This window comes from Acipenser ruthenus, chromosome 4 (genome assembly GCF_902713425.1).
Source record: "Acipenser ruthenus chromosome 4, fAciRut3.2 maternal haplotype, whole genome shotgun sequence".
NCBI lineage: Eukaryota > Metazoa > Chordata > Actinopteri > Acipenseriformes > Acipenseridae > Acipenser > Acipenser ruthenus.
This window is the reverse complement of record NC_081192.1, coordinates 37,348,047-37,462,592: the sequence shown is the minus strand read 5'-3', so window position 1 is coordinate 37,462,592 and position 114,546 is coordinate 37,348,047. Positions and strand designations below refer to the sequence as shown.

Genomic DNA, 114,546 nt, shown 5'->3' with positions numbered 1-114,546 from the left:
CACTGTGTAACTGCGCCACTATGGGGTTTCGTTTTCTATTTTCTCAAACATGGTTCTTTCATGTTTTCAGTTCTGAACAGTTCATAGAAAAAAAAAAAAAGAATTGAACTAATTTAAAACACAAGCCATTCGCAGACTGTATAAAAGGCTAGCATGATGAAGCAACACTTTCCTAAAGCACTGCGCTGGAAACCAGACCAACGCAGACGTGACTGAGCAGTATTACCGGAACACTGGCTGACACTAACATGTAGTGGGTACAACTTTTGCGTTTGTAAACATGCAAAATGTCACACAAAACAGATGTTTTACATCAGTTACTGTAATTAAATGCTTTACTCCGTCCACCCGATCGCTAATATAAGAAAGACGGATAGATAATACATTTCAACATTAAGTTCCCACTTTTTAGAGATTAAAAAAAAATGATAGCACATAACAAGTCTTCAAGGAAATTAACAGGAGATTCAGTTAAAATATTGTTAGTTAAAATTATACATTCGCATTTTTCTCAGTCTGGATCTTGAGACTAAAGTCACTAGTATCTGGGAGCAAGGAATTCAAAGAAGCAAGAGTGGTGTGGTAAGACAATGGAATTTTGCCTTAATTAGACATGATGTTGGATGTTCGTATAAAATATGTTTTAATCTCAGAAAGCAAAGCCCCATCACATCAGTCACCAGTATCATTCTGTTTAATTAAGAAACATTACAGATTACGAAACATATTTAAATATCTTTTTATTTACTTAAATTACTTTGATTAAAAATACACTGTTTTTAAGTAACCAGAAAGATTACTATTTGTCTATACTTGAATTCTTCCTTATTGAACTGGAAAACCTGTAATGTGCCATTTTTGCCTTTTTTATTTTACAACTACATAGACTTAACATAGGTAAATAGACACCCAAGTTAGAACGAACACCTTTTATGTAACGAATACAAATATTTTCCTCAACAGTCCATCAATAATGCAGTTTGCTCAGAATTCCATGATTGGTCTTATCCAAGTTGAAATGGTTAATTCTGAGGCCTTTACAATGTTAAAATTTAGTTTCTCTGTATTTTTTTTGCAAGTTTGTTAATCTCAGGGTTGTTTGCTCTATCAAGCTTTAAATTAGCAAAGGTGGACGATGTCACATCATGGGTATTTCCAATAGCATTAATAATAACTTAATACTAACTAGCCTATATAAAAAATCAATTAATGCAACTCGTGCACAAACGCAAACATGTTGTGTCAGCTTTCTGCACGGGGCGGTGGACAAGTCACAGCTGGTGGTCTGTGAAGGAACTGTAAATTCTGCTTGTCTATGCCAATGGCCATCTGTCCAAAGAGGGCAATATATTTATGGAAGGCGGTGCCCCTTCTTTCAAACCTGGGTGTCTATTTACTTATGTCAAGTCTCTAAGTATTTTATGTATGTTACACTTCAGTTATTGATAGTAGACTGTGAGAGCAACTCGTCATGTTTTTTTTTTTTTTTTAAATAATGTTCTTGTTTTATGAATTTAACCAGAGTGGATTCAATTATTTCAAAATCAAAATAAGAACGACACAGACAATTTATGGCATAGACTGAAAACTGCACCTTTCACTATCAGCTGGAAGTCTGAGTAGTTCTGAGTTGCGTATGTGTCATTTTTAAAGTTTTGTTAATGTGTATAGAAACACTGTTTTAAGACATGTGTTTACATTACTAGTTCAATGTTTTGTTCAGTAAATGTCAATAGAGGAAATTACAAATAGCTATCAGCATTTGAAAAAAAAATCAGATTGAAAATGATATAACATACTTTAGTAAATACTGTATTTTTGGGAAATATACGTTGTTCTATGACATTGTATCTTTTTATTTAATTTGATTAAAATGACAATGTAGTTTCCAATAATTACACTGTAGCCTACTTAAGATTTTGTGCACAGAACAAGCACAATCACTAATGTAACAGGAGGGTCGGAGGAGGAGATGTTTTGGGCAGGGGGACCTGTTGTGTTGGGGGTATTGTTGGTTGTTCGGGCGAGGGACGGAAGTGGGGTTCCTGTCAGTTACGTCCAGCTGGGAGAGAGGGGAGCAACTACTGAATGGCTGGATGGTGTGAGCACCACTGTGGAGTGTGATTGTGGGGGTTATCTGGGGTGTTGATTGGGCTTTGTATGTGGCCGCTGGGGGGTTATGAATAAGCTTGTTCATTAGCTGCCTTAGTCTTTTTATTTTATTAGCTCCCAGTTCCAGTTTTCTTATTCATTTAATAAACACTGGCTTGAGACTTCATCATCAAAAAGACAGTAAAATCACAAGAACTTATGTCAAAGGGGCTGAAAAAATTAAGCACCCTCAAGATGTTTGCTTCTCATTTTGAAACATTAACTTGTAATTTTCTTCTGTAAAAAACATTAATGAACAGTATGGAGGAAACACTTTTACATCATACATGCATTATCTTGCATACTTTAGTTGACTAGTCAGGGATTGTTAAATGATGATAAGCAGACATTCAGTTTGGCTCAGTTACAAGATGTGGCGATCTTCTCACATGGGCATTAAAAAAATGCATGACATTTGGTTTAATGAACATCCCTTAAAACACAACTTGGTGTAACCAATACATTAGATTCACTTTCGATATGATATTAACCTAGTGGATGTCGACATAAAGGAATGAAATATCAAGATCCTGAGATCATTTAGTTTTATATCTCAACATAACGCTTTGAAATGTTGAGATTTATTTTGGGATCTTGTGTGATCTGTATGTTTTGCATTTATGTTGTGTGTCGCTATTTCAGCTGCAATGAAACTTGAAAAAGGACATTCTTTAACATTCTGTAGTTTTCGAGGGTATCAGAATATGGTGCTACTGTATATGGAAGCATCTCCACGTGTCTCTCTTTATCTAGGTCAAACTTACATTTTTGCATGTGCATAATGTGGATGTAGTCCATGGTGATCTACTTTTTCATGTTCCTGGTAGCTCTGTAGCCATGGCATGGGAAAAATTGAGAAATTCTCAAAAAATACACTATAAACATTTTTATTATTGCACCAAATTACTATTCACACACACATACCCTGCATAATGTAAGTAAACATTGTGGGGTTTACTTTAAAAAATATGGTTATTCGTTAAATAAAGCAGCTACAGAGCTATTGGTTAACCAACACAGGAGCACAAACTGAGGTACAGACAGTGCTGTGAACTTTTCAAAGCATTCATTTAGCAATATATACCAAACATGTTTAAAGTTTGAAAAGTAAGTTGGTAAATGCTGTATAATAAAGCTGTTTGAATGTCATGCAAAATCTCTTTGGGTCAATTGCAACGAACTGAAAGCAGCGTACTAAGTGGGGATGATCCCGTGGTTAGTACGCAAGTTAAATACCAATTGCAACGAACTTGGCGGCTGAAGTTAGTCCCCAGCTGCGTACTAAAAAAGGTCTCAATTGCAACAAACCCAAAAATGACTGCTGCTGAAACTAGAGGATACTAAGTATGGGACTAACTTAGTCTAACTCTTGCTATGGACTAAGAATTTTAGTGTCATACTAAGTGGAATAGTGGAAGACATGTGAAAGTCCCAGAATGTATGAATGTCGGCCTATTTGTAACATTGTAAAAATGATTATTAGCTCATAATATCGTAAAATACATACATTACTGGTACAAATATTTCAAATGTTCCGATTCAGAGCCATCCCACCTGTGCAGTGTATGGCTCCCCTTAAAAGGATAAAGCGGTTCTGATAATGAATGAATGAAAGAATGATTCAGAGCCCCCTTCAGTTCCTATTTGGTAACAACAACAATGCTTGATCCTTAGTACCGTACTAAAGCTGGGGACCAGCTAGTCTCCAACTTTGTTCCACTTGTTTTTTCAATGCAATTGGTACTAACTTAGTACGCAGCTGGGGATGATCCCGAGATAGTACCGTACTAGCTCGTACGCAACTTAGTATGCAGCTCCATACTAACTCTGCAAGTTCGTTGCAATTGACCCATTGTGTTTTTTAATGATGTTGTTTTTTTTTTGACAATGTTAAATACAATACTCAAAAACCAAAGATGTGAAAACAGAAGCTTTTGCAAGGCGTGAAGTAATTTAACTGTGAGTGATACATTTACTAAGACTTGTTATAATTACCTTTAGAGGAAATGTTATAAACTGCACATTTCAAATAACAGAATTTATAAAATCTAGAGTTAGCTGCCACTAACAGACGTTACATTTACGCACTCATAAACTTGCTATCATGCTGGTTGTTAAATAGGGTCTTGGACCTTGGGGTTGTACCTGACTTTCTACTAAGTTTCAGATTGCTTTGTGAAAATGTACTCAGGTTATTACAGTAATGTTGTCGTGGTAACAGATTTGTTCCATTTAGAAAGTCAAATAGAACCAAAGTACAAAGCCCTATTGAAAAGCATTTTTAAAGCAGTTTCAAAACATTAGAGCCTAGATGTTATGCCCATGCAGTAGTGTACTAAAACAACAAAATGTTAAAATTCATACTGTACATACATACATACATACATACTGTAATAGCAAAAAAAAATGCATTTTTTTTATCCTGATGGTCAATTTATCCTCAGTATTTAACTGCTTGTCAGAACAAAGAATAAATAGTTTACAGCTTCTGTTTCTAAGGGGCAGCAGTGTGGAGTAGTGGTTAGGGCTCTGGATCAGAGGGTTGTGGGTTCAATCCCAGGTGGGGGACATTGCTGCTGTACCCTTGACAAAGGTACTTTACTTAGATTGCTCCAGTAAAAACCCAACTGTATAAATGGGTAATTGTATGTAAAAAAAAAAAAAATAATAATAATGGGATATCTTGTAACAATTGTAAGTTGCCATGGATAAGGGCGTCTGCTAAGAAATAAATAATAATAATAAATAACTTACTACTCATGCAATATGTCAGTGGTAACCCGTAAAAAGGCACTGTAAAGGATTTTTTAAATGAAATATTTAAAGAATTATGTTGCAGGGTTTGTGTTTTATTCTGCTCCATCAATCAACATTTATCATTACCAATGAACTGGCATGGAAGATTGTTTTTGCCATTTTTTTTTATAAGAGCTCTGTGTAGGTACTGTATTCATATTGAACTCATCAGTTTAATGACTTAAACCCCACAAGGGTCAATATCGTAAATAGTTTGTAAAAAAAAAAAAAAAAATATATATATATATATATATAATAATAATAATAATAATAATAATAATAATAATAATAATAATAATAGCCTCCCTCTAATATAACATTGCAGCCTATGGTCTTAGTTCTAGACACTACAGTTATTGCTTACATAACAGATGGGCTACTAAAAAAATTGTTCAGGTAATATTTGCCAAAAAAAAGATTTTTATATGTAAAAATGAGCACCAGAGAGAACAGCTGTTATTTGTTTATTATATAGAAATCCTTTAAAGATTTAAGTTCAGATATAACAAACCAAAAATGAGACCACTCAAATCAATGACCATGAAAAATACACAATCTTTCACCACTTAAAGCATACCAAATGCTTTTGTCATTGGATATAAATAAAAGTATAAACATATAGCTTAATATTGTAATAATTTTAACATACATCTTTTACATTTTGGGGAGGGAGGAATGAAGACAGACAGTTATACAATCTAAAAGTACATCATGTTATTAAATGTCTTTAACAACAACATTTTTCACTTAATTTAAATAGTGCATATTGAAGTTTCATTGCCATTAGTCAGCACTGCCATGAGCTGTAAAACCTAGTCCATTTCTTTTCAACAAGAATAGATAAAGAATAAAAAATGAAAAGGCTTTTTTTTTTTTTTTTAAAGGAATAGCTGTTTCCCAGCTTTCATGTCCAGTTCAAGACATCCAAAGGATAGGCCTTGTGGTGTGTGTATGGGGGGGGGGGGGACACTCCACCAGCCGTTTGCAAAGAAAAAAAAATAAAGTGCTTATTGCAAGCTTGGCTCACTCTCCATATCTGTTTCGAGAATGTTGTTGCCCAAGGAGAGTGAATGAACACCTGTAGTATGAAAAGACACTTCTTGTGAACTCCTTTGACTTCCATCCATCAAATGTGAGGTTCCTAGATGTGACAATTCCTGTTCAGAATGGGCTGTGTCCATTGATAAAGGTGTGCTAAGAAACGATTGTCTCAAATTCCCAGAGTTCTCAGATGCATAGGGAGAGGGAGTAGTGACAAGCTGCGTAGCTGCATGTTTTGACTGCTTTGAGGGGGTACTTTGCTTAGCAGAACTCCCTAGAGGGTTTTGGGCGACTGGGATTTGCTCTGTGGATTCCACACCTTCCTGGAGGGGATTATTTGGCTTCTGTTTAAGTGCAGACTTACAGCTTCCTTTTGAATCCACCAAACTTTCACCTTCCAAGTTTACTGTAAGGGGACAAAAACAGATTTCTGTGGGTTAAGTTTATAAAGGTAAAAGGTAAAATAAAAGGTTTATTTGTATTGTATGCAATGACAGATAGATAAAATAAGTAAATGGGTGAAATAAAATATTTGAGGAAATAAAAAAACACATGTACCTGTTAAGCTTTGAGTGGCCTGTTTTGGAGTATAGCATGAATTCTCACCTGTATCACTGGTTGCTTGTTTGATATCTCCCTAATAAAAATAATATATAAAAAACAAAAATTCATTCAGAAAAATCTGTCCAAGTTACATTGTGAGTTTGCAGATTTTTAACACACACACACACACACACACACACACACACACACACACACACACACACACCTCCCCCTTCAGTTTGATAGTTCATAGTTTTAAAATAACAAAAATATAAAGTACTTTTCAATGAACAAGCTCACCTCTGCACAAACACCACTGGACTGCTTAATGGTTACGTGGGGTCTATCCTGGTACTTGAAAGCACTGTGTGAGAAAAAAAAATAAAGTTTTTGTGTACAATTACAAGATTTTATACAAAACTATTTTGACTCTGGAGATAATCAAAATGTTACCTGGACCTTGCAGATAAGGGTGAATCACAACCAGTAGAGGTCTGCACTGCTGGCACATTCTATCAATAGAGGATATAACAATTATAACAGGTCTTTACAGAAGACTTACGAGTTAAGCCTGGGCCTCTTCACTGCAGTTTTTTTCAGTTAGGCCATGGCATAACTCTTTCATTCTTTCTTTCTAGAGAATGTTAAAATTAGTGCTAACTGAGATGTGGGTTTCTATTTTCATTAACTTCTTATAACAAATATACCTGAGTTAGGATCAAATTCAGTTACTTCAAACTGAATGTCTGTACAATTCTAAAGTAGTTGCTTTTTAAAAAATGTTCACCTGGGATCTGGATGTTGATGATGTTGACTCCAAATCCTTGTCTTGGTTTTTAATACTTTCAGTGTGCCGCTGTTTCACTATATATTCATACGTACTCAGCTTCTTTGTCACTGTAAAGAGAGACAGACTCAGATCTTAAGATAGTCTTTTTTCTAAAAAAAATAAAAATAAAATAAAATAAACAAGTACTGTATACTGACCTAATGAAAATCATTATTTTATTTTATAATAATCAGGAAGTGAGCCATTTTTACTTGAAAGAAATAAACTATTTGGAGATTTGACTGAATCATGTTCAGGACTAAATAAACTTTACATTTTTTTTCTGTTACATCAGTATGACATACAGCAAGTGTAGTTTTCTGGAGTTGTGAAAGTCATGGCTTGCTTATAACTCACACAGGTAAATATGGAATCCAAGTAAATGCCCAAGCAACAAGAGAGAGGCCAATCCCATGAGAATAGAAATGAATGCTGGAACCAGAATCCCTGCTGAACTTGTTTCCACGGAAGACACCGGAAGAAATGCCAGCCACGTGCTGTTCTCCTGAATATCTTTAGAGAAAAATGAATATTTTAACAACAGGAAAACAGATGCCACTAGAATTGTCATGTTGTGACAAAGTATTTTGGATATAGTCATTTTACATTATACTGCATTTGCCTTTGTTGCAATCAGAACAGATTTTGCATTAGTGCACTACAGTTGTACTGCATTACAAAGTCTGTATGTAGTCCCACTGCACACCCTATAGGTGCAAATTTATAAGTGTAAAACGTGAACAGACTATAAAAAAATACTTTTACTACTTCTTTTTCTTGATTAAGAGTGAACGTGTTTAGGCACATACCATGAAACTGAGGAGCAGTGCGCAGCTGAGTAGGGTTCACAAAATGTTCGATGAAAACATAGAGGATCACAAGCACCATCAGAATAATACCAAGGACAGCAGAAAGCACAGTACAGAAGAAAAACCTACAAAACAATGTGACACGTGTTTTTAAATTCGATTATAATAATCTATTGAACCCTACATTATACAGTAGAAATAGGCATACAAATAAAGCAAACATTACACCTATACTGTATACTTTTCATTATTTCTAGAACTATTTTAGGGAACTCGGGTACAAGAAAACTCCCCGATGCAGTTACACATTTTAAATGTCACACTCTGCGTCAGGAAATGAGTTCAAGTATCAATAGATCCCCTTGCTTCTAGCAAAACAATTAAAGGGTTGGATTTCAATACTGGTTTGAAATATTGTTTTTACTGTAACTCTTTCCACACTGCAAACCTGTGCACAGTTTTAAAACTCCACTTAAAAACTACAGAACAACTATTTTAGAATTTAATTAGGGAGGTGGCTTGTGAAAATCATGGGAAGACCAAGGACATGCTGCACGGTGTATTTTCTTTTTTGCCCCGTCTCATTGTCTTCCCCACACCCTCAGTCTTTGCTGGCACTATAATTACAGGATCAGTAATTAGAAACTGAATTAGATCCCATCTGAACCATAGAAAAGATGCTCCATCTATTACAGAACATATGAATACGAATCCATTCAGATAGTTGTTTGTGTTGTTCTGACTGGTTTTAACAGGGGAGATCTGTGCTGACTGTCTGGCGCATGCGTGGTTCTGCAGGAAGAGGGCAGCAGCCCTCTAAGATCCGCCTTTCAGTCATGGCAATGACAAGGAGAGGTGGGTGAGGTTTGTGGTCTCTCCCTCTCTCTGAGTGGTTGGGAGGCGGGCCTTGGGGGGTTGCTTGGCCTATAAAAATAAAGAACGCTTTGTTGTGGGTGGCCAGGCCCATTCAGGAAGAACGACAGCAGGAATTCTGTTCATGAATTGCTGAATTGCTAAAAAACAAAAAAACCCTTACAGAACGGCAGTGTCTGGAGCGAGAGGAAAAGACAGGCAAGTATGGCTAAAGAAGACAGCAGACTGATCATAATTACGTACCCGAGGGGGACGTGCATAGTTAGCGGGGAAAACCTGGGCCACCCCACAGTGTGTTGTGAGGGAATACCTCAGTGTAGGTTGGAGACCCGAGCTGACTGGTTTAGCGGCAGTGGGGGACACTCCACAAAGCAGCACCTTTTATTTTATTATTGTGTTTTATTTTCCCTTTTTCTTTGTGCCTTTTGTTTTCACTATTATTTTGAGCACCTGCGTGTGCGCTACGACCTGACAACATTTTTAACAATGCTGGTATTAGGTTGTGCTCTGCAGCAGTACCACAATGTGGCGAAAATAAATCAGTGCATCAAGCAGCGTTTCAAATAAAGTCCTGTCTCCTGTGTGTCAGTGAATTTCCCACACCCTTTGTTTTGATGGTTTAGGGTCAATTTTAAGTCTTGTAAGGTGAATTTTTGTCCTCCGTTTATTTTACACAGAATGACCCTTTATAAAACCAAGGAATTATAAATGTGTGTTTTCATGATTATTAAACATGTATATGGTACACTCTCGCTTTAATGTCAGTACGCTTGAGCATTATGAATCTTTGTGACGGCAAAATGCCTTCCTCTCTTCAGTCACTACAGAAAAGGTGGCTTTATTTTGATAAAAGATAGACGTCATTTTAAGTAAGGTGGATTGGTGCTTAAAGGAAGTTGGTGTTAATTTATACAGTAGAGATGTTGCAACTTACCAGTAGTTCCTTCCTCCGACACAGTTATTCAGCCATTTGCAGTGATGATCAAAATCAGAGATGCACTTATTGCAGCTACTGCAGTGTTTTGCTTTTAGTCCCCTGGAAATCAGAAGAGTGAGGTTAGTCAAGTGCATATAATGACTGAATGTTTATATCTGTTACAGCACAGCACATATTATTCTGATTTATCAGGGATTCAACAGAATTATATTCACCTGCCATAACTCAGTCAACAAGATGTCGGGCGACACTGAGCTATCATGGGCAGCCAAGATAGCAAGATTTGACATCTGAGAGGTGTTTAAATAGGCAGGATATGTACCACCACTATTTCCTTCAAGGAAGTTGTGGCGACAGTCTGAAATGAAGATGAACTAACCAACTGAGCAGCCTTTATTAGTCATCTATCAAAGACTGGGGAGGTGCAGCTTTTTTCTATATTAAAGACCACATTTCAGGGACTGCTATTAACGAGAGAATTAACCCAGCAGTCATATCAGTGACTGACCATTTAAATAAAATAGCTAGCATTTTTTTGGTCCAACCCTTTTATAGGATTGCAAACTTAAAACAAACATTTATAATAATAATAATAATAATAATAATAATAATAATAATAATAATAATAATAATAATAATAATAATAATAACAACAACAACAAAATTAATAGACACAAAGATAAGACAATAAAACCACTTACACATCGACTTCACACAGGTAGCAATGCAGGTTCTGTATTGCATGAGGGTGCTTCGCCCTGTCTAAGGCTGGCATTGGATTCCTGTAGTTGTTCTTGGCACGTACACTGTGGTCTGCAGGATCAATGGAGACAGCAACTATATGCATAACAAAGTGAGAAGCAAATGCTATGCCAATTATCTGTGAAAATGTAGGAGTCAAGGAATAAACTGAACATATTCTAGACTAACACATGTCTTAAAATGAGGGACCGCTGTACAGTAAATAAAACATAAAACTTGCAGAGTTGCAACACTCTCATGACTATTGCAGGTGTGCAATTTGTTTATTCAAATTTTTATTTTAATAATGTAATACTGTTTTTTTAACTTTTTTTTTTTTGTAATAATGTAATAATGTATCGAGTAGTGGATTATTACTAATTAAGTTCTGCATACATATCTGTAATAGATAAGTACCGCTACCTAATTTAGCTACATTGAAGTGAACCAATACACACAGTGTCCTTGTATACAAACAGGAAAAAGACCATGCAAATCCTACTACGCTTCTAGGCCTAAAGGAACACACTTAGACTATCACCTGAGCACCAAATCCAGTTCCTTCATATCTAAAGTCCTATAAAAGAGTGACAGGCTTTGTATTAAACTGTAAAGTATTTCCAAATGTTCAGCCAACTGAAAATAAATGATTGTCTGAAGTCTGATTAATTAGTGTACTTTAGCCCTTTCTGGCACCCAGTAATATGCACTTCCCAAAGTTACTTCTACAAACAGCAATCATGTGCCCAGCTCTTATGTTGCTTGGAACTTGGTCTGGATATTCATAAGCCCAGACAGAGCCCGTATTAAAAATGGCAGATACTGGGCTGTCATATATTCTATATGATACGCAATATTAAAATATAATTACAATGATACACAAAAACATGTATATATTTGTATTCACTTTAATGTGTTCTGTTCCTTATCACTTTTAGCGGTGTATTGACCCTGAAAAGAAAACGGTATATCTAAACTGAGCAAAAATATAAAATAATAATTTAATAAAATGTCACTGCAGAAACTCTGCAACAGGACCCAGCGAAATACCTCAGATTATATATAAACAAGGATACACAGTAGCCAGCATACTTCCAGTTGTAAGGCAGCAGAGGTATGTAGATTCCAAACCCTACAATAGCCAGATATGTGTAGAACAGCCAAGCGACAAGCTGGAAGGAGTGTATAGGCAATGACCAGCCATTCACTCTGGACCGCCGTGGAGGGGTAACCAGATCATTTCTGCTGTCTTCCCGTGCAGGTCTAGTCCGTCTTACCCTCCTATCATAGCAGTTCATCTGCAAGAGAATACAAAGCCTCATGTATATGCAAGGGAACATATTTGCAGGTTCACATATCACGCACAATCCTCATGGAAATGGAAGTGTGCAGCCAAAACATGTTTGAAAGCCGTACTTTATGTTTTTTTTTATAAATTTAGTCGTCGCCAATTATTTTTACCCCGGTTTTCACCCCAATTTAGCATGCCCAATTATTATCTCTATCCCCGGCTCACCGCTCGCAACCCCCCCGCCGACTCAGGAAACGGAGGCTGAAACACGCGTCCTCCGAAACGTGCTCCTTCCAAGCCGTCATTTTTCGCACTGCAGATCCACAGCAATGCTACCAGACCTATAGTGCCGGAGGACAACACAGATCTGGCGGCTCCGCTGCAGAGCCACAGGCGCCCTATCGGCCACAGGGGTCGCTGATGCGCGGTGAGCCGTGGATTCCCCTGCCGACCTAAGCCCTCCCTACCCGGGCAGCGCTCAGCCAATTGTGCGCCGCCCCCTAGGAACTCTCGGTCACGGTCAGCTGTGACATAGCCTGGATTCGAACCAGCGATCTCCAGGCTATAGGGCACATCCTGCGAGGAGCGCCTTTACTGGATGCGCCACTCGGGAGCCCTAGCCGTACTTTATGTTAATGACAATCCCATTTGTGATGTAACCTCGCGCAACTTTCTACTACTGTATAACGAAAGGCCGGACCAAGCAAGTCTTTATTAACAACTGAGATCTGCTTAAACCAGCCCTGGCAAGATTATTTGACCAAACTGATTTTTTTTTTGTTTTGTTTTAAATATGCACAGTACGAAGGGTTTAGAGACCTCTTCATTCAGTATTTTTTATGTGACACCATTTATCTAATTATTGTCATTTGCAGGTGACGATGAAAAAAAAAAAAACACAGCCATTTGCATAAATAAATAAATAAATAAACGATGTCCTTTGCAAAGCATAGACACATATTATTGTATCCTTTATACCAGGGGTTCCCAAACTTTTTTTTATTTTTATTTTTACCTGAGGCCCACCTGTTAAGCTGCATTAGGCACTGCGGCCCACTATCAGCACTCCTTGGGAAAATGTCAAAATAAAAACATTTTATATGTTTAAACCTGTAACATTACAAACAAACCTAATTTGAATAAATATTGTGAAAGATGAAAAATTACACAGAATATTTTTAAACACTTTAATTTTAGTTAATAAAACAAATTGCAAAAACCAAAAACAGACGTTTTTAACAAACCTTTAAATTAGGTACCTTTGTATACTTCTGTTGGTCATCAAACAAGAAAGAAGTGTATGTCTCTTATTATTCCCATTCATAAATACCTGAACAGGAATCATTTTTGAGTAAAACCAGTACAACGTGCACAAAAACATAAGTCTTAAATCCTCATTTCTGAACACTGTGTAACTAAAACATCCAGCCATTACCTCTCACACTGAACTGTTATGCACAAAAAAGACGAATGCGCACAATGCAGAAGGAAACGAAAGCCTTGCATAAGTTACTTTTTTTCGCCACTCCTCTGTACAACCAAAAGAAAACTTCTGAAAATAAATCCATCTGTAGGGAAATTTGAATCAGTCAAAAAACTTTTTTTTTTTATTATTATTATTTTCCAACAAAACATATTCTAGCGTTATTTTGAGTCGACTGTGAATGAGTGAGTAATCAATAAAATAGCAGTATATCCAAACATTTAAATAAATCGATTACCGGTATGTAACAAGGTTTATCAGTTTGATTAATAACTTGATTTAGTTAATATTGAAACATATATCAAATTACTCAATATTTTAAACGTTAATAGCTAATTAGTCACAAAAATGTATTCATCAATTTAATTTTAAATTAATGTTATCAAGTACAAAAATTAGTATGAAAAGGTTTCTACAAAAGAAAAAACCCATTCCAGCACCTCAAAACTGAGCCCACAGTACAAATGCATTCAAACTCCTGTAGCTGCCTTTTTTGTTCTTTATACTTTGCAAAACGTATTCTGTGGTAGCGGATTCAACACATTGTAATTTTATTAATACTCTACACACATTTTACATCTGCCAGCAGAGCTATCACATGACCTTAACACTGCCCTATTGTCAGAACTCTCGCTCTACATCCCGCCTACAGGTAGGCAATCTGTTAGCTCTGATTTGTGAATTTCTGCTTTGATTGACAGTCCGCCAATACCAATACTATTTTCCTACAGTTACAGCTGCCGCCGACGCCTGCTTTTTGCTGTTAATAGAAAAAAATACATAGAATGTCATTGCTCCCGTGGCCCACTCGGGACAGTTTGGGAACCCCTGCTGTACACTATTTTCATGTTTGGTGATTGAATAGCTGATTGTTTTAAAGCTTAGGCCTTTCTGTCCCTTAGCAGTAAGGTAAGATTCAATTCATGTTACACTAGCCTTGTGATTTGTAAAATATATGCTGCAAAGAAATTAAGTACGGTTTACTGGAAATGCAGTCAATCTTTTCACCCACTTGTTAAGACGCCAAGACATTAATGCAGATTGCAAATCAGCCACTCGAAAAGAAATACCAGTATGCCATCAGAAAGAGAGTTCACTGCAGCAGGTGACATACGAAAATATAAGACTCTAAATGCCAAACATGTTGCCCAGTTAGTGTTTTTGAAGAAAACCTTACGTGAACAATGCATGCCTTATACTTTGGGTGCTTACAGTATGTGATGTCCCTACAGCTAACTAAAGAATGTAAACAAACTGGACTGTCAACACAGTTTTGATAAACAGAGACACAGAAGCTAAACTATGGAACATGAATGTGATTGTTCACTGCAGCTTCAAACTGCATACTTTTTAGTTTCGATTCCCTTATTAGCAACATTGAAAATTGTTCTAGTAAATGTTTTGATTTTGAGGGTGTATTACACGTTTAGTATGGGAATGGGAATCCTTTCTCTGAAATATAAATAATTTTTTGCATTTATATGTCATGTTCATTAATGTGTTTACTGGTAATGAACATTAAAATAATATTTTTATTAACAGATTGATGATTAACAATTTAACGTTTTTGCAGTTAGCAATTTTTGCATAAACAAAACACAGATCTTACCACTAGATTATACTGTTGTACAGAATGGAAATACAATACAAAATAAAAAAAGCTCTTTGTTCAGGTAAGCTTAACTGAATATCTACTCATTCAGGCCAACAAGGACAGAGATAACAATGTCCTCAAACAGTGACGTTACTGCACATTGTGTATCATCAAACAGAAACTATACAAGGAAATGTGTTCACCATGGTAACAGTCAATGTTTTTATTTCATTATAGCCAACAATACTGACCTTTCAGCAGATGCATTTCTGGTATCCACGCATTTCTCACAGTTTTTGCTGCTGGCAAACATCTGTTAGTTATCTACTGTACCTCACTATGTACTCTATTAATCAAATTCCATCTCTTACAATTTAAAAAATGACCACTTTTTTAAACCAATACTTAACAGCACAGCAAGTTAATAATTCACAAATATTTAACCCACAAAAACAGCAGTCGAAACATACATTTTTATAATGCTATTACAGACAAGTTCCACTTTGTTTTGACTCGACTGAAGACGCCTTGTGCCATGGAGGACCAAAATGATTGGATGTAGGTTGCCCTTTACCCTGACTGGTAGCCACGCTGGTGTGAGAACCTCTGATTGGTTGATAGGACTATCAAAACCCAATATACAGACTAGTACTAAATCACTCCAGAACAACTTAAACGATGTAGACTTGCCTTGTTGAATCAGCAATCCTTCACCCTTTAACATGTTGATTGACATATTCAGTGGTGTATCAACTTATTCCTGCCTTATTCTCTGTAATCATTTCCCCTTGAATGATGAGACGGTTGTTAACTTAAAAAAAATGTAACTAAACTCATCATAGCACTTACAAATAAATACATAGCCCCCTACCTGCAGATCCAGTGTTGCTGTGTCTCTGAGATTCAGCTGTATCCTGAGGATTGTTACAGACCGCTTTGGCATTGGCCATGGCTCACAGTGTGGTTTCTGCATGCTTGTTATCATAAAGGACAGCAGTCAGCATGTGAACGACAGAACTGATTCTCTTAACAATCAACAGCTTTTTATTATGTTAACATCCTTTGCTGCAGCAGTCTAATCAGCAGACTGTATCCAAGTTACAGGGAAATGAGTAGCTGCAGCACTCCCTCTAGTGGTAAAATAAAATTATATAAGGCTAAAATAAATGATGATTATCTTTTTAAACAGACTTACAAATAAAACTGAATTGTAAAGTGCGCTGTGGCAGGGCTGAAAAGCCCTGCACATAATTAGAGGGGGCAGGGCAAAGCCCTGTGTGTAAATATATGTATTGTTTATTTTGAACTGGTGAATGCATTATGATTTAAAAGTAATGGTTTATTGTTGTATTAATATGATTTAAAAAATGTTTGTATTTTGTGTTTATTTAAAACAATGTTTGGCTTTGTTATTGTTCTTGGTTTGAATGTATTTTGTTTATTTTTAAAAAACGACTGTTTGTTATTGTGTGGCAGCATGGATGGGGTTAAAAGCCCATCCACTAAACTCGTGCAGCATGTGACCATCTCTGGACCGACTAATTTATTGTTAATCGGGAGATGTCACACATATAAACCCCCTGCAGTTTCTGTGCTCAGGGTGGGTGTTCAAGGGGTGTTCAAGCTACTACTAGGCTGCAAAGGGAGTCTACCAGCAAGTATACTTTTAATGTCCTTAATAATATTTATTTCTTAGCAGATGCTCTTATCCAGGGCGACTTACAATTGTTACAAGATATCACATTATCTTTTACATACAATTACCCATTTATACAGTTGGGTTTTTACTGAAACAATCTAGGTAAAGTACCTTGCTCAAGGATACAACAGCAGTGTCCCCCACTGGGGATTGAACCCACAACCCTCCGGTCAAGAGTCCAGAGCCCTAACCACTACTCCACACTGCTGCCCTTATTCCAACTAACATGTTTTAGTTGCACAATTAAACAAAAGTGCATTAAATTATGCTTTTAAAATCAATGCAATGTGCAACAGCTTTCCTCAATGTATTTGAGGAGCAGCAACTGGCTGTGGTTGAGATGGAAAGATTCTGGCTGGGGACAGGTAAGTAAGCTGGGCTGAGTTGAGTGGGGGACGGAGGGGGGTGATGCTGGGACGCCAGAATCACCGTCGAGCCCTCTTGAGGTGTCGTGGGCTAGTCGACGAAACACTGAGGATGGAAGGTGCCCACTTGAAAACCCCAGAGATGTACCCTACTTAGCTCAATCCAGACGGTTGTCATGCTGATGCGCTGGGGAGGCCGCACTTTGGTTGATCCCCGGGGCAGCATCGCAGCCGTTGTGTGTGCTGATGCGCCAGGGAGGCAAAATAAGCTGATCCCTGGAGCCAGCATTACACTTCAGCCATTAACACCAGACAGAAGGATATCTACATCATCATATGGAAGGAAACGTAAATGGATGGAGACACATATGGATCACATTAGTTTACTGTAAAGCTACGTCTTAGTTGGTGCTTATCTTGGCGAGAGCCGAGTTCAAATCAGCATGAAGTTTTAACATCTACTCTCGTGTAATGGAAATCATGAAGATCTGGATACGTCCAGTGACTGCTGTGAATAGTGCAGCTGGCAACAAGGGAAAGACCTTGTGACAGCCTGGAGAGACAGCTGACAGGAGGAAAGAGACCCCATTGGGGCTGGTAAGGGTTAGCTACCCTTGTCGGCAGTATCCAGCTCTGTGTTTACAGGATGCTGGAGACACCCGCCCAAGGCTTCTAAGAAATTAAAGAGAAAAATACCCCTAGAGTCTGCGAGAGCGGGGGCGGAAGATGACTCAACGTTGGACAACACGGTTAACGACTTAGGAACGGAAACGGATATGAGTATGGAGAGTACTTCACAAAAGACTAGTTCAAGATCTGCAGTTAACAAAGACATGGAACTCCAGGTTTGTGTCTGCGGCTGGAGCAAGGCGACAACGGTCAGGGGTTTGAAGATTCATCAAGGGAGAATGAAATGCTTGAGGGAGAAGGGACAAGGGCCTCGCATTGATCAGTACTTCTTACGAAGTCAGTCAAGTCAGTCGAATGAAATCCAGCGACAGGAAGCAAACCACAGTTCGCAGGATATCAGCACCCCTGTCATAGATGTGAGGAGGACTTGCATGGACACAGTTAGTGATGAACCTAATGATCCTTGTGAACCCGGTCAGACAAACCAGCATAAGAGAGAAAAGAACCTCAACGGGCACAAGCCTGGAGTTAAATGGCCAAGAGCTTGTGAGAAAACTGCATGGGACACAGTAAACACAGATCTCTGCGTTGCATTGGAAAGATTAAGTGGAACAGTTGAAAAGAAGCTGGATAAATTTGGGGACATCATCTACGCATATGGAAGTGAGAGGTTTGGAGTTGAAAAAAGGAAGGAAAAAGTACAAACTATTCCTGGAAAGTCTAGACGGCAGCAAGAGATTGAACGCTTAGTTAGAGAAAGGAGACAGCTGAGGAACCAATGGAGAAGAGCAGAACAAAGTCAGAAGGAGGGACTCAATCTCTTACAAAGGGTCATAAAAGATAAGCTTGCAACATTGCGCAGAGCTGAGCGCCTACGGAAACGCTACAAAAAGAAGGAGCGTGCGAGAGCTAACTTTTATAAAGACCCATTCAAATTTGTAAAGAAGTTATTCACCAGTGAGAAGAATGGCACACTAAAAGCATCTAAGGTTGAGCTGGAGAGATATTTGGAGGAAACACATACAGATTCAAAAAGGCAGGAGCCTATGTCAATTCCGTCAGACATCCCACCTATCAATCCACCAGAATACCAAATGGAGGACTGTGCACCTAAGTGGAAAGAAATAGAGCAAGCTGTGAAAAAAGCAAGGGCTTCATCATCTCCAGGGCCTAATGGAGTTCCGTACAGAGTGTACAAGAGTGCTTCAGGAGTTCTACGAATTCTGTGGAAATTGATGAAAGTGGCATGGGAAAAACAGGTTGTACAAAAAGCATGGCGCCGAGCAGGTGGAGTCTTTATACCTAAAGAAAAAGATTCTACAAGCATCAGTCAGTTTCGTCCCATTTCCCTATTAAACGTAGAAGGCAAGATTTTCTTCAGCATTATTGCTCAGAGATTGTCATCTTACCTATTAAAGAACTGCTTCATTGACACTTCAATACAAAAAGCGGGCATTCCAGGTTTCCCAGGTTGCTTAGAACACATCAATGTGATCTGGCAACAAATTCAATCAGCTAAAAAGGAGAGGAAGGAGCTCCATGTGACATTCCTGGATTTGGCTAATGCATATGGTTCAGTGCCACATGAACTTCTTTGGGCAGCATTTGATTTTTTCAGTGTACCGATGACAATAACAAATTTAGTGAAAGCCTATTTTGGAGATTTGCAATTCAGTTTTTCAACTTCAGAATTCAGCACTACATGGCAATGCCTAGAGGTTGGAATAATGGCAGGATGCACCATTTCTCCACTGGCTTTTACCATGGCAATGGAAGTAATCATTAGGGCATCAAAATGGGTAGTAGGAGGAGAGCGCTTGGCTTCTGGAATGCGACTACCACCAATTCGAGCATACATGGATGACATGACAACCATGACTACAACAGTAGCCTGCACTAATCGATTATTGGGCAAATTAACCAATAACATTGAATGGGCACGAATGCAATTCAAGCCCACTAAATCAAGGAGCATCTCTATAATTAAAGGCAAAGTAGTAGATAAAACATTCTTCATTAATGGTGAGGCAATACCAACAGTGTCTGAGAAGCCAGTGAAGAGTCTTGGGAGATGGTACGACGGGGATCTAAAGGACACAGTTCGTGTGGGAGAAGTTAGACAACAAGCAGTGGAAGGGTTGAAGAGCATAGACAGCTGCGCTCTACCAGGTAAACTAAAACTCTGGTGCTTTCAGTTTGGTCTACTGCCGAGGTTGCGGTGGCCACTGACTGTGTACGAGGTTTCTTTGACAACAGTCGAGAAGCTGGAAGCTTTAATCAGTTCATACATCAGGAAATGGTTGGGAGTTCCACGCTGCCTCAGCAGAGTGGGACTTTATGGTAAAGGAATACTGCAGCTACCAGTCTCTGCTCTAACCGAGGAGTTTAAGTGCGCCAAGGTCAGACTGGAAATGACTTTAGTAGAGTCACGCGATAAATGCGTAAGGGAGGCAGCACCTGTGTTGAAAACTGGAAGAAAGTGGGCGGCAAAGAAAGCTGTGGAAGATGCAAAGGCTGCCCTTCGAATTGGTGATATCATGGGGCAAGTTCAGCATGGAAGAGGGGGTCTTGGTTTCAGTTCAACTCCTCCTACATGGCACAAGGCGGCCCCAGCTCAAAGGAGGAAGCTGGTAGTCAACGAGGTGCAAAAGCAGGAGGAGAGGATGAGGTGTATAAAGGCCATTTCCCAGGCCAAGCAGGGAGAATGGATGAGATGGGAGAGTGTGGAACAACGCAAGATTGGCTGGAAAGACCTATGGTAAATGGAACAGAGCAGGATCAGTTTCCTCATCAGGTCAACATATGATGTTCTCCCATCACCACAGAACCTAAACCTCTGGGTAGGAGAGGATCCCTCATGTCCTTTGTGTTCATCACCTGCAACATTAAGGCACATTTTGACAGGATGTAAGGTGGCTCTTAGCCAAGGACGGTTTACTTGGCGCCATGACCAGGTGCTGCGATGTTTGGCCTTAGCATTGGAAGACAAGCGTAACATGACCAATAAGTTGTCACCTGTTCCATCAAAACATTACACACAAAAGACAACATTCCTCCGCCCAGGAGAGCAACCACCAAGAAAAGGTGTTAAAACCAATTCTCGCCCAGGACAACTGGAAGCTGCTAGAGACTGGAAAATGCTGGCAGATGTTGGTCAACGGCTTATTTTTCCACCTGAGATTGCCACCACTAACCTTCGACCAGATATTGTCTTGTGGTCTGGATCAGCACGCCTTGTTTACCTGGTAGAGTTAACAGTGCCATGGGAGGATGCTGTAGATGAGGCGTATGAGAGGAAGAAACTGCGGTATGCTCAACTAGCCACTGAAGCGGAACAGCGAGGATGGAGAGTTCGGGTTTACCCAGTGGAAGTGGGTTGTCGAGGATTTGTGGCACACTCTACAACCTGGTTTCTCAGAGACGTCGGATTCAGTGGCCAAGAGTTGCGTCGCACAGTGAAGAACTTATCTGAAGCAGCAGAGAGGAGCAGCAACTGGCTGTGGTTGAGACGGAAAGATTCTGGCTGGGGACAGGTAAGTAAGCTGGGCTGAGTTGAGTGGGGGACGGAGGGGGGTGATGCTGGGACGCCAGAATCACCGTCGAGCCCTCTTGAGGTGTCGTGGGCTAGTCGACGAAACACTGAGGATGGAAGGTGCCCACTTGAAAACCCCAGAGATGTACCCTACTTAGCTCAATCCAGACGGTTGTCATGCTGATGCGCTGGGGAGGCCGCACTTTGGTTGATCCCCGGAGCCAGCATCGCAGCCGTTGTGTGTGCTGATGCGCCAGGGAGGCAAAATAAGCTGATCCCTGGAGCCAGCATTACACTTCAGCCATTAACACCAGACAGAAGGATATCTACATCATCATATGGAAGGAAACGTAAATGGATGGAGACACATATGGATCACATTAGTTTACTGTAAAGCTACGTCTTAGTTGGTGCTTATCTTGGCGAGAGCCGAGTTCAAATCAGCATGAAGTTTTAACATCTACTCTCGTGTAATGGAAATCAAGGTACCTTGCTGCATTACTGGGATAAATACCATTTTCTTTGTATTAACATTATAAGGAAGATACTCAATATTTGTGCTTTTTTTACTATGAACATCAAGTTAAACCTTTTTTATACATTAGGTTATATTTACAAATGGTGTAATTGTATAGTACACCAACAAGACACTGAAGACACGGAACATATTTGTACACGAGCGCTGAGCGGAATCTTGCGCTTGTTGACAGCAGGGAGGAGGACAGCGTCCTCTCCATGAAGAGAACTACTACATGAAACCCTTCCACTGCAAGAAGGTACTCGTGAAGGCATTGCCAAGCCGAGGTCGTTTGAAGAGGCAGGAGTCGCCGTGAGGATTCTGGGACTCCGGGGGCCCAGAAGTAGGTTCATCCCAAACGGTGTATAGAGAGGGTTTTCGTACCATCGTAGGTTCCTGGAGAGGAACGTCTCTTTTAGTGAGACTAGCGCTCGTCCTGTGTGGCAAACTTTTATTTTTAGCTTGTTTGGTTTGTTTTCTTTATTAAATCTGACACTAGGGCTACCATTGCTGGTACCCTAGTGGCAGCACCTGTGTTATTAAATTTGCATGTCTGTGCATCAACACCCACTGCTCTGTGTCTGCTCTGCTAAAACGTGTAGTTGCAACATATAGAATACATAGGTAATAGGGGATGTTCAGAAATCTACCCATTATTTTGAATGATTCTTTGTTCAGACCATGTTCTTAATTGTTTAATTGAACCAAGTAAACCTCTATCCAGACCCCAAAGCAGGCAATTAATTAACAACAATTAAAACTAAATATCTTGACCCTGTCTTTAAACAACAAAACAAAACCTATTCTGAATGCTGTTTTTAAATACAGTGTGTAAATGTAGCAAGCAAGCAAACATCATGCTATTTGGACCTGATCAAAGTGAAGTTGGTGTATTACATCACAGAGCACTTTATTAAATCTGCTTGCATTGATTCAAAGTTACATATTCATTGGGGAATACTTCTGTGTCTTCAAATTAAAAACAAGTACCAGTAAGTATTTAGCCTGAGAAACGTAAGCATGATAACAGGAAAGAAATAAAATATTTATAGACAGGATAAGAGAACCACTACTTCCTGTTTCACTATAGGGTTTGCAGTATGCCATACCCAAATAAGGAACACTGATTTCAATTTATAAGCAATCTCACACTCACTAAATGGGTGAAAACTGAAGAAAATGTAATAAGGTAACAAAATGGTTAGCTCTGAAAGTACAGTACCTATCAGGAAGAACAAGTGAAAGGCAGAGTATGGTAAACCTTGACACACTGCTGGAACCACCAATACATGGTACAAACTACTGGTAAGTGCTCTGGTCTCACAGCCTAGGCATGAACCCTGCAGATAACATGTATGTTATGTCAGATCTATACATCTTGACAATAAGCAAGAATTATGATGTTCTCATAATCAATACCTCTGATTGTGCGACAGACCTTCACCAATTCCACAAGCAGAGCATACTTAAGAATTACAGATCTCTGCCTGCCGTTTTATAAGTGTATTGTCATTTTGTGAACTACATCATAATAATTATAATCTGAATGCAGAGATACTTTACACAGATAATACAAAAAAATGTAAATCCTAAATGTCAGGCACTGTATTGCAAAATACTCACAATGCTTTTTGTATTCTATACCTTTTACTACAGCGATGAGAGTGAAAAGCAGTCAGAAGATTTCTAAACACTTACTTATTTACTTTAATACGTCGTTAGCATTATTTTTGTCTGATGGGGGGAAAACAGTTTACAATTCTGTTAACCGCTTCACATAAGTGTGTTATTTTGTGGATCGACCGAAAGTATTTGCTGAAATACAACAAGGTTAAAGTTTAATAAACTTTATTGACAGCATGCAAAATACAGAATAAGGAAATATTTACCTATATTCTGGCAAGAGACAGGCTGCAGTCCTTATTTCATTCTTCCTGCTCCAACAAAGAGCTCTAAATAAACCGGTTTCATACAATAGCATTTGATTTTTACACCTGTCATAACTGCTTCTTTCTTTCCCCCAATAGTCCACATTGTTGTGGTTACATCATTCTGTTTGCTTCACATCTTTATCACTTAAGCTGGCAAAACAATTCTGGTTTACACCAGCATTAGACGTTGTGGCCTTGAGGCGCTGCAACTATTTACAGGGACTCCCTAAAACTCAGTACATTCTCTAATTAACATTGTATTCAGTTCATAACCCTACATTATACAATCAATAAGCTCAAGCAACTTTCCTCATAGAGATTATATATAATGCTGATTAATTAAAAGTACAAAACAGCTACATTAGTTTAAATCTAAAATGCGGTGTTATCAACTCATAAACGAGTAAGAAACAACTCCAGACTACTCACAAGCCCTGGTATCAAATGACTGAGTTGTGTTAAAATATCATGCTATTGTTATTTGGAGCAAACAGCTTTGAGAATCTAGCCCTATGACTTCTAAGGAACACCAAAATGGTTTTATGGTGGTCTCTAGTCTAAGCAAAAACAAAACAAACATGCACTGTAGCTATATAAGCAAGTTACAGACCTCTGCGATAGGTAAGTCATGGTGCCCTGTTAAGTATTGTATCTAGTCATTTTAAACCATCTACTGTACAGAAATGTATGTATTAGAACAACAAGTGAATCTGCTGGGGATCAATAGATAGTAGCCACTTCCTCTGACTAATACTGTATGTGTAGGAAATTTACCTTAAATGACCAATGCTACAATTCCTGGAATTCTTTGAGCAAACAGAAAACAGGAAGAGGTAGATGAAAATTTAAGTGAAAAATATTTAAAAGCATTTAAATAAATTAACTCTTGACTAGCCCAGATAATATGGTATAAACGTATAAGACATTGAAGTGATCAAAGGGGTTATACACTAGCTAATGAAATCATTCCATACATTTGAACAGTCATGTATCTCCATTCACTATGTAAGTCTCACATGTGTAGTTTGGAAAGAAACGCATAACATGTATTTTCATCTTAATGATTTCTAGCAAGTAGTAGGTAGTCTTGTTCTTCATAGGTCATTGCACATGTACAATTAACATGTCCCTATCCCTTCTGTTATTAGACAGCTACTTTCTCTAATGACTAACAGGTTGTGCAACAAGTGACATTAAAAAAAAAAGAGAGCTGCCTTAACATGGTTACCTCGGCAACAAATATTGTGACATAACCAGATTGGGCATGCAAATAAAACGTTAAGCGTACATCCTGCAAACATTTTAATCACTGGAGAATAAAACTGTGCAAAGGTAGCTGTTAGGAATCCATTAGCACATTTAACCAATTCCATTGCTAACACTGTCTGAAAAACAATTCAATACCCTCCAAAATAAAATGTATCCCTCCAAACTTCTGCAATCATATATTTGTTAACATAATGAGGAGTATATTTTTTTTAAATAGCAGTATTGCTTAACTTACCCACTGGAAGAAGGCACAGCAGCACTGAAAATAGTCGTACAAAAATGTAACGGGTTCGTGATAGCATTCCGACTCATTCCTGTTTAAGAATGCATAATTCTGTGCATCACAAATACCAAAGCAGCAGGATGATCTTTGTTGTGACATTTTGTGTTCCCAAATGTTACAGTTTATTGGTAAACATCTTTAAGAACAGAATTAGCTCCTAACAGAGCATGTGCTTCAACACCCACAAGAATTATCATCTTATGAATTTTACTAGACACTCTTAACTGTTGAACTGGAGTTGGAGAAAGAGGAAGCCACAAAAGGATGTGGCCAAGGCCTACTGGGCCAAGCCTACAGCTTTACTAGCAGATCACCTAATACAACATAGTACAAATCACACTTTTTTTTTTTTTTTTTTAAGAATTCTAATTTTAAAAAAGAACAAAAGAAACAGTAGTACTATAACCTATAAGACATACTTTATGTATATATATATATATATATATATATATATATATTTTTTTTTTTTTACAAACACCCTGATGGAAATGAAACGTTCACTTCAGCTGACATAGAAAAAATGCATACAAAGGATGAGTCATCTAGAATATTGGTTGAAGAATAATCTGAAGAAACACTAATTTCACAGAGAGTATGTGGAGTTGACACATTATGAAAACTGAGGAAGACTTACAGTGCCGTGAAAAAGTATTTGCCCCGTCTGATTTTCTGCATTTTTGCATATTTTTGACACTGAATGTTATCAGATCTTCAACCAAAACCTAATATTTATTTATTATTTATTTCTTAGCAAACACCCTTATCCAGGGCGACTTACAATTGTTACAAGATATCACATTATACATTATTTCACATTATACAGATATCACATTATTTTTACATACAATTACCCATTTAAACAGTTGGGTTTTTACTGGAGCAATCTAGGTAAAGTACCTTGCTCAAGGGTACAACAGCAGTGTCCTCCACTGGGGATTGAACCCACAACCCTCCGGTCAAGAATCCAGAGCCCTAACCACTACTCCACACTGCTGCCCGTAATATTAATATTAGATAAAAGGGACCCTGAGTGAACAAATAACACACAAATTTGATACATATTTCATTTATTTGTTAAAGAAAGTTATGCAACACCCAATGCCCCCGTGTGAAAAAGTAATCGTCCCCTTAGACTCAATAACTGGTTACACCACCTTTAGCAGCAATAACTGCAACCAAACGCTTCCTGTAGTTATTGATTAGTCTCTCACAGCACCGTGGAGGAATTTTGGCCCGCTACTCCATGCAGAACTGCTTCAACTCAGTGACATTTGTGGGCTTTCGAGCATGAACTGCTCGTTTCAGGTCCTGCCACAACATCTCAATGGGGTTTAGGTCTGGACTTTGGCTAGGCCATTCCAAAACTTTAAATTTCTTGTTCTTCAACCATTCTGATGTAGACTTGCTTGTGTGTTTCGGATCATTGTCTTGCTGCATGACCCAGCTGCACTTCAGCTTCAGCTCACGGACGGATGGCCTGACATTCTCCTGTAGAATTCTCTGATACAGAGCAGAATTCATGGTTCCTTCAATGAAGGCAAGGCGTCCAGGTCCTGATGCAGCAAAGCATCCCCAAACCATGACACTACCACCTCCATGCTTGACCGTTGGTATGAGGCTCTTACTGTGGAATGCAGTATTTGGTTTTCGCCAGACATAACAGGGCCCATGTCGGCCAAAAAGTTCCACTTTTGACTCATCTGTCCATAGAACATTGTTCCAGAACTCTTGAGGATCATCCAGGTGCTTTTTGGCAAACTTGAGACGAGCATTCATGTTCTTCTTAGTGAGCAAAGGTTTCCACCTTGCTACTCTGCCATGAATCCCATTTTTGCCCAGTGTCTTTCTGATGGTGGAGTCATGAACACTGACCTTAGCCGATGCGAGAGAGGCCTGCAGATCCCTGGATGTTGTTCTAGGGTTCTTTCTGACTTCCTGGCGATTTTACGCCTTGCTCTTGGAGAGATTTTGGCAGGACGGTCACTCCTGGGAAGATTCACTACTGTCCCAAACTTTCTCCATTTGGACAATATGGCTCTGACTGTGGTTCGGTGGATCCCCAGAGCCTTAGAAATGGCTTTGTAACCCTTTCCAGACTGATAGGCATCAACAAGTTTTTTCCGGAGGTCTTCAGGAATTTCTTTTGTTTGTGGCATGATGTGCCACTAGAATCTGTGTGCTGACAACTTCACTCTGATGGTAAGGGCCAAAGTTAGTCAGATTTATATTGGGCAGGGCTGGCCCAAATCAGGCCTGGTTGTTAACCAAAGTACTCAAATAGCTGACCCTAATTATCCCTTTAATTAACTAGGGGGGGGGCAATAACTTTTTCACACCTGAAGATTGCATGTTTGATTACCTTGCACACCAAACAAATGAAAGAAGCGCCAAACTTTGGTGTCATTTTTTCTCTCAGACTCCCTCTATATACTACTACAACCCACAAAAAAATCTGACCAAATACAATGTGAAAAATGTGTGCAAAAATGCAGAAAATCAGACAGAGGGCAAATACTTTGTCACGGCACTGTATGTGTTACTATTTTGATTCCCTGGACACTCATAAGTATATTTCCTGTTATATTCATTGATTACAAGATACTTTCTTCGACAAGGGAATACGTCTTACACTCTGCATGAATACATGTGTATGTGTTTGACTTCTCCCGAGGACGGTGTTTATTTCAGGTATTTTGTGGGAATGTACTAGTTGTCTGTGTAAGTGTGTCTTTTTAGAAGGTTAGCGGTTATGTTTATGTGCCACTCGGCATTAAATTTTGCACAATGGGGTTAAAGCCCAGCTGGTGACTTATTACCTCTGCTGCCTGCTTCTTGTCTGAATCGCTCAAAACTAAAAGTCTGTATGTTGCAGCAGCAGAGAGCTGCATCTTTAACAAAACAAACAAGGTGTCAGGGACAGGACCTGCGCCTCCCCTGCAACAATATGCTTACACTTTACATGATTACATCTCTTAAAACGAAATAGATTTCACTACACCGATTTCTTTGTTTTGCAAAGCATTTTTTTTTTTACCATATCCCCCTAAAATTCTCCAAAAACGTACAGTCTTATATGTGGTTGTAATATAGGAGTTCAAAAAGTATTTTGTGGCAATTCTTTGTGGATCCTGTTTTAAGTCATTTAACCCTATTTATAAAACACCCCCAGGGTATTTGAACTGCTCAAAACTGCACCAAAATTGAACAATTCAGCTTTTTTCAAAATCAAAATCCATTCAACATCACTATTCATAGAATATGCTAGCACAGATTTGACATGCCAGTAGAATGTAATGAACACACCAGTAAATTACATCTGTGTATTTGATCATGGCTGTGGGACACTGCAGCTTTAATATTCTACTTGCTTCCAATGAGATTTTTGCATAGTACTACAGTACATACTGTAGCGGGTCAAACCTGACTTGTTTGCTGATGAGTATTGCCAATTTTATGCACAACATGTTTTCATTAACAAAGATTATACAGAATGCCTAACTTCACTGGCCTAACTGTCATTAAAGGATTTTTAAAGGATTGTAAAGATTTACATACTTTTAAAATAGCAAGCTCTCTTGAATAAAAGGCAATAAATACTACATCTGTATTAAAATCCATCACTTGTTTGCTATCAGCACATATGTGACTCTATTATATTACAGAAATATTTGATACAGATTTTTCTGAGGAATCATGTCCAAGATCAGAAGCTTGTTTTTTTGGCACTCAGAAAGATTGCAAACACCATACATTAGTAAGAGAAATGTGAATGACTTGAATTTGAAGCTACTTGCTTTTTAAATAAAGTGTTGGAAACGCATAGTTAAGTAATGAAGCACAGTATAAACGTCTATACCATTTATAGACTTCAATCAAGTCCCTCTTCCCCTTCTTTTTCTAGCCTGAAGATATTATTTTCACCTTTCCTCATAGTCCTGGGATCAGCCTAGTTGCCCTTCTCTGTATTTTTTTTTGTTGTGAGGTGACCAGACCTCTAGGTGGGGTCTACCTAGGGCACTGTATAATTTGCGATATGGACTAACATTTTATTTGCCTTTTTAATTTCCTCACCATGTTGGCGAGATACTTTAAATGATAACTGCTCTATAACCCAACCCAGTGACCCTTTTCTTAGTCCCCGGTTTCAACCCCTTTAATGTATACTTGTAGCCTGGATTTTCACAACCAATACACAATATTTTACATTTCTTAACATTAACATTAAACTAAGTTTGCCCAGTCACAGAGAAGATCCAGATCCCTTTGTATTATCTGCGCTGTGGTGAGTCCAATACTCCCCCAACTTTCGTAATCATCTGCAAATTTAACAATCTTGCAGTGTGTATTTTTGTCCAAGTCCTATAACAATGAAAGTGAACGAGGAGCGGAAACCAGACCCTTCCAGCGGCCCATGTGCTTGTTGGATTAAGGATAGCGTACAGAACTTCTACTGTAGCTGCTGTAGGCCGTCACATGCACTGCTTAGTATTAGAATCACCCTCTGTCACTGTCCTCTAGTGTCTGAAGACTCTGTGGAATAAAATCTATCACACCTGTATAACACCTTGAAACAGGTTTTTCAAGATGACCAGGAGTTTCCCTCATGTAATGGCAACCTCATGCTAACATTTGAACAAATTTGTATTGCCCCTGTTGCTTACTTTGTGTGAATTTTTTTTTTTTTTTAATATAAACACACACATATACAGTACATACAGTTGTAGTCAAGAGTTTACATACCCCAATGGAAATTTATAATTTCTAGAATTTTCTCAAAAACAAATTATAGGAAAAATCTTTTGTAGCAAAATAGCTAGTTGAGGAACCTTTAGCAATAATAACCTCTTTTAAACGATTAGGATATTTGTCAATGAGCTTTTGGCATGATTCTTTAGTGGTTTTTGACCATTCTTCAAAACGCAAAATTGTTCCAGTTCATTCAAATTCTGAGAACTTCTCTTGGGCACAGCCTTCTTCAACTCATACCAAAGATTCTCAATCGGATTTAGATCGGGACTTTGACTAGGCCATTCCAGAACCTTGATTTTCTTCTTTAACCATTCTGAAGTAGATTTTGATGTGTGCTTTGGATCATTGTTGTGTTGGAACGTCCAGTTGCGCTTTAAACCAAGTTTTGTAGCGGAGGGTTTCAGATGATTGGCCAATATCTTTTAGTATGCTATGGAATCCATTTTACCATGTATTGGAACTAAATTTCCTGTGCCATTAGAGTAAAAACAGCCCCATAGATGGATATTACCACCTTGACAGTAGGTATGGTGTTCTTTTCTTTGTACGCCTCACCAGACTTTCTCCAAACGTAACGACTATCAGCGTGACCAAAATAACCTGAATAATTCTGGTTGCTCTTCTTTGCACTCTTTCTAGAGTAGCAATATCCTTTTTGTAACGAGGTGACCAGAACTGAACACAATATTCTAGGTGAGGTCTTACTAATGCATTGTAGAGTTTTAACATTACTTCCCTTGATTTAAATTCAACACTTCTCACAATATATCCGAGCATCTTGTTAGCCTTTTTTATAGCTTCCCCACATTGTCTAGATGAAGACATTTCTGAGTCAACATAAACTCCTAGGTCTTTTTCATAGATCCCTTCTTCAATTTTAGCATTTCCCACATTTTTTTTGCCTGCATGCAATACTTTACACTTTTCTCTATTAAATGTCATTTGCCATGTGTCTGCCCAGTTCTGAATGCTGTCTAGATCATTTTGAATGACCTTTGCTGCTGCAACAGTGTTTGCCACTCCTCCTATTTTTGTGTCGTCTGCAAATTTAACAAGTTTGCTTACTAGGCTATACCAGAATCTAAGTCATTAATGTAGATTAGGAATAGCAGAGGACCTAATACTGATCCCTGTTGTACACCACTGGATACCTCACTCCATTTTGAGGTTTCTCCTCTAATCAGTACTTTCTGTTTTCTACATGTTAACCACTCCCTAATCCATGTGCATGCATTTCCTTGAATCCCTAATGCGTTCAGTTTGAGAATTAATCTTTTATGCGGGACTTTGTCAAAAGCTTTCTGGAAATCTAAATAAACCATGTTGTATGCTTTGCAATTATCCATTGTCGATGTTGCATCCTCAAAAATATCAAGCAGGTTAGTTAGACATGATCTCCCTTTCCTAAAACCAGGCTGACTGTCTCCCAGGATATTGTTACCATACTTACTTTTTGTGGATCGGTATTACGTTTGCAATTTTCCAGTCTGTCTGTACAACCCCTGTGTCAAGAGACTGTTGCATGATCTTGGTTAGAGGTTTGTTTCATCACAAAACTTTTGACCAGAACTTATATCCATCATTAAAATGCGGTTTTGCAAACTTTAAGTGACTCTCCTTGTGACGTTTTCCTAAGAGTGGCTTTTTCCTTGGCCTGCGACTATTGAGACCTTTACCATGCAATACTCGACCTATGGTTGAAATGGAAACCCCAGTCCCATTTGCAGCCAATTCACTTTGAATATCTTTGGCAGTCAATCTCGGATTGTTATTAAACTTTCACACAATTCTTCTACGTGTTCTTGGTGAAAGAGCCTTCTTTCTTCCAGACCGAGGGAGCATTGTGACAGTACCATGAGTAGTTGAAATTGGGATACTCAGATGCTTGGAAATGTTCTTGTATCCTTCTCCAGCTTTATTACAATAAATAATTTTCTACCTAAGGTCTTCAGACAGCTCTTTACTTTTTCCCCCATATTGACAGCAATCACCTAATGCCTAACCCTTTTATACTCTTTAAAAAATGTTCACCTACAATCCAGCATTTTCTAGACTTTCTAGAATTAGGTTCTGCATTATCATATTGAAATTTCTAGTCTAGCACCTTGTAGACAATGCTATCATAGCACCAAAAGTTATGAATATAACATTTGCAAAAAATATATATAATATGAATATAACATTTTAAAAAAATTATGAAATAAATAATTAGACATCTATTTCTTGTAACTTTTTTCCTCATCCACAAAAGCAAAACTTTTGCTACAAAAGATTTTTCATAAAATTATTTTTCAAGAAATTGTGAGAAATTATAAATTTCCACTGGGGTATGTATGTAACTTTTGATTACATATATATATATATTCGCTCAAAGAGCCAGCTGCCCAACGTTTCGATATGTTGTACATATCTTTCTCAAGGAAGCCTGTGTTTGAATCAAAACATTGGAGGTATTTATAGGAGTTTGACGGCATGACAACTACTTGTTATTGTTTATATTCAAATCCATGATTTATTCGTACATGATGTAATGGTGTTCTATATATTGTGACATCATTTTTACTTCTATCTTTGAATCTGTATTAATTCTAATTAACATTACTTTATATAAACTTATATTTAAATTCTCATGCAATGCTGGCTCTGAGGATCCGTCTTGATTTGGCCTCCACAGCGCATCAGCATGCACAACTTTTGAATGAATTTTGTTTATTTATTTAAATGTTATGTATTTATTGAAGTTAATTAGTTCATTCTTTTCTGTTGAGTCCCGCTGGCATAATTGTGTTCAGTCTATTTATCCATTTACTTTCTTTTATTCTTCTATATGTCACATTGTCTAATTTTATCTGTTCTAATACTACAAACTTTACATCATTTATGTCATGTCCTTGACTGGTGAAGTGCTGTACTATTGGTTCATTCATTTTTTTTTTATTTCTAATTAGTGAAAGGTGGTTCTGAATTCTTTTAGTTGTTCCAGTCTATTCCAACATATTTTATTTCATCACATTTTTCACAGGCTACTCCATAAACAACATTACAGTAAGTATTAGTTTTTAGTGGATATGTGTTGTTCTTATGTTTAATTATATTTTTACTTTTGTCCATGTATTTACACACTTTACATGTACTAGTGCACGTATTCATAGAACCTATTTTGTCCCATTATTCTTTTATGTTTACTGTGAACTAAAATATCACCTAAATTAGCTTCTCTTTTGAATGCTACAACTGGGGCCTTAAGAAATACTGTTTTCAATTTTTCTGAATTATGTAGAATCCGCAAGTGTTTCCAAACTATCTTAGAAATATTGGGCAAAAGTTTAGAGTAAGTTATTATTAATGGGACTCTTTTGACCTTTTATATCTATTTTTATAATCTAGTAGATCATCTCTTTTTAGTTTATCCACTTTTCTTAACTCTGTCTCTAATTCTTTCTTTGTATCCTCTTTTTTTAAGATTTGTTTTTAATACATTTCTTTGTTTTACATAGTCACTTTCTTTTGAGCATATTCTTCATATTCTTATTCCTAGACCCTTTGGGATTGCCTTTTTAGTGTGTATCGGATGTGCAGAGGACATGTGTAAATACTGGTGCATGTCAGTAGGTTTACAGAAGAGGTTAGTCTCAACTGAACCTTCTTCAAATTTTACTATGGTATCTAAAAATTATATTTATTTTCTTGTCCATCGAAGGTCTGTGTATTTCATTTGCCATTTTATGAAACTGGAAAAGAGATTCTTCTCCATGTGTCCAAACCCCAAAAATATAATCTACAAACCGAATGTATTCTAAAGGTTCTCTCTGATTTTCTAAGTAATTGTTCCTCCCATTTCCCCATGTATGTACTGGCAAAATGCATTTCTATATTATATATATATATATATATATATATATATATATATATATATATATATATATATATATAAAAAATTGGTTTAGATATATGCAGAGTACCATAACTACAGTATAATGTTTGCACACATAACCATTGGCAATGGGTCAGTGAAGTAAAAATGACAGGGCATCAGCAGCCACTTTTTTTGTTTGTAAAATTTAAAAAAATGTTCTGTCCAATGCTCTACCTAGTGTAACCTGTGCACCAATCTGTGCTCCAAATCTCTTTTTTAGTAACCTCAATTAACTGAAACAAAAAGGCACTGTTATAATTTAACGTTTTTTTTTTCCAGAAAATGTTACATAGTAAGGTGCTTAATCTTAAACTAAAATATGCATGAATACCAACTGACAATACAGTTGTACTTGCTAATACTTCCTTGTAGGTGGTTTACAGGACATGCAAATGGAAATAATTAATTAAAAAAATAATGTTAAGGTTTACATGGTTATCTATATTTTTTCCCATTTTTAACTGACAAAACCATTTAATTTAAAATAAAGCAGGGCCCCATTTATCCTTCTCTAAAGTCAAAACAACAACATGTCTAATTATGTTCTAAAACTACACATACACATAGCTATTGTTCTCTTTATTTAACACTAAACCAAAGGCAAAGCATCAGTTGCATATTTGCATTTTGGAATTTGCATATGGTTATTAGCATAGGGGCTACATCTCAGATAAATTCTAAATAGACTCAACCTGTCAAGATATTATAAACGTTTCAATTCAAAGCTGGCTTGACTGGATCAGCTAAACATTACTGTATTTATCTATCTTTACATTTTTTGAAGAAAATGTTTAGACTTCTCCTAAGACTGGCACGCATGATGAAACACATTTTAATAGTACCTGTTGTAAATTCCCTTAGTCTAAAACTCTGAAATACATCAAAAAGAAACACGCACATGATTAATCTGAAGGGGGTGGAGTCAGGCAAACCCATGTGCTCAGACTTGCATGGGAGTATAGAAATTTTGTAGCACTGGTGTATTGTGACATTTTCCACTGCAACGGACCATTCTGATTAGTTAGAAAAGGTTGTGATTTTGTATAATATAATATAATCTCAGATTCTGTATGCCGTTGTGAGTGAATACACTGCTCCAAATTATGAATTCAATTGGGCCCTCTGAATATCTCTGAATATCCTTTTAGTGTACACTCCAACATACTTAAATGTCTGTGTTTATAATTTTAAAATGAATCTTTCACTTGTCCAGATATATTATTATTAATTTCTTAGCAGACACCCTTATCCAGGGAAACTTACAATTGTTACAAGATATCACATCATACATTATTTCACAATTACCCATTTATACAGTTGGATTTTTACTGGCGCAATCTAGGTAAAGTACCTTGCTCAAGGGTACAACAGCAGTGCCCCCCACCTGGGATTGAACCCATGACCCTCCGGTCAAGAGTCCAGAGCCCTAACCACTACTCTACACTGCTGCTATAATAAAGAAACAATATTATAGAGGTTCTACTTCCATAGACCATGAGCGATTTGGAATGCTAAATCAGTGGCCCTCTAAAATTATTCAAGAGACACAATCTACAAAAAAAAAAAAAAAATGAAAAAATGAAAAATAAGTCACAGAAGTCTGGATTTTTACGGTGGTTAAATTCACTACTGCATGCCATTAGACTAGTTGCAGGTTTTGCCACAGGGGTTGAATTAAAAGTGATTTAAAAGCGAATTAAACATTGAAGGAACAGCAGTTGAATTAATTTATAAATGTCAATTAAACAAATGTCACAGATACAGAACAGGTGATCTTAGTAACGTCCAGTTGCAGACTGGACTGTACATTGACGAGGGAAAATGGTAGTAGCCACAGTTTGATACTATAAGTGGCAGGATTGAGTTTTACGGACAGGTGCAGATGGAAACTTGGCACACTACATTGTCATCCTCCGATAAATGTATTTTTGAAACTGAAAAACAATCATTTAACATTCAATGGATCAATACTGTAGGTTTGAAAACTTGCAACATTATAACAGGTTAGTCCCATTTTTATGTGTAGAATAATAACTACAGTTCTTGGGCAGATTTATCTTTTGAGAAATAGGTCTAGTTTGTACAAGATCACTTTTGCACAGGCTCCATAGCTACATTATTTACTTGTGTGCTTCTGTCTAATTTCAGACAGGTCATCTTTCCAACTAAGTTCAGCCCATAAGCAAAGAGTATTTGGCCATGCTGAGTCATATACAATTGTATGACTTGTCACCACTTGGATACCAAATGAAAACAATATGTTACCTGTTGCAATCTTTTCTGTTGCCTACATAGTGAGTTGCAAATGAATCTACTGCAATATGAATATTACACTCCTGGAAAATGTACAAGCAACAACCTTTACTGCACTCCACCATCATTGTCTCGTGTTATTTAGAAAATCCTCTCAGAACTGGTCTGTCAGACAGTGGGTTCATTATATTGGGGTGCGTGATACAATTGGAGGCAAAATAGGGAAGAATGACCCACTTACAGTTACAGTACCCACCACTTAGACTATATTGACACCGACAGATATATATAAATCGGTAGAAGTTAACACTGTGTGGCAATATATCATCCACAGATGAAGTTTACTAAACTGTTATTGACACCATAAATAACCCCTCGTAAATACGTTGCAATGAAACTGACAAAATTATTTTAAGAATCCATGACATGCTGTCTCATGTGACCTTTATGTTGTAAATAATTTGTTTCACATAACATTTTACCTTCGTAAAAAAAGTCCACTTGAAAGTTGGAACTTCATCAAAATTGTTTTTATCACGGTGAATCATGTCGCTTGGTACCGTAACAAATGAACACACACAGGTAAATTCACACGTGAAACTAATTTATATGCTAGTATAGACTATAATTGGTTATGATAACGCTTTAAAAGTAAACACTATCTTAAATAATCTTACCTTAACTGTTTGTGTTGAGGGCGGAATCTTTTTTTTTTTCCTCCACTTCAGCGAAAATTACTGGTACTTTAATGTATATTGAGTGGTTGTGGCACTTCACAATACATCGATTGCATTATCTTTGTTTTTATTAATTAAATACATAGTTTCTCAAATCAATACTAACTCCAAGACCATCTGGCAGGTGCAAATCATGCTGCCGCCAATAAATCAAAGAATGTTGTCCTACATTGTCCATTCCTGACAAAACGTAGTTTGATTTGGTTATAGTGCTCCTATAAAGCAGTAAGAGTTTTGTTAACGTACTCTTTCTACTGTTGTTCTGGTTATACTGCAGTTTTGGAAATGATCACCTTATATCTGCGGCGAAACGAATCAAAGGACACTAACCACCAGGGTCCTAGTGCTCACTCTGTTCCATGGATGTTGGGAATTCAGGTATTCAAGTTACCGCGGTACTCAAACTAGATTTAAACTACCATGTAATGTTTAGCACATACAATTCTATATTGGTATTGTACATTTTGCGATTCCAATTGTGTGTTGCCTTTTTTTTATTGTATATGATATGTGTTTATTTAAATGTATTTAAACATATTCATGTCACTGTTAATATTGTAAAGACCCTGGGTCTGCTGTAACCGTCTTCCGGAAGGTTCTGTGACCCAGGATCAACAGTTTATGGCAGCAGGTAATGTTTAGCACATACAATTCTATATTGATATTATACATTGAGATTTACATTGTGTGTTTACTTATTTATTGTATATGATATGTGTTTATTTAGAAAACATATCAATGGCAGCAGGTGTTCAGGGACAGACAGGAGAATCACCAGCAATCAGGGGCTTGGCTTGCTGCGCGAGTGGTACCCAGCTGCAACATTGGCTTAGTTCACATGTGTGTTTAATCTTACTCAAGATATTTGCGTCTCATGAAATACACATATACTTGGTACCTTTGTGCATTTCCATGTGAAGCCTTTCATTTTCCTGGGAACCCCCAGCCCAGCCCAGCCCAGTCAGCCAGCCAGCCAGCCATGCTTAATGCACAGTTTGATTCTTGTGCAGTTTAGGAGGAAACTTCTATGTGCAGAGAAGGTTGTGTGAGACTCTCCAGAGGAAATCCACTTGACATCGTGTTTGACATAAATGGTTAATAAACCTCTGAGTTGCTGATGGATCGTGCCTGCTTTTTTAATGCTTTGTTTTAGTGTTGTTGCTCACACTATTTTTCACACCTCATCCGTGGGCAGGGGGGGGGGGGGGGGCGGGGGCGTATATCTTAATTAATAATAAACTGTGCCAAATTCCAGTGGTGGTTGAACAGGTGTTTGGGCTATTGCAAGGGAGGTGGCGGATTTGGATACTACACAAGCTTACTTAAGTGAACCACAATTATTACTGCCTGCTGTAACTGCCAGGACTGTAAGGTGGTGTTCAGGCATCAGTGCCTGGTGACGGTGAGCAAAGTGGAGGAACAGCTACCTCAAGAATTGCACAACAGCGATATCGAGAGGGTCCTGCTATTAGAGATGCACTGCTATCTTTATTTTTGTTAGCTTATTTTGTATCTCTTTATACCAAATATAGCATCCTCATTTGTGCTATACTAGATCCATGCATGATTAGCATTATGCAAAGTTTTAAGGAAGAGTGAAAAAAGTGGGGTTATCTGCAACATCAACCTGGTAAGGGAAATAATGCAAACAAAAAATTAACTTCTCTGCTGCCATCTTCAGACCATGGTAACTTACGTGTTCTGTGTGACTTTTATAGTGGCTTTAGGTAAGGCACTTAAACAAGCTAATTAACATTTTCATGAGAAAGTCGTGTTTCCATGAGTAAGTGGGCGTTGATTCTGACGGGTAAATTAGGCTTTACCGTTAAAATACTGCAGATGTTTTTTGGGGCACACTCACTCTCTTCCCAACATGCACGCACATGGCCCCTTCACATGAAAAAATCCACACCTGTAAACTGGCCCAATTTGTTGGCACAAACAAGGGACAATATGTTGCAACCATCAGGGGATCGAGAGCGGGAAGCGGTGCCTGCTTGGGATTGGTGGCTGGTGCACCAGGGGCATGCCCTGGATGCGAGGATAAGTAGTGGGCTGCTGCTGAGACAGAGAGACAAGCTGGAATGGGAGAAAGAGCGTAGAAGAAACAGCCAAGTCAGAAGAGAAGCAGGACTACAGAAAGGAGGAACCAGAGACTGCACTTACTGGCTGTAGCATACAGCTGAAACAATGTATTTTTGGACTTATTTTTTTTGTGTTTGTCACAGTCTGAGTAGCACTACACTGCAAACGCTACAATATACTAACAACTTAATATATACTGCTAGAATACTTTGCACAATAAAGTGTTTTGAACTTCAATAGTATGGTAACTTATGAAATGTCATATATTGATATACAAAAAAATCTAACAATTATAAATGGATTTAAAAGTGCATAAACCAACTAAAGTTTATCAAAATAATAGGTATACTTTAAAACAGATAAAGGGAAAAATGTAATCCATTCAAGCAAGAGTTCAGTCTATTCTCATAGGTTTTATTACTCTTTAATTGGGGGGGGAAAGCACATACCTAAACATGCCAATATAGTATTCAAATGTGGACCTGTCACAACAAAAGGGGGAACAAAATCAATCAGAGAGAAGTAACTCTAAAATGGTATTGATTAAAGGTACTTTGTTTTTTTTAACAAAGGTTATGTATCGGTCATTGTAAAAGTTTCTAAAATATACTGTTGAACAGGATGTATATGCAAAACAGAAATTTTATAAAAGGGGAAGAGAAAATGTGTTGATGCTTTTCATGCTACAGTAGATTGCTTTGGAACAATCAAGTAAAAAAGGTATTATTAATTATACTGTTCCTGTTTTTTTCTAACCTCCAGAACTGGTCATAGACCTATTAATGTACATCATACCTTAATGAAAACCTATAATTTCTATTTGAAGATGAGGCCTATTGTGGTTATTAGTTGTCATGGAAATGAAATGAACACAGGGGATGTTCAGAAAAGTTTGGATAATCAAGATTATACTGTATAGATTTGCCTTGCAGCAGGGGGCAGAACTGTAATGGTACTGAATATCTGGGGTGTCATGCAGACCTATTGACATTTTGATAAGGATATTGGGATGGCCATTTTCATGAGAAGGGTCAATGTCAGTGCATTGACGTGGCTTCCATCTCTTGAGAGCAGGAGACATTGTTTCTTTATTAACCTTATTCTCAGTTTGTTTGACTTCTTCACTTCCTCACTGTGGTCCAGTGGTTAAAGAAATGGGCTTGTAATAAGGAGGTCCCCGATTCAAATCCCACCTCAGCCAATGACTCACTGAGCAAGTCACTTAACCTCCTTGTGCTCTGTCTTTTGGGTGAGACATAATTGTAAGTGACTCTGCAGCTGATGCATAGTTCACACACCCTAGTCTCTGTAAGTCGCCTTGGATAAAGGCGTCTGCTAAATAAACAAATAATAATATTGGGTAATGTCCAACCATGGCCATGGAGTCCCGTATCAGTATATTTAATGTGTTCATATACCATTAATGTTTCTAGTTTCTGGCCAGTTACAAACTGCTCTTCCTTAAAAGCATCATGGACCTCATTAGAGAGCCAATAAGCAATTATTGGTATTTTTTTATTCATTGGTGGTTGATGGGGGTCTGAAATGGACAAAGACCAACAAAAAAATCAAAAAACAGCCAAAAACAAATTGGGGGGGGGTGGAAAAAAAATACATATTAACAAAATTCTAAAACAGGCCATTCCAATCTACAAAAAGGCCTCTGTGTAAAGATGTGTTTTAAGCCTTGATTTAAATGCATTTATTGAGTCAGCCTAACGGATTTCAATTGGAAGATTGTTCCATAATACAGGTGCACAATGACTAAAGGCTCCTACACCACAAGAGCCACGTTTTATCGTTGTAGTCACCAGAAGCCCAGCATCAGCAGATCTTAACTGGCGTCCAGGGACATAAGGTAAAAGCATATCATTAATGTAAATCGGGGCCATTTCCAGAGACAGCCTTAAATGTCAGTTATAAAATTTTAAAAATAACTTCACCGGAAGCCAATGCAAGCGGACACAAACAGGTGTAATGTGTTCAAATCTTTTTTAACCTGTCAGAGTTCGTGCAGCTGTATTCTGAACCTACTGTAAGCGATTGATTAGGTTACAAGGTAGACCGGCCAATAGGGCGTTACAATAGTGAAACAAACGCATGAATTAAAGTTTCTACATCAGATTCTGCAATATACAAATGGTCTTGAGATATATTCCGCAAATGATAATAAGCAGACTTCACTACAGTTGAAATGTGATGCTGAAAACTAAGAGTAGAATCAAATAAGACTCCAAGACTTCACAGCTTGCGAAGGGGCTGCCAAAGGTCATTGGTTGTGGGATTTTATTTAATGCTGTTTTAGAGCCAATTAAAAGAAATTCAGCTTTATTTGCATTTAACTGCAAAAAAATTGACATCCAAGCCACTATTTTGTCAAGGCAAGTTGATATTAAGCATCATTTACTAATACATGGGCAGCAGTGTGGAGTAGTGGTTAGGGCTCCGGACTCTTGACCGGAGGGGCATGTGTTCAATCCCTGGTCGGGGACACTGCTGCTGTACCCTTGAGCAATGTACTTTACCTAGATTGCTCCAGTAAAAACCCAACTGTATAAATGGGTAATTGTATGTAAAAATAATGTGATATCTTGTAACAATTGTAAGTCGCCCTGGATAAGGGCGTCTGCTAAGAAATAATAACAACAAAAATAAAAACAGCAAACAACATTATTCCCCCTCCCCCATAGCTTTCTCAGCCTCATGTTTCTTTTGTTAATCCCACAGCTACAACAAAGCTGACCAGTTCCATTCATAGCCACCTGCTGTAGCAGGCAGAAGCAGAACGATGGACGCTCAGCTCACTGAGTAACAGAATGGCCATAAAGCTTCAACGGGTGAGGAGGCTTGTGGCTGTAGTCAATATAATACAACAAAACTGGTAAGGCAACAAATGCACGGAAGGGTCTACTGGTAATCTTTCACCATGGAATTATTTTTGTGTAAAATTGAACATGATTACAGGGGACAACATTTATATTTTCATCACGGTATATATGTGTTTGGAGGATATGCCCTTTGAAAATGTGGATTTGTTACCATGCTTACCATTGTTTGATGTTTCTAAGCGATTACAACAAATGTGAAATCATTGTCAGTCATGAGCAGCACTCCAGATAAGGATTTGGGTCATTTGAGTAATTTATTCTCCCATTTAGACACTAGGAGTAAAATGCTACATTACCTTAAAGTTAGGAGTACTTATGGTGTATGTATTAACTACAGCCGTACATTTTAGTGTAATGTTACTTCGAACTTCTGTACAAAAACTTGATCTTATTATAAAAACACAAACACTAATTATTCTTACTTGCTTTATTGACCACAAATATGTGAAGCAAATAAACACAGAAACATAACTTTTTTTTCTAATGCTACAGATGGAATATACAGTAGCATACTTGGTTGCTATCATATTAAACTGCTTAAAATACAACAATTTGGTTAGACACTAAAGCATACCTGTCAACATTTGAGTTTTCAAAATAAGGATGCTTTTGTAAACTGAAATCTTAGTGGCCCGAATTGAAGAAGTGAATACATTCGGCGCTGCCTAATCGGGATACTGATAATTTGGATTTCTGCTTAAATGGCATACAACTCTGGGTGACGGTTCTTCCCAATGCTATTTATGTTGTTTAATTGGAATACAGTATTGCATAAACCATGTTCAACTCTTGAAGGAGTTGGAGTCTCCTGTGGTTTCTCAGGTGCAGGTGCCTTGTCTTATGATAAGATGTGATTTCATTATTTTTCATTTAATGTAGTAATTTTAAAAAATGATTAATTTTGGTTTAGGAATAAAAAAAAAATTGACTTGTATTTTAAATGATGTATTTAGCATGGAATCATGTGATGTGAGTTCAATCTTTTTGCTGTGATGTGATTTCATGCTTATGTGAAGTTTGCTTTTTTTTTTTTTTTGGGGCACCCCGTTTGAGCCATTGTTTGTCTTTCACACGTTTCCAGTGCAACCCTCGGTGAGTGGCTGTGTTTGTACTTACTGAAGCCATTTAACTACTCATTCACTATGCACAATGCAAACTTGTATCTTTAGAACTGGTCACAAGTCAGTCGCAGCAGAGTGTTTTGTGTCTACACTTAGAATAAAACAAGCCCTGCACTAAAATGACCCTGAATTAGAGTGGGCGGAACAGGGCTTGATCACATTATACCCTACGGGAAGGACAGTGTGCAAATCGTGAATGCAGCAGTTTTGAAATCGATGTACAATTATGCCAGTAATCATCAATTGCAAAATAAATAAATTTTTTAACACAACTTTTTGTCCACTAGACAGCTGTCTTAAAATATTTAAGTGTGTTTGAGTAGTTTTATGTTAAATTACAGAGCTCTAAAGTCACTACATATCACAAATGTCAATGAAACCTGCTGTATTAATCGTAAAAATATTATATAAATCTCACAAAATATTTTTTGGATCGTACAATTTACCTAGATTACATTCGGCAGTTCAAAGTGGATTTTATTGTATAACACTTTGTTTTTAAGACAAGCAGCCATTGAATTTTCAGACTTAGCTGTGGTGCACTCAGTTTCAGTTGCTGGAGCTGGAGCCGGAGGTTGCCGGTTCGAGTCCAGGCTATTCCACTGCCGACCGTGGACGAGATCCCAAGGGGCGGTGCACAATTGGCCAAGAAATACTGTAAATAGCAGGGTGTTTGATGCAGATTGGTGGATAAACTTAAATAATGTTATTAACAATGCACGTTACAAAAATATAATAATTTAATTGATTATCCAGTATTTACATCGATGTATATAATGAGGAATGGAATCGATTGAAAAATCTATTTGATTTAATCGAAGCAGCCCTAATCTTTACGATAGTAATTACACCACAGCAAGCACCGTGTCATATTTTAGTAATTTTCATTGGCACATCCATAATCTGCGAGTTAAATTTAGTGAATGTCATTTATAAACTGTGTATTCCCTGCAACAGCTGACCGTGCTTTAGTACAAAACTCACGCTACATTACTGTTGTTCATTATGGTGACGTCTAAAATATTACAGTTCTTGCTTTGGCTGAGGAGATATTATCAGCTCATCATCGAACCAGGGAATCTGCTGCGAAATTAAATCATCCTTAAACTCCTGACGCATTCATAGAAATATATATATATATATTAGGGCTGTCACTTGATTAAAATTTTTGATCGGTTAATTTATGGGCAAGAGTTGATTAAATCGGTAGATTAATCCGTCCACATTTCAATAAAGGTAACAATCTTATATAGCGGCTGTCCTACACAGTAATACTTCTAAATCAATAGAATCTCTCTCTCTCTCTCTCTCTCTCTCTCTCTCTCTCTCTCTCTCTCTCTCTCTCTCTCTCTCTCTCTCTCTCTCTCTCTCTCTATATATATATGAATTTGGTCTTTTTAAAAGCATTTTTAAATATTTTTTAGTAAATGTAACAAATTTTCACAGAACAACTATTCATTTGGGCCACTGTCAGTCACATACCTGAAAACACAAGACAGCTGAGCTGCGTTTACCATTACAGCTACCTACTTGATTCCTGTACTTCTCCTTTTTATTGCATCTAGCAAAACCTGAGATCAAAGTGTGTGATCAACGTGCAATAAATATGTCTGATCAGTGTTTGGAATTTTTTTAATAGGATAGCTCAGTTGTGTGCAGCAGAACAGACTTGATGCTACATTAAATCCAACGATGAACTAACTGTGAGTAGAATATTAAAAGGTTGGTTTTTTTTTTAGGTTGAATCCTAAATAACATTGGTGGTTGTTGTTGTTGTTACTACTATTATTACACAATGTACTCAATTTTTGTTGATCTTGCTTAATTTGCATTGGTTGGGGTGTATTTGGTGGCATTCTGAAGCCGAATTGATTTTTGTGCCATCCTTTGTTAAGTTATAATACGCAAGTTGCTACAAAAGGTAATGTCACAAAATATGTTTTTTCTACAGAAGTGTTTTTACTAGTACAAATGCAAAATGTTATTTTTGTGTGACTGTTGTAAACAAATGTATAAATTGCTGACAAGCACACAATATAATACTACTTTATTTTTTGTATTCATTTTCTGAAATGCAACAAATAAACAGTACCTGTTCATTTTTGTCATATATACAACAAGCAAACGATATCTGTTCATTTTTTAACATCTATAATTATAAAGCCCTATGTCCTGTTCTAGTAGACTACAATATACAATAGCTTAACTGCACTATTATTATCAGTATCGGCCGATACGGGCAGATAATCTTCGGATATCGGTATTGTCCAAGAAAATTTTAAATCGGTGAGGACAGAAAAGTGGACATTTACTCAATAGTAAACTAAAAATCAGCTATTGGCAGTGGAACCAGGTTCTGGAGACTGTAGAAACTCGTAAGGGTCATGAACCATTTCGGCTTGTTCTCCAACACTTAGATGAGCAGGACTCTCTGTTAATAAAAATTTAAAATTAAAATTAAAAACAGGTAGAAGAAATAATTTACACACGGTCAGATGTATGCTTTTTCATATAGTTATAGTATACAGGATAAAAGGTCTTCTGTCTGGGCCATAACCACAAAGCTAATTCCCTTATACATCATGTGAAGGCCATACACAATGTACAGAACCCTCACATACAACAAAGAGAGGAAGATTCCAGACTTCACCTTCCACTTTCTCTTTTGAAGGTGCCGACACCCCAACAGCACTCAGATTATTACTTGTGTTGTGGGCAAATAAGCCTTTTTGGGATCACTTGGAAAAAATGGTCGGACTACCCTTGTATGGTATAACTTTTTTCACAGGTAAAGCTGTAAGCAAACACACACACACACATTTAGGAAAATGTATTATCTCCATGTCTTCCAGACCAAAGTTTCTTATTATTTCCAAAACGTTTTCCTTCAGAATTTATGAACTTTCGATAATACAAATTTTAATAAGAAAATCCCAGAGTAGGAGAAATTTCCTACAGACGGCAGCTTGAGTTCTTTTTTATCTCCACAGTAGTCAAAGCCAGCAATTTTGACTTACAAGACATATGACCACAAAGGATACTACATATCCCTTTTTTTCTTTTTTTAATCTAGTAACAACTACAATTGTAGACTTTCCCACAGCTTTTTATTTATGACATTTTTAAAAATTATTTAAACCTAATTTTAAGTTGGGTAATTATCACGGACAAAACTAAGAAGCTGTGAGTGTTGCCATGGGCTGTGGAAATAAACTTCACACACTGGTCAAGGCTGAGATGACCCATGCCTGTGATACAATACCTGCAATATCTAACTCCAAAGGCATCTACAGTATCTAGACTTCTATAATGTCTGTCATTCTTTGCTTACTTGTTCTTTTTGAGCCTTTACCTAGATGGTGTTGATCCCGTTCAGAGGCATTGGATAATGAACTGAGGTTGGAAGAGGGTCTTGATCCTACTCTGTCATTCTGGGCCTCGTGAAGGTCTTGTAGCAGCTTAGTCGCATCATCAAAATGGAGATGGCCATCTTCGTGATCTGGCTCTTTTTTTACTGTTTTGCCTAAGGATATGGAAATCCGATGTACTATTATGTGAGATTCCATGACATACGTAATCCACAATGTAAACTTACTTCTTAAAGCTGAATACTACTGATCTACAAGCTTATTGCAACAATACATTTTATTTTAAATTGGACACAGACAGAAATACACTACCAATCTTCTTTAAAACCAAAAACATGAGGTATGTAAGTCAAAGAAATACAAAGATTACCTGCAATATGGTTTCTTCATTGGATGATAAACTCCACACAACGTGAACTTCCAGTCTCCATGTAGCTTGGGTCAGGAGAAAGAACCAGATCTCTTTCCTAGAGATCCTTTTTATAATCTTCATTGGCGCCAAATATGTGCACCTCCTCCATAAAACCCCCCACCATACCCGAGTTCAGGTTGTCCAAATTTCACCAAAGGAAACCAAAAAATAAGAAAAAATAGTAATGAAAAGATAAGGGGAACAGGAGGGTGGGATATAGGTGTGTGGAGTTCATCATGTAATGAAGAAACCATATTACAGGTAATGTTCGTATTCTTACCTCATCTGATGAACTCCACACAACGTGAACTATACCAAAGCATGTAGACTGAAGGGTGGTAGGTTAGATGTTAGTAGAAGAAACCACAGATAAAAAACTGAATGAGCAAAGCTAGGTTGAGAGCAAGATACATTGCAGTTCTAGTGTTTGATAAAGGTATTGTTACGATGACCAAGTGGCAGCACTGCAGACGTCCTGAAATCGAAACAGATTTTAAATTTTGCCCAAGTAGTAGCCACTCCCCTTACTGAGTGGGCTTTGATGGGTCTTGGAACTGTTTTGCTGTCAAGCTTGTAACAGAACCCAATGCATGATGTTATCCAGCCAGAAATGGTCTGTTTGGAGACAGGTTTCCTGTTGTCTGGTGAATTGAAGGAGATAAAAAGTTGCCCTGATGGTCTGCCTCCGATGGTCCTGTGGATGTAGAAGTTTAGGGCTCTTCTGACATCTATTAGATGAAGTCTAGCTTCTTCTTTTGATTTGTGAGGTTTTCGGTAGAGATCTGGAAATGTTATGGTTTTATTTATATGGAATTCAGTTACCACTTTTGGTAAGAATTGAGGATTAGTTCTGCAAACAATCCTGTCCTTAAAGGCATGAAAATATGGTGTGTCAATAACCATAGCTTGGAGCTTGCTTACCCTTCTTGCCGATGTTACTGCCATCAAGAATGCTGTTTGGGTGACCACATACCTTGGACCTGAGCGTCTGCTAGGTTTGCTCCCCATCCCAACAGGGAGGCGTCTGTGGCTTCCCCTGGGGAGACCTTGATGCGCTGGGAGTGTGGCAGGGTGTGGTTCCAAGAAGAAAGGAAGCACCTCTGCGTGTGTCTCATATGTAACGCAGCATCTCTTACTGGGAAGACTGATGGTGCCATGTGCCCCAGAAACTGCTGATAGGAATGTGCGGTTATTCTGGCTCCTATTTTGAAATGTTTTGCCATCCGTCAGATTGTAGCAGCTCTGTCCTCTGTGAGGTAAACTCTCCCTGAGATTGAACTGTGCTCCCAGGAAGATTAGAGACTGTGTTGGGGTGAGAGACGACTTCTCTTCGTTGACCAGTGAGCCCAAATCCTGAAAAAGGCAGAGTACCTTGTCTCTGTGTTCCAAAGCCTTTTCTCTGGAAGGAGCTCTTACCAGCCAGTCATCTATGTACGGATAAACGTGGATACCCATGCCCTGGAGATGTGCTGTTACCATGGCCATTACCTTGGTGAATACCCTGGGGGCTGTGGAGATCCCAAAAGGAAGTACTCTGAACTGGAATTGGTGGTTCTTGATGGAAGTAGGCATCTTTGAGATCTATAGAGATCAGCCAGTCCCCTGGTTGAACTGCCTTGATGATAATGGCTAGTGATACCATCTTGAATTTTTCTGAAATAAACAAACATTTTCAGGTTCCTGAGGTCTAGAATTGGCCTGAATTTCCCATTTTTCTTTTGTATCAGAAAGTATCTTGAGTAATGGCCCTGGGTCTGTGAAGATAAGCGGACCTCTTCTACGGCATGGGAATGTAGCATATTTGTTATTTCCTCTTGCAGGCAGATGCCCTTTGGCTTTGACCAGTCTAAAACTATCTGGATGATGCATGTTGATGGCGGTAAAACCTAGGATGGAATCCTGTAGCCCTGTTGAATACGTTTCAGGAAGCAGGGGTCTGATGTAATTTTTTCCCAACTGGTTAAAAAATGGGATACCCTTCCTCCTGTTGGCAAAAGATGGGGTGGGGGGGGGGGGGGGGGGGGGTAGGGTTGGAAGGCTGAGAAAATGTCAGGAGGTGGTAGAGGGTCTACCTCCCTCTTTATGATAGCCACGTACTATTCTACGTGGTCTGAACTCCTGGCCACGTTGAAAACGGCCCTGCTTGTTGAACCATGGTTGCTGGTTTCTGAATGACCTTTGTTTATTGAAAAAAAATCCTGTCGCACAGTGCACCTCTCCCTGTATTAGAACAAGATCTAATCGCCTGTCTAGCCTCCCTCATGTCAGACAGGGAATCTTGCAGGCTGGTGCCAAATAAAAGATTACCCTGTGTGTCAGCAGACAGAGAAGATGTTTTCATTTGAATGCTCCGTCTTGCAGAGATGATATTAGCCACAGCTCTGGCATTAGTATCAACTGAGTCACATGCTGCTTGCAGTTGAAGTTTTGCTGTGTTCTTCCCTTCTGCCAGCTGCATGGCCACCTCAGTATTTTCAGGTGTAGGTGACTGTAATACTGTAGAGAGCTGGTTCCATAGGATATGCTGGTATTTCACTGCATGGATCTGATAATTGTTGATACACATGCTGCATGTGGAGGCAGAGTAATCTTTTTTTATGAAATTACCATTTTTTTTTTATTTTTTTTTTAAATCAGATCTATTCCTGCAGTTGGTGTAGCCATGATAGTATCCAGTTTGGGTTGTTTAAAAAGGTGGTTCTTATGATCCATTGGTACCCTGTAGAATTTATCCACTCTGGGTAGACATGGTGCAGAAGTAGCAGATCTTTGCCAAATAGCATCAACAGGCCTCCAGACCACCTAATGGAAGGGGAACCCTTCAAAGGCTTTTTTTATCCCTTGCATCTAAGATGCTAAAGAAGTCATCCTGATCTGCACAGGTCTGGGTTTGTGCTTTCGCCGACACGTCTCTCTCCCTGCTGCTATGGGAGTGTGTAGATTTTCTCGTTCTTTTCTTAGGAGGAGAAAAACCTGAACCCAGTTGTTCTCTGGGGCTGCCTACTCTTTTAGAAGTAGAGGGTGTGGAATGTCCCTTATCAGAATGGTGAACCAACAAAGGGAAATTAACTTCCTTGTGAGTTGGAGTGACTGACATGTCTACACACATTAAACATACATTTGTGTTGGAAGATGGAGAAAGTGGGGAACCACACTTAAAACAGACGGAAGGCATAGAAGCAGAAATGAAGAGAAAAGAAATTCTAACCCTATACCCTACTTTTTTTTTTTTTTTTTTTTTTTACTAACAAAAATAAAGCAAAACGCACGTTAGTTCTTATCCAAGCAACGCAGGAGAAATGTGGACAACCTGAACTTGGGTACGGTGGGGGTTTTTTATGCAGGAGAAGCACGTATTTGGCGTCAATGAGGATTAGAAAAAGGATTTCTGGTTCTTTCTCCTGACCCAAGCGACATGGAGACCGGAAGTTCATGTCGTGTGGAGTTCATCAGACGAGGTAAGAACTACATTACAGGTGGCAAGTACCAGAAAAAACCATCATCATGACCTACAGTACGGAGAATAACTTGACAAATGTCCGTGTAATCAAATTTAAGAGAGCAGTTCCCAAGATTTATTCTTCAAATCGCTCAGTCCTTCATAGTTCATAGATTCAGATACTGGTACTCTAAAGAACTTAGCAAGTGCCAAGTAATTACCACAAAATTAGATAAATTGTTCTGTTTCTCAAGACAAGTATAATCTGGGGCAGATACATTTCTTTTGCAAAAAAAAGCCAAAAACAAAGCCATAAAATACATCTTATTATGTCTTAATCCCCCATCCAGCTATCTTTCCTTTCTGTACATGAAAAGCAGTGTATGGTACAGTATAAAAACAAAACAAACAGCAAATTACATGTATTATTTAGTGTACATGTATACTGGCTTTTAAAAGGAATACTAACCTAGTGTGTTCAACATTGACATATCTAAGGACATATCTGAATAGGACTTCATGGACATGAAATCCAGTACAGAGCTGTTGCTGTCTCCAGCCATGCCAGCTGCATCCCCAACCTAGATTTAAAAAAGGGAAATCCATCATGTTTAGCAGAACTATTATGTAAACCACATACATTTGTCTTCAATACTTTGTATGCATATCAAACCGATGTAGAAGTTGCAAAGACAATTGGGAATGAACAGAAGAAATGTAAATGTCGGACGTTTTGAAAATGCTATACCCTATAAAAACCTTAAACAGTATTTTACCTGCATATCATATAGGTTAGTTTTTGTCTCATCTGGGGGTTTCATTCCGATGTTTCTCCTCTGTGATATAAAAAGGAATGTTAAGTATAACGTGTAAAATTTCCAGGTATGTTATATACCTATACAATGAAATGCTCATTACAAGTTTCATCACAAGTAAAGCAAACTGTGCCATATACAGTAACAAAAAGTACAACATGCAGAAGTAGTAACAAGCTTAATTTAAAACATTAGTACTGCATGTACACTTGCTAGGAAGGTTATAAAAGTAGAGTTTTATAATCATAGCTTCACGAGAGAGAGATATGTTGTTTTTTTTTCACTGTAGAAAATGGTTTATATTACGGCATTTCAGTCTAAAAATAGGTACTTCAAGATATTTCACGATTAATCCTTTAACCACTTCAACGTACGCACGTATCTCAAATGAAAACCCACTTACAGTACCATGCCGTACATCAAGTTTCCCATTTTATTCTATGATCGGTTTCTCAGTCTAGCGTTTCAGGTTTCATTCTCTGTATCATTCTGTGCCCGTGTTCAGGTAACATTGTAAAAAACGCACTCCGTTTCTTTAACTTACTGGGCCACCATACTTTGCAGTACAGTTTGTTAACGCATATCATTGGATAGGGTGGAATTGAATTTCACTGCCTGCTTGTTTTTTTTTTTTTCTGTGTGACATGTTCTGTAACAGAGACATTATCAGCAAGCATGCAGAAACAAAACATTACACAAACTTGTTTACAGCTAAGAAAAACAGGAAAAAAAACTGTACATCTGATGTATTTTAGTTCTAGTTATATTAGAACATTTATTCTGTCTCGTGTTTTAATATGTATGTTTTTACAACATATATAACATCAAGAAACAAATGGATATAAGCAGATACTATTCATGAATAAATTTATCAGGTATGTTTTTTTTTTTCTTATTACTGATAATAATGGAATTAATAACTTGTAAATATTTGTTTTGATAAAATAACTTGAGAGTAGTGTCCATTATTGCTTATAAAGATCATGAGAATAAACATGCATTATGTCATTGCAATCACTCAGGTGAAACAATGTCTTGTAATTTGCCCAAACATAAATATTTTTCAACAAAGTACTGCAAGGTCCCTTGGGTCATAGAATAACACATTCTTATACAGGTATCTCTAAGCAGAATACATAATAAAGAAATACTTAACGTTTGGGTTTGTAAATTACAGATGATGTTTCTCTGTATTTGTTGATTATGCTTCGGATACCACACCTTGAGAATCGAGCGATGCAAGCTATTTCACTCAATGTGTTTCCTTCTTTATGCAAGTCAAGGTTGTTATAATAGTGGAAAACACTAGTGGAGGCGTTGAGTAAATTGTTGATGCTCATAATGCATCAGAGTAGAAAAATGCAACATGTCTAAGACTTTTGCACAGCAATGTATATAGGAGAGAGCGAGAGAGAGAAAGATGTGCATGTGCGTGTTAAGTTTTTACTTTGTTACAAAGCAGAAATACCTGTCTTATTTGATAAACAGCTTTGGAATGATCACCGCCGGTCATCTGGTCTAACAGGCCATCCACTATTGTCTTTGTGAAGTTCCCACATCCTTTTACAAACTCCTGCAAACTGAACATTACAATAAATATGATAACTTTTGGTATTTGTTGCATGTTTAAAAGTTGATCTCCGAGTCAGATAACATAGTATACAGTTTGGTACTATGTAACACTTGAGCAAGTGTGATTGACAAATCACAAATAAAAATATAAAAATAATCATGATCCACAATTGGCAAAACCTGTGAAAATCTGTCTTTTTGGAAATGGTTCTGAATTGTAACCACTACTGAATGTTGTAATAGGAAATTCAGATTTACCTTAAGGCACACTGCACACCAGTGTCATCCCCATATGCGGAATACAAGAGTTCCATTTCGTCCGGCCTGAGATCAGGGAAAACTGTATTGTTCTGTAATGACTGTGTGTTATAGGCACTGTTGAGGTATGTAACTGAAAATATGGTAAATAAGAAATATTAATTATATCTATTAATATACAATTAGAACTAAATAAATGGCTAATATCTCTAAAATCAATTTACAGTAAAACATTGTGTAAACAGACTAAGAATGAAAAGGTACAGGCCAGCAGATTGTGCCATTTAGACATACCTCTGTTTCTTCTGTCATCTTTGAAGCCCAAGGTAGTTAAACCAGGAAGCAGTTTGTTTGACAGCGAGCTTAAATCAACAGGGTGGGTCTCCTCTTCTGTAAATAAACAAGTTGAAGTTATTTTACATAAAGGTAACCATTAAAACAGTCTTAAGAAAAAAAATTCCACACTGCATAACGGAAAAGGCATACATTTAACTCTACTTTAGCGAAAACTGTGCAGACATGGGTATCTATTACTTCAGGTAAATTAACAGCTAAAACCAACAGTACAAATTAAAATTAAAAGCTAATGTAACAATTTGTGAGAAAATGCTTCTTATAGGAATATAAATTTTGCCCAGAGTAAGTGATTCCATATTCATACTCTGTCTCATAGTAAACCTGGCAATACAATGCAATACAATTCTCAAGTCTGCATTCCATATGTCTTTGGGAATCAAGTTTTATTGTCATGATATGGCTTCCAAAAGCTCCCTCATTGAATAGTGCAAAATAACCTACATCTGTAAATATAAGAATTGACTAAACTGCTATAGTAACCTCATCTACAGTGGGGCTGAAGGTAACTGGGGACTCATTTTCCCCAATTAATGATCTATGCTTGTATTTATTTATCATGCAAAGCTATTATTTCCAGTGTCAATAATCCTACCTTCAGTCTCTGGATCAGACTGGTTGACAACAGTATACACTAGAGCACCATCGGCATCCTTTTTCAGGTAGCCAATCTAAAAGAAACAAAGACTTTGTCAAGGTGCCCTGTTTAATTTAAGCATCAAACAATAAACGTTGTCAGGAAAGCACAGACTGCTACTATGTCACGATCGCAATGGCACTACCATAGTTTATACATTTTAACAAGCACCATTTAAAAAAAATGTTGGTAGAATTTATACATATTATATATTGGTTTCACATTATGTGCACTTTATTCAGGATATAGTATGGTATAATTTATGACACACTAAGGTAATTTTCATTAGCGATTATGTGCCACTTAAACTGTTCTTGTTTTACAAAGGATGTAATCCATGGCTGTTTAGTCATGAGCATTACACAGGGTGCTTACTGTATTCTGAAAATTACAGTACATTATCCAGTACTCTTGTGATTTATCAAAGCAGGGAAAAAAGTTTCATGCTACAACTTTGTTAGTTATGCATTTTTACAGGATGACATGTATAACAAGGATTATAAATAAAAATAAGTGGCAAAACTTATGCTAATAAACCATGCTGAAACAGAAAAAACGTTTGCCGAATTGAATAGCAGATACATATATTCTAATGAATTTATAATGCACAATAAACAAGGTAAAAGCTGTTTAAAAGTTCTTAGGCTACAGGCTAAACTGTTAATGTTCTAAATCCACCTACCAGAAAGTTTAGTCCCCATTAAAGAAAGTTACGGCTAAACCTCTTTTATAATACAAAAAAGTACCTTTCTTTTGATTAGTTGCATTTTGTTTGGAGTTCTGTGGGTGTCTTGCTGTATTGAAGAAGAAATCAAGAGCCACATATTTGAAAGCTGCAGCCATAGATATTTCTATATTTAGTTTTTCATTAATGTTTAAACATTGTAACTAAGCACAAATAGATAGAAAATTAGGAGGTACAGCATATTTAGGAGGGATGTGGAGATACTCTGAGTAATTCCAGTTAACATGTTTTTTGTGGGCAGGTATTAAATTAAACCCAAACAAGCTTGTTAAAATGTGTTCATTTCACAAAAAGAAAAGCAGCAATTCCCTGATCTATGCAACTGAGCATGAACCCATGCCACTGAACTTCTGTGACTTAAAGGGTTGCTGACATTTTCACTGCTGTACCGCAGGTAGTGCTGTAAATTATCTACCGTTGTAATTATTTGTGTTTGTTAATTGGTAAAAGATGATTGGTTGGGAGGTTGTCATAATATGCAATATAAAATAGTTTCAGCAAAGTTTAAATATACATAAGGATGAAAATGTGGCACATGGTTTTGAGAATGTAAAATGATTATGAAATGAAAAAAAGAACTACTAAATCTAATTCAGGAAGTGTCAATAACTGTTCTTGGATATCTTAAACTTTAGGCTCGGACTGACAAAATATAAAAAATATTCAATCATTTAAGCTATGCAATTCCTGTTATGAACAGAGCTTAAAATTACCAGGAATGCTACAGAGGTGCAGTGTTTCAAATTGGCAAGCCAACACATCAATTTACCCCAAAATGATTATGATGACCAATGGCAATATTTGATTCTTACCCAGGAAATAACCTTTTAAATAACCCTTTGTTTATGCCATTTTATAATAAACTGTTTCTGCTGGGTATTAAATTACCTGTACTTTTCAGCCACCTAGACAAAGATCCCTGGTCAATTCCTTAAAGCACTATGAAAATAGATATCCAATGTAAATCTAATACGTTGTGATAATGTACTTTACTCCGAAATACAAACTGTACCTTGCTTGTAGGAAGATGTCTGTGGATCCTATCCCGGGCTTCATCAGCTGCATGTTCCACTAATGCCAAGACATGTTCTTCAGCTGTGCTATCTGTTAAACTGCAAGCTGTGCCTTCTGGTTCATACAGATAGCTGAAATGAGGCATATAACATGAATCCCCTAACATAAAATAGAGGACCTACATCTACTGTGAACATGTACACATTTAAGGGTGACACATAGCATGATAGATCACTCCATATATTTCCAGATTTTGATCAATATATATATATTTTTTAAATCGCATCCGTGCAGCGATCCAATATTTCCCAAATTATGATTCGTTCACTTTTCATTTGGAATATTTTGCCAGACAAAGTTAATCTTATGAAGGGTTTTCATAAGGCTTTTTTTTATTGCATATAGTATATGATTTATTTGCGTTGGCCGTTTACCTTATAACTTCATTCATGTCTTTCACTGGTTTCTTTGATTTCTTTGTCGGTTCAACAGGCACTGGTATAACTTCTGGAACTGGTTCTTCCGTTACTGTGTCTTCATTGCCCAAAATAGCTGCCTGCTGAGAAAAATCCATGTTCTGCATGAACGACATGCTGCGCTTCAAAGCTAAAAGCCGTTCCTAGAATCAGAAATAACAGAACCGCAGGGACTTTACTTCTCCCCATAGCAGAAGTGCTATGATTATGGGATGGAATGGACATGGTGGCATATTGCGGATTGTTTAGGTCCACAATGGAATGTTTTTTTCCTTCCTTCACAGTTCACAATTTAGTATCATGCAATGATAATAAAAATCTGACAAAAAAAAAATAAAGATCAAATTATTTCAAGCATAATAGTAGAAATCTAGAATGGGGTAAGTCCGAAGTTTGTCGATGTCTGGTCACAGACAGCAGTCTGTCAAACAACTTCATCTCATCAAGGTGTAGGCCTTCAAAGGATGAAGTGTGAGGCAAATCAAAAAAGTATAAACAATAATAAAATTGCTCCAATTAATGAAACAATGTGGAGAATGGTAGACATTTTTCTCATATATTTCTTTAAGATTCCTTACTTTGCTCATCATCTTAAATCCTGTGTGAAGCAACTTCTTTGCTGCCTTATAGTACACAGTTTCTGGTCGGTTATAAACCATAGCATTATCGCACATCAGTTTGAAATCAGCCTGAAATACAAAAGGAAGAATTTAAAACTACAGCACTTCTATTTTTTTTTCTTTTTCTTTTTTTAATTTAGTGTGTCCAATTATAATTATGTTCCTCTGATTTTCTCCCAATTTGGAATGCCCAATCGCTTTTCTTCTCACAGCAGCAATTCCACACATGGCTCAGGAGACTCGAAGATTCATGGGCGTCCTACGATCCCACGACCAAGCCAGCTTCCTTTTTCACCCAGGAACTCGAGAGAGGATGTCAGCAAGCTACCGACCTCTGGAGGACAAAGGCCAGCCTTGCAGGTGTCCACACTGAGCACACTGGGCACCTGGCCAGCAGGGTTCGCTGTAGAGTGATGAGGAGAAACAGACCCTGTTGGTTTTACCTCCCTAACCCATGGGAGCGCCAGAGCCAATGCAACGCTCCCTTCGGAGTCCCCAGCAAAGACCGGCCTACTTCGTACAGCACTTCTATTTTTTAAGTATACTAAAACTGACAAAATATATTTTTTATTATTTTCAAGTACCACCAAACAAATGTCCTAAATAACCCATAACAAAATATCAGAATGCAACATAGAATGAAGAAATTCTTATTTGGGTGCTATATTTTCAAATTATTTATTTTCTGTTTTTAAAATATTACATTTCTACATTGCTGTTATTTTATGATATTGGTGAAAATTACAATTCTTCAGTTCTTAAAACTGGCTATTCTTACATTTAAGGTTGACATATAGTAAAAAACTAACAATCGTCCACAAAACCCACACATTTTTAAGTTACAAAACTGTAAAGATTTTCAAATCTACGTTATTTTGTAAGACTTGCTATACAACTAATTCCAGGCCCTGTCCTAGTTACCTCAATACTGTATTTTCACCACTAGGATAACACAGCTTAATGAAGGACCATTAAACTGAATTTACAATTATTACTTTTGGGGGATGTTTTAAAACTCTAGTTCTGGGACAGTAACGTAGTAATGTATATGTGATTCAATAGTATTCTTTATGCTGATTTACCTTGAACTCAGTCACTGATTTATAGTCGTTTATTTCAATCTTATCCTTAATTGTGCCAAAGTCCATAGGATGCTTAATAATCATGGAATAACCTGGAGCAATAGCATCAGTAACTGGGAATGCAAAAAACCCATGGGGATCCTTCCTTTAAAAAAACAAAAAAAAACACAGTTTTTAAACAATAAGCCATCATATTTACTGTTTTGTTAGTATGTTACTAAGCCAGTATCTTTCCACAATGTTAATACTATACTCTTGCAGAGTTAGTGGACACACAACAGGTTACATATGCTATGTTACTTAAACGTTACAGCAGGATAGAGTGTAAGCCAAGGTTTATTATTAATAAGTAAAGCACTTCTCAAATACAAATCTACAGCAAACATCCTAACTTCTCAACACTAGTACTGTTCTTAACACTACTGTAGAGAACAGCACACTTGCAATATCTATAGACTCATGCAAAGGTAACTAAATATGGGCATCTCCACCATTCCCAAATAAAATGCTCAAATATAAGCCAAACATATTTTAAAATGATCTATGTGAAGTTTCCAAAAAAACAAACTTACCTCTGTAACTGTCGTAAGAAATGTTCTAGTAGCTGTTGTATAGGGGTGCAATCGTTTTCTGCAGAAATAAGAAAATTCATGATAACAGCTTTAACCACAGTCGTGAGAAAAAAAAAAAGAAAAAAAAGATTTTTGGCAGTGACTCAAGGCATTATCTAATTCAACTATGTTGGCTCTACCTGCCCTATACTAGATAGCAATAGGGAAAAAAAAGAGAATTGGCTAAACTTCAAAAATACAAGAATTGGCTAAACTTCCATTGAAACCGCTGTTACATATTATGGTATTTTAGTATAAAAACGCATGTTTCATTTACATAAATCTGACGATCTGAATATTTCATAAAATAAATTTAGATAAAACATAGTAAATGAATTATGCCGAAATCAAATTTTAAGTGGTTGCTGAAGAGATGCATTGGGGAAAGGCAGTGAGAACAATTGCTTTTTTTTTCAATTTCAGTTTATTGGAATGGGGTTAGCATTAAGCATAACAAATATTAAGTTAAGATACCTTAAGATAGGCTTTATTAACAAAATACACGTTAGCATAGGCCAAAAAAAAATACTTTGACACAAATTAAAACATAAAGGCAATATTTATTTCTGTGGTAGCTTGGTATTGACGAGTTGGATTTCCTCCTATAAGTAATTTACATTGAGCCAGGTGGTGTAATCGGCCTACTGGCTATACACCTACAGATATATACATAAAAATACTTTATCATGATCACTCCCAGTTGGCGACACCCACCCCAGGGTCGCTAGAGTCAGATACACAATAACCTTTTAAATTTTGCATCACAGCTTAAATTATATAGGGCACTGTGTGCAAAGAAACACAAATTAAGCACATCCCTATGGATTGCCTCTGCACGGAATCACTCATTTGACGTCACTCGGTCATGTGACTACCTAGCTCATAAAACGCAGAGAGACAACTGATAGAACCCCGAAGCAGGGTGCTTGTTTTGTTACCCTTCAGTGTTATTCAGGATACATAAACATGACAGAGCCATTGAGATGCAGTATCTCATTTTCAGTGATGTCTTGTTCCCATTAACAGGGCATTACTAGAAACACTAAAGGCTAGATTGTGCTTCCAACATAACTTGGTATATAATCTAGTACTTCCAGTCCCAAACTGAGATTTGATGAGATCAGAATCCAAGCTGGTATGAATGTAGATGATCTGCCCTGATATTTAACAAGAATTAATTGACCAACCCTGCTGAGTTCTGCATGATCTGACTGGCCTGTCTGCCGGGTGCTCCACCTGCTCCACCTTTATTCCCCGGTCAAAGTCATCCACCTCACCCTCAGCGTCGAACTGCTTCCTCTTTTTTTCTTCCTAAAATAAGATACCCAGTATTAGATGGGCAGTGCTTAGGTCCCAGCCAACCACAGTTGTGTTCTACCTTGGATCAGTAGGAACAGAAGTAAAACCCTGAGTTACAATAAAATGCCTAGCCATTACAATAAATACTGTTATTTTGACAAATGAAACATCAGTTTAATGCATACAATTTAGCCGCAGCGAACACTGCTAAATCAAGAAGTTGTACAGGATTTGGCCTTTCAACATCAGAATATGTCTAACAAAGCTATCATGACAGGAATACCTGAAATGGATCAATCCCTCCCCACTGAGTCCAAGAGACTTTACCTCCATCTTCTTTACCGCATTGGCCCCTTCTACCTCTCCCTCAGTGTCACACTGCTCTCTCTCCCGCTTCCTCTTTTTTTCTTCCTAAAATGAGACAATACATTTTCTTTAAAATGTTAAGGTGAATGGCAGATACAAAATCTAATCTAAAACACTTTATTGTTTTTATAATCTCACAGATTACAGTAAGGAATATAATTTGGGGCACTCCAAAAAGTCTCTATAATTAAAACTTGAATTCAAAATGTTTGTCAGGTGTTGCAGCTGGAGTGTTTTAAGGCAGCTTGGAACAGGGTTTTCAATTAGGTTTAAGATATTTGGCACTTACAAGGTAGTAGGGGGCACCAACCTCATTGTGACGCGTAGTGGTGATGGGGGAGAGCATGGGAGGGGGATTAAAATGGTGCATTCTGGCGCAATTTTGGATGGTTTAAGATTGCGCTAGACTAGTAGTGGTCTGCTTGTAGTGTCTGACAAAGTACTCCATTAGTGCAATGAAGGAGTTTTATTTCAGCATTGCTCACAGCAAGATCAACAAGAACAACAACTGACTTTTGGAGCATCAAGGCCCCAGCAATACAAGACTGGCTGAAAATTTGCGTGGTACTGTGTACAGCAATATGGGAAGCAGCTCCCATGTTCAGTGTCATGTAAAGTCCTGATCTGACAGCATGTAACACAGACAGCTCTTATAATTACATGTTACCGTTTATTTTTCAGTAAAAAACAAGTTTAAATTGCAGTTAGTTAGTTATGATATTTTTTTATATTAAATATTTAGGGTTTTTTTTTTTTTTTTCTCAGTGGTACACTTCCTAATTACAGTCCCAACTATTTTTATGCATTCTGTTTTCACCTTTCTGGTCAGTTTGAGAAATAAACTTTGTTTTCTCTTCAACAGCTGACTGTGCTTTAATACAAAACTCACGCTACATTACTGTTTTTTATTATGGTAACGTCTTAAATTACACAGCCTTCTCATTTCCAGCCAGCGGCTGGCTAAACTAACGTCTACTTTGCCAGATGAGCCAACTAAAATAGTTATTTCAAAAGAGAAAAAAAAAAAAAATAGTTTTTATAGTGCTCATATGTTCCAGTGAATAGTATTCAAAAAGTTTATTTTGTTAAAGGAAAATAGCGGCAATTTCCACAATTCATTACGTATAAGTCCAGTAAAACATTCCTTCTCTGAGGTAACTTAATTTCTGGGCTTATGTGTCCATGGACACCATGAATGGACCAATCAGTTTCGAGCTTACAAGCGATGTTGGTGATGAAGGCAGAACTGTACAATCATATACCTGAGTCAGTAGCCGTAGAGCAGAGTTATGACATTGTACAACATTAAAAAAAACAAAAAAAAACACCCTACTTTTTCTATGTAAGATGATCTTTTTTACTCGAAGTGTACAAAATACAGTGAGTATATGTTATAACATTGTAAAACGTCTTATGCATTGACCTAGAAGATCGATCTGAAACCTAGCATATACAATTAATTCAGGAAATGATAATCGCATTGTGCAATTAATGAATATGACTGATTATTTTACTTTTAAGTGCTTTATTATGCTGATTCTGTCTTTATTAAATGAAAAATATCACTAAATGAGCTACAAGATGTACCGGTCAGATCTTTTTCTGCATAATCAGTTGCTGTAAAACTGTGGTCAACTAATATTACTGACAGTTTAGACACAAAATACAGATAAAAAGTACACCTACACACACACACCCACGTACAAATACGCATAAGCACACGGATTATCTATCTATGTTTAAATAGGCACGGTACTTAAGTTTGTTATTTTTAGAAGACTATCGAAATTCCTTTTTAAAATGGAAATGTATGTTCAAACGTATGTACTGTACGAATCTCTTCTTCCTCCTCTTCTGTTGATGTCTTCCCAAAACACAGCCATATTGTTTCTTTGTATATTAGGCAAGAGCAACAGTAGAGGGAGGGAGGGTATTTTCGCACTAAATGTAATGCTTAGTATAAAGTACATGGAATACATGTATTCAAATCTACTACCAATTAATACTGCTTATCTTTAATTTAGAAATTGCTTTACATTTGTCTCACTTGGTATTATAGTATCTATATAATGTGACATTGTTTGTTTTTGACTCTGAAATATAATTTATCTGTTTCATTGGTGTCTGGTTCTGTCTTTCACCACTTTCTTCAGTGTGTAATTATTGCAAAACCAAAATGGAGTTTGCTTTAATATGTGGTCTTTACTTACTTTGAAATTAACTGTGTGCTAAGATAAGTTTGTGGTTTTAAAATTCTAATATAAATACATTATTTTGTAATTACTTTTCACAGACAAGTAACTTTTACTTGCTCTTTAAATCTCAACCCCTAAAATAATAATAAAAAAATGAACAAAGTTATACACTTATTTTGAATTTTGGGTCCCTATTAGGCACATATTTAGGCCCAGGATATGCAGGATTTAGACCCCTGCAAAACCCTGTAATTCATTTCCCCCCCCCCGTGCTGGGGGAGGACCCCCATACCCCCCTGCACCCGCGCTGGGGAGGAGCCCCATACCCCCATGCCCCCCTACACCCGCGCTGGGGGAGGACCCCCATGCCCCCCTACACCCGCTCTGGGGGAGGACACCCATGCCCCCCTACACCCGCGCTGGGGGAGGACCCCCATGCCCCCCTACACCCGCGCTGGGGAAGGACCCCCATGCCTCCCTACAACCGTGCTGGGGGAGGAGCCCCATACCCCCCTACACCCGCGCTGGGGGAGGACCCCCATGCCCCCCTACACCCGCGCTGGGGGAGGAGCCCCATACCCCCCTGCGCCCGCGCTGGGGGAGGAGCCCCATACCCCCCTGCGCCCGCGCTGGGGGAGGAGCCCCATACCTCCCTGCAACCACGCTGGGGGAGGACCCACATACCCCCCTGCCTTCCACTTGGGATTTCTAGCCTCCCACTTTAAATGAACATGAAAAGACGGTTACAGTTCTTGCTTCTTTGGCTAAGGATATATTATCAGCTCATCATCTAATTAGGGAATCTGCTGCGTGATTAAATCATCCTTAAACTCCTGGACGGTAAACAATGTTGTGGCTGTTAAAGAAGATGCAACAGACGAAAAAAATATGTTCGTGGGACTTTGATTTGACAAGAAATTTAAAGTTTTGGAATGGCCTAGTCAAAGTCCAGACCTAAACCCCATTGAGATGTTGTGGCAGGATCTGAAACGTGCAGTTCATGCTCAAAAACCCACAAATGTCACTGAGTTGAAGCAGTTCTGCATGGAGGAGTGGGCCAAAATTCCTCCACGGTGCTGTGAGAGACTAATCAATAACTACAGGAAGCGTTTGGTTGCAGTTATTGCTGCTAAAGGTGGCGTAACCAGTTATTGAGTCTAAGGGGGCGATTACTTTTTCACACGGGGGCATTGGGTGTTGCATAACTTTCTTTAATAAATAAAATATGTATCAAATTTGTGTGTTATTTGTTCACTCAGGGTCCCTTTTATCTAATATTAGGTTTTGGTTGAAGATCTGATAACATTCAGTGTCAAAAATATGCAAAAATGCAGAAAATCAGACAGGGGGCAAATACTTTTTCACAGCACTGTACATACTGTGGCTGAAGTGGCACTTGTTTCACTGTTCACTTTAGGCTGAAGATGTGAGTTTCAATAGTTGAGAATGCAGAATGCATGTCCTTATGGTAACTGGTATATGCATCTGTAGCCATCTTCCCACTAAAAATAGCTAGAAAGCACTGATATGAGTAACTTGACAGTGTTACTTGGCCATCTTCCCTAATAACTTTTGTAGTAGCCATCTTCCCAGTAAAAATAGATGGAGAACAGTGATTTGTGTAACTACACAGTGTTTGCCATTACTCAAATATATTTTAATACCAATCATACCAGAAAAATGTGGCAGAAAAAAAGTACTTTTTTGTTTTTTGCCATTTTCCCACTGCAGACTACATGGGTGAAAGTGACCAATGATCATTTTGACTCAAACACCTGAATTTTGTGTCTCAAACATAGGCGCCTAACTTTGTTAAATAGTTGGGGGGCAAATTGAAGGACTAACTGCTGAGCGTAGAGAAGCAAATATTAATTTGTTTTATTTATTTTACAATTAAGAAGCTCTAAGAAACCAAGCAAACCTTGCTGTTGTGAAGTTACTAGGTGTGCAGCGATAAAGATTTTCTTGGCCGATACCGACAGCCGATGGTTATCTACCCATATCGGCTGATACTGATAATAAGAGATAGTGCAGGTAAGCTATTGTAAACTACTAGAACAAGGCATACGGCCTATATTTAAAGTGTTTTATAATTCTGAATGTTAACAGTTAACAGAGATCGTTTACTTGATGTATTTATGACAAAAATGAACAGGTATTGTTTACTTGTTGCATTTACTTCAGAAAATGTTTACTAAGAATAATGTAGTATTATATTGTGTCCTTGACAGAAATACATTTGTTTTACAACAGTCACACAAAAATAACATTTTGCATTTGTACTAGTAAAAACACTTCTGTAGAAAAAAAATATATAATGTGACATTAACTTTTATAGCCACTTACTATCAAACATTGCGTATTATGACTTCGACCTGGCTATATTGTAGTAGAAAAGAAATGTAGCCTACGCAATGTCAACTACAACGTTAGTTTAATTCTTATTATAAGCATACTCTGCTTAAAAATGCAGCACAACTTAAATTGTTCACTTAATCAAAAACAAAGATGTCATAAAAATATCTGGTTACAAAATTCAGTCAAACTTGAATCCGTTACTTAACAAAAGACGACACAGTAAATCAATTCCTGCTTCAAAATGCCGCCGAACAAACCCACAACCAATGCAGATTAAGCAAGATAAAGAAACATCACAAAAGGTAATTTTGAAGTACATTGTGCAATAATAATAATAATATATATTTTTTTAAAGTATCAGAATAATATTCTACTCACAGTTCGCCGCTCTTTTGAGAAAAATTTACTGCAGGATGATCACACGTTACACAAGCTTCAATATGAAAGTTGAAAATTAATTCATAAAAGAACAACACATTTTTAATGGAAAAAAAAACATTTCTAAAGTAAAAAAGGGATTCCATTATTTTGCAATACCACCGCTTCAGATTATTACCAGTGCTTAATAGCAGTAATTTTATTTAGAATTGTTGTTGAACTTAAACCCGTTCAGGGCCCTGCAGGAACATGAACCTACTAACTTCCTTATTTAAAAAAATACATAAATAACCTTTCGAATATAATTTAAATCAACAGAGAATAAAACAAACTAAACTAACAATTACCTAGCCTATATTTAATTCATCATTTTTTGTAGTACCCAAACTGATCAGCATCTTCTGTTGCACTGCTGCTAACTTTAGCTGTTGTAAATAGTGCACAGCAGACTATAGTTCGTGCAGGGGCCATTTTATTGAGGGTTTTTATTTATTTATTTATTTTTTAATGCTGGACTTACGCCGTCTTATGAATGACTTTCCTTCCCCCCCCCCCCTCCCCCCAACAGGAGAAAATATACTAAAAGGTCATTTTAGAGAGGCCATTTTGACAGAATTCCGTCTATAGACGGAGCACTTTCACCCATGAGCCTGTACTAATAACAGTATTTCTCCTGAAAATATATATTCAACTGGATATTTCACAATTACAGAACAATTAAAAGAGGTGTCTACCAAAAAACAGTAACATAGCAAATAAAGCGTAGACATTATTGTGGTGGCCTCTAGTGCCTGTCAGAGTAATTGCAGGCAATCATCCCAGTCTTCCCCATCTTTTAGTACGACCCCTTTTTGCGGCATTACACAGCCCTTCCTTAATTATTTTCTTTATGTTAATTTTTTGGAGCATTCCGCAAATGGCACGACGTGTGCAACACACAAACCTTAAGTATTTTTTTTTAATTATTTTTGCTGTCCTTGTTCTAAATTTCTTGAAAGCAACTGTTTTTTTTTTTTTTTTTTAAACAACAGTACTCGCACACATTTGGTCACCATCACAACTGTTGCATGAAACTGGACAAGGAGCTCAGCTGATATACCATCATGCCTGTCTTCTTAAAGGCATACAGCCTCTATACATGAACCCCCAATGTATTTCTGACAGCATGGGTACATATTTTATATGTATAGCTATGATGTAGTGCAGCAGTGTGGAGTAGTGGTTAGGGTTCTGGACTCTTGACCAGAGGGTCATGGGTTCAATCCCAGGTGGGGGGACACTGCTGTTGTACCCTTGAGCAAGGTACTTTACTTAGATTGCTCCAGTAAAAACCCCCAACTGTATAAATGGGTAACTGTATGTAAAAATAATGTGACATCTTGTAAGAATTGTAAGTCACCCCAGATAAGGGTGTCTGCTAAGAAATAAATAATAATGTACTATATATCTCCTTACAGTATGATAATGCGACAAAAAATACACTGAATCATAGTACCCAAAAATAATCTTAATATTTTTTAATAAAGTAGCCGGCGCAAATATAGTATTAGGCGATGGATCACAACGGTTGCCGGCTTATTTTGAAAACCCTGTTGAAGGGAACCAAATTTATCAGAAACTAAACATTTTCAAATAAACCAAATTACATATGCATTTTTTTTCTTTTGCAGTTGTTCACTTTGATTCAAGGAGGACACTTTGATAACATGTTCACAGTACCATAACTATATTGGACTACATCCACTATAACTTAAAAATATGTAGCAAATATCTATAAATAGATCATACAGCCTGTTTTATAATTGTAAAGGTTGGGTCACACATACAATATTATAAACAGACTTGGAGGTGTGGACTATCTAGTGACACAAAAGTAAATGCGAAGACCTAAGACTGTTAAAGATGAAAAAAATGTATCTTTCAAATCATCAATACCTCCAGGATCCATACAACTGTACAATGACTGCAGTATTTTCAAACAAAACAATTCCATGAAAAATCCTGCAGAACTTAAGGAGTTTTAACCAGAGCTCAGCTGCGTCTTACCTTCCTCCTCCTCCTCTCTTCATCACCCACATGCTTATCCTTCTCCTTTTCAGATTTCTTTTTCTTCTTCTTCTTCTTTTCTTTATGCCGTTCCCGCTCATGGTCTGATCTGTCATCGTAATAACTGGAATCGTGCCCTGATCCTGAAAGCTCTGTAACTTCACTTCCTCCAACCTTTAGGACCAGCTTTAGAGGCTTCTCCAAAGGCTTGTTCACATAATCTGAGAGATACATCAATACACCATTTATAACAACAACATTATATACAGTAGTGTTCAAAATTATTGGGACACGCCTGCTGGCTTGTGGCACTGGGGGTGAAGCAACATTTATTACATGCTTTACCCAACTCGGAACGTTTTTTTGTATAGCTAAACAGTACTTCTTTGCCGCATTGCCTCACGCATCCTATTTTATTATCCATCTACCCCATAATAACTGGCAGGAAACAGTTATTTATTGTCATTTTCCCACTGTATAGACTGTATCAATAACACTATTCCTACTAGAAACGTATAACCGTGCATTTCAAGTTTTCTTCACATTCAGAAAAAAATAAAACACATTTTAAACTTTTTTTTTTTTTTTTTTTGTAGTTCCCTCTAGTTACTGTCATATGTATTGCAGGCAATCATTCTTTTATTATGGCCGTCAAATGTGGGTTTATATTTTCTATATACTATCTATGGAGATGTTCTAGTCCCCAAGTTAGTCCGCTTGAATTGGCCTAAGCCACTGGTACGCTGCGTTGTGTTTTAAACCAAACAACGTTTTCAGTAACACCTTCATTCTCTACTTCTACTTTACCATCATAACATGCAATGTTTTCTTAATTTATGCTTAGACCTTAAGTTACAACACTGCCCCTTGTTCACAAAACTACGCTGCAGTAGTAAGACATCCGGGTTTACATTACTGACCAAAACATTTTATTAATAACAAAAGTTAATTTTACATACAGAATTAACTGGTGCACGTTATACTGCACTGACAAACTATGTGTCACACAAGAAACACAAAGAAGCACCCAGATAGATTGTACATACATGATTAAAAACAATTGCCTGCTGTTCTATTTACTTACCATCAACGGTTCTCCACTCAGACTTGTGTTTTTTATGCTTCTTACCCATTTTTTTATTATTTGATTATTTTTAAACTGTTTTTTTATGCACCATTACAATTCTATCGTTTTGCATTCGTAGCACCACCGCCGACGATCAACACAGGAAGCTGCTGTTGCCCTGTGACCTCCATCTCCATCCTGTTTACCACCTTACTCACCTCATGCAGTTCCGGAGCGCGCTTTGCGCGCCGAATTCAAGTTGCTGCTGCTGCTGCTGCTGCAGTCAGGATAAGGAGTTTACACTACCGCTCTAGGTTGAATTAAAACTATCAGCACTATTAGGACTACTTAGGTTGTCAACAGTAGGTACGTTTTAAACATTTCGGTTCGAAAAAGGTAATGTGAACATTTCTTTATTAACAAAACTAAACACTTTTCTTCTATAGAATAAAAAACAAACACAGCCGCCCTTGTTACTGGGCAAACGCACAGAACAGTACGTGAACTTGGCATAAGCCCGTTGTACATATTTTGCTGCCTTTACATAATTTTGAGCAATTGCCATGCACTTCTCATTTCACGTTTCCTTTTTTTCCAATACTGTACATTTACGATGTGTGCTTGCAGTCACTAAGACTTCGTTAATTTAAATGTTGACAGGTCTGTGGGGTCACGTGGTGAAAGACGAAACCTTTAGATTAAGCAGTTGTATGCAGAGCTAACTAAAAAAAGGACATTCTATTTAAATGTATATTTATATTTAAATATATTGTAAATAAAAAGTTAATTGTACTTGTACAGAAATATCTACCATAAAAAAAAAGTTGACATTGATCTAATGCAGTCAACTACAGTTTATTGACAGACATTCTAATCTAAGACAAACACATACCTCATTAAATCTAAATATATTATTTTAAATACAAATTAAAACATTTAGTTAATACTGAGATGTAGTTTCTCTTGGGTGACAGAACCACTCTTACAGTAACAGACGATTAACGCCTTGACCGGAAAATTGTTATTGGAATATAAACTGTTGTTTTTTGTAATTGCACTTTCTTTGTGTTTCACAGTAAGCGAGATGGATGGAACAGGAGATTTAGGGCAAGATCTGTCCAATGGTAACGCATTGCAGATACACGTTGAAGTTAATGTTAAGCCTTCAAGGTAAGTTTTGGTTTGAGTTGCCATAATGACACATTTAATGCAAGCCAGATCAGGTGTAAACCCTGGGCCATATTTTGTAGTTAATAATATCTGTGGATATAAAGTTGTTTTCAGTACATTAAAGAAGTTCAGCTGTTTAGTTTTCTACAGAGTGCTGAAAATTGTGTTGTTTCTTTTTTCTGTGTAGTGAGCCACACAACAGTACAATGTGGAAACTATTAGTCACAAAAAAGCTTGTGACCATTAGTCACAAAACAGCTATATCTGTGTACAAATCACTGCATGTTTTATGAGTTTTAATAGAAACTGCTTCAATTTAAGTGGTTGGTATTGATCAGTCCCTTAACCTGTGTCTGGTTATTTTCCTAGTGTGGTGAAGAAGGAAGCTGTGAGACATCATGTCCTGGAGTTGCTGAAACAACACAGGATGGTGATTGGGGATTACACCTGGAAGGAATTTGATGATGAATTCCTGGTGAAACATATTGAATCTGTGGCCATTGTTGATACAGACCTCAGAAAAGTAAAAGCAAAAGCTCTTTTTTTTTTACCTTACCGTAACTCACTGTAAATCCATCATAAGGCAGATCTCTTATGTACAGTTTTCCTTGTTCACAGCCAATTGATCTAAACAGTTGCTGCCTATCCATTCACATTTTCACTTTAAGTGAGGAGGAACCCAGCACAGAGAATCTAGAAGAGGAGGATGATAACTTAATAGCAGCAAATCACTGGCTCTTACCCTCTGGTATGATCACTACATTGCCATCTTGTTCTATATATGTACTACACCATAATAATAACTGGTGAGCAATTTTTTCAATGGGCTAATCCAGTTGATATTTGCCATATTACACAGCTGGTTGATACGGGAAACACGCGCTCATTAACACTAGCAACAGAGTGACCCCAGTGACAGCTGTCAAACTGAAAGGAATTCCAACCGTACCTCACATTCTTACTGTTTTCTCTCTCTCGCTTTTCAGCCAGGAAAGAAAATTGCTCACCAGAGATTATAAAAAATACTGCATGGGGTAGAGTGTGATAAATGAGAATTCAATGTCCACCCTGGGATGTTTGGATAAACTTATGTGGCATCCCACCCCTCGGGTGGGCATTACATTCTCATATCACCCACTACCCCATGCATTATTCTCTGTTTATTACACTTGAAACTGTAACCATGTTTAAGATTATTTAATTAAATAATTAAGAGGTGTGTGCATATTAGCAAAATAAATATATCGCTATGCTGTATAACTGAATGCAGATGTTTAAACAGTTGTTTTGTGTGTTTTGTAGCTGCATTTCATGGTATCTGGGAAAGTCTGGTGTATGAGAGTGAAATTAAAACACAAGTAAGTAATGGTTTGTCATTGGTGTTTACTTAGCTGTTATGCTTTATAGATACTCATATTAATACAATGTTAAATCAAACCTGCACTCTACCTGTAAAGAAGGATGTGATGCACTAATTGGTAAAGTATAGTTCATATTGCATGGCCTATATCACATGATTTAGTTTCCTTTTAATTCACAATACATGTTATTCTGCCCTTCCTTGCCATGATACCGGCTTTAGACTTCACAAGGTTCTGGACAGTGTCTCACAGTTAACCTGTTCAGTCATCCATATTTCATACTTGATAAGCCTCTCCATCACTAACTGTATGCGACCACAGCTCTTTCTTGGCAACCACTTTTTCTTTGTTTTGCCATTGCTGATAGTCTGATGACTTAGGTCTTGTAGCAGCCTACCAACATACTGTAACTGTCATTGCTTGACATGCACAAACTATCATGCCTTGTTCGAATGCTGTTACATCTTTAGATTTCCCCATTTCTGGTACACTTGTTTGTTTACAATTGTGCTGCTTCCACAGATTTATAATGCTGCAGGGATCACACATTGCATAACATGTGTTAACTTTGTGTTTTCCAGCTGCTGGACTATGTGTCAACCACTATGTTATTCTCAGACAGAAGTGTGGACAGCAACCTTATATCCTGGAACAGGGTTGTACTTCTACATGGTAAGGTTGGCTGATCTTGATTAAGATATATATATATATATATAGTATACTCGCCTTTCATTTTTATTTAAGCAGGTTTGGTTAGAGAGATACTGTACTGAAAAAGCCCCACTTATGTTTCTGGCACAGGTCCCCCGGGAACTGGGAAGACATCATTATGTAAAGCTCTGTCTCAAAAGCTTGCAATTAGACTTTCACAAAGGTAGGTTCACTTTGAGCAATGCAGAGGCAAAATTATTTCAAATCTTATGCTACTCCTTCAATTGTGCCAATTTGTTCTTTCATATAAAAAGTAAACAACTTCTTATCGATAATCATAATTGTCGTCCGTAACTCATTGAAGCAGGAAGCGGCTGTGCATTGAGCAGTAAGCTGCACGTGACGCATAAAACGTGGTCTGTGCCATGAGCACATTGGGAATTTAAGTATTGATTTTAAACAATATGCTTAGGGGTCATTCCGTGTCGAATCAACCAAAATCCAGGAAAATCCCTGCCTCAAGATTTTGATTTTGATTACATTTTGTGTAGTGGAAGATACAGGTCAGGTATGAAACCAGGCCAGATATTTAAGCTCAATGATGAAGATTTGTTGAGATACACCCCCTTTTGTAAGAGGGGGTGAGGTAGGTAGTCAGACTTGAAACGCATCTCATTTTGGAGTGATTTTGAGGATCTAAAAATGATATTTAGAATGTCAGTAGCCCTATGAATGCTTCTGTACAGATAGCCAGGTAGGTCTTCTGTAGAATTCATGCAAAGTTCTACAGTATACGCTATAGTACTTCTGTGTTGCTGGGGGCTTTAAAATTGAAAAATTGTCCAATTGTCAAATTCCAGAGTGATTTTTAAGTGCATGTTCCTTCTAAAGCAGAAGTGATATCACTTTCAAATTACTTAGGTGTGCTCATAATTTAACTGACTTTCTATATGCAGCTACTGTCTACCTACTTTACTGTCTGATTTAATGACCCCACAAAAAGGCTTCAAGATGAAAGTATTGAAAATGGCCCCATCTTTGAAGGGCTGAAACTCACCTTTGGTGGGCTTACAGATGAGGATTTGTTGACCTCTTATTTTCTTCTTTGTTGCCATCTTTAAAAATGGATTCTTACAAAGTTCTGAAACAAGCATTCATGAGTTATAGATGAGCATTTGAAGGACTTGTGGTGAAATAATTGACTTGGTAATCTGTCTCTTTCACAGTTTAATAATTCTCTGTCCAGGTGGGGCACCACCACTATATAAAGACAGCAAGTCACAATCCATCACAAGACTCATTCAAAAACATGTCATAAAAACGATATCTGTTCTGCCCATATCATTTTAAGTCGGATTTCAAAAACATTGTCACACGCAGTTGTTCCTGTAATTTAGATATCCAAAAACAGCATGAATACCTTTTTCTATACCACTGGAAAAAACAGATGGAGACCGATCTACCAAGTCAATTATTTCACCACAAGTCATAAATAGAAGAGAGTTGCATAAATAGAAGAGTTAACTTTTAATGGAGGGATAGGTGGTTTATTTTATTAAACTCTCTGCATACAAGCAGCAATGTTTTAAAAACCTAGATTGATTCTCTTAATGGTAGATTCGCCACACAAGCAAAGAAAACAAATGCTTCCAGGTAACGTTGGCACTTGTTTCGTTATATTAATACATTTGGTAGCACTTCTTTTTTTAATGAAAGTAAACATCGAATTAACATAACAGTTTAAATAAGAAAGAAGAATTATGTATTTTTATAGGAAAACTGCATAATGTATTAATATACTAATTACAATAGGTGTGTTTTTATACTAACGTTTGTTCTGGGCACCCACCAGAAATTAAAAAACTAGGCGCATATACTGCCTTTTTTTTTTTTTTCTCCCCCTAAACTCAGTGACTTAGACTGCTGGTTGTCGTGTTGCTCAAGTATAAATTTGATAAATCACAAGAATTTTAAATATTTTATTTATTTGGCCGATAATCACGATTATCTTGATAATTTACAGACGGTAATCAATATCTGAAAATGTCATTGTCGTCCAAACCTAATTTATAATCAAACACAGACAAAACCCTGAGTAGTTAGTGGAGAAACTTGCCTAGTTTAGACAAGGATTGAATTCCTTCCTACCAATGACATCTGCTAATCCTCTATTTAAACCCCAAGCCTTGAGTTTGCTCTCTGTCTTACGTTTTTTTGTTTTCCAACTTCCTCCTCCCCTCCTCCTCCACAACGCTTCCTCTTCTATTCAGCTACTCCACCTCTGCAACTGTGCCCTCCTCTGCAACGGTCTCCCTCTTGGGGGTAAGTGAAGCTCACTTCCCAACCTTAGAAGCCCAGCTACAGCTGGATTCGTCCTCCATGAGGAAGGTTTTCCGCGAGTCAAGGGGGACCCCCGGCCAAATTTAACTATCACTGTCAACTTCCCATTCTCTCCCCCTTGGTGGGGAAGTATCTGTTGCTTCCCAGCCTTGGAGACCGAATGGTTTGGTCTCACCTCCGAGAGGGCGGCTTACTGCAAGCTAAGAGGAATCTCCTAAGCACATATCTTCTATTATCAATTCCCGAGGTCTCTTCCTCTACGCAGCCCTCAATCATGTCCAGTGAATACTTGAGTACTCAAAATAAAACACATAAACACACAATACATTACTAAGTAGAAATATACTCAATTCATTTGTAAAGCAAATGGCAGAATTCACTGGCTACAACCAGAGAACACTTAACAAATAAGTACTGTAGCTTTAAATGGCATTTTAATATATTTCTTTACATCACAAAGCCTCACATAATGTCAGTCGCCTCCCTCGCTGTATTTTTTTTATTTATTACATTTATATAGCGCTTTTTATACAAAAGTATCGCAAAGCACTGTACAGTACATAGCAGAAAAAAACAAACCACAATACATTTATATAGCATGTCACACATACAACTGCCACAGTCAGACCATTTAAATAACAGTATACACATAATACAAAAGCAGCAATTTTAAAGTTACATTAAAAACCCACAAGAAAGCCATTTTATGAAAGTGTGTTTTTAGTCTTGACTTGGAACTTGGAACTGTAACGGTCCCTGCTTCCCTGACAAACGAAGGTAGAGCATTCCATAATTTAGGAGCTCTACAAGAAAAAGCCCTACCTTCCATGTTGCTTTTGTTGACCCTAGGAATAACCAGCAGCCCTGCATCCTTTGATCTCAGAGTGCGGTTTGGAAGATACAGGGTCAGTAACTCCTGCAAATAACTAGGTGCTAATCCATTCAGGGCCTTGTACGTTAACAGCAAAATCTTACAATCAATCCTATACAGGGAGCCTGTGTAAAGAGGCCAAAACAGGGGTAATGTGTTCACTTTTCCTGGTTTTAGTCAGAATTCTAGCGGCGGTATTCTGAACAAGCTGCAGGCAGGATACCACACGTTTCGGACACCAGAAAAAAAGTGCATTACAATAATCAATTCTAGATTAAACAAAGGCATGCATTAGTCTTTCGGCATCAGTTATTGAAATAATTGGTCCAAGTTTGGCTCTATTTCTCAAATGGTAAAAAGATACTTTAGTAACTTCCCTAATATGAGTCTCAAGTGACAGATCAGGATAAAAGATAACCCCTAATTTTTTGTTTCAGTTTTGATGAGAGACAGCAAGGGTCGAGCTCATGTAATCCCACATTTCCTTTTAGTTGGTTCTGTGATCCCACTAGCATAACATTTGTTTTATCTGAATTCAACATTAGAAAATTCTGTGACATCCAATGCTTGATGTCTGTAAGGCAAGTAGCTAATAACACCCTGGCAGAAGAAATTCTTGGCTTTAGGGACAAATATAGCTGGGTATCATCAGCATAGCAATGGAAGTTCACTCTGTGTCTGTGGATAATGTCACCTAACGGTACCATATATAATGAAAACAGCAAGAGACCTACAGTGGAGCCCTGTGGAACACCATAGACAACTTCCGATAATGCCGATTTTACCTCCCTAATAGAGACAAACTGAAACCTATCAGAAAGATAAGATTTGAACCAGGATAGGACAAGGCCAGACAGGCCTACTGTGCTTTCAAGACGATTCAGTAGGATGGAATGGTCTACAGTATCAAAGGCAGCACTTAGATCAAGAAGAATTAATACTGATTGAAAGCCTGAGTCAGAGCTTATCAGCAGATCGTTCACAACTCTGACAAGGGCCGTCTCGGTGCTATGTGCTGCACGAAAACCACACTGAAACTTCTCAAATATACCATTAAGAGTAAGAAATGTTTGTAATTGAATTGCAACAACTCTCTAGAACCTTATCTAAGAATGGTAGGTTGGAGATTGGCCTATAGTTATTGAGGACTTTAGGGTCCAAATTGTGTTTCTTAAGCATAGGCTTTACCACAGCTACCTTAAATGCTGACGGAACTATAACGGAGGAAAGTGAAGCATTTATAATTTTTAAAATGTGGGTATTAATTACACCAATAACATATTTTAATAGTTTCGTAGGAATAGGATCAAGAGAGCATGAAGTAGCTCTCATATGTCAAACTAGTTCTGTCAGTTCATGTAAGGTAATCAAAGAAAAAGCCCCCATAATAGCCTTAATAGGTGTAGTTAGTAAAATTGCTGGAGTCCTTAATAGAAGGTGTCTGTGGAATCTCATTCTGATGTCTAGTATTTTATTTTTAAAGAAATGTAAGAAGTCATTGCAGCTGTGAGAGGAGCCAATGTCAAGGGTAGGACTCTTAGGGGAAGGATTAATTAATGTATCTAGGGTAGCAAAAAGAAATCTAGGATTATTTTCTATTTGTTTCAATTAAATTAGAATAATATGATGATCTAGCCAACGCCAGAGCCTTCCTGTATTTAACCATGAACATGCAATTTAGATTCCCGCCATCTCCGTTCTATTTTACGACCCTCATATTTCATCTTACGAGTTGTATCATTGAACCACGTGAGCTTTTTTTAGAAGACACTCTCCGAGTTTTGATTGGAGCTACAGTATCTAAGATACCAGTCAAGGTGGTGTTGTAGGTATTAACCAGCTCATCTACTGATGAGGACTCAGAGAGTGGTAATGAGCTCAAGACATTAGAAAACTTAACAGCAGTTGAAGAGTTAATTACCTGGGATTTAAATGTACGACCCACAGTCTTTGTAGATACTGGCAGATTCACCTAAAAAAGAATGGCAAGATGATCAGAAATTGTAAGATATAGGGTTATGACGTTCTTAACAGCTAAACCACAAGAAATTACCAGATCTAAAGTATGGCCACAATCATGTGTAGGACCTTTGACATGCAGGATATAATCTAAGGAATTCAATAGCCTCAAAAATTCCAAGGAGTTAGAATCAGAATCAATGTCAACATGAAGGTTAAAATCACCCAATAAAAGAATCCTCCCCAAATTCAGTCAGAAATAGCAGGACTATCATTCATAAAAAAAAATCTCTTCAAAACTCACACCCCTAGATGTAAGTATTCTTAATTTTCTAAATATATTGTAAAATTATTGGTTAAAGTGTTACTTTGTGTTTTAAACTCTACAGCCTGTTAAGTAACATTTATTGCATGCAAATTAGTTATAGCATTGTTTCATTTGTGCCTAAAATAAAAGTAATGTAAATCTTCAACATGTTGTTTCAGATACAGATATGGACAGTTTGTTGAGATAAACAGCCACAGTTTATTCTCTAAATGGTTTTCAGAGGTAAGGGTGCCACTTTTTGATTTAAGTGCGTGTTTTTTGTCGGGTGAGTTGATAATACATAGACGTTAAAAAAATAAAAATTATATAGTATATCTGTCCTTGCTGCTCTTTTTCAGTATCAATAAATAATAAACCTTTTGTTAGCTCTTGAGAACAAACTGGATGGTCCTTATAGACAGCGGTTTCTGTGCATTAGTTTGACAAGCTGGTTAATTGTGGCATTCACAGAATATTGTTACTAATGTAAAATAACAGTACTGTACCATACATTTTTTTTCTAGAGTGGTAAACTAGTAACCAAGATGTTCCAGAAGATTCAGCAGTTAATTGATGATAAAGATTCCCTTGTTTTTGTACTTATTGACGAGGTAAGGGGGACCCTCTCTTCTCTGTTACTTCAACTGTCACACTGAAGACGTATTGCTTAGCTAATTTTGCAGTTACATTTATCATTCTTTTTTATTCAACTGTTGCTTCCCTTCCAAATGGTGAACTAGAGAAATACATACTTATTACTTAATTTAATAATGGATTGATGTTGCCCAAAAACTACTTTTTTATTACTCCTAACTATCCATGAAAATACCTGCATTTCTACCACTTTTGGCTGTAGACTAAGGCGTTAGGAACTCTACTGCCCTAAGGTTTTTCCATCTCAGTTTACTGGTCTGTTGATGGTATTTAGGCAGAAGCCCAATAGAAGAGTGCCTTTTGATTTGATGACTCATCAGTATCTGATTGTCTCTATACATGTTATTTATGGGCTGAATAATAGTTCTACCCATTTTGGTTTTACAATAGCAACTGTATAGTTTGAACATTTAAATTGTATTTATAACCCATTTGTGTTTACGGCATTATTTGTTTCAATAGAAAAATGAGCTACTGTTATTTAATTTACAGTAAATGCAAGCTGTTTTCATTAATCCAGACATCTGGTTATTTCTTCGTACAACTTGTGAAGTTTGGCTTAGTGAGGGACTACATTAATGTTTGAATTAGCAAAACAGGAATGTTGTTTCATATATATGTAGTTCCTTTATTATTTCCGTTAAGTTCAACATGCATAAAAAGCAATCTCCATATGTTAAAACAACATTACTTATCAATATCAATTGTCAATCTTTATTTACACCCCCCCATATATATACAGTGCACTCCGTTTATAAGAATTACTGATATATGAATCAACCGCAATCAAAACCACTGGGACAAAATCACATACGAACCAATGTAAAATAATCTGCTTGTAAGAATCAAGCAATCCGCTTATAAGAATCATTTTGGGGCAAACTGACTGTATGTAATACGATACTGTATCAAGTGCAATGACGTGTACAACCAATGCTGTATTTGAATTTGGTCACATCTTGAATGATTAGGCACGTACTCAGCGTGTGCAGTATAATCCCTGGTCCGCAGTGACTCCCAGTAGAAAAAAGCAAGTCGTGCGGTTTATGTGTGTCGACATGGCTGGAAAAAGAAAGATGTGCGACTGCATTGTACAGGTATTTTTTGTGTTCTCTGTTAGTGAAAATGTGTTAATAGTGAATACACATTCATTGAATGCATACTGAGTACAGCACTGCTGTTGTGTGATATGCATGTAGAGGAAAGGGGGTTGCATAATGGGGGGATGGGGTTGCAGAGCTTTGCATCTCTGCTTCGTGAAAAACTGTGAGATTTGCATTGCAACTGAATAAAAGCAAGCCACAGATGCTTAAATGCAGTGGTAGTCCTGACAGTAAAATACTGTAATGTCATTTTAATTCAAAGGCCATTACACGTAACACCACACAGCAGTTAAACTAGGCACCCTCACGAGACGATCGCTTCTCAAGTATACTGTAGTCAAATAGGATTCTGCAGCCTTGAGTAAACATAATACTAATGTAACACTTAATGTATTTGCTTACGATTGTAAGTCGCCCTGGATAAGGGCGTCTGCTAAGAAATAAATAATAATAATAATAATAATAATAATTGTGATCTTGTAACACGTTGTTCACACAGGTTTTGATTATTTTGATGTATTGTCCTCAGTGATTGAGCACCATTGACATTTGTATACTGTTTTTAAACTACTGATGCGCAGAGGCACGCTTTTGCTAATTGTAGTCATATCGATCCGCTTTTAAGAATCCGCTTAAAAGACTCAAATCATCTGGGACAGATGTAATTCTTATAAATGGAGTGCACTGTATATATATAATCAGGACTAGAAGTTAACTTTTTAAGGCAGTAGGAGGATTTGCTACCTGCCTGGAAAGTAGGTAGCAAAATGGTCTTATTCGGTAATCGGTAGCGATGTATTCGACTAATTATTATTATTTATTTCTTAGCAGACGCCCTTATCCAGGGCGACTTACAATCATAAGCAAATACATTTCAAGTGTTACAATACAAGTAATACAATAAGAGCAAGAAATACAATAACTTTTGTTCAAGCAAAGTACAAGTGTGACAAACCACAATTCAATAATACAGACTAATAATTATATATAAAAATCATTTTAAAAATGAACACCTACCCACTGTTTTAAATAGACTGAATGTCCCAAACTATCACATAGTAGGCCTATATTAAATCCGAAGGTATTTATTGAAACCACCTGGTGCTCAACTGAGTAATGGAACTAATGCAATTCCTTGTTGAAATGTAAGTTCTACAAGAATGCAACCATATTTGTCATCAAAGCATTTGATATGCCATCAGTATGGTTAACCAGGATATGTTTCATCTGTGCAAATTAAGTGGTACGAAATTATCCTCTTATCTGTCTTCTGTCGTTGACTGAGATTTCGTTAACCAACAAATCATAAAAAATAAAAAAAGTGTGCCACATTATCATTTAATCCTGCATTGTATGACCTTATAAATGATAAGGTTACAACCATAACTGAGCTGTTTTGAAAAATGAAAGCTAATTCTAGCACGGTACCGCTACATTTAAAAGTTTCATGCTACGTGTTACACAAACTGGTTTGTTCATAAATGTATACTCCCACCCTGTCTTTTCACTGTATTTTTAAATGCTGTACAATTTTGAAGAAATTAACTAAGTAGTAATAACAGAATAAGGGATATCAACCAAGATTAAAAAAAAAAAAAAAAAAAAAAAAAAAAAAAAAAAAACACATGCTGGGTTTGTTTTATTAAACAGTGACATTAGTTAGCTAAGTGTGTAAGTTTTATAGTTTGTATAACATTGTTAAAGCACACGTTTCACTAGTTAAACAGAAGTACGCAAGGTAGTGATAATCTATTATAAAACAGATAGATAAATTAATGCACCTCAAGATTGTATTTCATCTATATTCGTACTGATAAACAAGGAAGCCGTTACTTGGATCATGGTAACGTTATAGCTGTTTGCGCCAGTTTTCTTTTTTCATAGTCAGAATTCTGATAATGTAATAATCTACCTATTATGTGTTCATTTTTAGCGTGAGTGAAACTAGTGTTAACATTATAACAAAACCAGAGCCAACATTCTCCATGACAGATTAAATTAGCATTTTATAGACACTCGATAAACTTAATATCCTTTTAGGTCATTGCCTGTTGTATTAAAAAATCACAATGTTTTTACAATTATTTCATTTTACATTTGGTCTATAAAATAAACTTCATACCTTGAAATTGTGTGCACGTTGAGATTTGTGACAGTATTTGTACTCCACTGTCAAAAACTCCAATACGATTTGCAATGTGGGCCTCGCGCATATCTACATTGGGCGGTACAAACCTCAGTCATCTACAAATCAGGAAGCTCCAAATTAGCAATGGTTTCCAGCTTTATGAAAGATAATCAGGGCCGGATTAATAGGCTAATAAGGCTATAGCCTTAGGCCCTCATATTTTGTAGGCCCTCCCCTCCATTCCATATTGAAGTAACAGCTTTGTGACGGTCATCGTAATTTTTTTCTCTCATTAGATATTGCTTTGTACAAATTGACGTCATTAGCGACACGAATTGTAGCACCCTCATGGTCAGTTAGCAAACTGTCTTCAGCCTTCACTAGTTGTACACTGTCTCTGCAGCAGCGACCCATTTTTCAAGCCATTTCAATCTGCCTGCCTGCGTTTTTATTTCCTTTGTTTTACGATCGCATTTGCTTGCTTTGTTGTACATAGTGCTATTTATTTATAGTTTATTGTATAGACATTTTACATTCTAACAGTATTTGTAATCATAATTTTGGAACCTTGTGGCCAGACGGATCGATTCTTCGGAAAGCAAGGTACAGGGCTGCAGTTTCCTAGTAACTGAAGACATTATATTCTGGGCGATGTAGCTGTTAGTGGAAGTTTTAGGGGAGGCAGGAGGGGATGCAGACAAGCTGTGCAGCAAAATTGCTATGCATATTTTTACGCATTAAATTTGAAAGTGCGTATTTCTGATTTTTTTAATGCGTAAAAACGGCAGGTACGCAGCTTATCTGGACCGCTGGTCATAACAATCTTTAGCTTATTATACATTGACTGCAAAAACGTAATGTTGCTGTGCTTTGTATGTGTAGGTTGAGAGTCTTACTGCAGCCCGCAGTGCTTCACGGGCCGGCACTGAGCCATCTGATGCCATACGTGTAGTTAATTCTGTTCTGACACAACTTGACCAGATTAAAAGGTAGGTGCTTCTGAAATGTAAGATCATACTTAGTCATAAGTTAAAGCACTAATCGTCTGTTACTAATAATGCACATCTGGTTTGTGTCTGCTATACAAAAAGAACCAGTCATCCATTTGGAGTGTGTTATTTCTTTTTCTATAAGAAGATAACAAGACTGAAACCAAGGTGTAGAACTGTCAATATCATATAACTATACAAGTTGAAGATCAGGGCATGACATCCTATAATTCTCCTTTGCACATGTAAGGCTAGGAATCATGTGAGCAGGACAAGCTTCAACAAAGCATTCTGGTCATCCTTCTTTTGCAACATGAAAATAATATATGATTGTGAAATCTCAGTGTTTCTCCATATGATTGTGTCTCAATTGCCTAGGAATCCTAATGTTGTAATATTGACAACATCAAACGTCACAGAGAAAATAGATTTGGCTTTCGTAGACAGAGCTGATATTAAGCAATATATTGGCCCACCGTCTCCTGCAGCAATCTTTAAGATATACCTCTCTTGTCTGGATGAGCTAATGAAGGTAAGACTTTCAACATGACATGGCCTTCAGAAAATAAAAATATCTTTCAGAACTGTGTCATTGAATTGAACTTATGGCATCAGCACGATATATCCAGATTTGTTTTATTTTTTTATTGATATCAGTAACAGGAACACTGCTATGATTGTTTATACTGTATTAAAAATCAGAAGACCTTTTTTCCTTTTTTTTTTTTTTTTTTTACAAAAAGTTTCCAATTTATTTAGGTCTTAATGTTTTAATATTTTCCTTGTTGGATAGCAATATGAAGGACTGGTATATAAAATAATTGCATTTTTACCATTCATTGGTTATCAGCTTTTTCTGTATGCACATAAAATAACTGTACTAACCATTTTTTGTTTTTAGTGCCAGATAATTTACCCCAGACAACAGCTGCTGACACTAAGAGAGCTGGAGACGCTTGGCTTCTTGGAGAACAAAGTATCAGAGCTCAGTCTCCTCCTCAATAAAATTGCACAGTAGGTGTTTCCCTGTTTACATTCTTTGAGGATACATCATTCTATATGTAGAATTCGATTACGAAAAAAGAACCAACCTGTAGCGAGGTGCTTTATGCTACCTGAGGCAAATTCTGACACATATCATCGGATGGCAAAGGGCTTTATTCCAATGATATGTCAGTATCGATTTCGAAAGAATAAAACCATTGTTAATTTGTGCATATGAACATTTTCAGAAGTGAGGCGGCAGTTGTGTCCTGATAATTCTAAATAAACCGCAGGGAGAGCATTGAGCCTGTCTATGATGGGCATTCCGTATACGTTGGCAATTGACTGTACTACGGAATCTCAGATTCATTATCCCCCAATAATCAACCTGGAGGTGATCAGTGTGTGTTCTGAGGTACTCTAAATACTATTGTGAAACTGTTTGGCACTAATAATTAATGGTTGCTTTGTTATTAGCATTAGGCCTCATTTGTCAGATATTCTGTCGATGACTGGTTCATAATGTTACTGTATGGATAACCTATATGTACCCTGCTCTGTGTGCTTGTGTAGCCTGCAATGGAGAGTTTCCGGACCCTGTTCCACAATCCGAAAAGAAACTATGCCATCCCTTTGCGTGGAGTTCTGTGCAAAAACTCACTACAAGGCAGTGATTTGAGTGCAGTTGCAAGCTGAATCAATGCAGTGTGGAAAACTACTTGTCCTATCTTCATAAGTTTCTGTCATGTTTTACTTGCTGTTGAGCGCTATCCCCTTAAATAAAACAATTCTTCAATGGTAACCATGGACATACAATCGATGAGAAAGATGGTAACAGTTTAAAGATGTGCAGCAACACAGTCTTCCACCTGATAGTTTAAATAGAAACCAGAGATTTGTCAGAAATTAAACAGCAGGTTTGTTCTTGTCTTCCTTCAGATAAGTTTTCCTGGCTGAGTTTAAGTTCAAGTCATTTTGCTGTATATTTTTTTAATAACAGTGTTTGCGGGAGCAAATGTTAGTTTGACGACTTTTTTAAATGATCTCTACTAAAGCAAGACACTAACCAGTTAGACAAATGGGAATGTGAACTGGCTTGAACATTTTTTTGTATTTGTTTTGTAGGAAAAGTAAAGGGTTAAGCGGCAGAGCGCTGAGGAAGCTTCCTTTTTTGGCTCATGCTCTGTATATCCAGGTACTGTTTACTTTTTAATTATTTTACATTTTTTTGTGTAGATCAGCTGTGGACAACCTGAGATAATTTAGAGGTCAGAAGTAAATACAAAATAAAATAAAAATCATATTGAAGTCAAACATGTTTGTTATCCTATATTTTCTTTTAAACAAAAAACAGAAATGATTGCTTTTAGATGATATAATCACAATTAGAAAATGGATCGGACATTTCCTTTAACCTGATTGGTCAATATGAGGTCCCTAATCTCTGTTTAATCTTCCTCGCTTTCCTATATGCTAATTGTATTTATTTAAACCTAGTATATCCAATAAAGTAAAGAAAAATTGGAGAATAGTGTTTGCTGTCGGTGGAAATACAGTAACGACAGCAATAGCAACTGGTCTCCGGTTTGAATAACAAGGTGTAGAAATCAAACAATTGGATGCAGACTGATTATTTTCAGCATCATAATAACAACACAGGCCCTGTGCTCTGTAAACCAACAAAGCCAGGATGCTTTTAATAAACATTATGTGAATAAACAGCCTTAACAGATGTAGGCTACTAGATATTTAATTACTAAAACTTTCTTTTTTTTTTTTCAATTTCGCTCATACATTTTACAACCTAAAGTAATACTGAAACTTATACAAACCTGCTAATTAAAAAATAAAAAGCTACCGGTATATTTAAGAGGTACATAAAAACAAACAGATCACAAAACATGATCACCTTTGTGTACAAGGTGCCTGAACTGATTATTTTTTTTTTGTATTGTATTAAATTATTATTTAGGCTATCGGAAATATCCACAATGCGACATTGTCCACCCTTGGAAATATAAAGGTTGTACAGTACACATATCACTGGTGTGGATCAAAGTGTCTATGTATCTGGGGAGAATTTAAACTCTACAGTACAGAAAAAAAAAGTGTTTAACGCTTTGTGATTGATATATCCGCAGGATACGCTTCTTTCATCATTTCAGCTGATTTTTGTTGTATACATTTGATGGATTCCCCCCCGTGTAGTTGCACTTTAATAGAATTAGCATCCAAGGAAAGTTAATATATTAGCTTTATACTAAGTCCTTCAACTTTTTTTTTCATCTGTTTGGTTTACAGTTTAATTACAGCTTGCATTGTTTAAAAATAATGTTTTGGTATCAAGTAGGTATGTTGCTCATGCCATTTTTGTTCTAAATGTTACTGTTTTATGTCCTTAGGCCCCAACAGTTACACTGGAAAAGTTTCTTGAAGCTCTGTCCCTGGCAGTAGATAAACAGTTTGAAGACAGGGCAAACCTGACAAACTGTGCGTGAGATGTTTGCATTGATTTTCTACTCTGTTTTGTGCAGATCGGTTATTCTTTAAGAAATATATATATATTTTTTTTTTTTCATTTGTCTGTAGAATGCTGTGAAATTTTAGAAAGTAAATGCAAAAATGTCAAAATAATAATCTTGCCATAAAACCCTGGTGCAATTTTACTTCAAATATATCTCAAGATTTCTAACTATTCCATTTTTTTTTGGCATTCTAAATTGTTTAACTTAACAGGTTTTCATGAAGAGTTGTTAGGGTTAGGGTTAGTTAAGTTGTATTGTGTGGCTTGCCATACAGCATTGTATTAAATGTGCTGAAGCTTTTTTTGTTAAAATATATATTACACAAAAAACAAATGAATCATGCTACATTTTTTTTGTCTCATCTGTTTGTGTTGTGAGTAATAGAATTATTAACTGAACTTGAAGGTTTTTAGAAGTATCTCCGTTCCATAAAAATGTTATTTATGCGTATTGTTCAATCCACTATTTGAAAGCCAAATACAAATTAAACAAATATTTTGTGGTGCATAACACAATATGGTTTAGGGGCCACCCAAAATTATTGACATTTTCTGATAGCATTTTCTGGCTTTGGAAATCCATGAGCCAATTAAATTACATAAGACAAAGACAAAGAGAGAAAAATATCCCTATTTTAATGTACAATATAGGATACAGTAAACCAGTCAAAAGTGTCTATTTTCACTTTCTCTGCAGTCAACATTTCCATTTACACTTTTGGGCGTGGGGGTGGGGGGGGGGGGGGGGGCACACTGTGTAAGCTTGCAGTAATTGATGGTCATTTTGGACAACCCCTTACACACCATGACCAGTTACCCTTTGTCTACATGGATTAACATTTTCTGAGACCAAATATTAGCCAATACAAATTACTTGGCTCAACCTGTTGATGGATTTCATTATTTAGGTACCACGTAGCTAATCTAGTACATTTTTTACTAAGCCACAATGTAGTTATGTAAACTATAAACATGTATGCTCCGGATGCTACTTCAATTGATTCCACTTTTTGTACTTCAGTTGCAAAGTGGCTATTCTCTTTCTATGTAAAATAAATTGTTCTAAAGTAAAACAATAAAAAATACTTTAAAACTATGTTTGACCCTGTTCTTTCTTTTCAATCAAATCCTTTAGGCTAGATGGCAACACAGGACTATCCAGTTTTGACATGGAGTTTATAACTTGCCTTGTGTGAGCAAAGTTAGTCCAGTAAGCCATTATCTTGTATACTGGTGTGCTTGGTCTTAAATATCCTCATAACCCCACATTAAAAACAACCCTGGTTTCAGAAAACACAGTTCAGACTAAATGAGTAACACATGGTACAGAAATTAAAGTACATGCTTTTACTTACAGATCTGTGGTGTTGCTATCGGTTTCCAAAGTACAAACTAGGTCTTCAGCATGGTTAGCTACAATCCATTTGCTTCATATGATATCAGAATAAGGCAGGATATACAAAGTAGTTACTGTGTATGTGCAAGAATTTCTGTAGTTAAAAAAAAAAAAAAAGAAACCAGAATGCATCATAATAAATGTTCACCGATATTTGACCTATAAACAATTAATTTTAAGTGTTATTTTTGTAATCTAGTGTTCTCACCTAGAGTGTCTTAAATTCCTTTGTGCTGTACTAAAAGTAGGGCCACAGGGAGACCGTATCTGTTGCCATTTGCAATAATTCTGGAGAATTTTGTTGTATTTCTATTAAAGATGAGCTCCACTAGAGGGCAGCATCTATTATCTATTTTAAGACACACTCACACTGTTTAAAAATACATACATTAATAAACATGAGATGTGTTTTAATGACTGCAGTATAAAAGACCAAAGACCTAATCACAAGTAATACGGACAGAGTTGTTCAGTCTCTATTTCCATTCAAAGACAAGCCTTTCTGAGATATTTTTTCAGCAATAAGCCATTTTTAATGGTGGTTTATTCACTTCGGGGTTGTCAGGTCAAGATCCCCAAAACTGTGTGTTGATCCTGTAAACTAGGATAATTTTGAATCTGCTTTGTACATTATAAGCAAGTTTTCAAAAACAGGTTCACAATTGTACTGTGTTCATATACAGTACAGTGGATATATATGTATATACAGTACATCAAAGCATAGATTTTCCATTTTCATCCCTAGCCTCAAGAGCTGTCAGTCACTAATTCACATTTACAATAATCTCGTCGTCTTGACGCAACAGTTCATTTCTAGAGTACAAAGAGGGAACGCTGTCCTTACAAAAGTTACATAGTAAAAGCATAACAAAGTGTGAAAAGGAATAGTGAAAGCATAGGTATGGTAACGAATAGAAAAAAAAAACAACATGGTAAATGCATTGTATACTGATGGGAACACTGCAAAATAATTTATGTTTATGATAAGTAAATTTATGATAATCTCAAAGCTTCCAAAAACAAAATGATTATAACAGCTAAAGTTTCCCCAGGCTGTCTGTATTCCCATGGTGTGCATTCCATAAACATTGTTACTGTCTCTGCGTCAACTGTGGTTTTAATGGACAATGAAACATTTGTTCAACAATAACAAATTACTTGACCACAAAGGGCAAAAGCATTATTTTGTATGACAGCCTTGCTTGAGGTGTAAAGACATGCAATTAAAAGTATTTATATGTCAACAAAAATATACATGCTTTTGTTTAGGAATTAAAAAAAAAATCTCTCAAAACTCCTCACTCCTGATCTGAATATACCTTTCTGTTCCTGGGCCATCTGAAGCACAGACTGCTTTCTGTCTCACTGCTGAAACCCACTTACCAGACAGGAAGACTGAAGATCAACTGGAGCAACCTGTAGTACCAAAGCAACAGATTTTACCAAGCAACTGAACCCTGGAGGTAAGTGCCCAGCCTGGAGAATCTCCACCGGGATAACAAGATTGCAAAGTCCAAAGCAAACATCATGGTTATCCAGCCAAGATCAGCAAGTTTAGCGTGCATGAGGAATTGTGAGCCAGTGTGCATAACATAGTATAAGGCACTATAGCACAGCTGAGGCCACTTGATGAAAATGGGAATATGTGGTACAATTGTTCTATTGTTCTATAATAACTTTTACAATAATTACAAACATATGTTCTTTGTAAAGGCTTTTATTGTCCATGGAGATCCAGTCATTAAAGTCTCAATCAAAATTGCATTAAAACTGTTGTGGCATTAATAAGATGATTTTGACAAAGATAATTACTTATTCATTAGAGATATTTTTAAAAGGATGATCTAGTTTGTAAAAAAAATAAATAATATTTCTTGCATTACAGTCATACTCCTTTATATGTTTTGTTTTTTTAATAAGGAATTTATTATGGAGATAATCTATAATAAAGTAAGGATATTCCAGGTCTTGTCCCTAATTTTCATATTTAGTTCTCTAATTTACCATTTATTGTTGTCTCACTACATATTATCATTCAGGTTTAAAATACAGTGTGTTGATGTTAATCATAAAGATCATTAATGGTTTGATCTGCAAAAGCATTTCAATTCAAATTGCTTTCCAGTTCAACTATCATAATAGCCTCTATTGAATCAAGTGCAGGTTTCCCAGAGTTCCTTAATCTGGCTCTGAGCACAAAAGCATTGAACCATTTTAAAATTACATGACTATACTCAGCCAAAGTACTGTAAATTGTATGGTGTGCTATGAGCTGGTAAAAGAGAATAGACACTGCTAAATAAAACATACCACAATCAAGCAAAACGTTATTACCCTTCATAATATCCCAGTAAAAAAGTATCTTTTTAGTACAGTATTCTAATATGTTGAGCACTGACATCAACTTCTTAATAAGGAGTTCTCTGTTATCAGCCCAATTAAAAATCAGCCCAATAGTCAAATTATTCCAGCATAAAATAATGGGAGTGAATGGAATCTAAATAAGAAAAGGTAATAATGGACAAATGGCAAATGAAAAAAATGGGAAGGTTGCAAGCAAATTGCTCACTCCATATTAAATATAATAAATAGGCAATTTGCACACTGTGGATAATTGGGCCCAATGTATCTTGAGTTGCACATGAATAGTGCTTAAACTGTTCAATGTATTTTATACTATAGGGGTGCAGCTGTTTTAGGGACCTTTACGTTTCTTTGGCTTGGTTTACATGCAGTTTATCAGCTTCCAATTCTCTCTCTATTGTCGTGAGACTATGACGTGGCACGCACATATCACGCTATAGCAAGTGCGAAACCAGAACACAGTACTGTTATAAAGGGTGGGTAAATCATCTTCTCACAATAAAAAGCCACACAAATTGACTAAAACTTTTTGACATACCAAGCAATTCTTCATTAACAACTGAGATCTGCTGAAAGTAGCACTGGCACCCTTCTTTAAACAAATAGACAAAATAAGAATATGAGGGGTTTAGAGACCTCTTCATTAAGTAAGTTTTGTTTTACGTAACACCGTTTATTCAGCATTTATTGCCATTTGCAGCTAAAGAGCTTTATAATGTAATTGTTTTACAAGCAAGGTTATAAAAAATACTGAAGCTACTACAAAGTAAAAAAGCAGCCCTTTGCAAATAATAATAATAATAATAATAATAATAATAATAATAATAATAACAAAGCCCTTTCAAAGCATACAAATATATATTTTTATTCTTTACGCTTTTGTTATTTTTATGTTTGGTGATTGGTTGGTTGATTGCTTGAGCGACCTTGTATAGAGTTGAAGTAAAATCTGTTAACCCTAATTCAGGGCAGGGCATTTGTTTCAGAAGAACAACAATTCTGAGGAATTTGTTAAACTCATGGGGTTAATTGCAGCGTACCAAACTTAGTCCACTTGATGTGTCTAACTAGTGGATTAAGCAGGTTTAGTCCACTTGATTGGACTAAAGTTAGTACACCTTCTAATCTCGATTGTAGCGTACCAGAAGTGAATCATCACAGGTAGATCATCTGCTAAATCAGACTAAACAAAATCCTGATTGCAGCGTACCAAATCAGATTCGTGATGATCCTGTTCAAGTGGATTCACTTAGTACTGTGATGGATAAGATCAACTTAGTATATTTGCTTGTCTTAAGCATTTACTGCTTACATTTTATTTGTAGAGACATCTGCATTTTACCTCTGAAATGACTAGTACATCTGAAAACTTTATTCATTACATTTCTTATGTCCATCACGTTCGAGCAATCAGATCTGTGAGAATAAAGTCTTGCACAATACTGTATATGTGGGCCCTACATTTAAAATACACTTTTAATCATGTACCAAACTTGATACAGTTTTCAGTTTAACGCACTACAATTTCAGTTTATATGCTATGGTCCACAACTAATGGTCCATTATCACACAATTAAACTTTTCGGTGCCTATGCAGCAATTTCGACATCTTAAAATGCAAGTGTGATCTGCCAGCTTGAAATATGCACAAAAAGACATGACATTTATTTTTACTTAAATATGTTTGATGTAATAAAAATGTGTCTTTCTTTTTGTGCAGGGATCCCTTTATATATTTATCTGCCACTGAAATCCACTCAGATTAGTAAAGAAGGGTTTATACAGTTATTCTAAATATTTTGCATCACCTAGAATTTTAGGATTGAGACATTATATATATATATATATATATATATATATATATATATATATATATATATATATACACAGTATATATACATATACTTTAGATATTTTATTTAATATCATGTAATCAAAGTTTAAAATTATGTTGCAAAAGTCTACTGGAAGCCATAATAGTAGGGCATATAGTATTTCATGTTAGATTTCGAAATGTCACATTTTTCAATGTGTTGTTTTTTGGTTAAATATATGGAAAACTACAAAGCAGTATGTAATTTAATATATTAACGTAATGTTATTTAGCAGGTTTCATTCGATGTTATGAAGCAAAATGTGTTATTCTAAAGGGTGAAGCAAAACTTTTGGCCACAGCTGTAGGTTAGTCCCCATTATCGGTCTAACTTGTTCCACTTGTTCCGATCACTTAAACCAATTACCGGGATCATCTGTTTGATACGCTGCAATCTGGATTAAGTTAGTACAGATATGTAGTATTTTCTAGTCCGCATTTTAGTCCACTTAATGCAAAACTAGCTTATAACTCCTTACAAAGTGCAGATAGGGTTATGGCTACTATGGAACATATATAGGAACCCATATATGCTCTATTAAAAAAATCTGACACATATAGGAACCCATATATGCTCTATTCAAAAATTGCCTTGACTGTGACCTTTGACCTCTTCTTAAGGTAAAATGCAAAACTAGCTTATAACTCCTCACAGAGTGCAGATAGGGTCATGGTTACTATGGAACACAGATAGGAACAAGAATGCCTTGGAAGCCGTCAAGTTGCTTGCAACTTCTAGTTATTATTATTATTATTATTATTATTATTATTATTATTATTATTATTATTATTCCATCAACTTCAAACTGCTCCTGTTCGCACGCAGTGTAACCAATCAACATGAAACTTGGCAGGTATCATCCCGTGTAGATTACAGTTCAGATGCAAAAATAAATTGCACTCCTGCGTCAACCAAGGCGGCCTGATGCATTTTTTCGAAAAACCGTTCAAAATCTTCTTCTTGGGAAGCGGTGGACCAATTGATCTTTGCATATGTCATCAGCAACCAAACCCCCTTCAAGTTTGTGAAGCAGAAGTTGCTGCAACAAATCTTACTATCAAAATGGTTGCCACTAAATTCGTCAAAATGCGGCCAAACATCAAACTGCTTTTGTTTGCACAACGTTTAACCAACTAACTCCTAACTTGGTAGACGTCATCCTGGGGACAATGGAATTCAAATATGGAAAAATGGTGTTCTTTTGTAAAACAAGATGGCGGCCAGACCTACATTTTGTTCTTAAATTTAAAACCGCTTCACTTGAACATAGTTTAGTTGATTAACTCCAAAGTTGACAAGCATCATCCCTGTGTCAATACAATTGATTTTTTCAAAAATGGTGTTTGTGCGTAAAACAAGATGGCCACCTGACACATTTCCTTAAAAACCTTTCAAAATCTTCTTCTTGGGAAGCGGGTAGCCGATTGATCTGAAACTTTGCATACGTCATCAGCAACCGCACTCGCTTCAAGTTTGTGAAACAGCAGTAAATTTTACTATCAAAATGGCTGCCACCAATTTCGCCAAAATGTGTCCCAAACATCAAACTGCTTCTGTTTGCAAACCGTTTAACCAACTTAATCCCAACTTGGTAGACATCATCCCGGTGACAGTATAGAATTCAAATATGGCAAAATGGTGTTGTTTTGTTAAACAAGATGGCTGCCCAACCTACATTTTCAAATTACATTTAAAACTGCTTCAGTTTAAAAATGGTTTACTTGATTAACTCCAAACCTGAAAACCATCATGCATGTGTTAGTACAATTGACTTTTTCAAAAATTGTGTTTGTGCGTGAATCAAGATGGCCGCCTGATGCATTTTTTGGAAAAAACTTTCAAAATCTTCTTCTGGAGAACTGGTGAAGTTACTGATTAAAAACTTGTCAAATATCAAGAACAACCCGCTTCTTCCAGTAATTGCTTAAGTGTTTGGTACTGGTACTGGGGCTTGGGAGCTGTAAAACTGCCTGGCAGTTCTAGTTATTATTATTATTATTATTATTATTATTATTATTATTATTATTATTATTATTATTATTATTAGAACGTGTTGTAGTGGGACATGTGGGCTAGTAGGGTAGCCTATTGTAGATTTACTGTCAGTATTCTGAAAATGTATCTACTCAACATATTTTTGATATCATAAACCTAAAGTGGTGGATTTTAGCTCAATTTGTAGACTACCATAAGGATCAGAAATGGTGAAGCTATGTATTTATTCATGTATATATTTTGTTATTTGTGTAATGCTATGTCTAAGTTTTTGTTTTGTTTCCCTCCCTTTATTATTTCATTTTTTGGTGGCCAATTAAGACAAGCTGTACTTGCGGTTTAAGAAAGCTGCACGTTATCAGTAACAGTCATCACCCAAGGCTAAACTGGAACATTTAAATATACCCTTCTATATTTTATAAGGTCATTTGAATTTTTAAAGACAATTTCTCTCCCTAAAAGAAAACTACATGTAAACCCAAATTGCCCAAAAGATACTACCAAAATAGGGTACCAAAAAAGTGAGATTTACTTGTATTTTTGCATGTAAACCAAGCCTTTGTTTCAAACTCTCCTAAGTATGATAAGTACCGGGGGGTACTTTTGGGTGTGGACAGACCCAGGAGTTAACTATGTATACTGCATCCACTCTCCAGTTGTTGTCTTGGGCTTCTTCAAGTTAGGAAACTTAGGTACTGATGTAAGGATACGTGCAAAGTGATTTGCGGCTGCAAAACACCCATATTATGGCCAAAATCTGTGTTTTGCACGTGCAAACCATGTTTAGCTGCCACTAAAAATGAAGCCTATGTAAATAATGGTTTTCATCTGCCGTTCTGCACCCGCTATCAAATTTGCATTTTGCCATCATTAATCCATTTAAATGATATTGAAATGTACTCAAATGAAAAAGAGCATGGAAATGGGCAGGGATCTGGAATACTAAGCAGGTGCAAACATTCTAATCAGATGTAAGGATTTAGCCTTGCACTTGGTTAATTACTGACCTTCCAAAAACTTTTCATCTCCCCTGACAAGGTGCAAACCATTGTAGAAGCAAATGATTAAGAGAGGTATAAAACCACACACTTCAGAGACCTGGCATTGGCCTCAGGATGGCTGCTGTGGTACACTTCCTGATGTGGCAATGCTTGGTTCTTATTGAGGACAGACAGGAAAACTTTTGGAGGAGAAGGGCAAGACGGAGAAGACTCTGTATATTCAAACCCAGGGTCACTTTGTTTGGGATGCCGGAGGATGCGGTGGTAAGGCGTTATCCTCTCACTCCGCAGGTCATCCTAGACCTAGTATTAGCTGAATTTCACCTTTTCATCACCTAGTTGACTGTCCTCCTGGTAACATGACAGCATTGACTTTCTCCACTATAGAGGACCATATGGCCTCTTTGGTAACATAACTGATGTTGGCTGAGGCTTTTCCAAATACTAGTAACTGAATTTCATGGTGAGTAACCTCAGCCGTAAGGACTCTCGGCTCCTCCTCAGAAATCTTTTCTTTTCCGTGTGCCAAGAGTACTTTGCTACCCTTAGTCTGACATTTTTTTTGTTTAGTTTGATTTTCTTGCTCATACAGCTCTTACTGCTCTCTGCACTCCTAACTCACCTTACCTCTAGTCTGTAAGTGCAGCTGCTAAATATCCTGATGCACAGGCAGCGCTCATTGCAACCCTCATTATCATGATTGCAGCTCATTATTTGTGGTGTTGAGTAATTTGCATTGCTTTAAAGCTTACATAGGCCACAGTGCAAAATAATTGCCTGGCCGCAATTTGGATTTTACATCAGCCCCTTAATTCCATCAGCCCAAAACTGATTGGGTATGTGTTAAACCAGTTTAGAAGTGGTTGTGCTTTCTTTTGATGCCGTTATAAAGGTTACATTACACAAAAAAAAAGCTTTGTTTTGTTTTGTTTTTCCAAACTGTTCCATTCTGGTTTTGTGTAAATGTATGTAAATGCAAACCAGATTTGCAAAACGTTTACTGTAATCTGCTCTTTTGTAATGGAAAATAAAAATATATACAGTATTTGAACTCTTGCCAGTATTGTCTTAAAATTGCAATTGCTAAATGTCAATGGTGTATTCAAGATTCGATTAAAGTTATTTAGGGGTATGAGTATTGTCTCAAAATGTTACACCCCATTTTTAATTGTCTTACATATAATCAAGACTCAATTATTTTTTTAAACGTCTTTTTAGTACTACCAGCGTTATCACTGCACCCCCTTTTTGTGTTTCAGATTTTTTGGTGCTTGTTGAGAAGCAGACATCTCAACTGTAATGCTACAGATTAAAAGTTTACTGCATCCTGACTCAATTCCTTAGCTTCAGATCAATTAAATGCAATGCTCTCACAGCAATCAGACCAGAAAGTACAGCAATAGATAATGTATCAATGTTTATAATCGTATCCATATTAAGATTAGAAAAATTAGGATACAATATTAAAAATTGTGGCTGTCTTCCTTATAAAAGTTCACCACAGTAATTTAGCCTGGTAATTTTGAAGTTTTCTCTTGCTTTGCCATGTTTTTTGTTTTAATATGCTTTATCATACATTTCTGGGCTGTACAATACTTATCATGCTTGCACTATGCTTTAATATACTTTACCATACTTTAACTGTGGGAAACTGTTATAGGGGTTGCACCTACTACATTTTGTCAAGTTTTGCTCAAAGGCCATTTGTTTCCATGTTTTATTTGCTATTCATTTAAACAAAACCATTTGCAGTCATTTTAATTTTGGATTTCTATTTTTCTCTTTGTTGACAAATAAATACTGTTAATTCAGGCAATACAAAGGAAGCAACCAATTTTAAATAAAATAACAAAGTGGCACACATTTACATTTGTTTAAATAATAATTAAAAAATATTCCTGTTAACTGAGGGCGTGCGTGAGCCCAAACCATGCTGATATATAAAACTGTAGATATGAAGACTGGAAGTGATTTGTTCCTTTATTCTCATTCCCAAAACCAAGCAGCTGTTTAAAGACAATCAAATCAATCGAAATCTATGTCGAAATCCTGGTTTTCACAGATTGTTAGTATTTAGTAATGCTGTTAAGTATGAATGCTGCTCAGAAACAGGTCCAGTTTAAGGGCTTGATTTACAAAATACCCCTGTTATACAGTCTCACCTGCATGAGTTAACTTTACATCTTGTATGGTGAGGTAGATAATTATGATTTACAAGAAAAGGGTGAAAGTACCTGATGTGCATAGGAGGTGTTGTCAAGCCAAAATCATTTTATGCAGAGGGTTAACAAATGCTCATGCAAAAGCAAGAGGACATGGTCCATATTAATCCCGTTGGAACCTCACAGGACTGTTAGGTCCCTGTCTGAGGTAGTGTATAAATATATGTTTAAAATGGTCCTGTTCTCATGTATGCTCAATAAAGGAGTTTATTCTTCAACTCAACACAAATAATTAGGACTGGAAGGGTTAAAGCCAGTTGCTATGGTGTATTGAGCTGCAGACGAACCCTAGTGCAGAGAGTTATTAAAATACAACCTTTGTGTTCAGAACCTTGCCTTTGGTTTCTGTTCATTAACAGGATTAAAGTTCACAACTGCAGCATGTTTTCAAAAATGCAAATCAACCATCACGTTGCTGCAGGTGGCTGGGGACACATTAACTTTGGTGCCAATCTTACTGAGGGGCACTGGCAGCACAAGGGCAGAGACAATTGTATGTGTCATGTGTTATCACAGTGAAAATATTATTATATTATCATGGTATCACAACAGCATGGCTCTATATCAGTGTGCTACTGTATCAGCATGACTGTACAACATTTGTTCCAGGTCTAAATTGGGTTGCCATTGCTGGTAATTCTGTGGCCTGACTATGGTTCTGATGGTTTATTCAGGTGAAGTTAGTAAGAAAATATATTGCTATTACAATGGTGTCCAATTTGATTTTTTTTTTTCAAACTCCTAAGGGTAGGTGGAGATGTTTTCCTGTGCATCGAGGTGCAAGATCAAGGCTCAAATTCAAAAATCAGTAAAGACTCCCAAAATGTGATTGTTGTCTTTGTAATCATAAATTATATTGTCATACAGAAAAAGAGAAGTTGCAGGTTTGCTTTGTGGGTGTCAAAGGAAACTATAATTACTGCCAATTTCCTGTAAAATTACCTATCACTTAATACTCCACCTGGAGAAGCCATTTCTGAACATAGACATTTGTTTTGCTTTTACATTTCAGTGCAGAGGGGAAAGTACAGATACTGTTTGATCTTTAAAAAAAAGAGCGCTAACCTCTGAAGCTGAAATAGTATATTGTATTACTCATAGTAGGGCATTGTATATACATGTTGCTGCCTATCAGCACTGAGACCTCTTGAAATCGATTGATTACTTGACTTGCCTGACCCACCCCATGGCTGAAAGCAGCAGCACAGTGAGAACAGATGGTTCTGGAAACATTCTGATAACACTGGCTGTCAAAATTTCTGAAGCGCCCTGAAGGAAAAAAAACGATAATTAGAAACTCTGATGAGGATAAAAGGCTTGTCATCAATGAAATATGTCACTCCTGCACGGTCTCAGCCAGGGACAGGTTTCAAAGTAAGGCAGAGTTTGACAGAAAGAGAATATCTGATGTCTGACTGAAACAATACTGTTCAAAAAAACAACAGCAATATGCGCGTTAAAAAAAAAAAAAAAACATCAGATAATCTGCCACCATTACTGGATAAAACCTTTCCTTTATGGGAATCTACTTATCCAGAGAAGGCAGCAGAGACAATGTTCAGTTTATTTCCACTAACAAAATAAAGTAAAATGTATTTTTTGTTCTTATTAAAGCAATGAATAGTACTGTTTGGAACAGTAATACAGTAATGGAATTGTTCAGTATTTATAGATCTGCACGAGAACACTGAATTTATATGTGGATTCTGAACACCCCCAAAAAGAAGTGCTAAAAATGAAGGGTTTGTGTTACATTATATAACAAAGCTACACTGTTTAAGTATCTGGTTTTGAGTATTAAAAACTATAAGGTATACCTAACCATATCTATGCTTGTGACACTTACAAGATATTTAGTATTAACGTGCATGTCTAAGCAAAAATGACCCCCCCTCAGCCACTGGTAATATGTTTATAAAGTAAATATTTATTTAAATGATAAGCACCCCCAACTATTTGGGAAAGTCAGCGTTTATATACTGTAGTGGATCTCCTCCTAGCTGCTGATGACTTATTAATTGTTCAGAATTTTTGTTCTTGTGAAACAAATGTTGCCCTATGAATTAGGGTTAACAGATTTTACTTCAACTCTATACAAGGTCGCTCAAGCAATCAACCAACCAATCACCAAATGTAAAAATAACAAAAGCGTAAAGAATAAAAATATATATTTGTATGCTTTGAAAGGGCTTTGTTGTTATTATTATTATTTATTTAGCAGACACCCTTATCCAGGGGGACTTACAATTGTTACAAGATATCACATTATTTCACATTAATACTTATCTGTTTATATACTGTAATGGATCTCCTCCTAGCTGCTTAACAGGCCACCTCCCCCTTAGTCCCCAAAGCCCCGGTTTACAGTCCTGGCACAGGAACAGGGGCAGCAACGGGCCAAAGGTGGCGGCCACGGTGGGAGGTCCACCTCCCACACCAATAGCTGTAGTGGCCAGGCTGACCGCAAACAGGCTGGCTCCTCCGGCCAAAGCAATCTTGCGGCTGCCCGGCGGCCTGCGGGGGTGGTCCCCTGACCTTTCTCCCCACTCTCTGTAGTCGGCAGCTCCCTCTTCTGGGGCTCCGGCCACCGAATTTCCTGCAGCGAAAGTGCTGCAGGGGGAGCTGGTCTCCTGACCTCTCCCCCCATGTTCATAGCCGGCAGCTCCCTCTTCTGGGGCTCCGGCCACCCATTTCCCTGCAGCGAAACTGCTGAGGGGGAGCTGGTCTCCTGTCCGACCCCCCCCCCCCCCCCCTTCTTCATGGCCGGCAGCTTCCCAGGTGAAGCAGAGCCGGCGGCGACCCAAGGCGAAGCAGAGCCAGTGGCGACCCCAGGCAGCGACAGCAGCAGCGGACCCTCGGGAGGCGACGGCAGCAGCGGACACTCGGGAGACGAACTTGGGAGGGGAGCCCTTGGCCATGGAGGCGGCAGCAGGAGCTCCTCTTCTCCCTCGTACCCCGCAACTGGTGGCTACACAGGCGATGAGGAGCAGCAGGCATCCCCAGGCGATGTAGAGCAGCAGGCAACCCCAGGCGATGCGTAGCAGCAGGCAACCCCAGGCGATGCATGGCAGGCATCCTTGGGTGGTGATAGGCAGGCATCCTTGGGCAGTGATAGGCAGGCATCCTTGGGTGGTGCGAGGCAGGCCAGGAGCAGTCCTTCCCATGGCAGTGGAGGTGGAACCAGCAGGTATTCACCCTCTGCTGGTGGAGGTGGGAGGGGCAATCAGTCCTCCCACGGCGGTTGAGACGGAACCAGCAGTTATTCACCCTCTGCTGGTGGAGGTGGGAGCGGTAAGCCGTCCTGCCACGTTGGTGGAGGCAAAACCAGCAGGTATTCACCCTCTGCTGGCGGAGGGGGCGGAGGCAGAGGCAGCTCCTGCTTGTCTGCTCCTAGCTGTGGAGGTGGCAGAGGCAGAGGCAGCTCCTGCTGCTCTGCTCCTGGAGGTGGTGGAGACAGAGGCAGCTCTGCTGCTCTGCTCCTGGTGCTGGAGACAGTGGCGAGGGCTCCTCTCCCTCTGGCATTGGAGATGTCAGCGATGGCTCCTCTCCCTCTGGTGCTGGAGACGACAGCGATGGCTCCTCTCCCTCTGGTGCTGGAGATGGCTGCGATGGCTCCTCTCCCTGTGGTGCTGGAGACGGCAGCGATGGCTCCTCTCCCTCTGGTGCTGGAGACGGCAGCGATGGCTCCTCTCCCTCTGGCGCTGGAGATGGCTGTGATGGCTCCTCTCCCTGTGGTGCTGGAGACGGCAGTGATGGCTCCTCTCCCTCTGGTGCTGGAGACGGCAGCAATGGCTCCTCTCCCTCTGGTGCTGGAGACAGCAGCGCTGGCTCCTCTCCCTCTGGTGCTGGAGATGGCAGCGATGGCTCCTCTCCCTCTGGCGCTGGAGATGGCAGTGATGGCTCCTCTCCTTCTGGCGCTGGAGACGGCAGCAATGGCTCCTCTCCCTCTGGTGCTGGAGACGGCAGCAATGGCTCCTCTCCCTCTGGTGCTGGAGATGGCAGCGATGACTCTTCTCCCTCTGGTGCTGGAGATGGCTGCGATGGCTCCTCTCCCTCTGGCACTGGAGATGGCAGCAAGGGCTCCTCTCCCTCTGGCGCGGGAAACAATGGCGAGGGCTCCTCTCCCTCTGGCGTTGGAGATGGAAGCGATGGCTCCTCTCCCTCTGGCGCTGGAGATGGCAGCAATGGCTCCTCTCCTTCTGGCGCTGGAAACAATGGCGAGGGCTCCTCTCCCTCTGGCACTGGAGACGGCAGCAAGGGCTCCTCTCCCTCTGGCGCTGGAAACAATGGCGAGGGCTCCTCTCCTTCTGGCACTAGAGATGGAAGCGATGGCTCCTCTCCTTCTAGTGCTGGAGACGGCAGCGGGGCCCCTCCCATATCTGCAGCCAGGTAGTTCAGCACCATGGCTGCGATGTCTGGGAGGGATGCTGGGTGGTGTTGCTGTTCCCAGGCCTCCCAGTGCCCCCCATCTCTCGCCCACAGGAGGTTGATCACAGCAGGGAGGGCCTCCACGATATCCCTCTCAGCCTCCTCATCCTCCGGTTCCTGCTCTGGGCAATCCTCCTCTTCCCCTTGCCATGGTGGGTTTTGGACAAGGGGAAGGTACCTGACCTCACCACAAAGGAAGCACCACCCTTCCTCATCTAGACAGGTGAGGAGGACACCCGGCATAGCGCTTTATTAAATAATAAACAAACAAAAGATTTAAAACAAAACAACACACTACAAACAAAAGGGCACTTTGGCCAAACAAATAGAAATAAACAAACAAGTATAATTCTGGGGTAAAACCAGCACGCTTAGCAGTTGTTTAGGTTTTTCAATCACTCTCCCACCTTGCTCGCTCTCCTGTGCTCTCCTGTACACTCTCCGCTTTTGTGCGGACAGCTGGAGGCTTTTATATTCTGGCCGAGGGGTTAACTAGCTGTTAATTATTTTATTACCCCTCGGCCACAGTCTGCACGAGTTTAGTAAGGATGCGTGACTGTCAGCTAGTTAAATAATCAGTAGCTGATCAGTCACGCATCCTCATGAGTTTTTTTAAAATACAGAAACAATAACAGATACACAGCGCTTCGCCCTAATATAAAACATAAATCATAATATAAATAAAGAACAAACAAAGGGGCGGGCACTCCGCCACATGCCCTTATAAAAGTTTCCTATAGTAAAAGCATAGTAAAGTGTAATAAAGCATAAATAAACATTGTAAAGAATAGCAAGGTATGGCAAAGCATATTAATAAACTTGGCAAACTATGGTAAATGCATAGTATAACCATAGGAAACGTATGGCAAAACTACAAAAATACTGTGGTAAACTTTTGTAAGGGTAAGCATGCCCTCCTGTAATATGAGAACCAGAATGGTGGTAATATACTTCAGTGCTGCCATTCCTTACCATATCAAATAACGGGAAGGTTATTGTCAATTGAAACAGAACAAGGTAATACTCTGCTGTCACAATATCTTGCCTGTTCCTCTAAAACCCAGCACTTTTTATTTAAGGTTACAAGGTAATGAATATATCAAAAGGCATAATGACATTTCAAAAGCATTATAGGTTCTGATATGTTTACACACAAACTGAGGGTGAATTGAAAAGCTTGAGCTCCAGGGAGTTTTCCATAGATGATAGTGTATGAAGCACAGATTGTCTGCACATCTTCACTTTGAATAGCATCTGGCGCTGGAGGACTGAACAGCAATCTTGCAATCTGATAGAGGCTTTAATGTTAGGGATTAAGTTAAGAGTGTAAAATGGTCATTTATGGTTAGGATCAGTTTTCTGTTTAGGATGTTTTCATACAGTATACAGTAATTTCCCAGCAAATTACTTTCTATCCAAACATTTGCTCTTTACATTACCTATGATCACCTTTAGTAAAGTTTTCCATGGAAAATATGCATGGTAATCTGGCAATTTAACATGAATTTCCCAATGTGTAGACCTATGCATTTATCAGGCTAGGCTGGAGTAAACTGGAGTAAACGTGACTATTTTTGCTATGACTGAGCATTTGAACTTAAGGATGATTAAATTTTTAACAAAAAAATGAATAACTTTACACCATTGACTTCAGTACCATCACCAGTACTTGATTAAACCTATTAGAATATCTGACTAGGCACTTAATCAGCAGGATTTCTTTTAATTTTATCCAAGAGTTTCAAAATGGCCTTGCAGCAAATTTAACCCCCCAACTTTCCTAAGGAATTAGAGGCAGTAATCATTGTAGAATAGCTACTTATCCCTCCAGAGCTATTGAAACACAATACAGACTTGTCGTGTTGACCCAGTGCTGTTTTAACTGCCCATGGTGGTCCTGCATCCAGTATCGCCAGTGTTGTAGCAGGTGTTTCTCATTTTCAGACTTCGACTATTTTAAAACAAACCTGTTTTTAAATCCAAACAAAGGCAAGAAAACCAGATCTTCAAGGGCGGTACAAAAAAGTGTCAGAGCAGTGAAACTGATCTATAGAATGTAATGCTCCCTTTCCCTGCTTGTGAAGTGTCTCTATTTAGTTTTCACTGGGTGTGAGACATTTAAATTAAAACTATTAAGAGACATGGTCTGTCATACAGGGATAATTTAATCCTTGTAAATTCTGTAGTTATGATTACACTGTGTATTTACACCCATTGACATGCTGTAGAGTGCAAAACTATCATGGTAAGATTATGCCACAACCCAGACATTTAAGGGCAAGAGAGTCCTTCTGTATTCTGGAGACAGGTCGTCCTTGAGGCAAGGCTGTTGCTGGGATGCTGGTTTGGGGTGGCACCATTCTCTAGCAAAGGAGCCCAACAAAGAAACTTTAAATTAATTAAACCTGTGTTGCCTGTGCATTAAAAGGCATACCTGACTTTTCACAACACACTCTAGCTTATATAAATTGTATATATAAATATATTTTTAAAAAATGTATTCAAATTCCAAAGAGATAAAACTCATCTTAAGGCTATTAAATTAAATTAAATGTTGCAGTTTTCTGGTTTAATAACTTCACTGGGTTTGTTTTTTTCTTTCTGTAAAATGGTGCTGTTGATAATGATTTGGAGTAAAAGGCTGGTTTGAGCCCTATATGTTTACAAAGTTAATTGCATGTAGACAGTATCATTTATTTGAGTAACTATTCTGAATCATTTTCTCAAAACAACACTTGTCCGACTGTGAGAAATATCACTGATTTCTACAGGAACATTCCGTGCTTGCCTCATTTTCACACAGTGTTCTAACTGGGAAAACATATTTTTGATGTATTTGTATATGGTATTTGTCTTTTGTGTATAAACTGTACTGCTTGTCGTTAACGTATTTATTATTGCAATATCTGTTGTTTATGACTCTATATAACCTTTTGTTTTCTTCTAGCTCTTGGATTCCATATGTAAAAACAAATGAATTTGCAATTAAGCAGTTACGGCATTTTGCTCCTTTATGGGAAACATATTTAGCCATAAGTTTTAATGTTGCATGAAAACTAGACAGCTAAGTTTTTGCTTAGCCAAACAAACAGAAAAATCTTAGATGGCACGTGTTACATTTTCCCTAGCAAAAGAAAAAAAAATGGTTGATAAATTTTTTACCAAACAAAAAAGTGTTACTTTGATTAACTTGCCAGACCACATTTAAACATCTGGAATCCATTACTACAGTGAATGCATATCAAAGTGAACATTTTATTATTCTATTGAAATAACACAGTATACATTTTTAAACGGCTGCTACAGTGATTAAATATAATAGAGTAACAATATATTATGTTTTATATAGGCTTTTGTCTTTCTACAGTACATTGTGACTATGCCCATTCTCAACTTGAAAGTATAAGCTTTCAAAAAATTGTATTCACAGTTTTTACCTTATTAGTTTTGAAAAATATTCTGGCCTTCATGAAAAAAATAATAAAGTAACTAATAATTAGCTTTCGGGTAACCAAAATATGTCTGTTTTTCAGCATTAATCTAGGTTGCCCATGTTGACAAAAGGACTTTTATAGTTAGCTAGATGTAACATTAATGTGTTACAATGTGCAATAAGCCATTATTAGCATTTATTGGAAACTGTTGAAAAAAATAACCTCGAAGTTTATTTAATCTTTATGTTTTCTAACTGTTTCTACTACATACATACCAACCTGCCGATTTCATCAATAGGCTACTGATTTTTAAACCCTTTTACGGCATACCGATTTTCAAAGTTAAATCATACAGCTTTATACAATTATTGAAAAAAAAAAATCTTAATGCAATTTCTGCAGAAATGCAGTCTTGTGTTATCTAGGTTGTGACTGGATACTAGAATTTCAATCACCAATCAAAAAGCGGCAAGAGTTTTCCACGTGATTTTTTTGCGATTACCATTGCATTACTTTTTGCCGTAGTTTGCTTCAAGAATAAACACACCTGGAAAGAAAAAGCCACCACCACGCTGGGACAACACATTCAAACAGAAATGGATAAATCTCCAAGGCTTTATCAAACTGTCGTGGAAGGGAGAAATAAATGTATTTTGTAAACTGTGTAGGACTCAATCAGCCACGGTGGCTACAATGATGTTACAAGTCACATAGGCTCCAAAAAGACAGGTGAAATGCTAAAGCAGTCACAAAAACAATCTCAGTGTTGAAAATGTTTCAACCCACCAAACTCAGTAATCAAGGTAGAAGTGCTATTTCAAGGGTTGTGATAGAGCATGACTCGCCCCTAGCAATCAATGACTACTTCTCCAAGTTGGTTTCCGACATGTTCCCAGACAGTGAAATTGTGTGACAGTACTCATGTGGTCGCACAAAATCCACACATATGACATATGCCATCGCCTCTGACTCCATCAACACAATGAAGCAAGAAGTTGCTACATCCAAGTCAAGTTTTTGCTAGCACCAGATGGAAACAGTGATGAGGATGACACATTTTTCCCAGTGATAATTTCTCATGAAGATAAAAGAACATGTCTTGTCATCACATCATGCCTGTAATGAACAAAGCTGGAGCTGTAAACATTGCAGAGGCATTAAATAAGTTGTTGGCCAGGATTTGAGATAGTGTTTGGCATTTTCATCTGACAATGCAGCTGTCATGACAGGAAGACACAAAGTGGTGCTCAGCCTTCTGCAGAAGGATAACACTGCCATCTACAGAATGGGTTGCCCTTGTCATTTGTCAACTCTAGCAGCAAAGGAGGGAAGTAAGGCCTTGAAAGATTTTGACCCGAATGATTTTATGATAGACCTGTTTTATCACTTTGACAAGAGGTAAGGAGGCTTTTAAGTTTCCTTCAAAGGTGAAAACTAAATCCAGATTGCAAGGAATGAAAACCAAAATATTTAACTATTGTTTGCGTCAGCAATAATATTGAATAACATTGTGTGTAAAAGAAAGGATTTTTTTTTTATTGAAAAATATAGTTGTTTATTTAGATTTATATAAGTATACTTTCATCTGAAAATTACAATTAGTTATCTTTTCATATAATTCAAATAGATGCAGCATATGATTTATCCTGGCAATTTGTTGCTAAAACATTTATTTCAAACAGAGTATTCACGAGATGTATTCTTGCTGATATAATATACTTACATGTTTGTATTTTTCAGGATGTGAGAAACATGTCAAGGGGACCTAGAGGACAGAGACTGGTTGCAGTGTTCAAGGATCCAACTAGCAGCTTTACATCTACATCCTTCATACCCAATTTTGACAGCTTAGTTGTGACAAACCTGTTTTTGCAAGAGGAACTGCATTCTGTGCAACACTGTGCAGGCAGATGGTATCCCACAGTGTAAAGCATTGAACTATAACAAGCCAAGCACAACGGGGAACATTTAATCCTCAGCTGTTCCCTTACAAAACGATCCTTTAAGATTCCTATAGTTTACACTACAATTTAGTATTTTGCTCTTATAGTAGAGCAATGCATTTATAGGAACAATAATTGTAAATTACTTAGGACATGTGTAAGCTTCTAATGTAATACACACAAAAATATATAATCTTATAAAAGAGTAGCATTACAAATAATTCTAAGGATTTCTGTAAGTGTTGTTCTCAGTTTAGAATTTTAAGAATAACACCAAGAGAAAACAAAAGAAGAGACAAGGATAATCACATCACAGGTATGTAGAATAACAGCAACCCAATCCTTTACTAGATACCAGGCACATCTTTGAACATGTGTACATATATAACAATTTGCAATTTTCCTTAGTTGGGGTTCCTAATTCCTGTGACATTTCACAAACCACATACTAAAACTAAAAATACAGGCCATGCACATGCAATTAAACGTGTGTTGTTTTAATTTCCCTTTCTACTGCTGTTGATTCCATACCTTCCCTTCCCATGAGCCTTCCTTATAATCCCTTGCTGAAATATCTGCGATACCTCCAGGCTGCCTCTATTCATTAGTTGTTGTGTACTGTATATGTTCCCCATAAAACACTGTTTACTATTACAAACTACCACTCTTGGCAGATGCATTACACTGTGTTCCAACTTGGCTCTGGACATACAACAGTCGGGGGTTAATGGTTTAAAATGTGTTTATTGTTAGTTTCTTACCATTTCCTTTGATACCCCCTTGAGGGTGCTTGTGGTTCTCTTGGGAGTGTTTCACAAGGACCCTCCTTCTTCTGCCTCTTCTTTCAGGGGTGACCACATTAGTAGACCACATTATACTCTATATTTAAAGTAGACCATACTTTATAATACAGTTGATTTGGCTGCCATTTTTCCTCCAGTGGTGCCCATGCAAAAGGGGCTTTGGCTCAGTCCACTGCATGTACCACAGATCCTTCAATCCCCAATGCAGAAATGCTGTGTAAAGAAATATTATCAGGCTGTTTTTAGAGATACTCTTTTTACTGTGTATACTTATCACACATCCTGAATGGTCCATAAATCTAAAAACAAAACAAAAGATGTTTAAAGCGTAATTTGCTTCAGATGTTCATATTTTTCTTACCTTTTATGATGTTTCCACTCATTCTGATTCAATTACTGAAATATTGTGTTTGATTAAGTTTTTGAAATACTGTGTCATGGTGCTCGAGTTGAAGTTGCCGGATTCTCTTTCACTATAGGCATATTTAAAACAAGCTGGATTAACAAAGTGTCTTTTTAAGGTTTAAGAGCCAGCACACACGTACACACACACGCACACATACACACATATATACTTTCAAACTTAAAGATCAGTCTACCTAGTAATTTCAGCCATGCTTTTCTTCATACATACACACACACACACATACAGTATATATTACCAATTTTCTACAAAGAAACAGACTCTCATTCATATCTAAGATACGACTCCTCACATCCCAAAGCTTGTCGCAACTCCTTTCCATACTCCCAATTACTGAGACGCATTTGCAGTGATGATAGCGATTTTTTGAATAAAACAAATGACATGTGTGCATTTTTCAGAAACTGTGGTTTTCCAGACACTGTACTTAGAGAAGCTCAGTTAAGAGTATCGACAATAAACAGAAAGGATGCCTTGTACAAAACCAAAACACAGAATACCAACAATCGTATTCCCCTTGTTCTTACATATCATCCTATGACCAAAAAAGTACAACACATCATACAAAGAAATTTTAGCATTCTTCAAGATGATCCTTCTACAGCTCCTATTTTCAATAACCTTCCTCTAATGTCATACAGAAGAGACAAAAATCTAAGCGAGCATCTGGTCCACAGTAACATTCGACCCAATCTGGACAGTCTAAGGGTACGTTTCCATGCAATAGGTCACATTGTGCAACTTGTAAATACATTCACAGCAACACAGTAGTTAAGGGAGCAAAATCCTCATTTACTATCCATGATACTTTTACTTGCATTAGTAAAGGAATAGTATATTGCATTGGCTGCATCAAATGTAACAAGCTATATATTGGTGAAACAAAACAACGCTTGGCTGATTGCTTCGTGGAACATCTGAGAAGTATACAAATTAACACCTCTACCTTTCCTGTCTGTCTTACTTTATGTCTGTCCACGCATTACATAGCCGGGACTCTATACCGGACAGGGTAAGCGTGCTTTACCAGCCAGTGGTACAAATACTGCTGAGCAGTCCAAAAACACACTGTTTTGGCCGTGTGCTACAGCCACTGAGTGCAGTCTCTGCTTTCTGGCTCTTGTAGTCCCGCTTCTCTTCTGCGCTTTTTAGGTGTTGCTTCTGTGCTATTTCTTTCACTCCAGCTTGTCTCTACGTCTCAGCAGCCCAGCAGCCCAGCAGCAGCCAGTTACTTATTTCTGCATCCAGGGCATGCCCCCGGTGCACCAGCCACCAATCACAAGCAGACACGGCTTCCTGTTCTTGATCCCCCGATGGTTGCAACATCTCGTCCCTTGGTTTTGCCAACAAAATTGCAACTTGGTACCACTCGTGAAACCAGCTGAGCCCCTGATTGGTGGCGATTCTCCTGTCTCTGACGTCTCCAAACACCTGCTGCATTGAACTGTTGATACTGGGTCACTGAACCTTCCCGAACGCGGTTACAGCACACCCAGGGTCGTTACTATATATATATATATACAGTATATATATACAGTATGTATATATTGTAGCGTGCATGGGGGAAGGCAGCAGTAGGGCTGGTAGGTGACGCAATCACACACAAAGACATAGGCCCGATATACTCTCCTTGCAAAGGAGCCGGCTCTTTTGTACTGCGGTATCGGCGCTATGCTTCAGTGCGAGAGGTCCTGGGTTCGCGCCCACCCTCCACCTGTGTGTGGATTGTCTCGCCCTGTGTGATGCGCCTGCCTGCGGGAACCGAGATCGCTACATTGGTGTTAGTAGTGGGATGCAGGTACCCGGGTACGCACTCGTCGGACTGTAGCCTGGTTAGCAAGTCTTGGGCGGACTTGAAACTGGCAGGGGAGAGTGTAGCATGCACGGGGGAAGGCAGCAGTAGGGCTGGTAGGTGACACAATCACCCACAAAGACATAAGCCTGATATATGCTCCTTGCAAAGGAGCCGGCTCTTTTGTACTGCGGTATCGACGCTATGCTTCAGTGCGAGAAGTCCTGGATTCGCGCCCGCCCTCCGCCTGTGTGTGGATTGCATCGCCCTGTGTGATGCGCCTGCCTGCTTTAACCGAGATCGCTACAATATATATGTGTGTGTGTGTGATTTGAAGCTATTTCCTTTAACATATACATTATAATAAAGGCCTATTTGAAAATAGAACAGTTGTTTCTTGTTTTTATCTGTCCACTTTGGTAACATCAGTTCAAGCATTTCATATTGTATTTGCTTACGATTGTAAGTCGCCCTGGATAAGGGCGTCTGCTAAGAAATAAATAATAATAATAATAATAAATATTGGTCACCATAATACTTGCACCATCTGTAGCAGGCATTTCTTCCATTAAAGATAATTACAGAAAGATTGTCTGTGCACTAACAGAAACATGTAATGTATTTTCACAACAGTTGCATCAGACATCTTACGCCATGGGAAACTTCATCACTTGGGCCAATCTCTGTAGCAGCCTATACATAGATCTAGTACTAATTAAATTGACATTTATTCTAAACAGTCTATTTCTGGAATATCCAGAAAAAGCTAACTGAATTAATGTGTTTGCACTGCTTAAAAACATCTAACAGTTCTCTAAAATGAATTAAATTAATGTAAGCAAACTTACAGACTGTATATATCATCTCACTTCTGTTTCCATTGCTCAGGTAATGTGTTTTATTTTTAAATGGTCTGATTTCAGTTGTGTAGTGTAGCAATGCAGTAAATAATATAAAAAGCAAGTATGATAAAACAGTGCAGAAAGCATGGTAAAGGATGGTAAATACAGAGGAAAAGAACGGTACATTGCAAATGTTTTGAGATACAAACTGACATACCGGTACATTTAGGAAACCTAAATAAACCGTGAGTTCTGACAGAACAGCTAGGTGGCGCTATGTATGCGCTCGCATTTAATGCTGTCGGTGCAGAGCGGAGTAGTTCAGTTTCATTAGTGTTCACATAGGTCTCAGACTCGAAAACCTGCTGCAGATTTTCACAGAACGCACTTTCATCCTTTTATTGCTGTTTTTACAGTGGAATAGCCCCTATTTAGATTGCATATTTGGAAACATCTGTTATCTTTTCGTAACAGAAGATTTCTGGGATTGTTTGGGATTTACAGTTGTACATCAAACTCCAAATGATAATCTTGAAGAATCGCGTCAGGGAATAGCAGCTGGAAAAGGGCAGTACAATGGGGAAACTCCAGTCAAAACACGGTAAAAATACATCATCACAGCAGGCTTAACTGAGTCTCCATTAAGTATCATTTTAATAATTCATTTTAGTTTTAATGTTTTAACTAAAAAATAATGTTGCTTTTCATCTCATCTTTTTTTCCATGATTTGTTGGGACCTGGTGTAGCATGCAAGCGGAGAGAAAATCCTGAAGGTGAGGAGTGGTATATTTATTTATTTATTTTTTTAAAAAAAATTATTTTCTGTGTTTTTTTAATGTGTATGTTTTGAGAATAATACGTTTTTTGTGTTTTTGGGGGGTGTTTTAGGAGACAGTTTTGTCGTAAACGCGTACATCACTCGAAGAGGTTTGGAGGAGTGTGACAAATACAATGGACCCGAGAACAGAATCAGAGATAGACAGGTAAGAAATAGTTGATTGCTTAGCCTAAATCTCGCACTTTCTGTTATGCAAGGTTTATATTGAAAACTTTGTACATTAAAACAGCATTTACAGCCAAATTGAGATCTGAAGTGTTTAAAAGTACTGCAACTTTCAAAAAGAACAGCTGTTTTGTTTTTACTTTTGAACAATTTGACAAGTTTTTGTATTTTGTTAAATGTTCTATTACATAGCCCAGGTGCAGTGTTAGAAAGTGGTACATCGTCAGAATGTGGTACACGTACCAAAACTTGACGCATATCAGAAACGATGTAAAAGACAGGAAAATATGATAAATTCAGTTGAAAAAAATGTAAAAGACCAAAAACAGCATAAGGTACCATATTTGAATGGTACTTATTCATGGTACTTTCTTCAAATTGCATTGGTTCTTTGAAAAATACCTCCAGTGTCTGGCTGAGAGAGGATTTACAGAGAGAAGATACATACATGTATTGCGGTATATTAATTTATTGTATTTAGATAACAACTGTACTTGATATGTTACCCCGCGTATTTACATAGATTTATTTGTTATTTTTGTGTGTGTAAATGTAGTATACATGTGTTTAGGGCATGTTTAGTGTATTCACAGAATGCATTTGATAATGTTAAGATCTTCCAGAGCTCTGTTTCTTGAAATTATTTGGTTTAATCAGAGTGCAGAGCATTTAAAATGTTTAAAAATAACATCTAATTACTGCATGTTATGTGCAAGGATACTGTAATGAGAAACCACACTTTCAAAATCTGGATGCCTTTTGCTAGGGTGTAATTTCTACGTTTCTGTGGCTGTAATCCCTTGATGATGACAAGTAGTCATCTAGAAATGCATCTTTGATGGGAAAATAGAATTATAAAAGCTCCCTGGTCTTATAAGCCAAGCATGCTTTGTGATAACTGTTGTATAGTAATGCCCATGCCCAAATGTTGGGACAGTCTTTAAAGCTTAAAGAGCTTGCGATGAAGAGGAACTAGCCCTGCATTTCAAGTGTGCTTTGATCAGATATTTCTTTTTATCATTAATCCTCTTGTGTTGCCCTCACTACCACTACACAGTTGTTGATATAGTGGCAGTACCAGTTTGGAATGCATACGGTAACACTGTGTAATTACAGGTTAATTAACATATGATTTTTTATGTAAATTCATATGAAGGTATTGTTCATTTTTGAACCCTTAACCTACTATTGAGCAGCTTTAGGACATACCTGTTGCAATTATTAGGTATTGGTTTAATAAATACATTTTCAACCCAAATGACTGCCTCTTATCATAAATAAGAACATCCTATTTGATATGAGTTCAAGGGAGATTAACTAGTAATGGCATTTGAAGTAGCTACACTAGGCTGACATTTCATTCCAAAGAAATGAAATGTTTCAAATCCAGAAATACAAAAAGTTCTTACATGTTTTTTAAACAGTTTTCCAGTGTACCCAAAAGAATATCTGTTTTTGTTATCTTGTTTTCTTCCCCAGTAGATTATTAATATGACTTGCTGGTGTTGCGGACTAGCTGACTGGTACACCTTTCACCTCTAGAGGTCTTGGACCGGATCTGACTCACATAAGAAGCAAAGTGAGACAGAGCAATGGAAATCAATAGTGCTGGCATTTTGGTTATTCAGTTTCCTTCATAAATGTTGTCAAAATAATGTGTATAAGTATGACAATATATAACTCTGAAGTCAATAAATCCAGTGTCGTTGAATGGAGTAATCTCTTGAGTGCTCTTTTTGAGTTCTAGTGGAAGCATCAGTGTCATTTCACTGCTTGATGGGGACTTTGGCTAACTAATTTGGGTGCCTGCCAATCTCATTTAGCTTGTTCATTCACATCTAAATGTCATTGTTAAAATTCGGTAAGAATATAAAACGTTTGGGCCTTGCATGATGGAGGCACATGGATAACAAATGTATTTTAAATTCAATTACTTTAAATCTAATTTTTTTCTTAAAGCAGGTAAGCTTTTTCATAAGTCCTTTTTTTGAATTTTAAAAGTTATAATCAAAGTTCCTGGGTCCTAAATCTGTTGGTTAACCTATCTCAGCAAAAACAGATGGGCAGACCTGACCTAAATACATGATTTACTGTTCAGCACTGATGTTACTGGTGAGTAATTGAGTTTTGACCTTCAATAAAACAAACCTTTTTATATGAATTATTAAGTAACTAGCAGTGCAGTAGACTTTTTTTTACAAAGTGAAATGTGGTTAAATTGTGATTTTCCACTGAGAGAAATTAGACTTGACAGTTATCTAAAACTTGAAAATAAAACTGTTGTAGTTCAGACATGCTGCTTCTGGTGCTATGGGCTTTGTGGAATACAATACTTGTCAAAGACAGCATTCACAAAATGGCCATAAAGTAAACCTACTTCTGATAAACAAACAGGTTTCCTGAGAAGAAAATGTAAAAAGACATAAAATGAATTGTTAAGCTACAGGTATTGTGTGTTATAATATGATGATAACTGGGATGGATGGGTAAAAGTCTGATATTCATTAACTGATAGAAAAAAAAAACTGAAGTTGGAGAATTCTAGAACCTCAGTACTAAAGAATGAGCACCATTCGGGTTCATTACATTTAACTCACTTTAATAGTTGTTCTGTAAAGCCATTTAAAACTTTGATGGATGAAATAAAAGTGGCTATTCGTGAAACTTTAATTGACTGTTTCAATGAGGCTTTTAAAGGACCATACTCTTAAAGATAAAACTTTGGATCAAGTAGAAACTGCCTTCTTCAGTATTGGCACTAGCCAAAATGTTTGTCTACCTAATTTAGTTTCTGATAAGTTTTAGACTTTCTGATTGAAGCAATAATTATCTTACATTACAAACACTTAAAATTAACGAAAGAACCACCCTAAATGTGTGTGTGCCCTTTGGAGTCATAGCAATGGAAATATAACAAGAAACTCATTCAGTTTTGGTTTGTGTACAGAGTATGAGAAAAAGTTAGCCTGTGCTTTTCTTGTTGTTGCTCTTAGGCCTATCAAGCGACAGAGATAAGAGAAGCCTGTGCAGAGTAACTTCATGGATAAGTGAAAACTGCATTTGCCCTTATCTAACACATCAAAAGCTGTCTTTCCTCCCCCAACCCGCCTGCTTAACTAAACCAGTTCTATCTTACTCAGGGGGGAGACTAGGGTTATTTGAAAAATAATCTGTGTAGCTCAGCCTGGGCAGGAAGTCACAGTTCATTGCGAAAGGTTAGCTGTCTGTGCTTCAATGGCCTTGGGAGCCCAGAGAGAATATAAATTACACCCAGGACTGAGAATTTAAACAAAGTATGTTTCCGTGTTTAACTCTCTCTCTCTCTCTCTCTCTCTCTCTCTCTCTCTCTCTCTCTCTCTCTCTCTCTCTCTCTCTCTCTCTCTTTCTTTATATATATATATATATATATAGGTATGTTTTTTTGTTTTTTTGCTTTTTGTTTTCTTGGCAACAGTTCAGACATTTAGGTCGATATTCTCAAAGCTCAGAATTGTCCGATATATATTTTCAGAAAGGAAAATCCAAAACATGCAACTATTCGGGATGAAACTCTCTAGTATACAGTTTAGGAGACAAGAGAAAGTAGTCTTAAATTGTTTCTTGTTATTTTTCTAAAATGTAAAGTGTAAACATTTTTTTTCCTTTTGAAAATATGCTTATAAAAATTTGGAGTACAAAGTTTTGAAATCTGCACTTAAAGCCTCTACTGCTGTGTAAAAGCAAAGTTAGTAAAGAATTATGTTATAAGTAAGCTACGTTTGAACTAACGCGTAGGTGGTGCAACTGAGCCCTGGCCCTTAGTAACTGAG

The 114,546-nt window shown here is 37.4% G+C and overlaps 4 protein-coding genes across 23 annotated transcripts in view; 2 read left to right on the top strand and 2 right to left on the bottom strand.

Moving 5' to 3' along the window:
* Positions 1–5,395: 5,395 nt before the first annotated feature.
* Positions 5,396–37,312, bottom strand: LOC117400177 (palmitoyltransferase ZDHHC11-like). 11 transcript variants are annotated; one of them, XM_033999667.3, is made up of 11 exons: positions 36,910–37,312; positions 11,797–12,018; positions 10,681–10,859; positions 9,977–10,078; positions 8,170–8,294; positions 7,718–7,873; positions 7,319–7,428; positions 6,985–7,043; positions 6,832–6,895; positions 6,547–6,625; positions 5,396–6,418 (listed from the first exon to the last, which is right to left on the bottom strand). In XM_033999667.3, exons 2-11 carry the CDS (start codon positions 12,016–12,018, stop codon positions 5,955–5,957), a joined length of 1,560 nt encoding a protein of 519 aa, XP_033855558.3. In that variant the 5' UTR covers positions 36,910–37,312; the 3' UTR covers positions 5,396–5,954. The 11 variants fall into 11 exon arrangements, with proteins under 11 accessions (XP_033855558.3, XP_033855550.3, XP_033855552.2 ...); XM_033999659.3 differs by lacking the exon at positions 36,910–37,312 and adding an exon at positions 25,267–25,503; XM_033999661.3 differs by lacking the exon at positions 36,910–37,312 and adding an exon at positions 25,267–25,503 and having other exon boundaries at positions 5,396–6,394.
* A 7,783-nt stretch (positions 37,313–45,095) lies between these two features.
* On the bottom strand, positions 45,096–68,378 carry LOC117400176 (bromodomain-containing protein 9-like). Of its 9 annotated transcripts, none has more exons than XM_059022332.1 (18): positions 68,193–68,378; positions 67,109–67,329; positions 60,093–60,176; positions 59,654–59,777; positions 58,428–58,485; positions 57,856–58,000; positions 56,732–56,842; positions 56,112–56,296; positions 55,676–55,808; positions 54,665–54,751; positions 53,877–53,952; positions 53,222–53,317; positions 52,928–53,060; positions 52,566–52,677; positions 51,059–51,118; positions 50,752–50,863; positions 46,395–46,586; positions 45,096–45,494 (listed from the first exon to the last, which is right to left on the bottom strand). In XM_059022332.1, exons 1-18 carry the CDS (start codon positions 68,239–68,241, stop codon positions 45,394–45,396), a joined length of 2,079 nt encoding a protein of 692 aa, XP_058878315.1. In that variant the 5' UTR covers positions 68,242–68,378; the 3' UTR covers positions 45,096–45,393. The 9 variants fall into 9 exon arrangements, with proteins under 9 accessions (XP_058878315.1, XP_058878316.1, XP_033855541.2 ...); XM_059022333.1 differs by having other exon boundaries at positions 46,416–46,586; XM_033999650.3 differs by having other exon boundaries at positions 54,665–54,712.
* A 34-nt stretch (positions 68,379–68,412) lies between these two features.
* On the top strand, positions 68,413–85,549 carry LOC117400784 (pachytene checkpoint protein 2 homolog). 2 transcript variants are annotated; one of them, XM_059022338.1, is made up of 14 exons: positions 68,413–68,540; positions 69,251–69,344; positions 69,714–69,867; positions 69,963–70,092; positions 70,647–70,702; positions 71,287–71,377; positions 71,507–71,579; positions 77,013–77,076; positions 77,358–77,444; positions 81,601–81,707; positions 82,086–82,239; positions 82,609–82,721; positions 83,817–83,886; positions 85,094–85,549. In XM_059022338.1, exons 2-14 carry the CDS (start codon positions 69,259–69,261, stop codon positions 85,187–85,189), a joined length of 1,281 nt encoding a protein of 426 aa, XP_058878321.1. In that variant the 5' UTR covers positions 68,413–68,540; positions 69,251–69,258; the 3' UTR covers positions 85,190–85,549. The 2 variants fall into 2 exon arrangements, with proteins under 2 accessions (XP_058878321.1, XP_058878320.1); XM_059022337.1 differs by having other exon boundaries at positions 68,420–68,570.
* Positions 85,550–110,051: 24,502 nt separating this feature from the next.
* The window catches only part of LOC117400662 (protein naked cuticle homolog 2), a 70,944-nt gene continuing 66,449 nt past the window's right edge, over positions 110,052–114,546 (top strand). The window contains exons 1-3 of the mRNA XM_034000923.3: positions 110,052–110,334; positions 110,481–110,507; positions 110,623–110,717. Of these exons, the coding sequence (XP_033856814.1) occupies positions 110,310–110,334; positions 110,481–110,507; positions 110,623–110,717 (147 nt within the window). The 5' untranslated portion in view covers positions 110,052–110,309. The remainder of the gene's footprint in view (positions 110,335–110,480; positions 110,508–110,622; positions 110,718–114,546) is intronic.

Excerpts from the sequence above, each read along its gene's own strand:
- LOC117400176 (XM_059022332.1), bottom strand. The coding sequence starts at position 68,241 with ATGGGTAAGAAGCATAAAAAACACAAGTCTGAGTGGAGAACCGTTGAT. Across the intron at positions 67,330-68,192 it reads TGAGTGGAGAACCGTTGATG|ATTATGTGAACAAGCCTTTG; the intron begins GTAAGTAAATAG and ends TGTATCTCTCAG. Across the intron at positions 60,177-67,108 it reads AAGAGAGGAGGAGGAGGAAG|GAAGAAAAAAAGAGGAAGCG; the intron begins GTAAGACGCAGC and ends GTCTCATTTTAG.
- LOC117400177 (XM_033999659.3), bottom strand. The coding sequence starts at position 25,413 with ATGTCACAACAAAGATCATCCTGCTGCTTTGGTATTTGTGATGCACAG. Across the intron at positions 10,079-10,680 it reads TACCTGTGTGAAGTCGATGT|GGGACTAAAAGCAAAACACT; the intron begins GTAAGTGGTTTT and ends TCTGATTTCCAG. Across the intron at positions 8,295-9,976 it reads GTCGGAGGAAGGAACTACTG|GTTTTTCTTCTGTACTGTGC; the intron begins GTAAGTTGCAAC and ends ATTGTTTTGTAG.
- LOC117400784 (XM_059022338.1), top strand. The coding sequence starts at position 69,259 with ATGGATGGAACAGGAGATTTAGGGCAAGATCTGTCCAATGGTAACGCA. Across the intron at positions 69,345-69,713 it reads GTTAATGTTAAGCCTTCAAG|TGTGGTGAAGAAGGAAGCTG; the intron begins GTAAGTTTTGGT and ends TTATTTTCCTAG. Across the intron at positions 71,378-71,506 it reads CAGGGTTGTACTTCTACATG|GTCCCCCGGGAACTGGGAAG; the intron begins GTAAGGTTGGCT and ends TTTCTGGCACAG.